This window comes from Brachycentrus maculatus, unplaced genomic scaffold (assembly GCF_059751285.1).
Source record: "Brachycentrus maculatus isolate JH-2025_06_01 unplaced genomic scaffold, ASM5975128v1 h1tg000104l, whole genome shotgun sequence".
NCBI classification, from domain to species: Eukaryota; Metazoa; Arthropoda; class Insecta; order Trichoptera; family Brachycentridae; genus Brachycentrus; species Brachycentrus maculatus.
This window is the reverse complement of record NW_028280858.1, coordinates 544,387-688,565: the sequence shown is the minus strand read 5'-3', so window position 1 is coordinate 688,565 and position 144,179 is coordinate 544,387. Positions and strand designations below refer to the sequence as shown.

The window sequence follows — 144,179 nt, the reverse complement described above, 5'->3', positions numbered from 1 at the left end:
TAGTCTTAACTATATGTACCGTAGAACGGGGCTACTTGAGATTTGATGTGTTACTTGAGCCCAGTACAAAAAAAATAAACATGTATTTGGTCTAGAATAATGAACGCATTGACATGATTCATTGTTTCCCTGACAGGTGACACTTATTGTCACGATACTTCAATCGATACCACGATCTAAATTTTTTTTTTGTACTGGGCTCAAGTACACATCAAAGTTCAAGTAGCCCCGTTCTAAGGTACACAATTATCAAATCCCGTCGCCAGCGGTCCGCAGGCGTAAAAAAACTCCCAGCTGTCTAATATGTGTTAACAGTACATTGCTGTGATTATCTAATTTTTCTTTTTTTCACTGTTGCACTTTGATTTTAAAATATTCTTAATAATTGTATACGATTGTCTAAATACTTGATATATTATAAATAGTAACACTAAAAAAGATGCCAAGAGGAATAGCAGAACATCTAGAAGGTAGTATTGGTACCATGCCAGTTCATGCGCCGCAGAACGGATGTGTTTTGCTCCTCCAAAGTTTATAACATATTCGATCCAATAGATGGCACTATCTAACGGATGCATCGGACGGTCTTTGAATATTCTTGACAAGAATTGTGCAGATTTCTGATATCTGAAACAAAAAGGTGTCTTATTATTCCTTGGCCCTTAAAAGTTACGTTGTCACATGCTAAAGTGATTCTCAGCGAACAAATCACTTTCCTTAGTTTTCAAGAAATATCGATATAATAAATCTCGCTTAAAAAAATCTTCAAACCACACCTCTCTTTGCGGCCAGGTAACCATTTACAAGGCGGCAACATTACACATTTATTTAATTTGACAGATCTGATAATTTTTCTTATAAGCATTTTTTTGTATCTATTTAAATTAATGATTCAATTTTTTTACAATAAATATAGAAATATTGAAGTTTTTAGACTATCCCATTTTAATTGGATTACTTAAGGGGATTGAATTGGATTATTTAAGGTGATTTAATGATTATTATGCCCTGATTTTTAAAAAGGGGTACATATTAATTCATTACAATACTCAGTAAATAGGTTATTATCTATATAAATGCAAAATCTATGTATCAAAACGGATGTACAACATACGAAACATACTAAATAGGTGTGTATGTGCGTACATTATAAATTCAAGAATAAAATCAATGATTCTGCCCCCGTATATTATTTTAAAAATAAAATCTTACTTGCTATCATTGATGATACTATTTACAGCTTTGGAAAATGTTTCTTTGGTAATTTCATCGTATTTTATATAGATGGCAGAACCCTTCTCTTGCAGGCCGGCAATGTTCATGTACTGGTCAGCGAACAGAGGAATACCGAGCATTGGAACTCCGCAGTAAGTTGCCTCCTGCACCCCCAGCAACCCACCGTGCCCGATAAACAGCTTTGTAGATGGATGACCTGAAATTTTTTAATTTACCTATAAGTCTTTATTTTTCCACACGACTTTAGTCACACTGTGATGAGTTTTTGCTATAAATTTTCCTTGTTAAAATGTACAAAATATACAAAATCCAAATACATTTAAAATAATAATTCCAGGTCTAGATTGATTCACCTACATTTAAAAAGATTTTTATCCTCTTTGGAATAACCCACAAAGCCTTTACTTTTAGAGGCTTGTCTGCAGCTAGGACAGTAATGATAGGAAAAATACATCACCCAGAACAATTGAAAAATAATCCTTCTCGAATATATTTTGCAATCGGCAAGAATCGAGCCCCCGATGCCAGTTTTACAGTCGACCGGCTATGCAACTACGCCATGATGGCTGTCAAATTGATTGTAAGTGTGAGTAAAAAAAAATAGAAAATACAGACAGGTTTTTCTCACAGAGAATAGGTAGTTGTGGCAGCCAATCGTTGATCCTTATATTGGAAGGGAGCGGAGGTAAGCCAGTTCCACTTATCTTCCAGAGGACGCGCTGCTTGAGGGTCCCAAGGACATCAATAATCGCTTGAAGTTTGGCCCTTGGAATGGAATTCGCTACGACATATGTTCCTAAGCTGAATAAGACTACTCCGTGTTCTGACTCATTAATGAAGTCTTCTATATCCTATAATTAAAATAAAAATATTAAATCTATGATCATTTAAACAATTATTGTATGAAAAATGATACCTATAAATAAAATGATGTAATATTATAGATGTCTCTACTTGATATGAAACATTTATAGTTCCTTTTAATATGAAAGAAGATGGAATTCTGAGCATCCCTGGGCTTACGACTTGGCATTTGGCTGGCCTAAGCGATAACTATAATATTGACATCTCATCTGTAGGGTGAACAATCTAGTGTCTGATATAATAACATTTTTCAAAGTTTTAACGAATAATTTAATTTATAAATGGTATGTAACCTACTTACATATGTCCCTCACTCCTTTCAAGAACGTCATAAATCAAAAATTGTCAATTTTCAGTTGTGCATGTTTTCGGAATGCCCAGAAAATTTACTATATCCCAGCAAAAGAGGCATATTTTTTACTTAATATTTACCCGCTACAGGGCAGAAAGTGTTGTTTTTGCATTTTGAAGAAAGGGTATTATTAAATTATTTTTTTAAATACACTAAATGTTTTTCAAATGGAGAAAAAACCTTCTGGTTTTACCTAAAAAGATCTGTTGCACAGTAAAAAGTTCAATAAGTGGCTTGATATTTATTTTCATTGTATTATATTTTTAAACATTAAAAACGTTCTCCTGAAAAATCAAGTTTTTTGATTTATGACGTTCTTGAAAGGAGTGAGCGATGTGTCATTGTAATATTTTTTTTTTATAAATCGGTACTTTTCAAGAATATAAATATTTTGATATAAGATTTTGTAACTGAGCCGCATGCTGAAAATTGGTAGAAATATAACAACTGATTTATGACAAGATAATCAGGTTAATTTACCTTCGGTAATGGCGGTATGGTTTGTGGAATGTGTAATCCTCCCACTTCGATGAGCTGCGGAACCATAGGCCTCACTTGATTTATACTATAATGACTGTTGGCCAATACGAGACTAACATTCTTCGCCATCTCACTTAAGGGGGGAAGTGGCCCAAAAGCGTTCTCAGCATATTCTTGGCTATTTTTGTTTGAATAAATCTCATATACATATTTAGAATATACGTTTACTACAGAATTTGCCAGTCTTTCGAAGAAATTCATTTTTTCAGTCAATGGCACAAAGTAGACGGGTGTGTGTGATGGATTGTCCGGGTTTGCCACCATTTCGGTTACCCAAGGGAGAGGCACACTGGACACCATTCCGATAGTCGGTATGCCTAACTTATATCCAATAGGCAAGAAACAATCTGACCCAAATAGCTCAGTGATGAAAACATCATATGTCTTGTTGAGGTTTACAAGCTGTTTTATTTTCGGGTGTTTTAGCATCGCCTCACATGTAAAAAGATTGTACTCAATTAAATCGTAAACATTTTCTGTATAAGACAGTGCATGTAGTTCTTCAACACTCAAGTATGGATTTTCAATGATGTCCACAAGACCTATATTCGTAATATTTTCGGATAGATGTTTCTGTAATCAATAATATTATTAATTGTAGAAGTAGCTGCATAGTAGAACGAAATCATCGCTTCAATCAAATAGTTTGTATCGCAATATACATGGTTTCAAATGAGCAACTGCACACTGACATTGATTAAACATATCGCTGACACCTTTCAACAACGTTATATTTCAAAAAACTTGATTTTTCAGGAGATTGTTTTTAAAGTTTGATAAAATGTATTTCAAAATAAATATCAAGCCACTTATTAAACTTTTTAATGTGCAACAGATCTCTTTAGGTAAAACCTGAATGTTTTTTCTCCTTTTGAAAAATATTTAAAAAAATAAAATAAATAATACGTTTTCTTCAAAATGCAAAAACAAGACTTTCTGCCCTGTAGCGGGTAAATATTAAGTTTAAAATATGCTGTTTTTGCTGGGATATAGTACATTTTCTGGGCATTCCGAAAACATGCATAACTGCAAATTGTAAATTTTTGATACATGATATTGTTGAAAGGAGTGAGCGATATGTTGGTTTTGATTACTTCTTGGGGTTTTTGAATGCACCTACAATAAGAGGTGGCCTAATATCTACTAGTTATGAGCACACACAGTGTGTACTGCTACGATGTACCATTACGTGCTACGCTTTATTTAAGTAACCTGTTTATATTCATGGTTTTGTACGAAGGTGCACTACACATATTCTTGTATTATCAACCCTATTCTTCTAGTGTTCACATTTTGTGTTATTTTGAATATTACGATCGCAGTGTTTGAAAGGAATGATTGATGAAGAAAAATATTATCTTCGATAATTGAACACCATATTTTTGGTTTTGAGTACTGTACTATCACTATAGAATACTAAAACATTTTTGGAAATAAAAAGTTGTATCTCATGAGATTTAGCATTTACTAGTGACCTAACTACAATTCATATTTCACCATCTTTGTACATTGTACGAGCATCACAATTATAGCGTTTCTTTGTAGCACTACAATGAAATGAATGAACAATTTTTAAAAGCTATTTTTTTAAACCTTTTAAATGGTATTTATTACGCAAAGGGAACGATGAATGATAAGGAGAGTGTTGTAAATTTAACACAGTGTTTTCATTAAGTTTCATAAGTCATAAAAAAGTGTTTTTAAGTGGTATTACACAATGTAAACAACTAATGATAAGGAGTGTTATATTACTGTAACACAAAGTTAACAATGCTTTTAATTTACAAAATATACCACATTTATGATCACTGAATTCAGAACTAATCTTAGCCAATATAACTACAAGAAAACAATTTGTTTATAGCAACAATTTCTAGTTCTTAAAGGTGGCAAAAAGAGTATGGACAGTCTCGAATATGATTAGCGGTATGTAATGGTTACCTCTGGAAAGTGACTAGCCAGTGTGATTTCATGTCCCCTCTGAGCGAGGGCGTTCATAACGGTTCCATACATGGTGTAGTGACTTGCGGTGCGTGAGGCGAACAGGCCCAGGATTCTGGCGGAGCTGCATATCTCCAGAGAAATGAGAAACACCACCAGTACTTCGATGTTCAATGAGTATTTTCTCTAGAAAAAATTGTATTTAATATAAGTCAGAAAATGCCAGAAAAAAACTCATAGAGGAGCTCACCCATCCCATGAAAAAGAGATATTCATTTTAGTTTCCTTCTTTTGACCCTTATCTGCACCCAATGGTGCATAGGGTACTGCAACAAGTGTATGTAATTTTAATTTCTTCTTCTCCTTGGTGAAAGTCTTGTGGCCTGTTTTTAAGCGGGATGAGCCTCCTGCGAAGTTGATTCCCAGCTGTCAATTCATCTCTTTGGTGGTCTATCCAGTAGTCGTCTACTTTGGGGTTGGCCGGGCAGCTCACATATTTCTCTTATCCTGGTGTTCCTTATTCTATCTCTTAGTGAGTGTTTTGTTATTGCAGTATCTGCAGCTCTGCATTCGATCCCATATGTCATGATGGGTCGCACATATTGCTCACTCCTTTCAACGTCATATATCAAAAATCATAAATTTTTAGCTGTGCATATTTTCGGAATGCCCAGAAAATGTACTATATTCCAGCAAAAGTGGCGTATTTTTAATATTTACTTAATATTTACCCGCTACAGGGCAGATAACGTTGTTTTTGTATTTTGAAGAAAAGGTAGTGTTTAATTATTTTTTTAAATATACTAAATATTATTCAAATGGAGAAAAAACATTCAGGTTTTATCTAAAAAGATCTGTTGCACAGTAAAAAGTTCAATAATTGGCTTTATATTTATTTTTCATTCGTTTTATTATATTTTTGAACTTTAAAAACGATCTCATGAAATTCAAAGATTTTTGATATATCGCTCACTCCTTTCAAGAACGTCATAAATCAAAAATCGTGAATTTTGAGTTGTGCATGTTTTCGGAATGCCCAGAAAATGTACTATATTACAGCAAAAGTGGCATATTTTTAACTTAATATTTACCCGCTACAGGGCAGAAAGTGTTGTTTTTGCATTTTGAAGAAAAGGTATTGTTTAATTATTTTTTTAAATATTATATATATTTTTCAGATTGGAAAAGAACCTTCAGGTTTTACCTAAAAAGATCTGTTGCTCAGTAAAAAGTTCAATAAGTGGCTTGATGTTTATTTTTAAAACTTTGTATTATATTTTTAAACTTTAAAAACGTTCTCCTGAAAAATCAAGTATTTTGATTTATGACGTTCTTGAAAGGAGTGAGCGATATGACGTTGTTGAAAGGAGTGAGCAATATGTTAGTTTAGTTAATAGTTATTTATATTTTTATTTTGCGTTTTTTCCATTTAATTGTAATTTTTATATAATCTTAAATTATATTAAGGCAAGATGATCAGTCTTGAGCTTAAAATACCAGTCAGGATAATTTAAATAAGTTTTATGGTAAAAAATTAAGATAAAGTTTTTATCTTGACCCCTCCCTTGGAAATGAGCCCAGGACCTTCAGCATAGTAGTCAAATATGCAAACTATTACTACTGAAGAGGCATAGAGGTAGACCAAACATTTAAACATTCATGCCAATAATTTTATTGAACCTGGAACGTGTCTTTCTTTAATTCTGTTAATAAAAGATACTGACATTACTTTTGTTAATTTTTTTGTGTCGATAATTGTAGATAGATTGGCATTTGGAGCTAATTCTCCTGTTACCCCAATACTATCATCATATATGGCTATACCAATTATTATCATCTTCAATTTATTTAATCATCAATATCCTTTCCCTGACTATATCTACAATTGGAAAATAGTTGATTCAAATATATATGACAGTGTGGAACCTTAGTTATATGTGTTCAAACTACTGCTACTACTATTTACTAGTATAACCATCAGACTGTTTCTCCACAGGGGTAGGCAGAGAGGATAAAATTCCACATTCTTCTGTCCTGACATATACTCCTCACTTCTTTCACATCCATACATTTAGTCGTACATGCCCTCCGATTGCGCAGACTTTTGATACCACCAGATTAAAGGTTCTGTTTCATCTGATTGTGCCAAGTCTTTTTCGGTCGTCCTCGTTCTGCTCACATTCGTCACGTATACTTTCTTAGTCATTCTCTTGTTATCCATTCGCTCCACATGTTCATACCGCCTTAAAGAACTCTTCTTAATATTTTCAACTATCCCTAGTTCAGCCTTTTTATATATTTTTTATTATGAGGTCAAGGGATCTTGCATCCCTTATGTCACTGTGACCATATAAGGTCTATTGTGACCTCCCTCTGTGTCATAGCTCACTCTCAAGACCTACGAGAGTCATGTAGCTCACGACCTGTCTTGGTGGTAGGAGCTTCACCTTCTCGGAGTCTAGTAGTGGTCCTTCAAGGATGTGACTTTGTTAGCGAGTGAGTGCGTCACAGTTATATTTCAGCCTTACATTTCTTTCAAATATGTGTGTTTAAACTAAATAATATAAAATAACATACATACAGATGTTTAAGGGTAGCAGGTATGTGTAGGTTATATTATTAAAAATGCAAACAGCCCCTTGCAATCAAACAACTTCGAACCCCAATCCTAAAAACGAATATAAATTAATAATGCTTTATTGATTATTGCCAGCTTCTCACTGAAAGGTCAACATAGTTGGAGAACCTACTTTTGGTATTTTTAATCAATTGTATCATTTTTATTTAAAAAGAAAAATATTTGTGATTTTATTATTTACAAAAATACTTCAATTTCATACTATTTCTATGAGCCTAAGCGGCTCATTATTAGGAATAGGTATCGAATTGTGGTAGAGTGGGTTCGAACCGAGAAACTCTGACTCCGCGACACTGACTACGGGACCACAACCCGACACATTATTTCCATTGACATCTAAACATAGATGAAGAAGAATTTTGGAAGTCTGCGTATTTACAAAGCTTACGAAATGTCATAGGCTGGTTTAATCATTTAATTAAGGGTTTTTGCTAAATATACTAAAAAAACTTATTCAACTCAACCAAAGATAGTGCTGAGATCTCACATGTGAAAGAAGGTGTTAATTAAAGGATTTATTAAATAAACAACTTCCGAAATTTTAATAGTACGTCAATCATGGGTAGAATGGTCGGGTTGTGGTCCTGTGGTTAGTGTCGCGGACTCTTAAGTAAGAGTTTCTCGGTTGGAACCCGCTGTACCACAATTTGATACTTATTTCTAATAATGAGCCGCTTAGGCTCACAGAAATAGTATGCAATTGAAATATTTGTGTAAATAATAAAAACACAAACATTTCAAATAAAAAAGGTGAATGTTGCACGTATATAAAGTGATCGCTTAAACCAGCCTATGACAGGTAGTTATTCATGTAAATACCAAGCTATCATATCCCATCAAATGTGTGTATTCCATTCATAGATGCAAAGAATACTTATCTTCATATAATTGATAATAAAGTTATCAACATATTGTTGCAGTGCCCTAAGAACCAGCGAGAATAAAAAAAAACGTTTTATGAACTGCATTATTTAATAAATATGGACATACGCAACATTTTCAAGGAAAAAATTATATGGTACATTTTAAATGCTACGCGTAAAATAATTTATTATCTTCAACAAAACAAACTCTAAACGTCAAAGGTCAATGTTTTATTTTTTAAATACATAATATACTGACAGGGAAAAAGGTAGGGTAAACAGGAGTATTGATGATTTTCCCGCATCTCTTCCAGTTTTTGACACATCTGATTTAAAATATGTATATTATCTGATCTTCTCTGGTATCAATCGTGGGGATATCAATACTCTGCATTTCTTCCTCCGCTACGCTCGGTTTTCACCGATTTCTTCAGGCGTGTATAGGAGGTGCAGCCCGTGTCATGGAATATTTTATCCAGATAATCCCGGCGAGTCAGCCCTTTGCTAATCGATCCCTCAATTCATTCCAGTATATTTTGCAGGAGATGCACTCCACTAGCCTCTTCGATATGATGTTTGCCAGGAGTCTGATTTCCTTTATCCTCGTGAGAACTTCGTCATTCGTAATATAGTCCATCCGAGAAATTCTCAGTATTCATCATGTATAAGTTCACATCTCCAAAGCTTTTAATCTTCTTCGATCTTTATTTTTTTTACAAAAATGTTAGTAAAATTAGTATATAACCACTCACCGAGATTTGTATGTCTAACGGTTTCAAGATGTACCCATCTCTTCGTCAGGACAATCACTACTACAGCATGCAAAAAATACCACCCTTCACCACCATAGCACCATTTACACACTTAAAACTACAAAGACTTTTGGTCGACCCGAAGACCAACATGCAGTAAAGTTTTCAGCACAGACATGCGTTACGAGCCGAGGTTAAACATGGGTAGACATAAGGCACTAGGACATGCGGTAGACATAAAAATCTCGGTGAGTGGTTATATACTAATAATATTAACATTTTTATAAAAAATAAATAAGTAAAAATGACTAACCACAAAGTAAATGCTTTAAATATGAATAATATTGAGAATATTCTTCGATCTCTTTCGCCTATGCACTACATCTCACAACCATGCATCTAAATACTCCTAAGATATGTCTGGACCAGTTCTTGCGTCTTAGATTTCTAAATAATCTGATACACATATTAAAATTTTAAATCTAATTTTCATAACATGAAAATTACTGTTTATATAATATAGGGTAGACTGGGTACGGTTGAAACAAAGGACGGTTGAAACAGAGCAAATATCTTGCAAACCGTATGCGGTAGGGTGAAGAGTCCAAGGGACGAACAAAGTGGACAACAAGTTCAAACACAAATATCAGTGTTGCATCGCTCGCCGCACTGTGCAGTTGCTTGTAGGAGGTCCTATTGTATTTTGATAACCAAAAGTAAGTATTTTTGTTCTGAGAATTTTCCTTTTATTACGGTTTCTATTGAAACGATATTATTGAGTATGATTTCGTGTTTGAAATGAAGCTTGTAGAACACGATATAGTGATTAGTTTTAATGTGCCATTATTGTTAACATTACTATTTTCTGTTTTCCACCTAAAGGAGGGGTTGGGGACGGTTGAAACATTTTTTGTGGGTACGGTTGAAACAACATATTTTTTCAGTTTTCCTGTTTTCTAGATGCCGAGAGTACGCGCAAGAAAGACTTTGAGAGGAGAGGTCGACTTGTCGAGGTATACATACGCTGATGAGGAGGTTAAAGCAGGAGATTCACTGCGAAAAGCGTCGGAAAAGCATGGATTAAACCACTGTTCCCTCATTAGATATATACGAAAGCTAGATGCATCTGGTGAAGAAGAAAATGGGATATGAACCCCACAACAAAGTTTTTAATAAATAGCAGGAGCAGGAGCTTGCAAAATACTTGCTACTAAAAAAAAAACAGAGAAAGAAGAGATAAGAAAGGAGCATGAAATAAGGTTGAAACGGATGAAAACTAAGTAAGTGAAGAAAAGATTGCATGGAGGAAAAAGTAGAAGGATCGTTAAAGGAAAAAATAATCATAATACGCAACAGGAATCATCATCAAAAGAGGACGAGTGCTATTGTCTTGTTTGTCTGTCACTGTATTCAGAGAGCAGATCCGATGAAAAGTGGATACAGTGCACCACTTGTAAACTGTGGGCTCAAGAAGACTGCACAAAAGGTGGTCTTAGCTATGTTTGCCACAATTGCGACTCAGAATGATCTCCCAAAGCTAGATTTCCGCTTGATTTATGACTAATCAAAATGACAGAAGTGTTTCCTTTTAGTTTATTCACAGATTATTTTCGTTCGATTTGTTTTTTTTTTTTAAATGCCATTGTTTTTAGTTGTTTTTGTTCATTACATATATGTAGACTGATTAATATTGTCATGCGGTGCCATAATTATTTAAAACACAAAAATAAATAATGAATAAAACGTCTTACAATATTAAGTATTGATTTATTTGCGTGTGTTTCAACTGACCCCAATCACTGTTTCAACTGCCCCTGGTATGGGGACGGTTGAAACAAATCGGATATATTTTTTAAATTTGATCTGCCACTAAAAATAACACACCGGGTACTGAAATAATACTTCCCATTAGTAGACAGAAACACGCTCTTGTATTTAATGCATCTTTATCATCGCTTGACTTGTAAAGAGCAATACTATGGACAATATAAGCAAAATTGTTTCAACCGTACCCAGTCTACCCTACATATATATTATCATAAATTTTTTTCTCTAAATGTTTATACTACAATAGTTCAAGAACAAGTACACTACAATTGGAACTGATTTTACATTTTTTTGTTTTTTTTTTCGTACTGCGTAGTACTTTTATTATATTTTCTAATGTATCAAAATTTGTAGCTCACCAACTTTGAAAACAGGTTATTTAACCATATGACTAATAAAATAAAGATGTTTTAATCCTAGTAGGTATGTCAGCGGTAGAATATTAAAGGTTACAACAACCAGCTTATATTTTTATCTTAAAAAGATTTAAGAAGAAAAAAGTTTTAAATGAATATTCATACACACAACTAGAAATAAATCAAATTGAATGGTTTAGTTGTAAATCATTAATGACTTAGCCATTCTGCTAAAAGTGACAATAACCGGAGTCTTAACCCTATTCATAAAAAAGCCGATTCAAATCTACATAATAAATATTCAAATTACCATCCATATCAATCGTTAATACATTTTTTATCGTTTTATGAATATAATATATCTTTGTGAAGCGCGGTAAAAAAATAAACTTTTATTCAATACGAAACTTACAAATTATTATGTACACATGACGTCGCATGTGCACCATTTTTTTATCGCGTTAAAATATCTATTTATGAGGAAAAGAACATGTTATTTGTCTAGCATATTATATCAATTAGATTTTCTAAGCAGGGCTCTCTTTGTAAATTATTCAAATCATTTATCACTCATATTTTTTCATATTTTCTCGTTTATCACTCAAATCATTTTACACCAGTCCGATTCTAGTATAGTTTGTCCGCCTCCATAGTGTAATGGTCAACACGCTCGGTTACCATTCTGGAGGTCCCAGATTCGATTCCCAGGGGGGGGTAAATAAATATAAGTGATTTTTCACTCTAATATTTATTCAATATTACCCTGGACTGGTACCTGAAGCGGAGGGCTAATCACCCTTCCTTCATGTGTTAACGATCAAGATAACACTGCGTTTATATGACGCAGTTCCCTATGCACCATCGGGTGCGGATATGGGTTAGAATTGTTTGACGCCCTTTCGTGTTCTAACTGTAAAAATCGTTGCGGTGTTAACATAATACCCGAAAATAAACATACATGTATATTTATTTTATTTAGTTCGATAGTCGATTTACAAATAATAATAAAAATGATAATTCACTTAACTACCTCATTGCGTCAATATGCGTACAGTTTTTAAATTATGTTTTATCTGAAAACAAGGAGCGTGCGGACCACTTTTGATCGCGGTTCTTGTATCTGCGTACATTTAGTAAAATAGAACCTACGTAATTTTAAAACTATGCAAGGCCGACAAGAGGTTCAAACGCCAAATTTCGAAGAAATACACATGCGATATACGAGTGATATTTTTCAGTATAAAAAAACATTTTTTTTTTAAACCCACAGTTTTGCGAAAAGATTAAATTATTGTTATTTAAAAAAAAAAACGTTCGCTATCATACTAATGGAAACCATTTTTTTTTACCATATACATGTCAGAGGGCATGTACATATGACTGATGTATGGATGTGAAGAAAGCTAGGAGATATGTCAGGGCAGAAGAGAGGCGTTCCATCCACTCTGCCTACCCCTTTGACACCAGTAGACACAACGAACTGCAAATTTTACGGCACTGCATTGATCACGTGACGTTTCAAAAATCGTGTACCCAGGCCTGTTCCTACTCGGCCTTGAAAACAACATATCGCTCACTCCTTAGATCAACGTCATATATCAAAAATCGTCAATTTTCAGTTGTGCATGTTTTCGGAATACCCAGAAAATGTACTGTATCCCAGCAAAAGTGGTATATTTTTAACTTAATATATACCCGCTACAGGGCAGAAAGTGTTGATTTTGCATTTTGAAGAAAAGGTATATTGTAATTATTTGTTTCAATATTTTGAATATTTTTCAAATGGAGAAAAAATATTCAGGTTTTACCTAAAAAGATCTGACGCACAATCATTTTTTTTATATTTGACGTTGTTGAAAGGAGTCAGCGGTATGTGAAAATCGCGGGAAAACAGACAGTCTGATATATCCTGGAATAATTACAAATCCTTTTCTTATTATTATGTTATCTTACCAGTAAGAAATAATCGAGAAAACATTTTTTTGAATGTCTGGAATTATTATATATGTTCACACTCAATAATTTAAGAGTGATTATAAACGTTTCAATAACGTTAAAAAATAGGCCATAGATAAATGAGTGCTTCTTTATGATTTTTAAACTTCGAACTCTTCAAAATAGAAGATAAGCTATTTTTAAATAAACTGAAAATTAATTTATCACAGAGCTATTTCTATTTTTTTCTTAAACACACAAGTTTGACAACCTTTGTTTATAAATTAAAATCATCAATCAGAATCATTATTAATCATTTCAAAAAATCTTACACATAATACTAACAACTATTTTAAATTATTATCTCTCTAATTTAAGTGATTTATCTATATTCATTTTGTTTTGTTACCTTTTTATGATTTTAAACATAAGTGTTTTATACGTTGTATATTAATTTTATCAATTTATAAAAGCAAAAGCAAATGTGAATGGGAGAACAAAGAAGCAAAGAACAAGGAAGTAAGAAAAAAGAACAAGGAAGATAAGAAAGACTGAGCAGGAACAGATCAATAGGAATCTAAAATCTATGTCAAAAGTCTAAGAAACTGGAGGACATGTATGACTAGATCAATGCATGTAGAGGAAGCTAGGACATGTCAGGACACAAAAGCATAGTGTTTCTATCTTCTTTGCATATGCTACAGGAAATAGAAAGATAGTAGAAGTAAAAATACATAATTGCATTTTCCTAAAGAAAATTAAAATAATATTATATATCATTTAATTTTCAATCTTTACGCATCAATTTATTACAAATCAAATAATAAGAATTGAATACGTATTGTAAATATAAAACACAATAAAATAACAACCATATAGTTTTTTTCCATTTATTTTATTTTATCAGGGACCGGGTTTCGTCGTTACCGGCACCATCAGACAAAATTCTACAATATATACACAACAAGAATGAGAAATCATCGAGGAGTTTAGGTCTACATTTAGGTTATTTAAAAATAATATATAAACTTATTTATTTCTAGTATTCTGAGGAACTGATTTTTTTTTAAAAAGTAAAAAATTATTTTAAATATTTTATGAGGATTTCTAATCCTTGTTGTGTATATAACAGAAATTCGTCTAGCCTCGCACCAGTCAGATAATGTCAGTAATGATGAAACCCAGTCACTGGTAAAATAAAATAAATATGAAAAAAACTATATACTTATTATTTTATTACATAAAGTACAGTTCCACCAAGATATGACAGTAGAACAATAAAAAAATATATATAAATAAAATTTGTATTTAAAAAATACAGGAGGATATGAGAGTCTCCGTCAAGAATCGGTAAAAAAATTAAAATGGGTTATACCATACATAAATATCGAATGGTGAAGCCAAAACGGTTCTAATAATACCACAGAGCCGCGCGTCGGCGTCGTGACGTCCAGCTCTATTTGTTGTGATACTTCAGTACGAAAATCGATATAAAATATAACACGAGCCAACACAACACATGGTCGGTATCAATGGAACCACTTACCATTTGAGGTCAAATGTGGGACTGTGAGATAATATCAAATTAAATATATGTAAACAATGATAGTAAACAACAGAAAACGAATAACTCGAAGCGTCACACTACTGACCGATGCGTCCGCGACGAGCGCCGACTTGATGTACTGTGAGTCTTCATTAACCACACATTTTTTTCTGATATTGATTGCGGTATGAAGTACAATTTTTTTATTTGACACATTTGTTACGTTCACAGCGCGATGAAGCATTCTTTAAATGATGTCAAATAAAATAAGGTACAATTAATGTTGCAACGAAAGTTATCACACTTCTGAAACGATAAGATAATTAATTAAAATGTAACTTTGTTTAAAAATCACTTTAAAATTTATTTTTGTAAAATTTTTTAAATCAATCACGCCCGTCGTCGTAGTGTAATTGTCAGCACGCTCGGCTACCGTACTGGAGGTCCCGGGTTCGATTCCTAGGGGGGGTCAAATAAATATAAGTGATTTTTTCACTCTTATATTTAATTCATTTTACCCTGAACTGGTACCTGAAGCGGAGGGCTGATCACCTTTCCTTCATGTGTTAACGATCAAGATAACACTGCGTTTATATGATGCAGTGCCCTATTCACCATTGGGGTGCGGATAAGGGTTTGAATTAATTAATCAATTTTTAAATCAATCACAGATTATTTGAGTCTGAGTTGTATTTTATTACCAAAAACACATAAAAATTAATATTGTAGCAATTGTTTCGCCTAGTTATGGCATTTTTAAACGAATGTCGTTTCGTTTGAAAATGTATGAAAATTTTAAAATTTTAAAATTTTAAAACGTTTAAAAATGCCATAACTAGGCGACACAATTGTCACAATATTAATTTTTTATATGTTTTTGCTAGTAAAATACAACTTAGTAGACTCAAAAAATCTGTGTTTGATTAAAAAATCAATACATAAATTAAAATGGAGTTCTACAAATTGAACGCCAAATCAATAAATATTTTATTATAACTTAATTATAATGTCTACCAGTTTCGAAGCTAACCGCTTCTTTATCAAGACTGATAATAATAGTATTAATCAGTCTTGATAAAGAAGCGGTTAGCTTCGAAACTGGTAGACATTATAATTAAGTTACAATAAAATATTTATAATGATTATAAAACAAAGTTACATTTTAATTATCAAATGGAAAATCACAAAGTTAGTGCTTCAAATATAAATGATAAGATGATTATTGGATCGAACTCCTCATATAATAACAAGGAATTACTAAATAAAAATAATACAAAAATATAAATGTATGATACATTTTTTAATTTCTCAAATAGTTTGTTTTCATTCCTAGCGCGTATTTTAAAAATTCGGTCGTATTTTTATAAAACATCGAAATTCATGTCAAATTCATGTCATTCAATGTTCCATCATTTTTTTAATTGCGCACAATTGAGATGAAACAAATATAACTCAACGAGACAAACATTAAAAAGTTGATCCGTCAACATACTAAATTAGTAAATTAAGCATATACACATACCTATACGTATATGATAGATGCAAGGAATCAAAGGCGACTTTATAATTTGTTTACATTAAATTCGACCAAAACGTTTAAAACTGTATATAATTCTTCCTTCATTTCCTTAAGCACAAAACTCATCACCCTTTCTTCATATAGTCATGATCGAGTTAACACCTAATCTATGTTAAATAATGAAAGTATGTATACGTTGGCGAGTCTGTGGTTTTATGTTTTCTTATATAGGAATATGGGAATCGTGTTCTGATGTTTAAAGTTATAGTTTCAACAGGAATATCAGACTTAAATTAAAAGTATGCGAAATTTCGAGGGGAAAACTCGCGAATATTTTTGAATGACTGATCGATACCGCATAACCAAACTGATTGAAAATTATTGCGACAAGTGTTTATAACGTCATTATCAAAAGCTATCAATAAAAATCATCATTCTGGTCTGTCCGTTCGCCCGATGGAAGAAAATGTTATGGCAAATTTAAAAAAAATTAATACATTACATTAAAAAAGTAATAACTTACAATTTAAATAGATGTTGTTGACATTATTTTAGTCAATGAATTAGTTAAAAAACAATATTGACAAAACCAAGTGACAGTAACTGGGTCTTAACCCTGCAAATTCGATTTTAAAAAATTGTCAAGGCCAAACATATGACGCAAAAACGTTTAATAACACTTCATAGAATCATATTGAATTCAATTAAGTTTGAACAGTTGCTTCCGATACATTGTTTTGGGAACTTACATAACATATGTTTATAAATTGTAATAAATACAAATCAATTTATAATTGTAAGGCTTACTTCCAAACTAAGCTATGATTTTTTTTAAATAAAGTTAATAAACGTTCATTAATTAGATTTAGATTATTTTCACTTAATAGAATTCCATTTAAACTATACAAATTATAATAAAATACACAAAATACATTTCCACATTTTTATTAAATATTTAGTGCTTAGTGTGATAATGTCCAATGATGAGCATCATTATATCTACATACATAAATTCTTAAAAAATAATATTACGAACAATTGTATTTACTTTTAAAACATTTATTCTCTCACAAATTGCCACGTCAATAGATTCTTCCTCTCCCAGAAAATAAATATAAGTGTACGTACCTACATCCCCCATTAACTATCGTTGTCTCCCATAAATTAACACATGTTAAAACTATTACTCAAGTACCTAGAATAGCTACACAAGGACCGTCAGTCCATTTAATCTTCGAATTCGTTTGAAAATGCTATAACTAGGCGAAATAATTGTATTTATGTTAATTTTTGTGTTGTTTTTTTTTAATACAACTTTGGATCCTCAAAAAAATCTGTGTTTGATTTAAAAATTAATACATCAATATGCAATGAAATTATCAAGACAAAAATATCAAGACTTAAACCATATAAATGGAACATATGATATACACAATTAACAACTTAACATTTTAAATCACTTACTTATTTTTTTATGGTATGGATATTATGTACTTATGTTCGAGGATTCAGAAGTGTGATAATAAGTTATTGTGAGATGTCTCGAAATCTTTTCGTTATCAGTATTTTTCACTCTGTCAATTTCAAATAGGTATGTATTTGTCTTTATTTTCAGTGGATAAAATTTTAATATCACTTATTTCTTAAAATTTGTGTTTATGTTCAATTAAATAGAACATTTGTCAAGGATGCGTTTAATTATAAATACAAAATAAATATAATTATAATATGTATCATAAATTTTACACTAGGAACATTTATTCTGGAATCGTATTGAAATAGGTTATATTCCAAGGTTAATTGATTTTTAAATAAAATTTACTATTTATCATTAGAAACTGTCCATCAAGCCTCCTCCCTTAGTTTTTCCCTCTACCTCCTTCCCTAAACATTCCTTTTCCTTTGCCCTCCTTATTATCATCTTTTAGAAATTATGTTTTCTTTTAAATATTAATATGCAGATTATGTTTTTTTTAACGTTCAAGTACTATCTACCCTCTGATTGCAAACAGTTATATATGGTATCAAACGTTTTGATCAATATCACTAGTTTTTTTTTGGTTGGTTGGAAGATATTGCTTTTAGCAATAAGCTCGCCAACGTATTTATTTATTTTCTGTACATGAAGTTTAAATAAATAAATAAATATAATATAACAATAATATAATATTTAATCTTTTTCAATATTGTATGATGCAAATGTTATTTTTTGCATTTAAAAACTCTTATAACTTATAATTGCTTATTTGAAAAATTATTAAAAGGTGATCCATTACGCGATTTATTCTTATGTTATTTATTGTTTTGGTATTCACTTTGTGGTTATAACACTTGTATTTTACCATTTGATTATAATATTTTGTAACTATTATTTTTTATTTAAACCTGTAAAGGAAGCATGTGTAGTTTCCGAAACTAGTCTAGCAAAAAATTATACCCACGTGGTAAAAAAATTACAAATTGAAAAGAAATTGGTCATTATTGGCCTTCCAGATGAGTTTGTTAGAAAGTAATCGCATAACCTTACAAAAAAGACGTTTAATTTTCTTTTTTACCATGATAACACTTGCCAGTCGTGCGTTTGTTTAGGACGTATTTCAAAATAAAGGCGGCAGTTTTGGTGAGCAGATAGGCCGCCGCGGCAATGGCGGCCGCGGCGAGCAGCGCGACGTCTAGCAGCAGGTACTGGTACCAGGCGAGCTGGCGCGCGGCACTGCGCAGGTGCGGCGCGCCGCCGTGCCGCAGCGCGTACTCCAGCCAGTAGGTGGCGGCGTCCAGCGGGTGCTGCGGCCGGTCGCGGAAAAGGCGGGAAAGCCGTCTGGCGTTTTGGCGGTAACTGCGAAAACGTGACCGTGTCGTAAGAGGCGATTATCTAGGATGCAATGACACGATGCATAAAGGATTGTAAAATACACTTAGTTGCTTCCAAAAGCGAGAAAATTTTCGATTTATGCAACCGTCTAATATGGATGAATTTCACAAAAATAGATTTTTGTTTCATGAGAAACGTCATCGTGGAAAACGATGACTTTAATACAATTCAAGTCTAACATTTCACAAAAATCATATTGTCTGACTAACTAGAGTAGATTCCCGTTCTTAGCCAGATAGAAAAAACAATTATCTATAAGTACACGTATTAGATTTAATTTACAACATTTTGAGTGTGTCCAAATACTTGTTCACAAAATCTGGATTATCTCCAATTACAGGAGTTATTTTCATATTATTTTTTGACATCTCATCAAAGATGAAGAAGAATATGGAAGTCTGGACATTTACGTGTAAAGTGATCACTTAAACCAGCCTATGACGGTCGTCAGCCCTGTAAATGCCCAGACTTCCATATTCTTCTTCATCTTTGATGAGATGTCAAAAAATAATATTAGATTTAAGTTTTAAACTGACATTTCTTGGTGGAACTGCATTTTATGTAATAAAACATCAATTATATAGTATTTCCAATTTTATTTGACCAGTGGCCGTGTTTCGTCGTTATCAAAGTGTTGACGATGTCGATCGATCACTGGACAAACAAAATAAAAGTGGAAAAAAGTACATCTTGTTGTTTTATTGTATTAAATAGTCATATATAAATACTCGCTAGCTCGAAATCGTAAATCACCTTTAAAGTTATCCATCGATTGCATTGAATTTTTGATACAACGTTGCACTCCTAAGTACCTAATCAAATATTTCAATTACCTGCCATTATTGAGCATTTCAGAAATCATTTCGTCTAGAAGGGTGCCGGTAATGTGTTCATATTGCAGCATCAGAGCGGCACCTTTCTCCTTGAGCCCCACGAGATTCATCCCTTGATCCGCGAACATCGGGATTCCAAGGATAGGAACTCCACAGTGGGTAGCCTCCTGTAGGCTCAGAAGACCCCCGTGGCTTATGAATAATTTTGTCGAGGGGTGACCTACAAATCAAAGTCAACATTATATTTACACACAAAGATGAAGTTACACCAGACTGTAATTATAATTTGATAATAATATAACATCTAGATTGCGATTAAAGTGACAACTTTTACGTACAATATTTGGTTATAAGAATTCTACATTGCACTCTGAAAATTCCGTAAGAAACGCCACGACATATTAAACTTGAAAGCATACATATAATCTGACTAATTTAGTACTTTTATCTTATTTAGTAGGTAATCGAAAATTGTTAGAGAAAACTACAATTTTGTCAATTTTAATATATTTGGTGTTTGTTATCAACTGACCGTTATCTACAAATATAAACAAACAAAAAAATATACAAAATAAATTACGCCTATTTTCAGGCGTATACGACGCTATCTTCATCGAATTTCGAACTCCTAAAACGCTAACAACTTAATTTTGATAACGCATAAAGTTTTAAAACGATTTGATACATTACCGTATAATACTCGTTTAGAATTTCAGATAAACCGTTAATTAATAAAAAAAATACGTTGAAAAAATCTTCTAAGCTCTCTCCTGTAAAGTAACCGATTTGCAGATAGAGTTCTTTACGTAGGGGCCGTCGAAATAAATAAATGGTACAAAATAAAAATAACATGAATGTGCAAGGTTTTACTAAAAATGTTCACCAGATTGCCTCATTACAGGCGTCAAATGGGATGGCTTTCTCGATTTCAGTTTGTTTTATTTTTAGCATTTATAATATTTGAAATATTAATTATTTTTGTTATGTAATATATATTGAAATATGCTTAAAATAAATTATTAGCTTTACTCAATAATTATTGCTTTATATCATACATATAATAAATATACAATCAGAATAAATAATAAAATTCTACCTTATCCGCACACTGTGCTGCATAGGACACTGTATTGACTTGACGCAGTATTAACTTGATCGTTATTTACATGAAGGCAAGTTTATTAATCCTGCCCATCAGGTACCAGTCCTGGGTAGTAATTTTATGAATCCAGAGTCCAGGGAAAGATATTTGACATTGCAGTGTAAAATTATGGATTTGGGAATCAAACCCGGTATTCTATGTAAAGTACTCAGATGTATTAACCACGAAGTACGGAGACGAATTACAGTTTCTGTAGACTTAATCCATTTCGCAAGTGATTTTTTTACGAAATGTTTTAAGTACCTGCCTATTTGGTAACAAATATTTAGTAATTAATTTCATGGTCTATGACTTTGTACTTGTAAAAGAGCAAATTTTCGTTTTATTTCAAATTGATTTTGTTTGGTTTCTGTGTTAATTATTAAAATAATGAAAATTTTACTTATGGTCAAGGCGAGATTTCTTTATTTTTATTATTATTTATAATTCTATAACATTGTATGCAGGTGTAACATAAAAACAAAAGTATTATTTTGCTTTTACGTAATATTTACTAAATAAATCAAAGCAACAATAATGAAAATTATTAATTACACATATTAATGAGGATAGAATGGAAAACTAAGTGAAAATGCTCGTTGTTTCTTTTTATAAGATAAGAGTCACTCAAATGTAAAATGAAGTGGCATTATTTAAAAGGAATAAACTGCAGAATCTCTTTGTTAGAAGTTTGTCTGTAGGTAGGATGGTAAAGACGGGGAAGGATGAACTCAGTCGAATTAAAAATATTATTATAATACTTTCCTTATCATTCATCGTTCACTACCAGTTTCGGAATAATCATTCCATCATAAGTCATTCAAATAAAATTATTACGGTCTGACATTTATACAAAAAAGGATAAAATTAAATTAGTGTTAGTGGTTTTACGCAAAGTAAACGATGAATGATAAGGAGCGTTATATTACCATACCACAAAGTAAACATTGTATGCTTTTAATATACATAATAAAATACTACCTTAAATTCATTTTTCAACTGTCGGAAATCAAACCAAAGACTCCAGTTTCGCGGTCATTCATCTACCCTATAACCCCACGTCGTCTTACACACACACACACACACACACACACACACACACACACACACACACACACACACACACACACACACACACACACACACACACACACACACACACACACACACACACACAGACACACACATATATGTATATATATATATATATATATATATATATATATATATATATATATATATATATATATTGGATATACAGAGTGGCTCAAAATTTGTATAATATTGGCGTCGTACGCCATATATATATATATATATATATATATATATATATATATATATATATATATATATATATATATATATATATATATATATATATATATATATAGGGTCCGCCATCTAAAGTTTTTTTTTCAACTAGTGCTTATTTCGTGAATGGTAACACTTAGCTCATGTCTGATTTGACAGATAATTAGTTTTATCCTTCCGCTAAGCGAATATGGTTGTGTATACGCTTGAACAACGCTGAGAAATATTGCGACATTCGACTTACAGAAGATGCCGATTTTGCCAAAAAAATCATCTTTTCGGATGAAGCTCATTTTGATCTTGGCGGGTATGTAAACAAGCAAAATTGTCGTATTTGGGGCACAGAAAACCTGCACGCATACATTGAAAAGCCGGTACACCCAAAACGAGTCACTGTTTGGTGCGGATTTTGGTCCAGAGGCATAATTGGGCCATTTTTCTTTGAAAATGAGCAAGGAGTGGCCGTTAGTCAATGGCGATCGTTATCGGGCCATGTTGAACGGATTTTTGTTCACAAAAATTGAAGAGGAGGATATTGGCAACATTTGGTTTCAACAGGACGGCGCTACGTGCCACACAGCCGAAGCTACACTCGATGTTTTGCGCCCCATTTTCAAAAAAAAAATGTTATTTGGCGGACCCTTTATATATATATATATAAAACGTGGTAATATTTTCCTTTTGAAAATTAAGTGTAAATAATATGCAAAGTGGGTGTATAATAATAAAATAAACAATGTGTTGCTTTGTAATTAAAGTTTATTCTTAATTTATCTTTATAATAATTTTTATATCTATCTATCTATCTATCTATCTTATTCTGACAGTTAACCATATTATCGGAAGTCTTTTGTTTTATTCTGAGCGACGCATGCGGCATCTGGTGGTAGAACTGTTTTATGTAGGTACTTTTTGTAAGTACTTAATAAAATGTATAGGTAGGTACCTAGTTATTTTATTACATATATAAATATATATATATATATATTATATATATATATATATATATATATATATATATATATATATATATATATATATATATATATATATATATATATATATATATATATATATATATACATATATATATATGTATATACATACATTTTTTTTTTATTGTAAATTGAAATGTACTTACAAAGAATAGAGAGTTGCGGAAACCAGGTGCTGGTCCTTACGTTTGAAGGTAAAGGCTGAAGAGAAGTGCCGTTAATTTTCCATAAAACGTTTTGCTTGAGATTTCCCAAACTCGTATATAAAGTGGAAATCATTTCTTCTGACATAGTATTTGGTTGAACAATTGAGCCCAAACTAAAGAAAACGAGACCATCCTTAGAATTGTTTAAAAACGATTCAATATCCTTAAAGAAAAAAAATATTTTTATTTATTTCAGGAACAAATATAAAGTGACACATAATCTAAAAATTATAACTAACTTAATTTATTCTAAAAGTTACAATTTAAGTTAGTTAGTTATAAAAAATTCTAACCAACTAACTTAAATTATTCTAAAAGTTTTTAATTATCAGTATTATCAGAATACATATTTTATTAATGATTTGTTTTGTTATTATCAATTTTCAAAAGATTTTTAAATTGCAAAAAGTTGTTATATTTCATATACGTACTCATGAAATCATTTTCAAAGTCGTTATAACAATGAAAATTCAAAAAAATAATAATTTCAAATTTTAGTGAAAATCTTTCCCTATTTGCTAATATTTCTTTTCGATAATATGTTAAAAAATAACAAAACAAAGAAAAAATTCAAGGAAAGATATGTTTGCTTTTGATTATCTTCATAGGTATTTATATTAATATATAGGTATGGGTATATACAAATATTTACTTTCGGTAATGCTGGCAAAGTCTTTGGTATGTGAAGTCCTCCAACTTCTATCATCTGCGGTACTGTAGGTCTCACTTGATTGATACTAAAATGGCTGTTAGTGAAAATGAGGCTGAAATTCTGCGATAGACTTCTCAAAGGAGGTAATGGTCCAAAAACACTATTAGCCAATTCTTGAACCTCCCAATTTGATTTTATTTCGTAAAGCGCCTTGGCGTAAACCGTCGACAATGTGTTAAAAAACCTGGAGAAGAAGTCCATGCTTTCCGTGAATGGAAGAAAGTAAAGAGGGATGTATCCCGGATTTTCTGGTAAAGACACCATGTCATTTACCCAAGGCAACGGTACACTGGAGATAAGTCCAATACTTGGTATTCCTAATTTATGAGCGACGCTTACGAAACAGTCACAGCCGAAAATTTCCACCACAAGTAAATCGAACGACCCCTTTTCAACGGTCTTCTGTAATTCGGGGTTTTTTATAACCCATTCACAACTAGCAGTTGAAAATTCTATAACGTTCATCAGGCTGTCAAAATACGTCATATTCCTAAAAAATGACACATCCATTTTAGGAATACTGAAACCGGAGATGTCTATCTCATTGAAATTTTTACGTGTTGAATTCTGAAATAATAAAAAAAACATGATTTTAAAAGTTGTGCAAAACGCCTGAAAAATACCCTCTCGATGTGTTGATTTATTTATACATTTGCTATTTCACAAAGGCAAAAAAATATTCACATTTAAAAAATGGATGAATTTAAACTAAAGGATCAAAAGCCCAGGAATACAAAAAACTTTTGTTTTCTCTTATTATAAGGTTTTTTTTTAAGAAAATTCACATGATAAACATTAATAATAATATATGTTAATAAATATTAATGATAAATGACAGTGCCTTCATACGATCAGTGATCAAGTTAACACCGCTTCTATCCATCGCAATGCCGTATGCACCATAAAAACATTTAATCACTAATATTTTAAAATTACTCTTACATTATCTTATATTCTAAAATTACTAAAGTACTCCCAGATTTTTTTAGAACCTGAATAATTAATTTAAACCGACTATGAGAATGTGAATTAATATTTATTTATTTATTTAAACTTCATGTACAGAAAATAAAAAGTACATTGGCGGGCTTATTGCTAAAAAGCAATATCTTCCAACCGACCAAAGACGGACTAGTGATATTGATCAAAACGTTTGATACCATATATAGCCGTTTGCAATCAGTGGGCAGATAGTACTTGAACAATTAAAAAAAACATAAATTACAAATTGACATTTAAAAAGAAACATAAATTAACAAAAGACGATAATAAGGAGGGCAAAGGAAGAAGGAATTTAGGGAAGGAGGTAAAGAGAGGAGGTTTGATCGACAGTTAGGATTCTAATGACAGATAGTAATGTCTCAGACGTTTTTAAAAGTTAATACATATTATTGTCTGATGTAATAGATTTTATCAAAAAACTAAAAAACAATTAATTAACAATTAGACAAAAAAGTATTCTAGGATTCTAATGATAAATAGGTAGAATTCGGTAGCAAGTTTTAGAAAGAGAGGAGGGGTCAGGGGAGGAGGAGATACACCAGAAATAAGTAGAAAAGTTTTTTTTATATAACTAGCTTTCTCAATTAGACACATAATCATTGTAATAAATTCTCACCCAACGGAGAGCCGTTTTCAAATTTAAAGTAGCTTCAAAAAAATATAATACTTTTAGTTAAAGCATTGAAACTATTTTCAAGGAACAGAATACACGAATTTACAGTTACTGAAAAATAATATTTACCTCCATGAAGTAACTGGCGACTGTAACATGATGTCCCCTATCAGACAAAGCTTTCATTAATGTTCCATACATGGCATAATGACTCCTAGTTTCTGTTGGAAAAATTCCTAAAATTTTAGCAGATATACTGAAGTCTATAAATAACGCACACACGATAAAAATTATAGTATTTCGCGCCATATTCCTTGAAAAGATCGAGTTAAAAAATAAAACTATCTAATAATAAATACAAAAAGGGCAATTTTTAAACCAGTAGATTGATTGATAAATGCCTTTTTTATTTTATTTTTAAGTTCCTGCACTTATATGAATGTTTTCATTTTCAACCGTCGCATTTTGAAACGAAGCTGATCGTTTTATAAAACTGGTTTTACAACGTTTAAAAATAAGTCATTACTATCGCAGATTGCAAACATAAATTATAACTTAAGAATAAGGGCTAAAGAACGCGAGTATCGAGTTAAAAGTATAACAAACTACTAAACTGTCCCAAACTACTCACATTGCTCTGACAGCAATTCTACTTGCGGAAGGGATGCTCAAATGGGGGTCCGCGAGCGATTAGAGAAATCTAAAAATAAAGAGTTAATGGTCAAGCGATCGATTGCAGAATGGCCACATTTTATGAAACGTATTTTTGTTTATATTTCGGTAAATTTTCAATCCTATGAATAATGCTTTATTAAAATATACAATTTTACAATACTATTAAATTTCAACATAATAAAAAAATAAAACCCTTATCCGCACCTCAATGGTGCATAGGGCACTGCGTCATATAAACGCAGTGTTATCTTGATCGTTTACACATGAAGGAAAGGTGATCAGCCCTCCGCTTCAGGTACCAGACCAGGGTAATATTGAATAAATATGACAGTGAAAAAATCACTTATATTTATTTTACCCCCCTTGGGAATCGAACCTGGGCCCTCCAGAACGGTAGCCGAGCGTGCTGACCATTACACTACGTAGGCGGACAGAATTTTCAACATAATCAGTATTAAATATATCCCTTATAACGTTAGTATGGGGTTCGGTGAGTCAGTCTCCCGGGTTCGGAGGACAAAACATACCCGTTTTGAATTTGAAAAAATCATATATTATTTTTCAATTAAGGGTTCGGTAAACGCGCATATGAAATTGGTGGGTTTTGATACCTCCAACACGGTTAAGAACCACTGCCTTATAAGAATACTATTTTGTAACTATGCTTACTTATGTACCTACTGACTAATATAATATAACAATATGCAATGTGCAGTTGTTCAACCTTCCTAATTTTTAATAAGCAGATACAATTCTTAAGATTGCAGTAATTTAAAAAAAATACCGCTGTAATGCTAAACTATACTGTAAGTTTTTTTTGACATTGAAACATTTGACAAAATGTTAGTTATGGTAACCGTTTACTGAGTTACTAACTTTTTCGGCCGTTCTCGTTCTGTTCTCTCGTTCACATTCGCCAAATATGTTTTCTTAGTCATTCTCTCGTTACCCATTCGCTCCACATGTCCATATCACCTTACTCATTAAATTCAAATAAAAATAGTTGTTCTTAGTATTCACGACTCTAAAACAATAACATTTATTTTATACTCAGGTGTTTACTCCAAAATTAATTTTTATATTTTATTAGTACAAGCATTTTAAAAAATGCTATAAATGGTTGGTTTTATGAGTTTTGATATAAATATTAGTACATGTTTTTGCCAAAAATATTTTGGCTTTTTGTGTTCCAACATCAAAATTATTTGTGTTCAAAAATCACGCCCGTGAAAATTGTTGGATAAACTAAATTTAATTTCATGGTACAGTATACTTTTATGCTCTTCAACAACTATATTTTCCCAACAAGGAACTGATACATCAGACTGGAAGTATCATTATACTTGTAGATTGATATCACGGATATTTTTAATTCATGGTCATATCATTTTTCTCAGTGTAATCATTTCATGATCACCAACCATTAACAAACGTAACTAGTATAATTATTTATCTACATACAGATCGCCGGCAGCTTGATGAAACAAAGTATGCGGGAAAATGTCATTTTACGCTTTATTTTAAACTCATATTTAGTATTCATTGTAAAAGTTGGACCTTGTAATGAAAAGTTCTTTTAAAAAAGATTGCCAGATCCTCACCTACCCTCATCCATTTTAAATTATAATTTTTACAGTCGCTGTGTGCTTAATATATTTACATGTGCTTTAAATTAATATAAACGCAACCCGTTGCGTAATGTTTAATGAAACTTCTAACGACAAGTAGAAATTTGGAAAAATTCATTTGTTTCACGTTTTCATTTGTTTCAAAATCGTCATATTAATGGTTGGTTTTTATTATTGGTGCAAATTATTGTGGCACAATGAAAATTAGGAACGCGTGGCAAAACAAGGATTAAAAAAATAATTATCATCTTAAAAACTAATCGTTAACCCTTTTATGAAATAGACCTAGGGCACGATTTTTTTTCTAACGACTTTGGCTTTTTGAAACCAGTTATCGATCGCTAGGAAGTCAATGATACCGAAAAGAAAAGAAATGAATATTTGTTTTTAACAAATAGAAAGTTAATATTTCTACACTATTTAGTAAGGAAACACATTATCTTTTCACCCAATTCCAGTCCATATTTTTTTAGATTAGTTTTTAAAAGACAATTTTTCAAATTTGTTTTTTGGGAATTTATATCTTTTAATGTTAGTTTTCCAATATATACATTGTACCAATCCACAAGGAATCTTCAAAAAAAACAGATTGTATAAAAAAAAACAAGGTACCATTAATGTCAAAATAATAAATAAAATGATAAATATCTGTAACATATAAAATTACAAACTATTAATAAATTATAACAAAACATATCAGTTAGGTACCGAAGTACTGTTATGAAAGTATAATTTCTATATTATTTATAAATACAAAAATAAACAGTATAAATTAAACGTTCTATATGCAGAGTATATTTTAATGCGGTTATATCCAATATTCCTCCTGAGTGAAAATACTAAATTCTGAATTCGGGAAACTGACGTACGCGGCTTATTTTCCTGTATAGATTATGATTCATTATGGTTCGTCTATGCATAGATAATGAAAAATCTACGTCAAGTTGACGTCGAGTGTATGAAATTGTAATTTGCATATTCCCCTCCACTCGAGATTTTGAAGAAAACCAGTTATTTTACCGACATACCTTACTTTCACAATGGTAAGCATTAGTAAATTTATAATTCGAAGAAGCGCTCGTGCGGCCACGTTTTTGTTTGTTTTTTACTTCCTAAATTGGATACACTTTTCACTAAATTTTCATTCTTTAACAGGTTACTCAAATGTTTGCGCGTGTCACATTCTATCCAACGCTTGTTTACAATGTTTTTATGGAAAAAATGACGAGTAGAAGATGGTTTGATCGGATAGATGAATCTATCATACTGGGAGCTTTGCCATTCAGAGGAATGAGTGCTCAGGTATTATTTGTTTGATGATAATATTTTGTTAGTTGTCAACCATGCTTTACCTTTTTGCCGGGATTTAGAGCTAAGTTGAAATTACTCACTACTGGTGTGCAGACCCTTAATGTGATAAATTGAATTTTATCAATATAATTAATTTACTATCAAAACAATATCTAAGAAAACTTTCCAGAATGTAACCCCTTAATTTTACAGTAGAAATATCATCAAAAACACAAAACTGATTTACTTACATAGTTGTTTATAATGTACTCTATATTTTTGCATTTAAAAGAACATAATTACTCAAAATTGGGTGACGAATTGAATTTGTGACAATTTTTGAAAAGAAACCTGATTAGTAAAAAAATACTCCCTTACTAGGTTTTAAATTGGGCATCCAACTTCTTTCTATGTAGGTGGGTACCTTCAGGAATATGAAAAAATGTGACTCAAAAACTACATCAACCATAAAGCTACATTGCAAAGTACACTTTTTTATTAAAGAAATATGCAAATGTATTTTTTTTTAAAAATGGAATTCAAATTCAAGATTTTCCTCTTTGAATATTTATTAGATTACACTAAAAATATGTAACTTCAGAATTCTTAATTATTTTATGTTTTTTACTTACAAGTAAAGAAAACAAACAAAAAAAAACAAACAAAAAAAACAGCTAACTCCAATTTTGCTTCAGGAGATTTTCAAGCCCACACACTATTATCTCATTCAGGGTCACACACAAAAAATTGTTAATACTTAAAAATATTGACAAAAACCATTTATAAGTGTTGAAATTATTTTGTCAGTATAAAGAAGCTATTTAGTGTCAAAACATCACACATTATTTATTTGTTAATATTTTGTTTTCATCAGATATTGTCCGGATATCTGATGACAACAATTTGAAAAAAACGGACATATTTATTTATTCTAAACCTTGAGATGGAGTATGCAACCCTTCAAATGTCATATGGCATGTACACCTACACAATATAAAAATAAAACATCAAAAGATGAAAGATGCATCATTAAGTAAATATTTTTATTTATAAGAGAAAATTTTAATTACTAAGAGAAATGTATATTTCAATATTTAAAGCTAATTTCTTTTTTATTTTTCTTAGCTAACACAAGAAGAAAATGTCAAAGGAGTAGTATCAATGAATGAATCGTACGAACTAAAAATATTCTCCAATGATGCAAGGGTAAGCCAAGTTACTCGGTATTTAATTTTTTTATAAGAATTCATAAATAGCGTACGTAATACACTTTATTAGTTTATTTATTAGTTTTTTTTTTTTTAAATATGACAATTCATACTAATTTTACATTTTTTATAATATCCTTATAGTTTTTTTTTAAAACTATTTTTTCACAATTTTCAGCTAGGAAGAAATCCTTAACGAAATGATTTTTTAAAATATTTTCAATGAAAATAGGTTATGCGTGATTTTTATGTTTTTAGCTATGGAAAGAACATGGTGTAGAATTTCTCCAATTGCCTACAACCGACATATTCGAGTCTCCAGATCAAGAAAAACTTTTACAAGGGGTAAAGTTTATCAATAGATTTTTGCCAGAGGACTCCAAATTAACTGGCATTAACTCCGATCCAAATGAAAAACAGTTCAATGACGGCACAGTATATGTTCACTGCAAGGCGGGGAGGACAAGAAGTGCAACTTTAGTGGGTTGCTATCTCATGATGGTAATTATAATTATGTACTCTTTATTTTTGCATACAAAACCCAGAAATCCAAACTAGGCATCACTGTCAAATTACCTTAATAACCGTCCACGCTCCAGACGTCTGTAAGCAGTAAGGCAACAACAGTGTGCACATCATTTATGGAAGGATAAGTCACAATTTAAGTCAAATAAATATTACAATCTGATTACTATCCTTAGAAAAATTGGTTTGAATCTTGTTTACCGCATCTCATAATTAAAAATCATTTATTATATGTGTGTGAACTTATGCATGATAATATTTTTAAATATATTTTCCATTTAACTTCATTAATTTTTTTCCTTGCATTTTATATAATGTATCTCATATGAACCATAAAGGCTTTCATTTTTCACCTCTCGGTTTGGAATAATGATAAATCATAATACACAAAAATTAAAACCTTAAGTTAAAAGGACTAAGACCGTAATAAATATAAAAATAAATAAATTCAGCATAAAAAAACTTTTGAGATATACATGTTTTTCCTTAATAATTTTTTGTTTTTGTCTTTGAAAACCAGTGTTAACTGTGAAAATAATTACAAATATTTATTACAGAAAAATAACTGGACACCAACTCAAACGGTAGAATACATGAGAGAGAAGAGGCCACACATCTTACTGCATACGGCACAATGGGATGCATTATCCTTATTTCATAAAAACCACGTCAATAGACACTGAATCTCAGATAACATCACAAATATGGACTCCGGTTTAACCGACTAGAATTAAAACAAACTATGAGTAAAATAATATTGCATATGACCAATAGGAGGTTTTTACGAATTCTTATTCCCATGTTTCATCACTTATCTGTCAAGTTGACAGTGTAAACTTTTACACTGTAAACTATAGAAACATAACCCCAACTGGATGCAACTTCTGCTGCAAACATTAATTAGCTTATAATCATTTGATTTTTTTTAAAGTAACCTTTAAATATGTCAATGGGTTAGAAATGGTCAAAATTTGAAGTTGGTTTATTTAGGTCAAGTTTAGACATTAATCCTGGTTAGGTATATACATATTACCTAACAAATTTCCAAAAACAAACATCCAAAAATGCTTTAATACTTCAAAATGAAGTATATGTCATCTATTTTTCTATGACTTTTCCCATTAAAAGACACATTTATTAGTTCTCTTAACAGGGAGTCTACTATAGTCAATTGTTTTCAATTTAAGCTTTAAATATTTACAATCTGATATTTCCAAGAAATACATTATTGTATTATATGAGGTATCATTGACAATATGTTTAAGACAGTAAGTTCACCAAGACATATATGTATCCTGGTTGATGTTAAGCTCCACTTAACGCAATCATTATTACTTTATTTCACGCATATTTTATATTTAGTCGATTAAAAAATCTAGTCTTTTGGTGAACTCATTAAAAAATGTATGAATTAACCACTTCGTATTAGAGTTCTTTAAAAAAAATCTTCTTAAAAAATAAAACATTAATGAAGATATACATTTTTAAAAATAGTACAGTATGTATGTTATGTGGCTTTTGTTTTAAAGTTATTTTTTGCATGAAGTCGCAGAGTGCTGCATATATTTTATAGTTTCTTTATTTTTGATGTACCGGTTTTACCGTCCGCAATACGAGTGTACATGATATGTACACACCTTTTTTCAGCAACATTGCGCTAACCCTGTGCCAAAAATATTTCATGCGAGACAGAGAGAGGGAACACGCTAACGAAAAAGTACATCAGTTCCGTTCTAAAAGCGCCTATTATGGCAAACAAAAAAAATCAGGTATGAATACAACAAACATTGTTTTCATAATTCTGTAGAAAAAAAAGATTATTATTTTCTACAAAATTAACTCAGAAAACAACCCGAGAGTTAATAATGTTTTATATCAGTAAAGAAATATATTTCATATTAATACTCATAAATACATATAGAAGTATGTCTAAATGAACCAATGATAATTTATAATACTTTTATGAGAAAATATTATACATATGTTTGTTAATTTTATGAATAAAAAGATATATATTTTTTTCATTTGTTTTATTTTTTAAATAAATTATCCACATCGATAATCAATGCGCGGTAACAGTTTTATAAGGGTAACATTATTAAATCAAAAGAATTCTAAAACTCCGCTATTAAAAATTTGTGATACAGTTTGTTTTCAAAATGAGCAGTTATATTTGTAATAGAAAAACGTGACAGACCTTCAAGACATGATGGTAATGACCGCCAATTTATTTACTAATACTATGAATGCGTATAGAATGCTGTAAGCACTGAGTAAAAGTGAAGGGTAAACTTCAATTTATGTATTGATTTTGAAGAATTATATTTGAAGTTGTTTTAACCAGAAATTTAAATTATATTTACATTTTTCTACAGTTTTTAAGTACTCAGACCAATTAATTCTAAGGTAATACTACGCTCACTATGTACCAGCATAATAAATACTTATTGTTAGGTGATTTATGGGTGAAATATGATTTAAAGTTTTAATATATGCATTTTTAGAACTGTTTTAGAAGTAAAAATAAATTTGAAAAAAAAAAAAATCTTATATATTGAGATATATCACTAATGATTACGTTGTTTGTTTGTAAATAAAACAGTGTACAATTTATGTATCTTGTAAATGACAGCACAGGGACATTATGATAATTAATTTGATTGGTTCTTTGGTTTAATGGCCCATAATCTTCTGATGGTCGCTGCGAAGCCAATATCGTCAAATATCAAGTAGAATAATCCACCGAGTGTGAGCATCATGATGATGGCTAGAATGCCGTGTGCAACCTTCGGAACAATATTTCCGAAAATAAGAGTTCTAACATAATCCTTTACTATAGCCTCGAAACCCCTGTAACAAAACTTATGAGTAACTAATTGACATACAAAAGTGAAAATTTGGTATAAAAAAGTAATTATTTACATAGTTTTGATTATATGTTTTTCTGTGTTGAAGATTCATGGTTTCATAAACCAAAAACTGTCTAAGGGGACCAGCCCTTTCTCTGTAAGTTGTTATACGAAATGTCACTCGTAAGGGAGTAACTTTTTCACATTTTTTTCACTCATTAATTGTTCACGAATTAATTGTTATGAGAGGTTCCACTGTATTTGAGTAAAGAATGGACGTCCACATGGACACAAATTTGGGAATTGAACTCTTTAAAATAACCAATAAGTTTTTTTTGCGAATGGGGGATAATTTTTTTAAATGTATTGAATATGTAAAACAAATCTTTACAAGTGTTATGATGACATTTGTGATATTACTGAGACATCATCTTCTCCTTCTTCAAACCCTTATCCGCACCCCAATGGTGCATAGGGCACTGCATATAAACGCAGTGTTATCTTGATCATTAACACATGAAGGAAAGGTGATCAACCCTCCGCTACAGGTGCCAGTCCAGGGTGATATTGAATATATATTAGAGTGAAAAAAATCATTTATATTTATTTGACCCCCCCTGAGAATTGAACCCGGGACCTCCGGAATGGTAGCCGAGCGTGCTGACCATTACACTACGGAGGCGGACGGAGGAGACGTCATAGACCCCATGAAATCAGCTTTCAGAAACATTAGGTTTCAAATTTCAACAAGACACTAAAGTAAAAACTTATGTCGAAAACAAAATTGATGTCATACAGAATCTATCAACAAAAAAAAAATTACCAATATGTATGTGCTACTAAGCTCACAGCCAATAGCACGTCTAGTGGTTTGCAGGGAATTGCGATGGCCAAAGGAACTATCGCAATCAACGCGGCAGATACTACTCTCTCGGCAATCCACAGAGTAATGGTAGATCCTTCTGCAGACTTAGGTGCTACACTGCTATATTGCTGAAATTATCAAATATTTTATATTGACCGTATACCTACTGTATAGGTAAAACCATTTGAAATCACAGGACAAAAATTCCTCAGCCGATGGCAAAAAGTTAATATTTTCTAATCTTATCTACGATAGTGAATACCTTAAATGTACATGTTTATATATATATATATATATATATATATATATATATATATATATATATATATAATTTAAAATCTTTCAAAAATGATTTACAAAAACATATAAGGCAAACTCCCGTTTGATTACCATTTATTATTTCTTATTTTTACTTCTTATTTATATGTACAAACCCTGTAAGCGAACTCCCTCTCTAAACACGAGCAATCTGCTCTCTTAACGAGGTAGCACGTAAAAAAAAAATAATAATATGTATACATACAATGTATCTTTGATTAAAAAATTTATAAATAAAAATAAAAAATATATATATATATATATATATATATATATATATATATATATATATATATATATATATTTAAGTAAGAGCACGTGGTTGTGTGTCAATATATTTTTTACCCCTAAAATATAATTCTAAAAATATAACCTCTAATATAACCTCTTATTACGTCAAGAATACATAATTTGAAACTATGTGAAAAACTCATTTCTTGCAAATAAAATAAAATATGTTTTATTTAATACATACCATTTTATTCAATGTTATTGGCTGGCAAGTTGACTTTTCCAAAATATTTGCTCCAAAGGTTTGGAGAGGTCGGGCAAATTTAAATGTTGGACCATTTTGTAAAATAGAAGAAGATAATCGTACTGCATTTTGACATAACAGTTTATTCGAACATCCTGCAAAAGATTGCATACATAATTTAAAAATCAATTAATATTATAGGGTTGTCACAAAACATAAAACAATATGTTTCATTCGAAAATGGGTAGACGTAAACATAATCTGTATTCAACGTGAATTTATTACGTAATAATATTGGCAGTAAACGAATAAACCATAAATTAAAATATTTAAATAAAAATAACTACCATTTAATTTTGATGAAACACTTCGGGCAAATAGAGAGAAAGCCATTATAACGTCAAAACGTTTATTTCAAAATCCAGCACGACCCCTCCTGTCAAAAATCCACAGTCAAATTAAAAAATATATATGTATGTACATACGGACTCGAAAGTGTTGGAAACAAAAAAAAAATACATTTCACCAACATAACAAAAAAAATACATAACCCACTCAAGCATGAAAGTAGGTACATATGCAGAAATAAAGTTTTTATGTACAACTAGTTTTGTAAAATGAATAAATTGTACACTTCAAATGTAGGCTCTACGTTATTTTTAAATAAATATTTAAGTATTTAAAGGTTTTAAAAGAGTATCTACCCATATATATTTTTTTTACATAAATCCATTTAGCTTTCTTACGTTGTCGCATTGCACAACAAAGCTAGTAACAAAACATAATGACAATTTAGTTTTTAAAAGTAACCTAGGAGTCCGTGGAAGCTTTGTCATCGTTATTCGTAAATAAATTTTATTCCTTATATCCACTTGAATAGTAAAAACAGTACGTATAATGGCTGGTACACTAGAAGATATATCTATTTGGGAGGATGGTGAAGATTCTCTGGGAGAAGAAGTGCTTAGAATGCCAACTGATGAAATTACGAGTCGAACGAGGCTAATGGATAATGAGATCAAAATCATGAAAAGCGATATAATGAGGATCTCACACGAACTCCAAGCACAGAATGAAAAAATCAAAGAAAACACGGAAAAAATCAAAGTGAATAAAACTCTCCCCTATCTCGTATCCAATGTTATTGAGCTTCTGGACGTGGACCCGCAAGAGGAGGAAGAAGACGGCGCGGTTGTAGATCTCGATTCACAACGAAAGGGGAAGTGCGCTGTTATAAAAACATCCACCAGGCAGACATATTTCTTACCAGTTATCGGTTTAGTCGACGCAGAGAAGCTCAAGCCTGGAGATCTTGTCGGTGTCAACAAAGACTCGTACTTAATTTTAGAAACTCTCCCAGCTGAGTACGACGCCCGAGTCAAAGCCATGGAAGTAGATGAGAGACCAACAGAACAGTACTCCGATATTGGCGGCTTAGATAAACAAATTCAGGTACAAAAAATTGCCTTTCAAATCTTTATTTTTATATAGTAATCGTATTGTGCCTCCGTAGTGTAATGGTCAGCACGCTGGGCTACCGTACTGGAGGTCCCGGGTTCGATTCCCAGGGGGAGGTCAAATCGATATATGTGATTTTTTCACTCTAACATTTATTCAATATTACCCTGGACTGGTACCTGAGGCGGAGGGCTGATCACCTTTCCTTCATGTGTTAACGACCAAGATAACACTGTGTTTATATGCTGCAGTGCTCTATGCACCATCAGGTGCGGAAAAGGGTTAATAAATAATAGTATTGTGCTAATACATGATTTACTATTCATTCGTTCGTTATTCCATATCCGCTCTTTATATGGAGGATATGGAGTCAACAAACTGCTTCCAAATTCTTATGTTGGCTGCCATCTACTTTACATCCTTCCAAGTAAGGCCAATTTATTTTTAAATACGAAATTGAAATTTGTCAAATGTCAACAAGTCGAAACAAATAAAATCACAGAATATTTTTTTTTTTTTTTTAATTTATATGAATATTTTTGGACTCACAACACAACCTGTCATTGACTGGTTTCAGTATATGCATTGTATAAAAGTGGAGACTGACCGGAGCATTTTGTCGTAACATAACGTAACATCGCTCGTGGCGAGCATCAGCGAGCATCCGAAACTATGGATGGAGCGCTCGGCTCGCTGCACTGACTGCCTGAATGCTCGCATCGTAACGTGTTACGTTACAACGAAATGCTCCGGTCAGTCTCCACCTTAAAATTCACAATTCTGTCCCTGAAATTGACAACTGTATTTCCTTTGATTTGAAAACTCCTGTTTATTGTTATGTGATGTGGACCATTCACATGCGAGTTTGAGAAGACATGTGTTAGCTATCTCAGTTCTATTTTATGTTTTCCATTGTTGTAGGAATTGATTGAAGCCGTAGTACTGCCGATGACCCACAAGGAGAAGTTTGTTAACCTGGGGATCCATCCTCCCAAGGGAGTACTCCTGTATGGTCCTCCCGGTACTGGCAAGACTCTCTTAGCCCGAGCGTGTGCTGCGCAGACTAAGTCCTCATTCCTCAAGTTGGCTGGACCTCAACTTGTTCAGATGTTCATTGGTTAGACATCAGATTTTTTTGTATGTAGAATTTGTTGTCAAACATTTCTTTTGCATTTTACATCGCAAAATTAGTATAATTTAAAAATTTATTATATAAAATGCAGATCCACAATGTCAGTACAAAACCTAAATGTAATTTTTAAAAAATTGTATCGGGTTCATACTATAAGTGACATGGTGAGCATTTTACATTGTAGCAATTTAAAGTTGTATATCATAAAAAAAGTATTAAACAATTTTATTACAGAAAATAAAATGCAGCAACGCATTGCTTTCTTCAGAGATACTAGTTAAGTTTATAAGTGAAGATAAGGCATTACTGAAACTGGTTCGATTTATACTCAAAACAATGATCTGTTTTTATTTGTAAAAATACACCGCAACTTTCCTTAAATAACATTAAAAATACAATTAATTTCATGTTGTTCTTATGGTTTTGTGAAATTATATGAATCTCTATTTTCAATAATATTAATGTAATTCAATGTGTCATTTGTATCTCGCTAGCAGTAGATAAATACATTTGGCGATCTGAAATAAAGATTCATGCAGAGAGTCCTTTATTGTACAGCAAGAGAGAAACTTACTATGCAAAATTACGTACCTTTAAATGGATTTTTCTTTAAAACTTTAAGGTGACGGCGCAAAACTTGTACGAGATGCTTTTGCCCTGGCCAAGGAGAAATCCCCAGCTATCATCTTCATTGATGAGTTAGACGCCATTGGAACCAAGAGGTTTGATTCAGAGAAGGCAGGAGACAGGGAAGTGCAGAGGACCATGTTGGAGTTGCTGAACCAGTTGGACGGATTCAGCTCCACGGCTGACATCAAGGTCATCGCAGCCACCAACAGGGTGGACATCTTGGACCCCGCGCTGCTGCGATCAGGTCGTCTGGATAGGAAAATTGAATTCCCGCATCCCAACGAAGAAGCCAGAGCAAGAATTATGCAGATTCACTCAAGGTAAAGTATAAACATCGATATTATACATAAAATCGATCAAACAGATTATTTTATCCTCTCATATACAGCGCTGCATTTTGTTGTGTAAATTTAGTTATGAATTACAAAAGGAGATAGTCAGTTTTACATTTCAAATGCCATCTGTGTTGAAATATTTTAATCGTTGAAATGTTTTTTTTAATAATAATTTACAATAATTATTATATTTTTCCCTGTTTTAACTTGACTACTCGCTTTATTTTAACAATTTTTTTTTTTTACCATTACTATCTGCATAGAAAAAGGATTTACAAACGGTTGTATTGTACACAAAAAAAGTCTAAACTGGAATTAATTCATTCAAGAAAATTCTGGTGATTTCTATATTATTATTTCTTTTAGAAAAATGAATGTCAGTCCTGACGTCAACTTTGAAGAATTGTCTCGTTCCACGGATGACTTCAACGGGGCCCAGTGCAAGGCGGTCTGCGTGGAGGCGGGTATGATCGCTCTCAGGAGGTCGGCCACAGCGGTGACGCATGAAGACTTCATGGATGCGATACTGGAAGTCCAGGCGAAGAAGAAGGCTAACCTTAGTTATTATGCTTAACTGTGTAAGCTTCAGAGGGTTATTAAAATAAAATTCAAACTCAAAAGGACATATTTTATGTCCTTCTGTTTTACGAAATATAAAAATTATTTGTACTAAATATAACGATTTAAAAAATTTGAGGTTATTTCATTCCAATAAATTACTTGCATGCTCAGTTTTATATATGTACATACACTTTTTTAATATTATGTAATTACACCATTTTGAGTGTGTCCAAATACTTGTTCACAAATCTGTATTACCTCCAATTATAGGAATAAAAAGCTTCTTTTCATCTCACCAATAGATGTCTCTTGTGAAGTTCTAGTGATTCAAGAACAATGTTTAAAAATTGGTTCATATACATTATATATATATATATATATATATATATATATATATATATATATATATATATAGAACTTCCAAGAATTTGAGAAGTGTGGTTGTCAATAATGGGTAGAATTGGTGAATGTTACATGTGTGTAAAGTGATCACTTAAACCAGCCTATGACGGTCGTCAGCCCTGTAAATGCCCAGACTTCCATATTCTTCTTCATCTTTGATGAGATGTCAAAAAAAATATGTATTTACACATTCAATAGTTAGAAGACAGTATTTTTTTCATACATTTTGAAGAGAATTACTATTATTCTGTATTGGTTCCAGTGGATGACAGTGAAAAGTTAATGATCCAATGCTGTTACAGATGTTACATGTTAGTATGGACCTCTGCAGTTTGAATCTCGCAAATTGGAGAAATATTCCAGTGTGGAAGTAGCATTTATACTGTATCATTTATGACTGCTCAATTGCTCAACTTTTTCTTAGGGGCTTAGCCTAAGGTCACTTATTAAAGTCATAAAAATAAAATTCATCATGCTGCAATTTGTAACAACTTGCAAATAGATAGTTTCACTGACAATAATGACACATTCCTACATAAACTGCACATTTTTCTTTGGAAAAGTGTCATAAAACAAATTATTTCAAATCCGCTTTGTAAAAGGAAGAATGTTTAATTGACAATAGTGTCGCAAGTTAAAATAGTACAGTCTATGTCACGCTTTTACTGTGCAAGAACGTCATAAATCAATATAAACCAGACAGGGTGCTGTTTGTTTTCTTTACAATACTGACACAAAACAAAATAATATTTTCTTGATACAAAACTAATATGTAATTAAAAATGGTCTTACCTTTTGCGCAACACTGTTTTATGCCGAAATAATACACTATTGCACTAATCTACAAGAATGTTCCTGCTCGATGGGTCAGTCACAACTAACTTATGACAGTCATGAAAGGAAAAATGAATAATTTCTTCAAAATGCAAAAACAATACTTTCTGCCCTGTAGCGGGTAAATATTAAGCTAAAAATATGCCGCTTTTGCTGGGATATAGTACATTTTCTAGGCATTCCGAAAACATGCATAACTCAAAATTGACAAATTTTGATTTATGACGTTCTTGAAAGGAGTGAGCGATATGAGTAATTAACAGTGCAGGTACATACGTAGTAGGTTAGGAATAACAGTTCTGGCAGGGATCCACTGCGATGGGCATATTGTTGATATCTACAATACGGTTTGTTGAAAAAAATAAAACAAGAATAAACATATTACAAAAATTTACTTTCTATACTATATCACACATACATTAATTTAACATTTACACATAGTATATACATATTTATCACTTCGATAGTATATACATATTTATCACTTCGACTAGTGACCAAAAGGTGAACATATTTTCTTGTCACTACAACATATTTTCTTGTCAATAGCTTGAGTCTAGCCCAAGCTTATTTTTTAAAATTTGCAGAATTAAATTTAAATAAATCTTGAATGTTTGTTTTATCTGGCTATGTGATTTATAATTATATTACCTGCTGAATAATATAAGAGAACCGTTCTAAAAAAATTATGCAACAATAAATTTATTTGACATTGCAGTTGTGAAATCTTATTCTTTAAACTAAAATACAGGAAGCAATGAGACCTAAAGGGGGCTTTTTCACAAAGGCCAGTTGGTTACACAATTCTAGGACAAGGTAAAAATAATCGTATAGCTTGAATCTGAATCACTTGTACGAAAACAGTACAGAAATTGGATTTTATTTTTTCACAAGACTTGACTCTTTTATTGCATTTCCCAAATGGCTATCCATAATCAAATTTAAATATATAATATTTATTTATTTATCTCATCACATTTGTAATTGCTTATTTATACTATATATGTATATTTATTCTTTTTTTAGCCTTAATGTCCAATATTTCACATTTGAAAAAAAAATGCAATAATAGTTTTTTCATTGCTCGGTAAATCATATATATTTGAATTTTCTTTTTTTAAATTTCTTATAATTTATTTATCTTAATAAAATCAGATACGAACCTTAAAATGAATTTTTCATGTACTGGCTATATCATGAAATTTTATTTTTAAAAATCAATAAACATTGCAAAAAATCAAAATATTTATTCTTCATACACCGTGTTGTTCTATTTTGTATGAAAAAGTGCCCACAGGATAAAGAATTTAAAGTGTTTTCATGATTCTGAGTTGATCTTGCTTATACATTTAAGGTTATAATTTGTGAAAACTTTTGAATTATTAAAAAAAAAACTGAGTATGGCAGTTGATTGTTTTTTGTAATGAATACTAGCATATAACAATTAAAGATTGTTATTTGTCAGTCGAAAATTCATATCTTATAAATGAATAATAATGGGCCCATGTATGAATAATTATATAAACTATATATTTAAATAAATAAACTCAATAAAATCATACATAAAAAAATAAAAAACATCTTTTTAATGCCTGAAAACAAATATTTCTCTGTGTTCATATGAGATACTCAGAAAAACACAGCAGAATAAGTATGTAAACACTCAGTAAACTTACAAATTAGAAATTATCTGAAATTGGCCATCGTAGCCAGCCTTTTTTCCAAGGCATCATTACTACATTAGTGTGTAAAAAAAGTACATATTACAAGAAATTTAATATTCAATATTTATTTGATTCAATTATACACTTGAATAAATCTGAAATGTACCGTAGAACGGGGCTACTTGAACTTTAATGTGTTACTTAAGCCCAGTACAAAAAAAAAATTTAGATCTGTATTTGGTCTACAATAATGAATGTATCGACATGATTCATTATTTCCCTGACAGGTGATACTTATAGTCACGATACATTCATAATTGTAGACCAAATACAGATTTAAATATTTTTTTTGTACTGAGCTCAAGTAACACATCAAAGTTCAAGTAGCCCCGTTCTACGGTAATTAAAAACTAAGCATTAAGAATGACAACAAGGTAACAAGCATCAATATGAATTGAAAGTACTTGCAAATATATACCTACTATGTGGCTCTAATATCAGTTAACAGTTGGTGGGAAAATTGTCTGACAGATGGTGCACTACCAGTATCGCAATGTACTTTTATACAAAAACACGTAAGTTGCATATTGATATATTAAATTATTTGCTACAAAGTTCTCAATAAATACACAATCGGGTGCAAATATTTCCCATTGTTTCAAGTTGATCAAATGGCAAATTCAGATTTTGTAGCTATTTTGAGATGTGTTAATATATTTTGTTCTTGGGTGTTTTTTTATCATGTTCATTGACAAGATATCCGACAATTTCATTTCCTGTATGATCCAGGAGACAGAACACTGCGATAATTTAGTTTCCTTGTGGTCCTCTTGGCCTTCGGAAGTACACAATCACTCCGAGAATACCAGTCAAGATTGTGATCAAGTATATGTCCCAGTTTGATACAAAGGATTCATCTACTGCGAAGAGAAGAGATATAGGATTCTGAAACAAACAAAAAAATGTATATTCTAGATAACATTTTCACATTAAAAAAAAAGATTGCGCATTAATATAAAAATCAGTATTCCTTTGATAAAACAAAATTATTAAAATTTACCTTAAAAAAAGAAGACTTTTCTATAAGCTGTAAATGGAAAACAAATTGAATAAATAATTTGTCAGAAACGTAATCAACGTAAATGAATTTACATATAATTAGTGAATTAAAACAAACAAAACAAAATTGAAGTATTCCTAGATTATTTTTAACGTACCAGGTAATTTGTAGTGCTAATAACAGTAAAAGTACATTTATTTAAAATTATTAATTTCAGTAAAATTCAAGTTTTTCAAAATACTAAGTTTGAAAAAATCACATATTTTTACCAAAATGTGTGTTGATTGAATGTCAGGTAGCTGAATATTGTATTATATGAAGATGTGTACAAACCTCTTGGAAATACTCAATATTGAAGACAATGAAGAGTTTCAAGAGAGCAAGAGCCACCGGAACCTTAGCATCGGTGCTAGTCTCCGCAGCAAGATCGTAACATCGCTTGGCCAAGTGCACGTCCCTCCGCATTCCCAATCCCTGCTCGTGCATATAGCCGAGGTTGAACATGGCCTGCGCATTCTGCTGCTGGTCTGACGCGAGTCTGCAATATATACACATATCATAGGAGAAACATTTATAAACCCGTCACTTATTAACACGCTAAAGATGGAAAAGGTATTTCTACCCCTTCGGTCAATTGACACTTAAGGACGGGAAGTGTACTTTACCTTCTGTGTCGCCTAATTTCAAAGTCAGAAAAGGAGGAAGCAACATTTTGTTTTTGCATAACAATTTCATAATTTGTGTACAAAGTTGCCACTCCCTTGTTTTGACTGTTGCATTATATAAATATACCAAACTACTCTATAACATACCTGTAATGACTCGCTGCTGTTTCATAGTCTACAGGAGTGCCCAAACCGTAATAGTGGTAATCTCCGAGTTTCACTTGTGCCGACGAGTATCCTTGGGCAGCGGCCCTGCTCCAGAAAGTCAAAGCTCTCACATAATCTTCGGTGGTGGATTCAAATAGCTTCACTTCGCCTATAAATATAATACATTTCAATATTCCATAAGAAAAAACTATAAAATTTTATGACAAATGCATGTAAACCACGTTGTGTAATCAGTACCTTTATCTAAAAGGAACGCCGCATTGCTCTGAGCAACTTCATATCCGAGCTGTCCCAATATCGCGTATTGGACAAAAGATCTATCCGGATATAATTTATAATCGTTGTACGCCAACATCAGCTGCTCTCCCCACTTCCCTCTTTCAGCTACATTTTTAAATAACTGCAAAATATATTCAACATATCAACGCACAAGGCAATCAAATACATTATACTGTAATATTTTTAGTAGTTACGCGTCAAACTTACTTCTACAGCAGTGGGACAAGATGCCAACATGCCCATACCTTGAGCGTGCATCTGTCCCAGGTGATAAAATGCGAGAACGTGACCAGACTGGGTTGCAAGTGAGAAATACTTATTGGCAAGCTTAAAATCTCTCCTCACACCAATGCCACCTGTAAAATAAGTTTTTAAACTTTAACGAGAAATTATTTAATAGTGTCAAAAAATAAAACAGAAATTAATTCTAAATGTGAAGAGATAAACATTGATAACAATAATAATAGAGTATGTATTATGAGATTTGATTTATCGCTCACTCCTTTCAAGAACGTCATAAATCAAAAAACTTGATATTTCAGGAGAACGTTTTTAATGTTTAAAAATATGTATAATACAATGTATTAAAAATCAATATCAAGCCACTTATTGAACTTTTTACTATGCAACAGATCTTTTTAGGTAAAACCTGAAGGTTTTTTCTCCATTTGAAAAATATTTAGTATATTTAAAAAAATAATTAAACAATACCTTTTCTTCAAAATGCTAAAACAACACTTTCTGCCCTGTGGCGGGTAAATATTAAATTAAAAATATGCCTCTTTTGCTGGGATATAGTACATTTTCTGGGCATTCTGAAAACATGCACAACTGAAAATTGACAATTTTCGATTTATGACGTTCTTGAAAGGAGTGAGCGATATGTACTCTGCATAAAAATTTATATTTCTTAATATTTGTTTATATGTTTGTTGTTTTGAACACATTTCGCTGCAAAATTTGCTAATCGAAAACAGCATTTCATTAAGTTGATGACATATTGCATCATTACAAGTATGTACGTCATTGGAAAGTTGGTACCAATGTCGCCAAAACCAGAAAAAATATTTGATTTTTATCAATTCCTGTTCTAAGTACTGCATACATTTTTTTTAAGGGACCACTCGCAAAGCCTTTATTTACTTTTAGAGGCTTGTCTGCAGGACAGGATAGCAAGGACAGGGAAGGTAAATGGGAAAGATACATCACTAACACCCAGACAAATAGAAAATCAATCTTTCGTGAATTTATTTTGCAACAGATGGGAATCGAACCCACGACGCCAGTTTCGCAGTCGAGCGTCTACTCAACTACGCCACGGCGCCTGTCATTTGAAACAGGGATCGCAAGCTATCGGTAGAAGTAAAGTAAAGAGCGCAAGCTGTACTCTCTTTTTATAATATGTATATCTTTATTTGTTAGCAGATTTCAATAAGAATAGTACCAGTTGATTTATAATTTATATAAATTTATTTGTAAAAATAAAAGATTGTTTTACTCTTTGGCATTTGAATACTTGAATACTTACCAAAGTACATATTTCCAAGTTGCAAGTGTCCCTCCACCCAGCCCTGGTCAGCTGCGAGTTTAAAGAATTTGAGAGCCTGATTCGTATCTTTCTGAACCCCCCGTCCGTGAAGGTACATTAACCCCAAACCAGACTGGCCGACTGGATTGTTCAGTTCTGCCGCTTTGCGGAAATATCTCAAGGCAGTTTCGTTACTTGCCTCCACAGTATCACTGCCTTCTAAATAGATCTGTAATCAAAAATATCCACCTTGGTCACTCGGATTATGCATTTTACCAGTATTGCCCATCTGCTCATAAAGTACCTTAACACACTATCTGCGGGGAGGGTAATTTTACCCTTTCACTCGACTGGTGGTATTCGGCGGGAAGGGTAATTTTACCTTTTCACTCGACCCATCGTAAATTGCGTGTAAGTTATTTTTACGCATGACTTTTGCGGCATCTTTTGATCTCATAACGATGTATACAGTATGGTTAAGTGTTATCACTTCTTTTCAGAGATGTTTATCTCTATTATGAGTAATACGAACTCGAATAAGCAACATAAAAATTCGAGCCAACGAGTCATACGACACCGGCGTTCCTTAGGACACCTCAGACCACTTATCTTTAATGTTATGTTTGGGACAAGAGAAAACAATTATAATTTATAATTTACGAGTTGTTTACATTTAAATTTTGATACCATTCTAACACTTGTTCCCATACCAGTTCATTCCTTTAAGTCAGAAGATACGGTTGAAATTTAGATCGAGGAATACTTTTAGTGTAGATTTTATTTATTTTTCATTCCCGTGATAAAATGGCTTCGGCTGATGAGGAAATATTTGCAGATAGCTTGTCAAATAATTCGGAAGACTGTAGTTTACCTGCATTTGACAATGATAGTGAATTTTCGAGTGAAAGTGAAGTGATTCCACACAGAAGAATCCCTGTAATACCCTTGCAATTCAGCGATTCTGAATCAAGTTCGAGCGAGGAAGATATTGAAGAATGGTCTCAAAGAGATAATCCTCCTGAGGTAGAACCGTTCTTAGGCCGAACTGGCATCAACATTCTGCCAAATAACCCGGAAAATATAATGGATGTGATTAATCTGTTTATTGGGGAGGATTTATTGGACCTAATGGTAGAAGAGAGCAATAGATACCACTCCCAAAATGTTGACCTATTTAGAGAAACAAGGAAGTCCGTAAAATGGAAGCCAATATGTGTTGCGGAGTTGAAAAAGTTTTTAGGTCTAATTTTACTAATGGGTCAGGTCCGGAAAGATAATAGAGATGATTATTGGTCAATAGATCCGACTATCGAAACTCCGATATTCTCCAAGATAATGAGTCGTGATAGATTTAGGCAGATATGGCAGGCATGGCATTTTTCCAACAATGAAGATAACGTGGACAGTACTGATCGCCTTACGAAAATAAGGCCAATATTGACATATCTCACAGCCAAGTTTAAAAATGTTTACAGTCCTCATAGAGAGCTTTCTCTCGACGAAAGTATAATACCATGGCGTGGAAGACTCTCATTCAAAGTTTATAATGCTTCCAAAATTATAAAATATGGCATTCTTGTACGCGTGGTCAGTGAAGCTACTTCAGGCTATATTTGTAACATGGAAATATACAGTGGACAAGGGAGACCATTATTAGATACCATGACTTTACTTTTGAATCCGTATTTAAATTTATGGCATCATGTTTATATGGACAATTATTATAATAGTGTACAAACCAGCGAAATCCTCCTTCAACATAAAATTAGAACCTGTGGAACAATTAGAATGAATAGAGGTCTGCCCGATTGTTTGAAGAAAACAAACTTACGCAAAGGTCAATCATTATTTCGCCGAAAAAACGATGTTCTTTTGCAAGTTTGGCAGTCAAAAAGAGAAGTGCGAATGATTTCTACAATTCATTCAGCAAACATTCTAGAAAGCCACAACATTGATTGGGCCACAAAAGAACGGATCTGGAAACCTCAGTGCGTGATTGAATATAATAAATTCATGAAAGGGGTTGATCGTGCGGACCAATATTTGTCATATTATTCTATATTGAGGAGAACTAAAAAATGGACAAAACGAGTTGTTATGTTTTTATTAAACTCAGCTCTATTTAATGCTTTTAGAGTTTATAAGTCACTGAATAGGCGTAAAATAAGATACAAATCTTTTTTGCATAATGTTGCACAGCACTGGATATCTGACAGCATTCCTGAACATTCAGCAGCAGATGAGCAAGAACCGGGACCATCCACCTCTCAGACTACAAGAAGAACTCGGAATATTGACCCCCCTGGAAGACTATCGATGGATTTGAGGAAACATTGTTTAGAAAAAATAGTGACATCCGGAAAAAAGAAAAACCCTCAGCGTCAATGTCGTGTTTGCGCGACGCATAAAAAAAAAAGTTTAACGTGCTATATGTGCAAGTTTTGTTCTATTCCTCTTCATAGGGGTGAATGTTTTGAGAAATATCACACTCTGACTCGATATTAAATTTATTTAAAAGGATTTTCAAAATAAATTAATGTTTTAATTTTAAAAACTATGAAAGAATGATTTTTGTTGTTGTTGATATTTAAATATACAATTTTCCAACGTTAATGTGTGTGTCTAACAATGAATTTACACGGTACCGGCTATGGTAAGTATCACACAAAAAATTTTAAGGCAAAATACTCATTACTTTTACAGATATAGCGATTTTAAAAAAATACACATTATTTCCGCAACACCCTTATTTTCGCCCGCTCCACGTAGTAGTTAGCAGGCGAATCCACCCGCAGATAGTGTGTTAACTTGCGCAAAAAAATTGTCTTGAGAAGAACACAAATCAAAAAAATAATCTATGGCACTGACATACAGATAGTATTTCATTTTTCAAAATTCTAAAAGTCCATTATTTTACTGTGACCTAATATTTGCCAACTTATAATTTATCGGTGATTAGAAGAAAGCACATAAATCCAATTCAAACCTGAAATCTAGGACATATATGACTAGATGTATGGAAGTTGAGGAAGCTAAGAGATGTCAAGACAGATGCGTGTGGAATTCCATCCTCTCTGTCTACCCCTGCAGAGACATGAGTGGTGGTATAACACTACGGGCCCCTATCCGCAATAAATTGGTGTATAGAATCTCTGTGTTAACTCAATCATGATTATACAAAACCAGGGTGATCAGACCTGCGCTCCAGATTCAAGCTCAAATTAGTAGAATAAGCTTGATAGATAGTAGTAAAATGCTATTTTAAAATACATGTTAGTAACTGTTAAATGTTGAGTCCGCCTCCGTAGTGTAATGGTTAGCATGCTTGTTTACCGTACTGGAGGTCCAAGGTTCGATTCCCAGGGGGGTGTTATATAAATATAATTGATTTTCCAACCTAATATTTATTCACTATTACCCTGGACTGGTACTTGAAACGGGGGGCTGATCACCTTTCCTTCATGTTAACAATCAAGATTAATACTGTGTTTGTATGATGCAGTGCCCTATGCACCATTGGGTATGGATAAGGGTTGGAAGAAGAAATGTTGAACATAATCATGAATATACCATACCTTTCCTAAAAACGCCATTGCTTCGGCATTTCCAGCGTTAGCGGCCTTAGTAAAATAGTGCATTGCTTTTTCTATATCCAACGGTACTCCACGACCTCCTTGGTAATGCAGCTGAGCCAAACCAACCTGACAGAATCAAATATAAATAGATATTAAAAGAATACAAACATGTATATATTTAGGTGACGAGGAAGGTAAATTAATAAGAGAGTTTTCTTTACCTGTGTCTGAATATCTCCTTTTTCAGCCATAAGTTGGTAGTAATCAATCAAGTTATTATAAAGAATTCCCGAACTAAACCCAGAGTTCTCGTGTTCGTCCAATAGTCTGACTCTTTGGATCGCCGCTCCTCCGCTGAAGGTCACTTTATTAGCAACTATAAACATATGCCAATACAAAGTTAAAATAAAATAACAATGCCAATAACAATAACATTAAAATAATCATTGCAAAATGGGAAATACAATGGACAAGAAATAGTAGGCAGGAAAAGAAGAAAAACAGCAATGGCCATAATAGCTGGCGTAACGAGTATCTGAGGATATCCTACATAATTGTCAAATATTTAACATCATATTTAAAAAAAATATGTTATGAAATTCATCATAAATGACACTGAACCCTGACATGTTTCTTGTTAAAATAATTTGTAAAAACAATATACATACAGTAAATATTTATTCCAGTTTTTCCTAAGTACTCTGACTCTAGTGATTGTTATTTAATTATATAAATCGCAGCAATAAGTACCATTTGACAAGTCTGCACCCTTTGCAGGTTTAAAAGATTATACTGAGGATGTTCACCTTTAGTAGCCGCTTTTCGATAGAAGTCCAGGGCTCTTTCACAGTTGGTGGGAACCGTGACCCCCGCCCAGTACCGGTAACCAAGAGCCATCTGAGCCCAAGTGTTGTCTCCCAGGGCGCCCATGGTGAGGTGGACTAGAGCTCGGGCTTGAGACACGTTTACACCGATGCCAGATGCGTACAGCAATCCTAGACCCTACAACATACAAACACTGATTATAGTTCCAGATTTCTTTTAGTCTTGAAAGTATTCTTGGGACTGGAGCCTTTCATGGTTACAGGTTTTCCTATATCCCTCTATTTCTTATTTATTTTTTATGATTTAGTATTTAAATATGTAACAAAAATTATTACTGTTTGTCAAACCACGAATTCAAACATTTAAAAAAAAATTAATTGTTGTATTCATCATCTCAATCAATGTATTTTTTAAATTGGAAAAACAAAGATTTATGCAGAAAATAGCATCACGTCAAAATTGAGTCAACAATGTATCAATAACAAAATTTACAGTATGCATTTATAAACTTCTGGAAAATAGTTTCTCCGCTATTAAGCTATATGTATTATGTAGTTTAGTGCAATATTTAATAACAAATCATCATTTTAATAAACAAGCCTCACATCTACTTTTTTTTGTATTTTGTACTTATAAATATGCTATAATGCATATAGCAAAACTATGAGATGTTAATTAGTATGAGAATGTTAACACATTGTTGGCAGGGGGTTTTTCATCAACCCCAACTTTAATTAGTAAACTAATTAAGGTTGCATACTAATTACAAGTGACCAAATCACAAGTAACCGTTAACCCAACTCCGCACAAGAGACGCTTTTTTGGTGTCTCGCGCTGTACTAAAAGTAGAACGCTTATAAGCGTCTGCCGCTCTACTAACAGTATGTTAAAGACGCTATTAAGCATTTCCCACAAACAATGTATTAATAAATGAACCAGTAAAAGGAAGAAACATGATGTTCTTACAGTGTGAGCATTGGGATCCCCCTTTTCAGCCAAAGATGCGAATATCTCAGTTGCGGATGTGATATTCTGTTCTAGATAATTTCCAAAGAGAAGTCCCCACGCCAGTTGTATTAAAGCTCCTTTATGTCCCATTTCTGCAGCTTCTATTATGAGATTATAGCCCTCCAATTTGTCACCGCGGCTTTTATTCAAATGCGTCATTCCCTTATGGTAAATGCGCTCACCTGAAAACATAAAAAGAATAAGAATACACAAACATTTTATGTCATATTAGACAAATTTCATGCACAAGCGACTGTGGAAATGAAGGTGTTAATCTTTGTTAACACACTTAGGACGGAAAAGGTATTTCTACTCATTTGGCCAATTGATGCTAAAAGACGGGAAGAGTATTTTTACCTTCTGCGCCGGCCTCATTTGAAAGTCAAAAAAGAGGGTATTATTTAATGTTTTTATATGAATATTATGTACCAATCTCCTTGTTGTTTACCCCACCCCCCTGGAAATCGAACCTGGGGCTTCCAGTACAGTAGCCAAACATGCAAACTATTACACCACGGAGGCGGACAGGCAGGCAGCCCTAAATAATAATGCTGCTGGTTTTGATCCAACATCGGGAAAAATATGTAAGGTATATAATAAAATTCTTACTTTCAATTTCTACAGCAGTTAGTTCCACTTTTGTTTCTTCTAAAGCAGGAAGCATTTCAAGAGTCTCTTCTGGATTCTCTTCATTTTCCTACAATAATTTTTGAAAAATTAAATGACAATGAGGGAGGATATAAGAATGAGGATAAGTCTTACATTCGTCACCCTCGGCTAAGAGTATGGGGTGAAGAATAAAATGACAGCATCTGTCAAGCAGCAACTGTCTGCCATAAGCAATGTTATGGCAGATAGCGTCCTTACACTCTATAATACAGCATTAAATATTTGAACCATGCTTCTAGACTTCTCATTATTTGTTACTTTGTACCAAAGTAATATTCAACACTTCACATAATAACCAAACATTAATATATTGAGTTAGTAAGAAAACATTTTTTTTTTATTGGAAAACCAACAGAATATTTAACAAAAATAACATAATATAATAAAATTTAAAAAATAATATTCCAATTACAGGTTTTCACTTTAGTAATCTAAAAATAAAAATAAACTGTCTTGTACATAAAAGTATAACTATATAATAAACAAACATTACATGTTTTTATCAAATAATAAAAATTTTCTTTTCAAATAGACATCAACAATATTTCTCTTAAACGTATTAAAAGAAACATTATTGATGCTATTTTATTAAGCATTACACTGCACATATTGCAGGCTCAATTTAAAAATGAATTTTATTATGGTCGACTTATTATTGAAATACTATAGGTCACTTAAGCCAAAAAAGACCTCTGTAATAACGATAAAACCAAAATCAAACCTCTGAGACGATATCGCCAAGCTCCTGACCAAGATCTGTGAGAGTCTTCATCCATTTTTGCATTTGAAGAATGGCCAGTTGTGCTGAACTGTCGGGAATTTTTTCCGAGGTCTCCGAAACCTCTGATTCTGAGAAATCACCTGCACAATACTCAATATTACCAAATACTCCATTTAAAACACAATATTATAAACTTAGTGCCAGTTTTCTCTTGACGCCATGTACAAATGGACATGTTAAGCGTGTTTTTAGCATAGAAGACGTTAATACGAGGGATAAATATATTTTCATTCAGCTATGCTATTTGAAAGTATGTGAAAATAACCCTTAAATAATTCATTGAGAAGTATTAAATCAAACTATCTTCATTTCACAAAATGCTAATATTTTCATTTACTTTCACGTAAGGTAAATACAAAATATGCTACACGACTTACCTTTCTCTTTTGCACCTTCCGATTCATCTCCCGGTTTTATTATTTTCATCTTCGCAAATAATTCGTCCATTTTTTTTTCGGCCATCTCTAAATCATGGTATATATCATCAGTGCGTGATGATGGCCTTTCCTCCTCGTCAGCATTTGAATCTGTTGGCTTGGACAGTTCCTTTTTCAGAGTAGTCAACGGTCCTGATAACTCGGCCACGGTTATAGTCGCAAAGACGAAAAACAAAATTATTTTTGAAAATTTATTCATATTACCTGAAACAATTTATTTATTTGCTTGAAAATTTGATCAAAAGCTACTTATGCCGACTTTCTGGCCAATAAAAAATATAATTTAAAATTGGTGTGTGAAATAACGATAAAAAATAGCAAATTCATCAATACAGCTAATAATATTTTATGAACGTAACATTCAGCAACTATTATAATTTGTACAAATTAAAGTAAGAGTCTTGAAATGTTTTCAACACTAACAGAAACCGTTTAATTTTACATTTTAATTCATACGAACTTCTAAAATTATAACATTAATTTACCTGTGAAGTACAACGCATTGTTTTGATAAAATAAGAATACTTACGTGTCCTGTTTTTAAACGTCAGTTGATAAAAATGTGATAAAAAGTAATTATTAACTACTGAAACTCTTTCATCACCATATTAGATAAAATATATTTTTATAAACTAAATGGTGTTAAATGTAGCAAATAATAACTTACAACGAAAGCAATTTTCGTATATAGAGTGTAAATAGAAACAGTAATACAGAACAGTCTCGATAATATTTTGACAACTATTTTTTACTTGTCTACATATCGGTCATTGGTTTATGGTAAAAAAAGAAAACAAAAAAATAGCAGGGAAACATCTGGTAACACCATTGGTTAATATGGGGTTGGTGGGTGATAAATATGTATAAATATGGATAAATAAGTATATAGGCACCTTTACATTCGGAATAATTTTTAATCAGAACAATTTTCGTTGGAACTGAAAGAATCATGTGGTTTTGCATTTTTTTTTATATTAGTCAAAATAAGTTTCATATACCTACGAATTCGCCATAGTGGTTTCTCGAGCGCCCGACGCGGCTGCTGAGAGAACCCCGCCCCATCATTTATTTAATTTTCGCCGGACATTTACATCTCAAGTCTACATTTTTTTGCTCATTTATAAATATTGTGATTGGTGTTAAGTTGAAATGGTTAAAAGTTATAATTTTACAAAGGTTAGCTGTCAACTGATGAAAGTGCATCAATAATATCATTGCTTGGTTCAATATAGTGTAGTGCATTTCTAAAAATCTGTGCCGAATGGACACATCTGGCAATTGGGCGTTAAAAAGTGCTTTGTGTTCGTTCCTTAAGGGTACGTTATGACCATAGTGTATTCATCCGAAACCCCTAGCTTCTCAGGGATAAAGGACTGCAATAAAAATGTGCAAAGACAATAACGATCCTAGAACATGTGCTTAAACGGTTACATTTTATGAAATCGAACTACAACCTTAAATACCTCAATTACACCAGCTCCCATACGTATGAAAGCGAAAGCGGAAAACCTCGGAGAGAAAACCATCATGCCGGATCACGGAAAGGCGGCAAAAAAGGATAAAAGTGAAGTCCCGTTTGAACTGTGCTAGTCTGGAAGTTGGATGTTGGCCATCCACAATGACGAGGAGTTCAACAAGCTGCCCTCCAGCGTGACGACCATCGCTCAGGAAGGCGTCCTGCCCAACACCTAGGCCATTCTCCAGCCCATGGGGATCAAGAGGAAGGCGTTTTAATTTGTCGGCTCATCTTTTCCCCGCTCCAGACTCGACGGCCCGAGACCGATTGACAACGTTTTAATCTATTTATTTTTTGTTTATCATTATCATCATCCTCCTATTAATATTATTACTATCTATGTCTTTATGAGCACCCTTGAGGTAGTATTTTACGAAAATGGCGTTATACAAATTATTATTAAATGATAATGTAAATTATCCAAACTATTATACCACTATTTTTAATTATCTAACGTCCAAGTGACTCTGAATTCTAGCTACGGCTTATGCAACACCGCTTATCACCACCCTACTCAGGCTTCAACTTTTTAAGTTTCAAAGCCTATGCCTACTCGTGAGTGGATTAACTCTTTATGTTTTAAGTTACTATAATTTCATGTAATTTATGAGTGAAAATTCTGGGCAAAAACACTCGCATATTATACCATCCACCCTTCATTACTATAATATTGGCATTACTGCAACTAGGTAGGTACCTACCTACTTATTTACAGTCAGGTATTTACATAATTCAGGAGGCATTGATTTCAAGTTTTTTTTTTGACGTTTGTCATTTTATCCAGTTTTACCATATCAATCTACATAGGCCCTGGCATAATCTTTGCTAGTCGTTTTGATTTGTGATTTTACCCAAAATGTCATTGAGTTTTTAATGTCACCGGTTTCGTTTCGTTATCTGTTTATATTTAAAAAATAAAAAAAAATTGTTCTCGGTTTTTTAAGACTTAACATAATATTTTAAAATTTACATTCAGATTTTAATCTTTTACGTAAACAATCTTGGATGTCTATATCTAAGTAAAAAAAGAAAAGTAAAATTCCCTTAAAAGTATTATTGTACAATTATTTCGATGTAACATATATTTGAAGTCTCAATTTTAATTTCAGCTATTATCGAGGTTTTGGATTTTAAAGAGTGTGAGAATGCTTTTAAATAGTGTTTCTTGTCGACATTTGAAAACGATATTTAAAGATCGTATCTTTAAAACAACATGCAATCATTGCAAATATTCTGTGAAAAGTAGCAGCGAAATTCGTGCTGAATTTCTAAATTATTTCGTTGATAAGAATGGACATAAATTTGTTCCTTCCAGTCCGGTGGTTCCGTTTTGTGATCCGACAGTCCCATTTATTAATGCTGGAATGAACCAGGTAATAATGTATTTTAATTGTTACATTTTTGGCCATCCAATCTGTTTAATTTAAGTATAAAGTGAACATATTTCATTATTTTAAAAATCCTCAACATTCATGGATAATTGAAAAAAAAAACCTCAAAACATGGTGATCCATCTCTGAAATGTAGCTGTTCTTTGTGTGCTGTTCATCAACACCAACAAATGTTGAACACTGTGATCTGATATCTGAAACTTATCACATCAAGGTGATCAGTCCGGATCGACATGGTGTTAATTAATTGGAATAGCTATTCAAATGACATCAAGGTGATCAGTCCGGCACTCCACATTTTTTATGGGATACAAGATGATGTTCATGAAAAATTGGAAAAGCCCAGTGTGAAGAACAATATGAGAAACAAAATTGAGTAGGAGGAACCGATGTCGGTAGAAAAATGTGAACAGCAGCAATCGTTAGGGCAATCCTTTATTTGTACTAGCTTGTCTCTCTTGGAACTGCTTATATCGTAGTCGTACAGGAGAAAGTGACCAACGAAACGTAAAATGTTCAGGAGGGCCATTTCAGTCACTTTTGCTTGGCAAGAAAATAAACATCAATGCAGTTAGTCATTTTTAACAAGTCAATATATTATACTTACAAGTTTAAAATCCTTTGGGATTTTTTTCAGGGCAAGATTAAGCTAGTGAGATATCAAACAGTCAATGATCACGTTTTTGTAAAAAATACACTTGGTCACTTTCTCCCGTTTGACTACGATATGTATAAATCCCTTGAGGAAATTTTCATAACTATAAACAGGATAATCTGCAAATCAACTAAATTTTCTGCCAGTCTTTCATTTCATTTTTTTTTAATTGTATAACTATCCCATATTTAATGTCTTAAAGTAGGTATCCATAATTTTTTTATTAATATAATATAATTATAATTAATTTATTATATTCTATAATTTATATTTGAAGCACAATGTTTTGATTTTCCATTTTATAATGAAAATGTAACTTTGTTTTAAAAATCACTATAAATGTGATTTATAGTGATTTTAAAACAAAGTTACATTTGAATTATATCATATTCTAGTTCAAAGGCGTATTCTTGGGCCAGTTTTCACCCCCCTTCTCCAAAGTTGCCAATTCTCAAAAGTGTGTGCGAGTCGGAGGAAAACACAATGACCTTAATATAGTCGGCACTGATGGATATCATCACACATTTTTCGAAATGTTGGGTAATTGGTCATTTGGGGATTATTACAAAGTAAGTATAAATATGGGTCAACAGTACAAAAGTGATTATTATGAGTCAACACCAAAAAAGAGTAACCTTTACAATGAAAAGCAGTAAAAAGAAATGCATCCTTGTCATATCACGCAGATCTTCAATCTTTGTATCATAATCCATCTCAAGCGTCCTTGAGATAGTATTTTACGAAAATGGCACTACATAAATTATCCAAACTTATTATTATTATTATTATGCCATCAGTTTTCATATAGAAAATTTAATTTAATTTTATCGTTTAATATTGGTGAAAAATTGGAAAAAAGTTATATCAGTAGAAATTTATCAACGGCCCACTATAACATGGACATTTTTAGACCAAAAAAAGCAAGAAATAAGACGTTTCGAAATAATAGTTTATATTGGAAATCTCTTTTGATGAAGCAAATCAGGTTGCCTTTGTAATGTTTTTTAAATAGATGAATCCTGATATTTTTCTGGGGAGTATAATTATTTTAAATTAATTTGAGTAATAAAGTACACCAAATAAATGAACTTTTGAGCTTTGTACTAGTGTGAGTACTCAATAAAATATGCATATAACCTTGAATGACAGGCGCCGTGGCGTCGTTGGGAAGACGCTCGACGGTGATACTGGCATCGCGGATTTGATTCCTGCCAAGTGCAAGATAAATTTAAGAAAGATTTATTTTCAATGGGTGTTTGTGATGTATTTTTCACATTTACCTTTCCTATCCTTACTATCCTACCTGCAGACAAGCTACTGAAGTAGAGGTTTTGCGGGTTATTCCTTAAAATCAAAATAAAATAATACTTAAACATTTTGGATTGAAGGAAATATTTGCCTTATTTGCCATGTATGATCTTCGTATGCATGTATTATTCAAATGAACTAATTGAAGTATTTTTCAGTTAGAAGCTTGCCAAATGGCATGGGAATTATTAACAGGACCTTATGGTATCGACCCAAATAAACTATGTATCACATACTTTGGTGGAGATAAAGAGATGTGTTTAGAACCAGATTTGGAATGTCGAGATATATGGAGAAATATTGGGTATGCATTAATTTTTTTAAGCACAATTTTTTTTGAAGTTTTCACATCACAACAAAATTATTCCTTATGATCTATGATTTTACTAAATACACATTTTTTTGAAAAAAAATTAAAATTAAAATCAACATTTTGAGTGTGTCCAAATACTTGTTCACAAAATCTGGATTATCTCCAATTACAGGAGTTATTTTCATATTATTTTTAACATCTCATCAAAGATGAAGAAGAATATGGAAGTCTGGGCATTTACGGGGCTGACGACCGTCATAGTCTGGTTTAAGTGATCACTTTACACACGTGTAACATTCACCAATTCTACCCATTATTGACAACCACACTACTCAAATTCTTGGAAGTTCTGTATATATGAACCAATTTAGAAACCTTGTTCATGAATCACTAGAACTTCACTAGAGACATCTATTGGTGAGATGTAAAGAAGCTTTTTATTAAGCAGAAACTCTTATATTAGTATGTCTCTAGTGAAGTTCTAGTGATTCAAGAACAAGGTTTCTAAATTGGTTCATATATACAGAACTTCCAATAATTTGAGTAGTGTGGTTGTCAATAATGGGTAGAATTGGTGAATGTTACACGTGTGTAAAGTGATCACTTAAACCAGCCTATGATGGTCGTCTGCCCCGTAAATGCCCAGACTTCCATATTCTTCTTCATCTTTGATGAGATGTTAAAAATAATATGGAAATGAAAATCTATGAAATAAGTATATGAAATTAAAGTATCATATAAAACTACTTACTGAGGTTTTAGTTTACTTGTTTCGAGATATACCCATCTAATTATCGGTACAACCACTATACCAGGATGTAAACACTTTACAACCTAATCACAGCGCTATTCACATACTTAAACCTGCACAAAATATTAAATGACATTGTTGTTAAACTGTCAAAAAGCCGACATGCACTAAAGGTGTCTGCAAAAAGGGGTCTAAGATCTGTGGGTGGGAGGAGACGGAAGGAAGTAATACGGGTGGTGACAATCTCGCATTTTGATCAAATAATGCTGTATTATAACGAAGAACTATATTATAATATATGTAATAACATGACCAATATTTTGTTTAACATATTGATCGCCGTGTCAGCCACCGGTGGCTGTTGAATTACCTCGATGTCATACCTTACTTTAGAGTGTCATTCTGTCCGTCGACTACGCACTATATTATTATACTACTATTTAACTTGGCGAACATGGCCCTTTTCTGTGTTTCTACAATATGGCCTTAGAATATCTTCATGGTTCTAAAAGATATACTTATGAATGTGATAGGTAGGTTAGAATAAAACACATGCATTATGTTTATATTTGAAGTGCTTTTATTGACTTATAAAAATTAACACTATTAGTATTAAAAAAAAAACGAATCTGAAGAATGTTATAGGCAGAAAATGAACTTGGTCAAAAATTAAAAGAGGTATATTTTTTTCTTGAATCCTTTCCGCAGATACTTTGTGGCACATTTTATTAACTTTATAAAATTAAACAACTTTGTTTTAACCACTTTTTTAAATTTATTATTAGTACACTTTAACCAACAATAAAAATAACACTTAGGAGTTTTTAAATCATATTTTCATATGGTGTATGGAGTGTGTGAAAGTTTTTGGCAAAGGAATGTAATTAACTATGAGTATTTTAATGTTTTAAAATTTAAAAAACCCTGATGATGACAAGGTTCTTGTCGAAACCGGTTGGTTCAAGTGTACTAATAATAAATAATAAAAAAATGGTTAAAACAAAGTTGTTTAATTTTATAAAGTAGATATATTTTATTGAAACATTTTATACATTAATGTGGTTAAGTTGGACATACACGACAACCCTTTTCTGGAAATTTTACGAAAACCCTATTGGCGATCTTAGTATAATCTTAATGCTTTAAATATAATTTTATCAATTTGGATACTGTGCATCTTTTCCTTTAAAAAAAAAATTTTCATGTGTTACATATTTTCCAATTTTAGAATTCCAGAAAAGAATCTTGTACCAGGTAATAAAGTGGATAACTTTTGGGAAATGGGCATGACGGGTCCGTGTGGACCTTGTACAGAAATATATTACCGCCGAGACGACAATAGTCTGGTAGAAATATGGAATATTGTTTTCATACAGTTTAACAGGTAAATGATGCTATTCAATATAGGCTGAATATATCAAAATGCTATTATTATAGTCTCACAATACATGTATCGTCTATATCTATCGTAATACGTCTATCGTAATACGTCTGCCGCCGTAGTGTAAAGGTCAGCACGCTCGGCTATCATTCTGGAGGTCCCGGGTTCGATTCCCAGGGGGGGGTCAAATAAATATATGTGATTTTTTCACTGTAATATTTATTTAATATTACCCTGGACTGGTTCCTGAAGCGGAGGGCTGATCACCTTTCCTTCATGTGTAAACGATCAAGATAACACTGCGTTATATGACGCAATAGTGCCCTATGCACCATTGGGGTTTGGATAAGGGTTTTATTATTGTTATTTTATACATGTATAATTTACAGACAGAATGAAACAGTGATTGAAAAACTCCCCAAGTGTCATATTGATACCGGCATGGGATTGGAAAGATTAACGGCATTACTACAAAATAAAGTCTCTAATTACGACACTGACATCTTCCTGCCTCTTTTCCAAAAGATACATCAGGTATGATTAATGATTTAATTGAGTTATTATCCGTGTAATCAAATGATAAAAATATCTTAAACGTTCTATTTATATCTAAATTGGAAAGATAATTTTATTTTTATTAAATATTACGTGTAGATATTAAATTATCGATAAATAATTATCAAACATTTAAATATATATACAACGTATGGGATTGACCCTTGCCCAAGTGAACATTGTTTGTGTTTTTGTACTTTACAGGGAATTATTTTAAAACATTTCAATACTTGTATAATTGGAAGTTAAGTACTTTTAATAACTTACTTTGTAATTCAGACAGTAATAACCTCGTGTTTTTTATTATTCATAATGAAATTTTTATATGTCTCAAAATAATTCTCCATAAAGTGGCGTTTAGAATAGTCTGCCAGAAAAGGTTCCATATTATTGAATAATAAAAATATGATTTACTAAAGCTTAGCAAAATAGTGTGTTTTTTATTACTTATTAATTAATATATGTTAAATTTAAGAGCTAGGTAGCACCTTCCACGGCTCTTTTTCCAACGGCAGGGTTTTTCAGATTCATACATGATGCCTGCCCTCTCTTTTAACTGCTTCTCGGGAACTCTTCTTTCTTTCTTCGGGGCTTTCTTCTTTCCCTTTCTATCTTCCCATATAATATTTAATGATAAGGTCATAGTGCTGCAAGACTGATCCTTTTATGTATTTTTTGCTTAACAATCATTGTAAAAATATTCTTCTTCCTCAGCCCTCTCCACTGCTGGATATAGGCCTTTTCTAATGTTCTCCATTCCTTCCTGTCTTGCGATCTCCTCGACCAACAATTTCCTTCTGGGACTGGGATTATATCATCTACCCATCTGTTTGGGGGTCCCTCTATTGGTCTTTTGTTCTCCCACGGTCTTTATTTTAGAACTCTGTGCATTTCTTTGTTTTGCAACATGACCTGCCTATTGCCATTTAAATTTTATACTGCGATCTGTTATATCAGTCACTTTTGTTTGACATCTGATTTATTAAATTATAATTCTATCCCTCAGATTTACTACCTTGATCAAAAAGTTCCCGGAATCACTATCGTGTGTCGTTCGCAGTCACCCGATTTGAGTTGTCCTTCTTTTCTTAGGTTGCTACATCTGTTATTGATATTCTATGAAATTTTCAGCTTGATAGCTTGACATTTGTAAAAGTGACGCCGTATTGAGTACATCTGCGATTATGTGTGTTTTTGATTTTTGACAATCTTGAAAAATGGAATGGAATTTGCTACAACTAGTTTGTATTAAATTTTCCGGTTTTAGTGGTGTGACGACATTGAAAATGCTATAAAAGTATTTCGGCAACGATACTCTGAAGAAAATGAATGTTTCCGAAGTGGCCATATGTCCGTCAACGATGATGAACGCAATAGTAGGCCTTCGACATTGAAAACCGACAAAAATATTAACAAAATCAAAGAATGGATGACCGTATGCTGCAAATCGAGAATTAGAGAGATGACAGAGGAGTTAGGCATCGCTTTTGGATCCGTTCAAGACGTTTGGGTGAAGCAATTCGCCAAAAAGATCAGATTTGTGGGAAAACAACTCGCGCATCTTGCACCGCGATAAGGGACCGTCGCACAATGCCACGTTATCCGTGACCATTTGGCTAAAAACGGAACGAATACCATCCAACAACCACTGAATTTACCTGATTTGGCTCCTTGCAACTTTTTCCTAATCGGTCGATTCAAGAAACTGCTCCCGGAACGCGTTACAGCATCCGAGATGAGGTCATGGAAAAATCGAACATGCCTCTGATGGCCATACCGAAAACCGATTATAAAAAATGTTTCGAGGATTGATCAAGCCCTGGCATAAGTGCGTTGAAGTCGATGGGGAGTACTTTGAAGGGGACATATCGATTTCGATGAATAATCTTGTTTTTTTAATTTTCTGAAAACATTCCGGGAACTTTTTGATCAAGGTGGTATTCCCAACGTTTGCCGCTCCATGGACCTCTGTGTGCATTTTAATTCATTTTTTGTGTTCACAGTTAATGTCATTATTTTCAACCCATATGTTATCACCGGTAGGATATATGTTTCGAAGAATTTTCTTTTTAAGTAAAAGTATTTTTACATACAAATGACCTCGCAAGACCCGGTTAACCAAAAGTCAGATTGATCAGATGTTTATTTGAAAAAAATATTCAGCAGAAAATGTTTTTTGTATAAGAATTAGTTATTACTACGTAGCTATTGTTTCAAATTTCAATGTGATTTTGTAAGTTGACCTTTAATCCTTAAATAAATTAAGAATTACCAAACAGCGTAATCTTTAGAATTAATTATTCAAATAATTTACTGAAAAAAATATTGATCACAAAAATTTATTATATTCAACTTGTCAGAATTCGAAATACATTGATTACTTATAAGACTATGTGGTATTAGAATAAAAGTATTATATTTGCAAAAAAAATGTACGAGAATATGATGAAAATATATGAAATGTAACAATGCAACTACATATGTTCTTTTTTATATTTCAGCAAAGTAACAGAGTTCCCAAATATGCTGGAAAGTTCGGTGAAGACGCACAACTTGACACAGCTTACAGAACACTAGCGGACCATTCAAGAATGATAAGCATTTGTTTAGCCGATGGTGTATATCCATGCAGAAAGTATATTATTTCATCTAATATTGATATACATATATATATATCGATAGAAATTAATTATAAAATAATATTTCTAACCTCATTTACTTTATTACAGTTTGCGTTTACGAAACGTTATTCGCAAGTCAATCTCCTTAAGTAACCAAGTTTTTAAAAGCCCTTCTGGAATGTTGGCGGCCCTTCACGATGAAGTGTCGGAAAAATTAGGCGAATCATATCCAGAGTTAATTAAAAAGAGTAACGAAATAAAGCAAATAATAAATCACGAGGAACAAAATTTTGCTATGCTTGAAAAAACAGTAAATAAGCAGAGAAAGGAACTCCTTCAAAAATATCCCGAGACGGTAAATTTAAGTCAAGATTTAACTCCGGGATTAGCAGACGGATATAAGAATTTCAAACTGGTAATATATCTATTAGTATATTTGTGATTGGAAAAATTTAATAATTTCCATTGTGTAATTTATATATTTTATTATGTTTTCTTAGGCAATGAAAGGTGTAAATGATGGCCAGATCCCTGGTAGCCTCGCATTTAAACTATACGATACTTTCGGTTTGGACGAAGAGATGATTAATAAAATAGCGCAAATTAATAATTTATCAGTGGATAACAATCTGTTAAGAGAAAATATTATGGAGCACAAGTCGAAACACAAGGCTGTATTTACAGACTCTATGAATGCATCAGTTAATTTGTCTTTAAATAAAAAGATTGACAACTTATTAAATAACATTACATTGAAAACAAATGATATATTTAAATATAAATATAATTTCAACGATGATGGAACGTATAATTTTCCAAATGTTCACTCACAACTAGTACAAATATTGACAGACAAAGCAGATATGTGCGATTCGGTGAATATAAATAGTGAACAGGAATATCATTTAATATTTCACGAAACAAATTTTTATTGCGAAGAAGGAGGACAATTATGCGATGTCGGGGAGATAAAGTTTAACAACATGACTTTTAATGTCAAAAATGTTTCTAAAATACGCGGTTTGGTGTTACATTCGGGAAAATTTTACAATACCGATGTCGATAATGTTTATAAATTGAGTGTCGGTGATAGTGCGGAGCTAATGATCAATAAAGAAAACAGAGTACGCATAATGCAGCATCACACGGCGACCCATTTATTAAATGCGGCAATAAAAAAGGTTCTTCCTAAAAGTGTAACTTGTCAATTAAGTTCCAAAGTTACTGATTCTGGTCTTGTTCTCGATTTAGCAGTCTATGGAGAGAAGTTATCCCCGAAGACTATAAATGATGCGCAAGAATTGGTCAGGTAATAGTTTGAAACATTTAATAAGTAAATAAAAATATTATCATATTTAATTTAAGAAATAATATATTGCTTAAAAATTCTTCACTTTTGCTTTCCATTTTACCTTTATTTTCAAACCCCGCCCCCTTGACTAACCCCCCTCCCCTTAACTTATCCCTCTCCTTATTTATAGAACAGTTGCATTTACATTAAGACCTGAAAATGGAAGCTTAGCTTCCCAAACTAGTCGCCAAATAAACTCAAGTGGTAAAAAAACAAGTATTTTCTTTAATAATTTCAACATGTCTTACCACAAAGTAAATGGCGAAACAATAAATGAAATATTATTATTATCTATAAAACTTTTTAATTATCTTTCATATTTTCAGAATGGCATGTTCAAAGCATACACCCGTACAAACTAAGGTTATTAACAGTCAAGATTTACTGTCTATCGGTGAAGTCACCACCGTTCCAGGAGAAATTTACCCCGAAACTGGTTTAAGATTAGTCGAAATCAATTTGTTAGATTCAGAAAGTGTATTTTCAAGGTATTTATTACTCTAAAACAAATCAACCTATTCTACAATACTATCGTAAGCCACAAAATGTCATTGAAACTTTTATTCTGTTTTTAGTTCTAACTATTAAAAATAATAAATCGTTTCGGGTCCTGTGGTTAGTGTCGTGGACTTTGAGTCCACGACATAAAAATAATGTGAAATTAAATTATTTGTGTATATGTATAATAAAAACACAAATACTTTCCTTTTTTAATATATTCTTAAAATCAAAACAAAGGCAATATCAAAATGTTTATAAAATTTTAAACCTGCAACATTGCATTTTGTGGCTCATGATAGTATACATAGGAGGAATTGAAATTTAACTATGTTCTCACAGCAAAAACAAAACCGTTCCTTATAATTATTATATGAAATATATTATTTATTAAATTTGTATGTACTAGGTGGTACTGGACACAAGAGTACAAAACCATTATCACCTATGTCCAAAAATTCAGTTCTTCAAAATGAATCTCAAAACTGAATCTAAATTCACTATTATAGATTTTTTTGGAGTTACATATCGCTCACTCCTTTCAAGAACGTCATAAATCAAAAAACGTCAATTTTCAGTTGTGCATATTTTCGGAATGCCCAAAAAATGTACTATATCCCAGAAAAAGAGGCATATTTTTAACTTAATATTTACCCGCTACAGGGCAGAAAGTGTTGTTTTTGCATTTTGAAGAAAAGGTATCGTTTAATTAGTTTTTTAAATAAATTACATATTTTTCAAATGGAAAAAAAACCTTCAGGTTTTACCTAAAGAGATCTGTTGCACAGTAAAAAGTTCAATAAGTGGCTTGATATTTATTTTTAATACATTGTACTATATTTTTAATCTTCAAAAACGTTCTCCTGAGAAATCAAGTTTTTTGATTTATGACGTTCTTGAAAGGAGTGAGCGATATGATAAATTGTATTATATTTCAGAGAACTGTGTTGTGGTACCCATGTTCCTTCTACACACTTAGTCAAAAACTTCTGTATAACAAGCGTTCGTGGTGCAGGGGGTCATGCTCCGACAATAAGAGCAGTTGCAGGAGATCTAGCTTCACAGGTAAACAGCAATATGTTTTTTTTCCACACTTATTTTATATATAGTGGAAATTCTACTTCAATTATTTTTATGTTCAATGAAAAAATTTATATGTACATATCACTTTATGAATTATAGGTGCACACATTAGCGAATCAAGCACAACTCCTACACAAAGAAATAGAATACAATGATATCCCAGACCCTAATGATTTCTTAGAGAAAATAAATAATATTAGAAATGAAATGAACAGATTGTGTAAAGGAGACGGGGGTCCTCACGGCGTGAGGGCGGAATGTCTGGAAACTCTTAATTCTGTGGAAAAGAAAATTAAACAAAAAGATACTAAGACACTTGTGTAAGTTCATTTTATATATTAATTTAGTAAAGATATAAAATTGAATTTGATAAACATTGTATTTCAATATTATATTAAGTGTACTTTTTTGTGTGGCCATGTTGAATTATTTTGCATTTTTGTTCTCTTTGGGGATATAAAAAAAAATCTGGTTTGACTTTCTTTTGCCTTCCACAGCTAATGCATTTGTGTTTGCAGATATAAACATTAAATTGCTTTTTTTATTACATAGATTAAAACATGAAAAGGCTGTTTTATATTGCTTGAAAACAAGAGTATCGGCTTTACAATTAACCTTGACACCTTATCAGCGGACTCTACTTGAAAAGTTGTTGTTTTTTGCCATCAAATATCTTCAACTTTTGTTTTTATTCCTGTTGTATTCATATTATGAGAATGTTGAGATGAATTCAATAGAAATAATGCAATCAGTCCATTTTTTATTACAGAGAATTAGTTAGAGCAGAAATGGCCTCCGTAATGTCTGAAAAGTCACATAAACCTTTTGTTGTTCATTTTTTGATTTGTTCATATTTATTGGAACCAGGAAATCTGTCCTTAACAACAGCCATTGAAAGTGGCGAAGGGAAACCACTCATGATACTCGGATGCGCGTGTGGCATAATCAAAGCTACCTGCCATGTTCCGCAGGTATTCTACCATACTCATCGTTCTATATCACATAGTATATTCTATAATCTTATTTTATCAACCAATTTATTTATTTTTAGAACTGTGTTAGTGCAAACTTCACAGCTGAGAAATGGATGCAGAGTATAATACCTACTTTTAATACTTATGTTATTCCTCCGACAAAAAATCAGGATCCTAACACATTGGCACATATGAAAGGAAAAAAGGTTTGTATGATGAATGTTACCTAACTAGCCATCAGCAAGCACTTGAATTATAAGTGCAGATACAACAATAAGGATCGTTATTACTTTCCAAGAGGTTATTATTAACACATCTTAGTTTTAGCAATATTTTTTTTATCAAATGGCTATAGTTTAACCAGGTGAATCGCCACTATCCAATGGTTAAAGAAATAAATTATACAAAGTAATTTTGTCATTATTATGTATGCTGTAATTTTATTTTCAGGTTAGTTTAATCAATTGCGAGTCTTTGGTAGCCAACGCTATAGAAAGAGCGACAAAACACGCGGAGACATATTACAAAAATAATAAGCATAACGACGATGGACAAGACCAAGGGCAATGGCAAAATGAGAACATAAAAAAAAGATACGATCACAGCAGTTGATAACAAGATTCTAGGGTGTATTTTTATAAATATGTATCTCAAACCAATTCCTCCTTCATGTTTTGCTTGGAAAAACATAATATCAAAATGCACATAGAACTTTATACCTCTGAGATCTTCAATGTTTATCTTGTTGTTGTAAGAATAATCAACTATGTACTCTACTTCCATCTTGTAAATGAATTTATGTAAACAAAAATATATTTTCACTGCATATATTGTGTTAAAAATAAACTATTTGAAGTTGAGAAATGTGTTTTATTGATTCACTTTTCTAAGCGGACCTCATTTTTTTTGGGATTTTACAGTACGTAAATAAAATTCGATGTGCGGTACAAAAATATTTTATTCTAAGTCTTTTTTTTTTAAAGTTATCAGTGTGCATCCATAAAAAGCATTTCTGACATCAGGAGTATTGTGTTGGGTAGAGGGCGAGGTTGCGGTGAAAGGACTGTGAATACTTGCCGGTCCATGTCGACAGCGGTACTGAAAATCAAATAAAAATTAACTCATTGATCAGAAAAGTACAGTGAAACCTCTCATAACGTCTCATTCGCATAACAAGCAAAAAAAATGTGAAAAAGTTGCACCCTTAACGAGCGACATTTCGCATAATGAGTTACAGAGAAAGGGCAAGTCCCTTTTTCACGACATTCACTTGTGAGACACAGGACCCACAAGAAATGTTCGCTTAACGTGTAAGATTCTGGAACGAATTATGCTCATTATGAGAGGTTCTACTGTACTATTTACAAGAAAAGCCAAATGAAAAATTAAAATTTTCATAACATATAAATTAGTTTTGTTTTATGACCTCTAACAAAACTTATTTATGTGTTACAAAAATAAGTTTAGTTTTATGACCTCTAACAAAACTTATTTATGTGTTATGAAAATTTTCATAACATAAATACGTTTTGTTTTATGACCTCTAACAAAATTTATTTATGTGTTATGAAAATTTTCATAACATATAAATAAATTTTGTTTTATGACCTCCATTTCATAAATGTCTACATTTATGAAACGGTTAACGGCATTCGCAGTGAAATTCATAGCTGGACAACACTATGGACAATACAAAAAAATAGAGATGAAACAGATCCTGTGCCATATACGTTGATGCGAATATTCACTCGAACTGTACTAGCCGCAAGAAAACTATATTTTGATTTTATCGTGTAATTATAAAGAAAGAGTAATGTGAAAATTGCTGTAATAAGTAACTTACACACAAATGAATCCTGCTACATTTGTTCTGATGACATCTTCCTCAGGACTGAGAGCGAATGACACGGCAAGTAAATGATGTACAAGAGAAGAAGTGGGGGTTACGGGAACTACTTTTGTTAAAGCATCTGTTACACGCATTCCTAGCGGCATGCATGAATCCGGCAATGATGGAGCACCAATCTATTAATATTAAAAAAACAATATTTGGTTAATTTGTTGATAGTTTTTGCCTATGACCAAGCTATTTTTTGGCTGTCAAAATTTCAAACAATTTCACCTTATATATTTTAGCATCAGCAAACTTGACATCAAATGAGTGCGGGTAGAAAGGGGTTCTTTTTCCATAGAAATATTCTCTAATGCGAGCGTCTCTATTTTCACCTCTTTGCTTTTTGGTTCTTTCCACAACCTTAAAATGAAAATATTACAATTATTTACATAATTTAATATATTATTTCTAATATTTTATGTATCTAAAGTAGAACGAGTGTCGCATGTGGACAGATAAATTCAATAATGACATTTATTTTCTTAATATATTGGGTTGATGCAAAAGTAATGACCGTTTTTTATGATCCCAGGTAAAAATTTTTTTTTTCATAAATTATGAATAGTATCTTCTTTTTTTATGATTCCATTGTATAAAGGATGCTTTCCCTCTACTTTCTATTCAGTTTTGGCTTGGCCAGAGTACAGTAATAACCCCTTGTATTTTTTCAAAATGTCGTTCGATAAAGTGCATTTACGTCATTGTTTACTTTATGAATTCCGTTAAGACAATACCGCGAGTGTGGCAACCAAAAATATTTGTGAAGTGTACGGAGCAGATGTCATCAAAGTTCGACAGGTACGAAGATGGTTTGCAAAATTCCGATCTGGAGATTTTTCACTCATTGATAAACCACGTACCGGGCGGCCATTGAAGTCTGATGAAGACGAATTAAAAGTCATAATTGACACCAATCCACGTCTAACCATCAGAGAGATTGTGTCAATGATGGGAGTCAACCAAACAATCGCATTAAGACATTTGAAGCGTATGGAAATGGTTTCGCGGTACGACGTTTGGATACCTCATCAATTGTCGGCAGCCAATTTATTGGATCGTGTTTCAACGCGCGTTGCTTTGAGTGCGAGACAAAAACATGAACCTTTTTTGCATCGTTTGGTGACGGGAGATGAGAAATGGGTCGTGTACAACAACGTGACAAGAAAAAGACATTGGACTATACCTGGACAAGCCCCATTAACAACTTCGAAGGCCGAAATCCATAAAAAAAGTTATACTTTGTGTTTGGTGGAATAATAAGGGTATTGTGTAATTTGAACTCTTGGAACACGATAAGACAAGTACAGCAGAACGATATTGTCAGCATTTATCCAAATTGAACATGGCCCTTCAAAAGGATAGACCAGAATTGGTAAACAGAAAAGGGGCAGTGTTTCATCACGACAACGCGCGACCATATGTGGCTATGATGACCCAACACAAGCTAAATGAGTTAAATTGGGATGTTATCAAGCATCGACTGTATTCTCCAGATCTTGCTCTTTCTGAATTTTATTTATTCCGATCACTGCAAAAAAATTTAAATGATGAAAAAAATTATTCAATAGAGCAGGTAAAAACATCCCTTACTTCATTTTTCGCATCAAAATCCACGGAATTTTATACTACTGGTATTAATAAGTTGATAGAAAGATGGGAGAAGGTTATAAGAACTGATGGAAATTATATAATTTATTAAATAAATAATACACAAGAAAAAATAAATTTAAAAAAATATATGTAAAAAACGGTCAAAACTTTTGCATCAACCCAATAACTACAAGCAGTAATGGTCAAATATTGTCATTTTATTTGTGTAGACATTGATTATATTGGTTTATTATTAGAAATATTTACATAATAAGCAATGCATGTCACCAAATATTTTATTGAAAAATAAAGCAGTGGTATGCTACTAAAGTTCGAAGTTGAAGGATGAATGTAGAACAGTAACACTAGCATAACTAATATATCTCATTTCTAGCTTTGTTTGAAGGATCAATGTAGAAGTAAAGTATGCTTGTTTTAAGATTATCCTTCTTCTTCTTCTTTTTAATGGCTTTTCACCCATCTTGGGTGTTAAAGCCAGTGTCGAGTTATTAACCGGATCCACGCGGCTCGCATAACCGTTTGTGTTTTTACAAGACATGCCCCATACGCGGCTGACATAACCGTATGTGTTTTTACTTTGCTCCAAGTTTCGAACCTCAGTTCAACTTGGAGGGATTTTTTCATGGTGTGGAACTTTGGATAAAATAATACGTCAATCCTTGGCCTTATGACATCTGTTGAAATATCTGACTAATAATTTGTAACATCACAAGGATAAATAAAAGAACAGATCCCTGATTTTTCTTGCGGTCGGTAATTAGTCCGCGCCATAATCATGCCCTATATCTGTCTCACTCTCGACGCTACGCATCGCCAGTGGGTGAGAGTGACACACGATGCGTGCTTTGATTTATTTATGTTACGATCTAATTTGTTTATATTACGATATATTTCAAGAATAATGTGACACACGTGTATTATAGAGTACCAAAAAGGCACAATGAATCCCATTGAACGTTTTTGTTTAGGAAAATAAATCGTTTCTTAACTAAATACATGATAAAAGTAATCATTTAAAAAACGGCGAAATACCGCCGCGTACGGGCGTCTCTTAGGAACAAAGTTAACGCGGTTAAAAGGTTAAGATTATCCATACAATGAAAAAGAAAAAAAACAAAAGCAACACTCGTACTGTTTTGTCCATTGCCATTTTTTAATATAATATTATATTTTATAATGTGTGATTAGCAACTTAAGTATGTATTATTTTGAGAAATAAAAAGCTTTGTTTTTTGATCCACTCACATTTCTATTACCAGCTAGTTTCGGCAACAACCTGTTGTCCTCTTCACTAGTTGGTTAATAAAAATGTGAGTGGAAGTTTTTTAATTCTCAAAATAATATATCAATATGATCCACAAAGTTAATGCTTTCAATATTCAAAACTTCAGTATGTATTTATGTATCTAAATATTACTCACCCCGCCACTCTTTGGCAGAAATACAACTTTCACAAACTTCGGTAGATCCCTCACTAACTCATTGTATAATCTCTCATTATCCAGCACCAAGATAACATCTACTTCGAACGCTTGGGCAGCGTGAGTCAAAACTCGGTAGCCAACTCCTTTCACCCAACCGCACGTATTTATTATGCATCCTGAGTACCTTGCTGAAAATATACCCAATACATATGTAAATCATTAAAAAAGTAACATTAATTATGTAAACGTAACCGCATCAGAATTATCTTTACCTTTCTTATTTATTTCCATGCGATCTGAAATAACTTCTGACAATTTTGAAGTTATAGCGTTGAATAATTCTAAATTGTCACTAGGACTCTTGTGCCCAAAATGGTAAACTAAGGGTGCTTGCTGACTGAAACCTTCTTCAACTGTCGCTGGTCTCTCTACCAATAAGGCGCCTAAAAACAACAAATCCAAATTAATTTTATAATCTTACAAATTGATTAACATTTTTCTTCTTATTTTTCCATGTTGAATCCCTAGGTGGATCACATGGCTAACACGAGGTGTCTCCGTGTCACTCTATCATGCGCCATTTCAGTCCGGCATCCTGAAGTTCCGCCCAGTATAGTCGGTGAATGGTCATCAGCAGTCTTCCGGGGCGTCGGAATCCTCAGAGTTGGAAGAAGAGACATGAGGGGTTAATATTCTCTCAGGTGGCATTTTAAGGACATGTCCCAAACATGTCCATCTTCTCTTTGATAATTATCATTACTAGTATTTAAATATATTATTAGATTAAAACCAATATTTTTAGCTTTTCCACTTTATTTTTATTTGACCAGCGACCGGGTTTCGTCGTTACCGACATCATCAGACTGGTATTTAAAGTAGTATTTAAAGTAGTGTTTAAATTAGTATTTAAAAAAATTATTTTGGTATTTAAAGTAGTATTTAAAGGCAGATATTTAAAAAAAAATCCTTTAAACTATTTAAAGCTTTCACACCATCAGACCGCTGAAAATTATATATTAGAATTACAATTTATAAGAAACAGAGACAAACTTGATATGTAAATCATAAAAAATTTAAGTACCGAAAAAGAGAATACAGAATATATAAAATTTGATGGGATATTTAAATAAAAAAATTACCAATGGTTCCCGGGACACTTATTTGTCCTTGTCCAACGTCTAGATCTACAAAAATAGGCCTCCTTCGCATCCGTACCGCATAATTGAGTAAAACACGGGTGAGTGTGCTCTTCCCGACGTCGCAAGGTCCGACTATCATAGTGATTGGTCCTCTGCTTCCCGACTCTTCTGCCGCTATTCTATGCTGCTCTAGTGCAGCGTGAGCATTCAGGTACATCACCTAGAGTTGAAAACATTGGGAAATATTCTAATTATTATGCTAGTGGAAAATATTATTTCTAGTGGAAAAAAAGATTTTTTAAAAAACACTATATGGTTATATAATTTTTTTAAAGTAAAGCCAATTACGTGAATCATTATCATGAGTGTGTATGATTTTACGCATGAGTATATGTGAGTAAATAAAATATTTGCACAAGTAAAAACAATATTTATAGTAATAGGAGAATTTTTGAGCAAATTTTGACAAAATCTGCCAACTGAGACAAATATAAAAACTTTCATTTGTTTCAAAACTAAACTGATTTCTTATCATTGACCGAGTTTTTAACCTTTGGACTTATTCTTGACTCGTTAAAACATAGTACTCTGCAGCACTGTATAGTAATTAGTGAAGAAAAAGCATTTACCTGGAAGCCAATGATATAGGCATATAATAAAAGCAAATGTTTGCAGTAGAATCTACATCTAGTCAAGTTTATGCTATAATGGTTTTCACTGTCAACTTGACAGATAAGACCGTATTCCGTAATGAAGCTTCGATCAGTTAAAAAGTTACAAAGTCTTCCATTGCTAAATAAAACTTTAAAAATCATTGATAATAACTATGATTAGTAATATGTTATTTCTTGTAACAAGGCTGAAAGCAAATAGGCCATAATGACATAATGGCTGTCCAAACTCAAAACACAGTAAGGAACATTTTTTTGTAGTACGTTTTTTTTGCATTTTTGGACTAAGTAGATTCTACTTAATCCAATAATGCAAAAAAAACCTACTACAAAAAAAATGTCCCTTACTGTGTTTTAAGTTTGGACAGCCGATCTATATGCCATTATATAATAATGGTTATAAACCAAGAGTTATTAGAAAATCCTGATGACATGCTCCGTTGTTTCTTCGTCAGTTTTTCTTGTCTTCTATGTCTTGAATTTGTGAAAGTAGCTATACTTGCATAGTTACCATGGGTGTTTCCTTGGCAATGTAGCTGACCTCAGTTTTGCCTCTTAACTCGATTGTACATCCGTGCCATGTGTAAACGGCAACTTTAGCCCCTGTGTGAAATTCATATAGTTTTCCTTTGAACAACTCTGTCCCAAATAATTCCGCAAGACCACTCTTAATCTGCCAAACAAACAAAAAACATGGACTTGATGAATCAAATATAATTACACAATTTCACAATTTTAATATCATATTTTTAAAAATAAACAAATGTTAAAACTGATAATCTTCCATAGTGAGAAAAACTCATTTATAAATTTCAGTTTTTTTAAACTTTTTTGTTGTTTTTTTTTAATTATTTAAACATAAAATGTAATGTAAGCTGCTGTAACATGCTATATTTTGTTAACAGATACTTGTTTCATCCGCCATGGGTTAGGGCAAGTGGAGTTGTCTAACATTTATTTTGAAGTTTTGCAAACTTGAAGCGTAACCAAAAACTACAATAAAAACTAGGATGTGTTTAGTGAGCAGGCGCTGCTGAAGACAAATTGTAGCTTGGCAAATTCCTTTCTCATGAAAAATTTTTGACAGCGGTAATACCTAAGTTTTTACCTAATAACATATACCTGTGAAATATACTTTAATAAACAACTATCACATCGCTTCCCACAGGGGTGGGCAGAGAATAGAATGCCACACTAATCTGTATTTGCAAACAATCTTTGCCCCTTCCACATTTATGCATCTCTTCACACGCCGATTATTCCGGCTCCTGACCTGACCACTTTTGAGTATTTGAAATACTCAATCACGGAAGTTTTCCTCGGTCTTCCTCTGCTTCTATTGCTAAGTACACTTGCCTCATATTTTTGATGAGAAATGAGCAATCTTTTCCTTTCTTGCTCCATCCAAACTTATCATTTTTGTAGACTGTTAAAGTCAGCTCTCCTCGTCGTATTTAAAATATTAATTCACGCCAAATATTTTCTGTAGTGAGCATTAGATGTTCATAATATAGGATCATATGAGCTTTAGTTAGTCTTATGGCTTGGTGCTGTATAGCTGCCAGCTGAAGATGCTCCATAAGTTTAAATAGATTCCCTCGGATATTTGCATCTTAAGTCAGTAATTTTTTGCATATATAGAAAAAAGTTCTAAAGTTTAGCTGTTACTTGAGAAAAATGCATCAATAATGCAATACAGCAACGCAACTCAAGTTAGCTTGTTGCATGATGCGGTCCATTTCTCAAAGATCCGAGAATGGACTGTTTTCGAGGGCAGTTGCTGTCGAAAAAAACATGTGATAAATGCATCCCTACGAGCTTGTTAATGTAGTGTACACTTGGGTCTCTTTTTGTGCGATAGATAAATTCCACGCATAAAAAAAATTGCATAAAAAAAGTCTGAAAGTAGATACAAAACTGAGGGATAGGTTCCATTATTTTAAAAAACCGTGTAACTTCAAATCAAAATGATATAATGTACCAAAAATCGCATAAAAAAGTTTGTAAAAAAATCATAAAATAAAAACAGAAGAGCTTTTTCCTTATCCACATATGGGAAATCGTTTTTGAGATAAATCTTCTATACAAACTACAAGTGCTTTTTCTGTTTTTTTTCCAATAAAGCATCTCTTGAATACGATGTAAGATTTGAGCTTAACTTTGTGCTAGTGACACAATCACACTTTAACGGTTGTAACCTGCACTAGTCTATATTTTAGATTTTTTTATCCGAATTTGCATAAAAAAGACTTGAACTACATATAAAAAAAAGGGATAGATTCCATTACATTTGAAAATCGCACAACTTCAAAATCGCATGAAAAAGATCCGCATAAAAACAGACCCAAGTGTATATAATAGACAATAGCGATCCAAAAACATGTGGTTACTCCAACTTCTATTTGTACAATTCATTATTAAAGCTTCATGAAAAAATATCCTTGCAGTAAAAAATACATAAAATTGTTAAATTTTATGGAATACAGGAGCAATTTTAAACACACCACAGCTTGCATCTACTACGCTGAGAAAGTTGGGGCTCGTGCGCCCGTATACCTCACCGCCATCATGGAGTACCTGGGTACCAAGGTGTTGGAGATGCCCGGCAATATCACCAGAGACAACAAGAAGACCAGCATTACCCCTCGCCATCTGCAGTTGAAAATCCACAATGACGGGAGCTCAAGAAGCTGCTCTCCGGAATTATCATTGCACATGGAGACGTCCTGCCCAACATCTTGGCCATGCTCCACCCCAAAAAGACGCAATAATACGGCGGCTCCACTTTCCCCCCTTACGACTCAGCCGATTGACGACGTTTTTATTAATTATTTTTTTAATTCATCATTTTCATTTTCATATCATAATCCATACATGTATAAGCGCCTTTGAGATTGTATTTTACGAAAATAGCGCTATATAAATCATCAAATTTTATAATTATTATCGGAAATGAGTTATAATTACTAAATATAATAAAATTACTAACTATAAACAATGGCGTTTTAAACCAAACGAAAAAATAAACATAAGACAGATATTTACTATTATGACAAAATTTCCTCGTTATGGTTGTTTACAATATAAATAAATACAAAATTCAAATGACACGAGGTTATCTTCCCGCTTTCTGTCAATACGGTATGGAAGAAATAAAGAAATCTGTATATACTAAACTTTTTAACTTACCTCGAGAATCACTTTTTCATTTTTTGATTCGACCTCAAACCTCAGCTCACAGTCAGGATCTAATTTAAACTCTTGTAATTGAACCTCCGTCATATTTACTGTCTCGAATTATCAAGGTACACAGTAATGTTTAGCTTATTATGTGGTTTTGGTTTTCGTCATCACCACCGAGCGACCAAATCAAACAAAAACAAATACAAAAAACACAAATCACAAGGAAAACGACAAATCCAGGTCCCAGAAATTCCGACGGAATAGATGAACGCTGACTGCAATACAAATTTACAAATTAGTTAAGTCTTCGGCGGACTGGCAGAAGATTTCGACGAATTTGAATATGGCATATGTAAAGATTTTTTATCAGACATCATTTTAAGCCTACCAGCAGACAGTCATATTCCGCTTTCGGAATTTTCGAATTCTTAAACCACACTTTTTTTTCGGACAATTTTTTTTTTTTAAATTTAGTTCTGTCACCATTAGATGGGACAAAAATAGTGGTCATCCAAAGAAATAATTTAAAAATCGAATGAGTAAAGGAAGAAAAGTAAAACAAATTTATGAGGGGAATGAGGTTGGTAATAGAAGCAGAAGAAGACCGAGAAAAACTAAGTATTCAAATACTTAAAAGTGGTCAGGATAGGAGTTGGAATAATCGGCGGTTATGTATGAGGAGGTTCATAAATGTGGAAAAGTGAATAATTGTTAGCGAAGACAGATTGGTGTGGCAAATTATTTTCTCTACCTACCTCTGCTGCGGAACGACGTGATGATAAGATAGTAAATATAATTTTGTGAAGCAACAAATTCGCATTATGCAGCACCTACTTGTATCACTCAAAAATATTATTTTTTGCATATATGCTAAAAATTTTCAGCTGCACAACAAATTCTCAAAAATATTTTTAAAAGGCAAAACTCCATCCGAGGGAGATTGGCTCTAAATACTAGTGTATATAGCGTGTGGTGCATGATTGATACATTGGTTTCTTTAGCTTATTTAATCTAATGAAAAAAAAAACCTTTGAAAAGTGTGCAACACGTTCATTTTTTTTCAAACAAAAAAATTGTTTGGGATTTCAGAAAGTTCGAAATGGTTCATGTACAACATGAGAGTATAAAAAAAACATTTTCCAAAAGTACCTCATTAAAAAAATTCGAATCTGAAAATTCTGAATTCGGAAACCCAACATATGCATCAAAGCTATATTGATAAGTTTGTCATGTTTACAAACTTGTCAACTTTTGACATATTGCCCAATATTGTCTATCGTCCACATATTGGTACTATTCGTCATTGTTGCGGTGTGTTTAGATTGTTCGTCATACGTCATTTCTCATTATTGTGTGAATTTATTGAGCTCAGCTTATGGCAGTGTTTTAAACATTCAGTTGTCTAAAATGCATCGTTCACCGGTGTCTTGCGTGATACGCTTGGTTTTATTTTTTTTCATTTTCAATGTGATTCGTTCCCAAAATGTTGTGAATGCTGACAACAAATTTGTTACAACGTTAATTGATTATCTCAACAATCTTCCTGATCAGGCATATAAATATGAGGGTGGTGTTGTTACCAACGCGCAGAAATCGGTATGCCTAAAATTATATATATATTTTTTTTTACCTCTTAGAACATTTATTGGATGCTGATTTAATTAATCAGAAAGGTTATCTCTAGAAGGATGTGGATAAACACAACAAAGAAATGATGTCATATTAAATTTTAACAGCTTAAGCAACACCAAAAACGTATTTTTAATGGGTGCATTTCGACTTTCTGAACCATGTAAACATAATATAGGTACTGAATTTAAATATATGTAGCATGTACCATTTTTTTCCTCATATTCAGTGTATTTAACATATAACTGTGAAAAAATACCACTAAAAACTTATTTTTGGCAACGATACCCAACAGCATCTATAAACAATAATATTTTAAAAATAAGTAATAAAAAAATCCACTTTGATTGCAAAAATTCACCTCAGCATATAGAAATATGACCATATCCAAAGGACAAATTTGTGGTGTAGCCAAGAAACTACCATTAAATAATGATTTTATGTGATGGGTAAATTTGATGCCCAGCAAATTGCTTGATATAAATATTTTAACAATTCCCCAAATGTTCCCGCCGACAGCATAACAGCCTTACGATTTTTTAAAGTTATTTAATTTTTCGATAAACATGTTTAAAAAACATTTAAGTTGATGTTATGAGAAGGTCTTGCAAAATTGTGTCAAATTGAGATGTATGAATTCACAGTAGGATTTTTTTTAACAAAACTTAAGAAAATCATTATTTTTTAATAATTTTTAATAAAAAAAGAAAAATATTTGTTTTTTTTTTATTATTTACATAAATATTTCAATTTCTTACTATTTTCTGTGAGCCTAAGCGGCTCATTATTAGAAATAGGTATCAAATCGTGGTAGAGTGGGTTCGAACCGATAAACTCTGACTTAAGAATCCGCGACACTAACCACGGTACCACAACCCATAATATCTAACTTAAATGAATGTCAAAGATTTTTTTAAACTATAATAAAATTTATTTATAAATTATAGTTTAATTCCACTTATATCAGAAGGACACAGGTTCTGAAATGGGATTTTATAAGTATATTGTTTTAGTGATGATATTTATAAATTTTATTTTATGATTTTAACTGGTTACGCAGAGTATTAAATGTAAAAAAAGTTAACATTTATGTAGCCTAAGATAATGTTTTGTTCGTTATCTGTGTCATTGACCTATAACATAATAGTATTTTTTTTATTACGCCTTGTAAAATAAGATTTATTTTACCAAGAACTTATAATGTTTTATTATTACAGTATATGATACATACTTATAAATATTCTTATCTATTTTGATATAATTCATTATTCAAATACATAAAACAAAGATATTGAACTTGCTGCTCGTAACCATTAAGAATTCCAAAAGTGATCACGTTTTAAAGGTGTCCGTCGATGGTTGCTTCTCGTTGATAGGGGCAAAGTGGAAAGATGATTAATTAAAGTCCAGGCATAATTTTTTTATTGTAAAACCTTTCTACTGTAAATTGTTATTGTATCTATTGTATGTAATGTATAAAATCTAGAAATATATATTTTTTATTGTATTAACATGTAAGTATTTCTGCTCAACACAGGCTATGCCTAAAGAGCCGTAATACATATAATTAAAAAAAAAAATATCTATGTAAAATAATTTTTAAAAAAATTTTATAATTTTTTTTTGCTGTAGATTTGTTATGAACGGTACATGAATTTATTTAAGTTAAAACCAATTATTTATTGCATTACTTTTTGTTTCAATTTATAAACAATTTCATTTGATAAGTTGATATATTTTATTGATGCTTGCCAATGCCAACACACAAATGTTTCATATTATTTTTTATAATTCAGATTTGAATCAGTAATTTATATTTTTAAATTCAGTTAACGTCTGACTGACGTTTTCGATGAGAGCAGCTTAATTATAATAAAGAGGTGTCAACATCTCTTTGCACAAACAAAAAAGTGTTATGAACATTCTTAAAAAATTATATATTTCAAAATATTTAGATATTTTTAAATTGCAATAATATGCTGAATTTAAGGCTGAGCCTGGATTTCATTTCAATTTCGCAATGTTTATGTACTTCAGTTTTGCAGTTACGAATTTTCACAATCAGACATAAATAATGTACTGGAATGTAAAATCATCCTTGGCATATTATGTTTATCTAACCATACCTTTTAAAATACAGAGTACCTTCTTTAAATTGTGATTAGTTGGCAATATTTGTTGGTTGGTTTTCAGGTATTTTAAAATTTCTAACTAACTAACTAACCATCACACCGCTTCTCCGCAGAGGTAGGCAGAGATAATAGAACGCCATACCACCCTGTCTTTGCAAACATTCTTCGCCTCTTCCACATCTATTTCGACTCCTGACCCGGGCGCTCTCAAGTATTTGACATACCTGATTGTGCCAAGTTTTCCTCGGTCTTTCTCCGCTTCTTTTTTTCCAACTACTTTTTTAAAATTGCAATAAAGTTTATATGCTGAGCCTGTTGTATTTAATTTCAATTTTGCAATTTTTATGTACTTCAACTGAAGTACATAACTATGTAGCTACGAATTTTCACAATCGTACATAAACAATACAATATATTTTTATAGTACAGAGTACCCACTATTGACTCTGATTAGCTGGCAATATTTGTTGGTTGTTTTTGAGGTGTTTTCATTTTTTATCGCTTTGAGTATTTTTTTATTGATAAACATGTACCACCTACTGATAGATGCAAAAACAATTATATTTAATGTGCAGAGAGATTGTAGAGGTCGGAGAGACAGAAAAAATGATATATATATTTTTTTTAATATTTACAGAATTGTAAAAGTTTATTCTCGATATTAAATTAACTGTGATGTTAGTGCGTATGAGTCGCCATGCTGGAGGTCCTGAATTTGATTCCCAGCAGCATGAAAAATCACTTATACTTTTTTCAAAAAATTTGATTTTGAGAGAAAAAGTAATTTTTTACTTAAATATATGTTTGTTTGCACATGAATCGAATGAGTAAAAAAGGATAGTAAAAAAAAATTATGAGGCGAATGTGGTTGCTAATAGAAGCAGAGGAAGGCCGAGGAAAACTTGGCATGATGGAGTATTTCAAATATGTACTTAAACGTGGTCAGGTCAGGAGCCGGAATAATCGGCGTGTATGTATGAGAAGATGTAAGAATATGGAAGAGGTGAAAACTGTTTGCAAAGACATTGGTGTGGCTTTCTATTCTCTTTGCCTACCCCTGCAGAAAACGTTGGGATGGTTACTTAGTTAATATTGGTTTGATATAATCCTGGTCTGGTGAACCTGAATTGCAGGAATGATGACCTTGATGTGTGTGAATGATCAAGATAACACTGTAGCAATATGATGCAGTGCCCTATTTTATATTGAACGTGGATGAGGATTTTAAAAAACATATGAAGATTTCACACATAAAACAGTTTTATATTAAAAATCTAAAATTTATCTCCTCAATGGACATTTGCTCCCTTGGGGATTGTAATTGGTCCATTATAAAACATATGCTGGTTTATCAAATGATTGCGACTGAAGATAGAATTACAAAAAATATTTTGCTGGTCCAGATGAGAAATGTCACTAATCAAAATTATAAAATTAGTAGTGTACAGGGGAAGAGTATAAAGTTTTATTTCTATTGTTCTCTTTGTATCTCCTAATTGCGTTGTTTCTGTAGTAATTGTAAATTAATATTGTTTATCAGATTTTTTAGCAAGTTGCCTAGTTTGAGATTTTTTTTTGTTTACTTGTGTTATTTTTATTCTGAACAGTAATCGTGAAGACAACAAGTCGTAAAAATTATTCAAGAAAATATTCTTTGTATAGTATGATGATTCATCACTTTAAATGTACCTGTTTCCTATAAAGATGTATAAAATCATTTCTAGCGCGGAAGCGTAATTACCATTAAAATGAGACTTATTTATTACACTAAGTACGTAGAATACTAATTATAGACCGATATACATGTTGTAATTCACATTCAAAGATTTTATGTAACATGAAAAAAGTATTAAAAGTAGTCGAGTAATAAAAACTCGTGTTCAAGGTTACATTCAAATGCAAAATTATTTTGATTGCAAGTTATGTGAAGGTAAGATGATCTGTCTTACAAGTAACATAAATATTAAAATGTTGTGTAAAAACAGTCAATATTAATAGAGACCCCTCTGGGAGTTGAATCTTGACCATAAGGCATTGACCCTGCGGAAGCAGACTAACCAATTTTTAGTTTTAATTAAATTTTGTTACTTAGTAATGCATAGGGCACTGTATTTTATTGAATGAAGGATTGTATTTGAGGTGAGATGACCACTCTTGTTATGTCTGTCTTTGGAAAAAAATGTGGTGTTATTTAAGGAGAAATTTATTTGACATACTAATATGCTTAAGAACCAAAAATTCTTATTTGAAATTCAAGTACAATTGATTCTGTTTGATTTGTGTTGCTGCTTATCCGGTCCAAATCTCAAGGAACGAACGAAATATTGAATATATATATTTTAAAATTTTCAATACTTACCGTTTCATAAATAAATAAAATAAAAATGAATTCCTTTGTTAGATGGAACAGCTCCAACATCTTGTATTTATTATTTAGCATATTTTTTGTCTGTTTTATTAACACAGCGATTATGTCCATTTACCGTTTCCATATTATTTTCTGATAATGCCAGCTAGTAATAACTCAAAACAATCATTTTGGTATGCACTCAAATATTATGAATTCATTTTAAATAATATTTTTAAAAACAATTCATATGATTAATCAACATGACCTGTGTTCAGAGTCAGAGTGAGTGTCATATCAAACAATGGGCACATAAAGTAATTAATTCTACGACCAAAGAACAATTTTTAATTACACCATGTATTTCAATTTGCAATCTTTATATTATAACCTGAATCCTATACGGGCTTAGTGACTAGTCATTGTCTTAAACATGTATTAGAATAATGTGTAATTTCTTACGGCAATTTTGTTGATGACGTAAGAATTGTGAGAATAAAGCTTGTGACTTACTGACTCCTTGTTTTCTATTCAAAGTAATGTATGTAAGAAAATATGACTCACCTGTAATGTTTCCTCGGTGTTGAGCTAACTATTATCGTAATATAATCACATGTAATTTTAAGTATTATTTTTGCATACGCATGTGACATTTAGAAATACATTATGGTGAGAATATTGTATAAACGTATTGGGAATGTTAAATTGTTTGAGAATGGATTCTAAGAATAATCTTAATGCGTTGTTATTTTTTTCATTGTCTTAGAAGAATGGAATAACATTTAACTTTCTTATAATAATTTTGTTGAAATGGAAAAAAATGTGATTATTTTGTCATCAGAAATAAAACCAAATATTAAATATTGATTGAAATGGTTTAAGAATTCTTTTTTGTTGTTGTTTGGGTTGACGTGTGTATTATGTTCTCTTGAAATTTTATGAATGTGGAAGAGGCGAAGAATGTTTACAAAGACAGAGTGGTGTGGCGTTCTATTCTCTCTGCCTACCCCTGCGGCGAAGCGGTGTGATGGTTATTTAGTTAGTTTTGGCAAGTTACGAGATCTTAGTGGTTTTTTAACCATCGGTATTGCAGATAAGTGTCCTATTTAAAAAATTAACAGCCCATGAATTATGAGCGTGAATGCAACACTATCGTCCATACTCTCTGAGAAGTTAACAGTGACCATAAAAATCCACGTTCATATTTGATTGAGATTGGTGCTTGTTTTGTAGAACTCCATAATCAACAATTGAGGATTTGGTATATTACAGAGACTATTATGAAAATGCCTCAGAAAGTAATGTACAGTAAACTCCCCTATAACGCTGATATATGTAATCGGAAGGGACGTTACAGGGAAGTTAATGTTTTGAAATTGTTTTTCAATTTTAAATGACTCATTACAGTAATTTCCGCTAGTTAAAATGTAAAAATTAAATTTAAAACATTAACCCTTATAAAATTCCCTAAGATAAAGTAGTACCTATGTCGACGTTGTAGGGGGGTTTTACTGTATTAATTTATTGAGTCAGTAATTTAACAACTTCTTTTTCTTTGTACGGTATGTTCCATTGAGGATCAACACCATTTTCGACACCAACCTCTACTTTCGTAGCCACCTATTCAGAAATGCCTATTTTGACTGCATCTAATAGATAAAATTACTTATTGCTGATAAAATGTTTTCTAAGATGAGCATCATTCTTTTCTTTATTGTCATCATGTCACCAATATTACTTATGATGTATTTTTTTGCAGGTGGAAGAAATTACATACGCAATAGATGCCATTATTAATGTGTCATGCGGTGAAAATACTTGTGAACACAGCTCGTTAAAATGTAGTTCTCAAATTCAGCAAAGGAGGGCAGACCTGGATGAGTGGAGAATCGTAGATGGTAGTACAATATGCGAACCGTATCACAAAGAAATAAAACCCGATTATGTAGAAGAACTCGTGACAGACGATGTTTCTCAAAAACCGGAACTCTACACCCCGATAATTGAACTGGCACATGAAATACAACTGAATGATCAATATGTAAGTAATATTATGCAAAAACTTTGTTATTTCTGATATATTTATTGTAATATATTATTAGATTAAAACCAATATTTTTAGCTTTTCCACTTTATTTTTATTTGACCAGCGACCGGGTTTCGTCGTTACCGACATCATCAGACTGGTGGGAGGCTATACAAATTGTTATGTTATATATAAAATAACGCAGGAGTTGATAACCATGATTTGATATAATTTTATTGAGAAATTAATTTAATTTGAGTGAATTTAAGTATTGTATGATTTAAAAATATTTTTTATAAACGTTTTTTTGTATTGAGAGCACGATTTTATATAAAGTTATAATAGATTTGCATTTTTTGTAAATGAACATTTTGAATTTCATCTAATAATATATTAAAAATGCAATTCCATCACGAAGTGTCAGTGGATAATATAAATCTATATTTATTGTATTTTATTATAGAGATGCTAGTATGTCAAAAATGTTTCACACGAGAAGGTATATGTAAATTTGAATCTGACCGAATGAAATTGTGAACTGATAAATGATTTTTTTTACTGTCTTTACTGTGAAATTTTAATCGTGGAGGTTGAGTTTTTCTCATTCTTATGTGGTTAGGTTAGGTTAGGTTAGGTTAGGTTAGGTTAGGTTAGGTTAGGTTAGGTTAGGTTAGATTTTTTTTACTGTCTTTACTGTGAAATTTTAATCGTGGAGGTTGAGTTTTTCTCATTCTTATGTGGTTAGTTTTTGACAAATAATTTATTGGGTTTTAACAGGTTGGGTTTTTAAGTAATTAAAAAAATTGTTGATCATATGTTTACTTGACCATATTTTCGTTTGTCTGAATGTCCATTTGGCTTAATGTCCGTTGGCCAAATGATCAGCCAAATGTCAGATTTAACATTGTTTGTACTACTGCATTTTTTCTTTCATTTATAATATGATTTTTTAATGGAAATAATCTGGTATGAACTTTCTTTAATTTACTGTGTATGAGATAAATTGCATTTACAGAGAGTGAGTTGTGAAATGGATACAGATATGTGATTGAAAAATGTAATATATAGAAAAGAATATAATAAAATATGTTTGGTGTCTTTTAAGGTGGGATCAGGAGAGCAGTTTATCGCAGTGCGTCGTGATAACGGAGGTACATGGTGCGCTGACTGTCCTACAGATGTGAATCCCAACGCTGATGGGGTGCTTGACTTGGTTAATGGGGCTTTGCAACATCTCGATAGACACTTGCCAGGAGAGAAACATTCTCTGAATAAGATTTTGAGAGTTCAACGGCAGGCGCAGGTAAATTCTACTTGGATTATGTAGAATAATTGCATTTTATACCTCAAATATGTCCAAAAACATGAAACTGTTTTATAGTGTAGGAATTCCAACTTTTTAATAAATCATTTCATTTATTTCAGATTGTCAATGGTGTTCGTTATATTTTGCTATTAGAAGTTGATTCTACTTCATGCGTAAAAAGCCAAACTGACGACACTTGCGAAAGTGAATCTTCCACCACTAAAGTATGTCAAATTACATTCTTGGAAAAACCATGGCTGAAATTGGCAAATGGATCTAAATTCCGAGCTGTTATGTTCAATAACTGTACCGAACAGTACTCATTTGGAGACAATGGTGAAGCTTTAACTCCATTGTCTGATGGTGTCGGGAAAACTAAAAACTCTTTGGAAAATGAGTTAGATGTCAATTTCAATCCTGCTACAACAGAAAATGGTGATTCCTCTACAAACAAAATAATTCAAGTTATTCAAAATCACGAATTACTAGCATCTAAACCTCAGGAGTCAGAAGCACCGATATCTGCCGATAGACTTTTAGCACTGGAAGAGCAAATTATTACCGAGTCAAATATCAATAAACAAGATGCTGGTTTTGTTCAGTCACCACCTGTAACTGAAATATTGTCAGTTGATCAACAAATAAGCGATCTAAATTCACAGAGCTATATAGCTCCTTCGGGAAATGATGACCAAAGAGTTATTTCTTACGAACCAGTTGTCCAAATACAAAGTGAATTGACAACCGAAAATATTGAACATTCCGTTTCCATGTCTGCAGACAAAAAGCAGGCATTGGACGGGTTCTTGAATTTTTATGGATTTTTTCCAGACGATGATAAACCTCAAGAACAAGTACCTGTAAATGGAAATTTGTATACTAATTATGTTCCGGAACAAAGCGTATCGGAGTCTAATACCGGATCGGAAATACAAGAAGGGCAAATAACAGAAAGTGAAATAATACCTACTCAGACCGGTATTCAATTTTCTACGCCAGTATTTGATAAGAAAAACTCCAACTCCGATAGTTCATCTTCGTCTTCTGAAGAAATCATTACTTCTCCACACCGAAAATCATCCGACCGAGTCAAAACAAAAACAAGTAGCGAGAGTTCGGAAGAAAGTAAATCTTCAGAAGAACAGTCTGATAAGAAAGTGATATCTCCTCTAAATGTGCGCAAAAGAAGGAGTCTCTTAAATGTGTCGAACCGGTCAAATGAAGATAAGGCACAAGTTCAACGTTTGGCCAATCTAGCCGTCAACACGTTGGATAAATTTGACGAAGATAATCTCAAAAGAGTTTTGTTGCGTGTGTTGGATTCGAGGAAAGAAGAAAAACAAACGTCGACCGTCTTCCACATGAAACTTAGAGTAGGAATTTCAAAATGCGAGGAATCATCAGACAGTGTAGAAGAGTGTGCGACAATGCTCGCAACTGACAAAATAAAGGTTTGCCATGTGCAAGTGGAAGTTAGATCTTCGGGAGAAGAGAAGGTGGTGAAGTCGCAATGTTCCAGTAAGTCGCCTCCGGAGAGAAGTAATCGCACCTCCAGAGGTATTCCCGGTGGAGTTTCCCAAGTGGAAGCAAATGACCCTAAAATTAAGAATTTAGCAAAGATATCCCTTTCTGAATATGATTTGACATCCGAGTCCAATAATCACCATAAATTAATAGATATTAAATCGGCAACCAAGCAAGTAGTATCCGGTACATTAACAAAGATAACATTCACCGTGAAGGAGAGCAACTGTCCTAAAACTCAAGAATTTGTGGAAGAATGCGATTATTTGGACGACGCTAAAGATAAGATATGCGTGTCCAGTGTGTGGGACAGGCCGTGGTTGGCAAATGGCAGAGTAATCAAAATAACCTGCGACATGGACAACAATTCTATTCGCTCCAAGAGGCAAACAGAACTGGAAGGAAGACAATGGTTAGAAACGTATGTCGGATATCAGAAGCAGTTTGATAGATTTATAGCTTTACATGGAAAACAGTACGGATACAATAGAACAGAGTACAAGAAGCGCTTTGAGATTTTCTGTTCAAATATGGAAACTGTCGAACAGCTTAACTTGAACGAATTAGGTACGGCTAAGTATGGAGCGACTATTTTTGCTGACTTATCGCAAGAAGAGTTCCGGTCACAATATTTGGGACTCCGTACCGATCTTTTCAATCCGAATCACATACCGATGCCTATGGCCGAAATTCCTGATGTTCAGGATATCCCTGCGGAATTTGACTGGAGAGACAAAGGCGCTGTTACCGAAGTCAAAAATCAAGGATCTTGTGGCAGCTGTTGGGCATTCAGTGTAACAGGTAAATATAAAACCTTCCATGTCTTTTTGTATCCAAAATTATCTGTTTATTTTATTGTCAAATATATACACCATTTTTAGCTGAATTTTATAATAAAGAATGTTTTTTATTAAGTTGATTTTTTGTTATTTATTCAGGAAATGTGGAAGGACAATGGAAAATAAAAACTGGGAATCTCCTTTCTTTGTCGGAACAAGAATTAGTTGACTGTGATAAGTTAGACGAGGGATGCAATGGAGGACTTCCAGATAACGCTTACAGGTTTATTTTTCATAATTTTGCTCACATATTGTTGGCTTAATCTACAAGGTGGCTTATTTGTTTAAAAAAATAAGTTTTAAAGTTAAATGGTAAGCGAGTGATCAATGAAAATTGCTGTTTTGATAATAAATAGATAGATGAAAAATAAGTACATTTTTTTAAAAATATCTTGTAAAAATGAAAAACTAATGTTGCCTATGTTGATCCATATCTTTTGAATAGTGTTCTGATATGCTAAGCTTCATATACGTACAAAAATAAATATGCTTCCAAAGTTGTAAATTTCTTGCAACAAATTTTCGGTGATGAAATAAAATGAATTAGTAATGCAAATAATCCATTCGGATACTTACCATGTGACTTCTATTCTCTCTTGATCAGTGATATTCAACTGATTAATAAACCAATTTATTTTAGGGCTATTGAACAACTCGGAGGGTTGGAACTGGAGACTGATTATCCTTACGATGCTGAAGACGAGAAGTGCCACTTTAACAAGTCATTGAGCCGAGTGCAGATATCTGGAGCTGTCAATATTTCTTCGAATGAGACTGACATGCAAAAGTGGCTTTTACAAAACGGCCCCATTTCTATAGGTAAGTTTAAAAAAGACCTTATCCTTTCACAAAAAATCATTGGTCTAATAATAAATTTCAATTGATATTGACCTACTCATTTATATATCAGACATGTGAATACTATACATTTTTTAAATGAATTACGTAAAAAAAATATTTAGAGGTAGTATAATTGATTTTCAACAAAAATGTAATTTTTTAAAATGATTTATTACATAAATCATTTAAACTTCCAATTAGTTGTACTACACTGTGAAGATGTCACTTTATGTTAATCATTATGACTGTTGTTCTTGACCAACAGCTTGTTAGTACTTGTACTAACTGAAACTACACAGCATCATGCTTGGCATCAATGATTTATCGGCTTTGAAAGATATATGGCAGTCAGAGCTCATGATTCGTCATTGGTTGCCTTAAGTGTTCACTTTGTAGCATTCATCATTATGCCCATTATTCCTCGAATCCCTAAAAGTTATATCTCTTGAGACATCTATAATATATCTTTATACATATATAGCCCGTGGCAGTTAAATCCAATGTTTGAGTGCAATCTGTTTTATTTTGTTTCCTAACATAATTTTATTTTCAGGAATAAATGCCAACGCTATGCAGTTCTACATGGGCGGTGTCTCACATCCGCTTAAGTTCTTGTGCAGTCCGAGTAACTTGGATCATGGTGTTCTTATTGTCGGATATGGAATGCACAGTATGTGTCGTGATTAAATTTTATTATGTTGTTTGTTTATTTTTTGCAGATTTTTTCAATTGTTTAATTTTTATATTTCTAGCTTATCCAATCTTTAAGAAAAAGATGCCATTCTGGACGATTAAAAACTCTTGGGGACCTTCTTGGGGAGAAAGGGGTTACTACAGAGTCTACAGAGGAGATGGGACTTGTGGTGTCAACATGATGGCTTCCAGTTCTGTCATATAAAAATAGCCTTAACTTCCTTACTTATTTTACTCAAAATCATTGTATTGTATGTACAATAAACTGTAAATTTTACAATATAAAAAATCCCATTATCATCAAATAAAATTATCAATACAGCTTTGTATGGATAAGAATTGTTTTCCAACACAATGTATAATAATAAAGCGAAGCAATAAAACGTAGTATGTAAATATATTTTCAATTCGCTGATAATCGTGTTAAAAGTCACCCATGTTTATTAACTCATGTAGGTTATCTTTGTAGAATATTAAAAAATAAAAATAAAATCAAATCTGCTTAACGCGCAAATAACATGTTTGTTTTAAAAGTACTCTTTTTTTTAAATATTTATTTGATCAATTTATTTCAACAAAGTTTTCAACTAATCTATCTAATTTATGATATTTTGTTTTGGAAATTGTATACGTCCTCGGAAGAAAGATCTTTTTGAATATCTTTTATGTGCCAAATATATGTTTTTCGAATAAAGAATACTCTATCTAATCTTAAAAGTAATTATTTTGTTGAAAGCATTCAATTATAGTCTGGATAATTTTTGCATATTAATATCAATATGTATGTAACTCGCTTTCATTTATACTCACCTAACCTATTTATGTATATTTATATATATAGGGCATAGTGTGTAGTGCCAAATATTAAAATATGTGATAATGAATGCTTTTGCGTTAACTCAACTGCAAGCTCTCTTACAATAATTTATTTTTGACACATTATAATTTTTTATTAACTGTGAATTGTAAACTTTATTTTAGAGATGTATAAAAAATGCTTTAACTGACATGTACTATGTATTTACATACTAACAAATAAAAATTTCTATGTACAGATATATATTTAAATTATGTAAAAAAAATATTTACACTGTCTTCAGAATCTCTACTTATTATTTTTTAATACTCAGTTTAGAGTAGTTTTCTGTACATGAATTGAACTATTTTTGTTAATAAAATTAACATATCTTTGTGTATTCTTTTTTCATTTCTTAACCAAATTTAAGCCCTACCATAGGGTATATAGATACATATTGTATTTTTAAAAACATTTTGGCTCAAGGAATCATTGTGTACACGAAGATCATTTCACTTACCTGGCTGGACCATATCACAGGGTGAATAATCCGTCATGTGATGAATTGGTGAATTATCACATAATTTTAGAATATACAGACCTACTTGATAAAATTCCATTTTGCCAAATCAGCGGGATTTTAAGGTCATACATATTGTGTAATATGTATTAAGCAAGATACCTAAGTTGTCAGACTGAAGTATTTGGCGGAAACACAATTGGAAACACCACTTTTCGCAGTGCTTATGTTTGATCACTTCTCTCTTATGACAAGGGCTTGAATTACAGTGAAAAGATAACATTTTTTCATTAATTGATTTGGCAGTCACTTTGTGGTAAAACCTATCCATTATTAATCAAAATTTTTACTTAGTAAATACCACTATTTCTGCTGGTCGGGTCAATTTTTTTGTATACTGAAGATGGGGTCTTGGAGGAATTCTTCGACTTTTTTAATGTCATGTTTAATATAATGATTGTGTTACCTTTGTCTGCTTTTGTTAAGGTTAGTTGGTTGGTAACTAATAAGTCCATTATAGAAGAAGCAACATCCCAATCACTTTTGTTTACCAAGTAAAAATTTTCATTAAAAATGAAAAGATAACGTGTTAATTTCATAGTATAAATAAATATAACTTTACTTCTATTCCATAAAAAACAAATATTCATTAAATTTCCTTACAAAACTTATCGAAAACTGATGAAAGGCATAGTAAATTTAATATATAATTTAAAGTGGGTAATGCCTTATCTTTTCTCTATAATTTCAGACCCAGCAAGTTCGAAAATCCCAAGGCACTTTCTAAATACAGCTCTCGATAGACAGACATGTATTACACTGTTCAAGAGTATTGAACTTCGTAGTCGCAAGTGTTTATATTTAGGACACTAACCTCTTACCCATTCGGGTTATTACACAAAAATTTATTTATTTTGCAAATAAATAATTTTTTTAAGGGTGCAAATATTGGTCGATTCAGTACACATATTCTGTATAAGGTTTAATTACATTTTGAGGGTAGAATCGAAATAAAACAAATATAGAATTTTATGAAATTTATTCAAACAACATTATAACTTCAGATTGTCTTGATTATACTAAAAATGTCTTAAAAAGGAAAAATAAAGAATATTTACAAAATGGTACGAGTAGCATTGTCACATCTAAAGAAAGGTTACCGGCTTATTGCATTTTACAAATTTTGATCGAGAATGTGATAGGTGAAGCAAAAATGTTTAATACATATTTATTTTTTCATAAATTGATTCGGCAGTCACTTTGTGGTAAAATCTATCCATTTTTTATTAATATCTTACTTAGTAAATACCGCTATTTACTAAGTAAATAATAGTGATATTTGGTAAGTAAAACATTAATTAAAAATTTATTTTTTCAACTAGCCATGTCAAATTGAAGATTTTCTAAATATTGAACTATAAAATGAATCTTGTTTATTAACAATATAAATAATTTATACATAGCAATTCTAAACTTTGAAGATAAAAATCTTGAAATTATGTTCTCACACATTCAATAACGTGATAATATACTCGAATAATAATGATCTCACAGCAAGTTAAAATTCTAATCATCTGTTTAAAAAGTGCTTGCAAACTTGCAGTAAATTTTAAGGCTAAGACCTCTTAAAATATTATACAATATAATAATAATACATAATAGTAATACCTCTACAGATAAGTAAATACTAATTAGGTATTTGACCGCCAGCGTGTTTCTTTATTTTATTAACAAGAAGTGATGTCAAACGATGGAATTTTCACCACAAATTTCTCAGAGGGAGCTCACCATTATTTGATGATATTATATATGTACAGTGGAACCTCTCAGAACAAGCATAATTTGTTCCAGAATCTTACTAGTTAAGGACATTTTTTTATTTTTACGGTTCACAAGTGAATGTTGTGAAAAAAGGACTTTCTCTGTAACTTGTTATGCAAAATGTCGCTTGTTAAGGGAGCCACTTTTTCACTTTTTTTTGTTCGTTAAACAAATTACTCGTTGAGAGAGGTTCCACTGTACTGAAAACTTGAATACACAAATAAAAGATAAAACCTCTACTTATTGTGCATTTGACAGATCTCACTTACTAGAGGACCAAAAAACAAAACTATTTCAGATAACTTCCTAGTTTGTATTTATTCTTAAAACAAAACAATGCTAGCGCCATTTAACCGCTGTGACTTGAGAGTAATTTGTGCAGTTCCGAGATGAGATCGGGAATGTAGTTCCACGTGGGAGTGATCTTTTCTATTGCGGAAACAAATGCAGATTTCTTTATGGGGTGGCTGTTGGTGACAAAGTTGATTTGAACATCGTCAGGTTTGACACGCGGCAGCAGGCATTGCGGAGAGTGAACTACCACTTCTAAAACAGTCAAGAGACGGCCGTTGCATATTTCAAAACTCCACCTGAAAAAAAGTTTTGTTTTTTAGAATAAGAAGTGAAAGTATTTCACAGGTTAATCAATGTATTTGGAATATGAATATCTAAATCCTAGATACTAGATGGATAGATTTTGGACCCTGGAACAAGTCAACTCCTGGGTTATTTATGCAAATACAAAATCGGAATCACACAATGATATCACTACATTGGATTTTTTTCTTGCCATATGAAATTTAGATAGAAAGTGTAATCCTTTATATGAGGTGTTTTTTTTTGAGATATAAAAATTCTAATTTCCCGCAGTAAATTGATGGTGGTACCCGCCGTGTGGCATGTTGCGCCATCTTGATGAAACCGCACACCGCTCTGTCACATCGATGCCGTTCAACGAGGTACGAAGAAGTCAGTAATCATGGTTCTGTAGGGCTCTACATTGACCGTAACATTCTGGCCGGCATCGTCTTATAAAAAATATGGGCCAATGATTCCACCTGCCTATAAAGCACACCAAACAGTGACTTGTAAGGGTGTCTCGACAAAGGCTACCGGGATTTTTTCCACTGCAAATTCGACAATTCTGCTTATTGACATGGTTGTTTAACTAAAAATGTGCCTCATCGGTGAACAAAATTTCGTATCGAAAAAGAGGATCCAGGTGAATATTGTTTTCGGCCCATTTACCGAACCTTCATCAAAATCTTCAAACCCCTTATCCGCACCCCAATGGTGCATAGGGCACTGTATCATATAAACGCAGTGTTATCTTGATCGTTAACTCATGAATGTGATCAGCCCTCCGCTTCAGATGCCAATCCAGGGTAATATTGAATAAATATTAGAGTGAAAAAATTACTTATATTTATTTGACCCCCCCCCCTGGGAATCGAACCCGGGACCTCCAGAATGGTAGCCGAGCGTTCTGACCATTACACTACGGAGGCGGACAACAATGTGCACAATAGCCATTCAGTCTATTCATGGTGAAAAAGCAAAAAGTATTGACTACAAATCAAGGGCGTGTGGACAAGTCGGCACATACCGGTCATCCTGGAAGATCAGGTTGTGCTTGATGTGCAGCAGGTGACAGCGGTGGGACCAGGTCCAGGAGTCCCGGATGGTGCTGATGCAGCGGGCCACGAGGGCGGGCAGGTCGGAGCACAGCGGGTGCTCCGTCCGCAGCGAGGAGCCATCCAGACGCCACAGGGCAACCTTCACGGCCAGCGAGTGGAATTTCTGGTTGAAGTTGCTGAAGATAACTGCATCAAAAAAATTCAATTTCCAGTTTCTAATTTCTGTTTTACTTGGTAAATACCACTATTTCTTAAAATATATTGTGACACGTGTTTCATTCCACATCATTTTCAAACACCGTATGTGAAGCTAAGTCTAAATTTTAGAGTTGTGTTCTTGGGACGTTGGAGGTTGAAGAAGAGCTAGGAGCCGTTTCTTATTTATTATTTCTTATCAGTGGGAACAATGACAATAGGGGGAAGGGTTTAGCCATTATCATATTGTTAATTTCTAACCCTTATCCGCACCCAATGGTGCATAGGGCACTTCATCGTAGTGACAGTGTTATCTTGATCGTTAGTTACATGAAGGAAAGGCGATCACTCCTGCGCTTCATATACCAGCCCAGGGTAATATTGAAGAAATTTGAGTGAAAAATCACTAATATTTATTTCGATCTTTCTGGGAATCGAACCCGGCACCTCCACCACAGTAGCTTAATAAGCTAACCACTACACTATGGAGGTAGACCATACAGTGAGTAATTACAATACTGTAAACTGATGATGACAAAAGAAGGCACAAAATTAGGACCATGTAAGAAGTTGAGGGGGGGGGGAAAGAGAGGTAGAAAAAGGGAGAAATGATCATGGAGAGTAAGGTTTGTATGGATAGATGTTTCTTGAAGGATGTTAGAGAAGTGGCATTTTCCACGCAAAGAGGTAATTCATGGCAGAGTCCGGCAGTTTTGATGGAAAAGGAATTATTTAAGAATAATATATGTCGAGGAATTAAAAGAGTTTTCTTCTAAAAAGATTGCGTCAAGATAGCAAATGTAAACATGGAAGAAAATAAAACTTACCATTTGTAGAGTTTAAACTGACGTTAGTTATAGGCCGCATCAAGTTACTGCTTCCTTGGTGCAATGATTCTAGTAAAACCGACATCTTTATGCTTCCCCTCATCAGGTAAAATATGCACTCATTATCCTCCACGTGCGCCAAGGAACACACATCTCTGAAAATAAATATCCAATTAGGAATGCAGTTATATTAAATATTTTTTACACAATATACCATACTGTAAAGTAGAAAAAATTAAGCAAAAAGTATACCATATATTTCATATTGATTTATAGATTTAGCGTTTAATTTGTAGAACTCCATTTTAATTTATCCATTAAATATTAAAAACAAACTTTGATTTTTAGTCTACTAAATTGTATTTTATTATAAAAAATACATAAAACTGAAATTTGTGACAGTTGTTACGCCTTGTTATGGCATTTTCAAACTACTGTGAAGATTAAAAGTGGCACAATATTAACAAATTCAATCTAACAATTTTGCAGCAAAAATTTGTCATTTATATTCAGTTTGGGTAATTAGTTCAATACCGCACACAAGTTATAATATACTGATCCTTATCTGCACTCTATGGTGCGTAGGGCGCTGCATCAAATTGGTGCAATGCTAACTTGATCGTTTTATTATATGAAGGCAACGTGATCAGTTCTGCGCTTGAGGTACCAGTCCAGGTTAGTATTAAATAAATATTAGAGCGAAAAACAGTTATATTTATTTTGACCATGGTAGGAATCGAACCCGGGACCCCTAGCGTGGTAGCCAAATTCACTAACCCACTACACTATGGAGGCGGACTAATATATAATATACAGCTCAAGTGTCCTATTTTAAGGGTGTTTGTGCACTACATGGAATTTTACCGTCCCGCTATCCGGTTTTGAAAAATGAAAGCGACTACGACAGTTTAGCGTGATCAAATTTACGCGCAACGTGTTCACGCACCGATTAATGGACAAAAGCACAAGCCAATTCAAGCCAATCATCGTTTTAAAATGCTAACTGACGTGCCGGATGGTAAAATTCCGTGTAATTCCGGGTAGTACACAAACGCCCTAAGACTTTTTATATAGGATAAATAGATAAAACAATAAAACTACCAGGACATTGGATATGTCCTTAAAAAAGAGAAAGAGAAATTATGAAAATATTCATGTATTTAACAGAGGAGAAACCATTCTGTTCTATTTGCCAAAACTAGTCACCACTCAAATTTACATAAACCACACTGACATACTAAATGTTTTATTTTTATTTTTTGTAAATAAACATTTTCTTAACTATTAGACCACCATAATTAGGAAAATTTCATCCGTTACGTAGCTGGTCTCAACAAGGTGTAGGAAGCAATATTGTCAGTGAGTGAATAACTTATTGTGTTAAAGTCTAACACCAGAGTTACATAGTCCGGCTTAAAGACCCTTCTCCCAGATCATTTCCGGAAAAAAGATGGAAATTTCTTATAAAATCTAATAACATTTATTTATCAAATATAAACAATGCTTACTTGTCTAATTGAAGATCTTTCAGCAACTCCTCAATGTCTTGCTTTAAGGGAACGGCGGGCAATGTCGGCTGGAGGGTTGATCTCCTCAGTATTGCCTTTATCGGTGACTCTTCACAACACAGAGACTTTTCACTCTCACAGAGACTTGCATCGGTAACTTTGGAAGATCCACATTCCACAGAAACATGTTTGTCTTCACTCAAAGGACCGGGTTTCTGAGTTTCATCATTATTTTCAGTCACCATCTCTTCCTTAGATTTCGCTTTATGCGTGTGTTCATTTTCACGATGATTATTATCAGACTTGTCTAAGGAACTATTCACTAAAGACAAATCGGATATGTTGGCTATTAAATGATCCGAGTGATTGTGGTTATCACCGTTATTTTCTAATTTCTTTATTTTATCAGATGCACTCCCTAAAATATCTATTACATCGGTGTCTGGCAGTGAGCAGTTTTTCATGATGTCATTTTTTGTTATAGTGTATGTCATTGTGTCAATTTCGTGGTTGATAGTCACAGCAGAAATGTCCGATGCAGTGGGGGTTTCGATTTGGCATTCTGTATTACTGTCTTTTAGCCAAGAGCACACCGACGGTAGAACTTTCTGTTTTTTAGATTGTGAAATATTTAGCGCTTCTGTGAATTCATGATCTGATTTCCTCTTTCCGACAGTATCACATGGCGTGTCTAACTTCTTCATTTCAGGGGACCTGTCAGTTGAAATTACATTCTTTGTCCTGTCAGAATTGTCTATGTTTTCAAATGTAATTTTCAAATTTGGATCTATGATCGAATGTGACTTTAAATTATTCAATGTTACCGCTTCGCTCAACAAACTTTTCATCAATATATTTGTATTGTTTTTAGCAGGAGATAAACTATCAACTATTTCTTCATGGTAGTGAGGTATTGTGCGACAGAAAGAATCACCTTTTATCGATATTGTACTTTTATTTGGTAAGATTGTGTGATCATCCTTAAACTTTAAGAACTGAATATTACTCTCATTTTCTGGTTGATTTTCTATTACATCAACATCTATAAGAGCTTCCTTGCTAGTTTCGACACAAGGAAGTGTGATATCGATAGACATGTGGCAATCTGAAGTGTTTAACTGCACATTACTATGTGCAACTTCAATTTTCGATTCTTCTAAAACTGGAAGGCTCAAATCGCACGCAGATTTTCCATCTGGAGCGCTCATCATAGACTCATCACTGGGGAAAGACGTATTGCGATATGTACCAAAGTTTTCAGTGGAATTCATAATTTTTTTACTGTCAAATTGTTGGTGATCAAACAAAACAGATTTAGTCTCATTAATCTGACTTGTAGTATTAACAAAACTAGTGCAGGTCATGTTAGTTCTGCTCTCCCACATAGCATTTCTAGGTAATAGTTGTGAAACACTACAATGATCAGTCATCCCTTGTCCATAAGATGTATTCCCTGAAGGCATGTGCAACATGTGTGCTGGATTTTCACTAACACAAGCATAACTAACATCCATATTGGTCGATGAATCCAGTTCCTTGATTGGGTTACGGTTGGTATTGTTTGCAACATCCACACCAATTGATGGTAGAATACTGTCAGTATGGGTTTCCATTTCAGATTTATTCATCAAACAGTCTAATTTACTATTTTCCATACCATAAATACTAGATTGATTCATACAGCCTTTGTTTATATTGACAATCGACTTATTCAACCTTCTAGCGTCAATGGCAACGGGAGGTATACTAGACATTAACATATTTGAATCGGGATTCTCTTTTTCAAAATTGATTATTTCCCTTGTGATGTCTACAAGATTAGGTATCACACTAGTCATTGACATGTTTGATTCAGGATTCTCTTTCTCAAAATTGATTGTTTTCCTTCTGTTGTCTAAAACATTAGGTATTACACTAGTCATTGACATGTTTGATTCAGGATTCTCTTTCTCAAAATTAATTGTTTTCCTTCTGTTGTCTGCGGCATTAGGTATTACACTAGTCATTGACATGTTTGATTCAGGATTCTCTTTCTCAAAATTGATTGTTTTCCTTCTGTTGTCTAATGCATTAGGTATCACACTAGTCATTGACATGTTTGATTCAGGATTCTCTTTCTCAAAATTAATCGTTTTCCTTCTGTTGTCTAAAACATTAGGTATTACACTAGTTATTGACATGTTTGATTCAGGATTCTCTTTCTCAAAATTGATTGTTTTCCTACTGTTGTCTGCGGCATTAGGTATCACACTAGTCATTGACATGTTTGATTCAGGATTCTCTTTCTCAAAATTGATTGTTTTCCTTCTGTTGTCTAAAACATTAGGTATTACACTAGTCATTGACATGTTTGATTCAGGATTCTCTTTATCAAAATTGATTGTTTTCCTTCTGTTGTCTGCGGAATTAGGTATCACACTAGTCATTGACATGTTTGTTTCAGGATTCTCTTTCTCAAAATTGATTGTTTTCCTTCTGTTGTCTAAAACATTAGATATTACACTAGTCATTGACATGTTTGATTCAGGATTCTCTTTCTCAAAATTGATTGTTTTCCTTCTGTTGTTTGCGGAATTAGGTATCACACTAGTCATTGACATGTTTGATTCAGGATTCTCTTTCTCAAAATTGATTGTTTTCCTTCTGTTGTCTAAAACATTAGGTATTACACTAGTCATTGACATGTTTGATTCAGGATTCTCTTTCTCAAAATTGATTGTTTTCCTTCTGTTGTCTATAACATTAGGTATTACACTAGTCATTGACATGTTTGATTCAGGATTCTCTTTCTCAAAATTGATTGTTTTCCTTCTGTTGTCTATAACATTAGGTATTACACTAGTCATTGACATGTTTGATTCAGGATTCTCTTTCTCAAAATTGATTGTTTTCCTTCTGTTGTCTAAAACATTAGGTATTACACTAGTCATTGACATGTTTGATTCAGGATTCTCTTTCTCAAAATTGATTGTTTTCCTTCTGTTGTCTAAAACATTAGGTATTACACTAGTCATTGACATGTTTGATTCAGGATTCTCTTTATCAAAATTGATTGTTTTCCTTCTGTTGTCTGCGGAATTAGGTATCAGACTAGTCATTGACATGTTTGATTCAGGATTCTCTTTCTCAAAATTGATTGCTTTCCTTCTGTTGTCTAAAACATTAGGTATTACACTAGTCATTGACATGTTTGATTCAGGATTCTCTTTCTCAAAATTGATTGTTTTCCTCCTGTTGTCTGCGGAATTAGGTATCACACTAGTCATTGACATGTTTGATTCAGGATTCTCTTTCTCAAAATTGATTGTTTTCCTTCTGTTGTCTAAAACATTAGGTATTACACTAGTCATTGACATGTTTGATTCAGGATTCTCTTTCTCAAAATTGATTGTTTTCCTTCTGTTGTCTAAAACATTAGGTATTACACTAGTCATTGACATGTTTGATTCAGGATTCTCTTTCTCAAAATTGATTGTTTTCCTTCTGTTGTCTGCGGAATTAGGTATCACACTAGTCATTGACATGTTTGATTCAGGATTCTCTTTCTCAAAATTAATTGTTTTCCTTCTGTTGTCTAAAACATTAGGTATTACACTAGTCATTGACATGTTTGATTCAGGATTCTCTTTCTCAAAATTGATTGTTTTTCTTTTGTTGTCTGGGGCATTAGGTATCATACTAGTTATTGACATGTTAGATTCAGGATTATCTTTTTCAAAGTTAATAGTTTTTCTTCTATTATCAAAAGTATCAGGAATTATACAGCTCATTGGCTGAATATCAGTCTCATGTTTGATATCTATATTGAAGTATTCATCGGTGTTTCCATTTTTTATATCTGCTAGGTTATAAGCGCATTCTTCCTTTATTTCTGCCTTTATACTGACATTTTTTATTATAGTATTTCTACTTGATTTCAGATTTTGCTGATTGCTATTAAAAATACTTTCTTCACTCTGACACGGAGAATCATATTTTGAAATGATATTTTTTTCACTTTCTTTTATAATATTTGAAGTTATTTTATCTAATATGGGGCCCTGCACAACATTGTTACTTTTAGGTTTAGAAAAACCAGATAAAGGATTATTTAGTAAATCCTTCTGGAATTGACTAAAATCTCCCAAAAGAGAAACATTATTAATGCCGTCTGTATTTGGTTTACTATCTAAATCTTGCTGAATTAAATCATTAGGGTTTTTATTGAATATATCATCTTGACAGACGGTCATTGACATGTTGCATTCAGAATTATTTGGATCAAAATGCATTGTTCTTCGAGACATTGTCTTAATGTTTTTCGAATCCATATCCGTGAATTCATTACTTGGAATATTGTCATCGTAGACACCTCGGTTATACAAGCCTCTATCGACAAGAGTCATAGACATATTACAGTCAGAATTATTTTGGTCAAATACAACAGTACACCTTCTGTTTGGGAAGGGTTGATGGATGTCATCGGGTACACCTCTCGTTTTCTTATCAGGTAGGATATACGAATCGTCTAAACCACTGTCAGGGAGGGTCCTCTTCATGGTGACAGGACAATCCTCCATCAGCTTCTCCTCTGTCAAAACGAAATCTCTCTGGAAATGTTCTAAAATGGACGATGTACTATTAACTTGAGCTTTTTCAACTTTCTGAGTGACCATTTCTATACTTTGTTGGCGCACAAGATGCATCTGGATATTCTCTTTATCTATCACCCAATTGTCTTCCGATACTTTTTGTTCAATCTGTGATAGGTCAAAAGAGTTCTTTTTTACTATCACATGCTTGATTTCCTGGATGGGAACGGGGACTCCTTGCGTGATTGACATTTCTGATTCATTAAAAGTGATATCTTTTTCATTGATGGAATCATCGTTAGCTCGAATGTTAGTAAAATCTAGCTTCAGTCCTGTAGAATTACCAGCGAGCTGATTAGTCATATTGTGAAGATTTGAGAAATCACTCTTTGAGTTTTCTATGGAAAGGGGATCTTTCGATGAATCCATAGATATTTTGTAGTTAATAAGGGCCTCGGTGTGATCGGAGAAAGTGAGTTGTGTGTTGTGAAACACGATATTGGGAATGTCTTTTTCAATGGGTTTACTGAAGCCGGTCAGCATGGCGTGAATGTCCACACAATGGTCCTCGGTGTCATCCTCATCGGGTAAAGCCGCAAATGTTATATCGTGGTTAGTAGTGTAACTTTCATTGGATTCATCCCCCGCCTTCATAGCGTTGTTATCATTATTGACGACGCCAGAGCAGGCTGCGTTATTGTCGGAGAAGGTGAGCTGGTAATGTGCCGGTCCACTGGAGTCGGAAATATCAGGTTTGTTTGCCTCCTCGTAGATATTGTGCCATATAGTATTTCCATGATCCGATGTAAAAAGTCTAAAATTAAAATTAAAAAATCAATTTTGTTGAAAAATTAATTTATAACGGAAATTGATTGTTGACTCGCATATCAACTCTATAATACTGCTATAAAAAATGTGTCATTCAAACGTACACACTTACGATTATAGAGCCACAAAGGTAAACTACGATAGTAATGTTCGCATATGTATGAAATATCGCTCACTCCTTTCAAGAACGTCATAAATCAAAAATTGTCGATTTTCAGTTGTGCATGTTTTCAGAATGCCCAGAAAATGTACTATATCCCAGCAAAAGAGGCATATTTTTAACTTAATATTTACCCGCTACAGGGCAGAAAGTGTTGTTTTTGCATTTTGAAGAAAAGGTATTGTTTAATTATTTTTTTAAATATATTAAATATTTTTCAAATGGAGAAAAAACCTCCAGGTTTTACCTAAAAAGATTTGCTGCGCAGCAAAAAGTTCAATAAGTGGCTTGATACTTATTTTTAATACATTGTATTATTTTCTTAAACATTAAAAACGTTCTCCTGAAAAATCAAGTATTTTGATTTGACGTTCTTGAAAGGAGTGAGCGATGTGTGAACTCATCACTTTTCATTTAGTGACACTTCAAGAAAAATATAACATCATTCAACAGTTGTTTCCAGGTGACTTACGCGACTCCTTTTGTGGCAGAGAAAGACACCCTCCGACTACGCAAGGTCTCCATAGTATTCCCATCATCTTCTTCCGCAGGCTTCAGGTCTAATTCTGACAAGGGTTGGCGCGCCTTCGGGGGCTTCAGTATAGAGGAACGACGACCAGCTCTATCTTTAGACATTTTAAGGCTGAAAAAAACACTTAAACCGTTATCGAATACCGTTTTAAAAAGGTCGTCAAGACGCTCAGCAAAAACATATGAATTTCTTTTAAAAAAATGTACATCATAGATCAACAATGAAAACTTTGAACACATATCACAGTAAACAGTCAACTTTTTGGAGATATAGCAAGAATGCGTATTATAAATTATACCTTATGTTTAAAAGTATATATTGCAAAGTAAATGCATTCCCAATCAAGTTAAAAAGATTCTGAATTTAGTTCTTTTTACAACTTCTCGATATAAAAATGTCAAGAAAATTTCAAAACACGACCCGACTTTAACCGAAAATAAGCATTTTTAAAGATTCAAAGAATTCAAAAACTAAAAATCTCAGAACACCAACTTTACGAATCAAAATCATTGATGGAGTAATTTGTCATTAACAGTACTTACCTGATTCATGCATATGTCTATTAAATATTATACATTATGACCATAAAGTGTCCGTAATATTCGCGCCTAAACTTTGACAGTTTGACGTTTATATTTAGCTAAAAACACTGATTACGGTTTTTATTAACGGGAAATGAAAACATTATTTGTAACCATATTATAAATTAAGTAACAATGGTATTACAAAACTCCGGTAAGTATCGCGCCGAAAAGGGTGAATCGTCTAAAGGCGAAGGATTTTCTTCTGGATATCGGTGAGTATTCAAAATACTTGGTAACTGTTTGTTAACAATTTATTTTACTTTTACATTATTACAATTATAAATTTAGGGAAGATACTTCTGAATCAAGAATTAGAATAGCGTTGGAGAATGACAAAATTGACTCCAAATATGGTTTTGAGAGACTGCGCGACCACCGGGAAAGGACTGGCTTTTTACTGAACATGCACACGGTAAATATATAAAAAATAAAAAAATATAGAAAAATCTCGGATATTTTTGTGCAAAATGACTTTCTTTTATGTAATATTTTTGTTCTAGACTGAAATTCTTGACGAGGACAGAAGACTTATAGCAGCTATGGATTACTTTTTTATTGAAATGGATGGATCTCGATTTAAAGTCTCGCTCGCGTACCAGCCTTATTTCCTTATTAATGCACGGAAAGAATGTGAACAAGAAGTGATTATGTTCCTCACTAAAAAGTTTGCTGGAGTTATTGCCAAAATAGAGACCATTGAAAAGGAAGATTTGGACCTGGTAAGTGCAGTGTCCCGAGCTACATTTTTACATTATATCTTTATCACATTTCTCTGAAATTAAAAAAAGCATAATGTCTATTTTCTATTTCCAAATTTTCTGAAGTGTGATAGTGTGACAGTTTGATATATGATATAAAAGTAAAAAAAATTCTCACATCATCATAATCAACATGTATGATTTCCCACAATTTGTGTACAAAATTTAATGAAGATAATATAAAAAGTTTTGCGTCACGGGAACTTTAATAAATAGCACAAGGTGGCAACTGCAGAACTGCAAGCCATTATGCATTTTTTTAAATTATGAGATCACCAACCAGAAGGCGATTACTGATTGATTATGATAAAGAATTATTTATTTACTTCATATATTTTATATATAATTTTCCGTAAACATGTTCATATATATTATATTGATATTGTATAATTTCTTTCTTAATACAACAGTTAAGAATAAAATTGTAGAACACTCGTGGATGTGTGATTTTTTTTATGGAAAAGAAGGGATCAAGTTGTCAATCTTAAAATGGACCGCTGCAGTTTTTTAAATCTTCCATTCATTTCGACCACTGTTCAAGGCATTTAATTTTTGCAAATTTTCCAGGCAAACCATTTGTCAGGGTTAAAACAAAGTTACATAAAGCTTTCATTCATGTCCACCAACGACATGATGAAGGTGCGTAAAGAAGTACTCACAGCCGTTAATAAAAATAAGGAGAGAGAGAAAACGGATACCATCTATGCTGAAATGTTGACCAATGCTCTCACTAGTGCAGCAGCCTTGGAACATGCTAAGAAAACTACTGACCACATGGAGAACATCTTGGATATTAGGTATGTACATCTACCATTTCACCAGGATTATAATTTTAAGTGGTGTAAAACAGACCTCCCACGCTTTTCATTTACCAGGATCAGAAAAGCGGATTATCTGGGATATTTTGTATTTTGATTAAGGCATTGGAAAATGGTTTCCTAAATTATTTAAATAACTTGACATATTAACACATTCATTGCATTCAATATCTCACAAACAATAACATGGTGCTGACAAAATAGCGATTTTCAAAATGTTAAAACTATATTAAAAATATGAAATAATATGAAATTTATTTTTGTACATACTAGTTTACACTGTTTTATTTGTGTGTAGCATTCTCGCGCGGTTCATGTTTATACTCACATTGGGACACGCAAGTATAAACATGGGTCGAGGGGAATAATGCTGAGTTATCATGGTTAATATGTTCGCAAATTATGCATTCATACATGATGTTTTTAAAAATTTATTACACACTGAAATAAAATATTATGTCAAGACTATGCATTAAATTACGCAATGATACTTTTATGACATTTGACTCATTGCAATGAACCAACACGCCTAGCGCTTATTCTACACGAGGAAATGTTAGATGTATACGCCTGGCGCGTACGCCGCACTCAGTTTTAGTTAAATGAGCCTCAAACGCTTCCCGAAATTGAAACTCCACCATTGCATTAAAAAATAAATATTTGTACGCACCTTTAATTATTTTGATTTAAATCATCTTTTTTCTTGTTATATTTTCTTTTAGAGAGCATGACGTCCCTTATCACGTGAGAGTGTCCATAGATATTAAGATATTCTGCGGTTCTTGGTACAACGTGAAACCGAGGGGAACGAGCACGGAGCATCCTATAATTACTAAAAGGGACGACCTACTAGAGCGACCCGACCCTATTGTTCTAGCATTTGATATTGAAACAACTAAACTACCGCTCAAGTTTCCCGACAACCAAACCGACCAAATAATGATGATTTCTTACATGATCGATGGCCAGGGATATTTGATAACTAATAGAGAAATCATTTCTACGAATGTGGAAGATTTTGAATACACACCTAAACCAGAATTTGAAGGGTAAGTATCCGAAGTTTGCATTTATATAGTGATGTAGATAGTGCGTTTCATTACTGCATACCATAATCTTTAATTTTTTGTACATGTTTTTGGTAAAAAATCATTACAATATTCTATAAGCAATAATTGTTTTTTCTTCCATCTTATAATCATTACTTAGTGTAAGCAAGTTTACGTATTTGATATTTAATAGTGATGGTAAAAAATGAAGCCTAAGAAAATCATACCTACATACGTGATAGTACTATAAATGAATGCTACGATTGTAGTGTTTGTATAATATAGAAAGCGCCCTTGAGGTAGTATATATCCCTTTGGCTACCAGGACTTTTGCGCATATCATGCTAGAAAGACCGAGAGTTTACCACAAATAATTGCAAATAAAAATGAGTAAGGTAATTCATGCACAACTGTTTGCCATTGTTCAGGCATCTTTTGCAAGACAAAACTATATAAAAGATTTTGGTTAGCTAAATGCACGCAACTTATACAAAAGATTAATATATCAAGTAAATTCCGCATGTTTCTTAACCACACTTTTTATGCCATGCGCAAAAAAACAGCAAACTTAATGACTCGCGCTGGCGGCGAGCTTTGAGTTCATTTCAACTTCCAGTCGGGACTAAGAACGTCGCAGGTAGGGGTGCCAGTAATTAATGAATAAAAAATAATTATTTGTATTTAGTTATGTATTATATTTATATCAATCATTTGCATATTGTTGAGTAACCGTAACGCGCAAATATGTATTTATTTGAAGAATATCACAGCAGTCTTTACATATCCACCATTGTGAGATGTTTATAATTGAGTGTAGTGATTTTGTATAAAATAAAACAAATATCGTTATAATAACACAAATACTGTATATGGAAAACGATAATGAAACGGGAGTTAATTCTGGTCCAGTTTCAGTTGAAAGCGATTTGATAACATCGTGAAGGAGAATTCAAAGACTAATATGTACTATACTATAAAGTAAAAGTGACAGTGATAGTTTTTCACATCAGTTTGATGATAAAAATGTAAAGGTGTCTGTTACCTAGAGGCATCTGACACAAAGCCATGGGTACTTTGAGGAGGGATTAATGGATACAATGTACAGCGAAAATAATTTACAATTTTGTATTTATGTTACAGAATGTTTATAGTCTTCAATGAAGAAAATGAATTGGCATTATTGCAGAAATTTTTTGATCACATTTTAGACGTGAAACCTCACATATTTGTAACATACAACGGTAAAAATAACTATTTATTAATGGTACTTACATTTTAACACATTTCGGACAGGTGCTCTTTACGCCTGTAGACACTGGCGATGTAATTCGATAATTATGTACATATAGTTAAGACCTTAACAAAGAGATTGATACATAATATTCATATAAAAATATTGAATGTGTAATTCTTTCTTTTCTGACTTTGAGGCAGGCACAGAAGATAAAAATACCCTTTCCGTCCTTAAGCATCAATCGACCGAATGGCTAGAAATAACTTTCCCGTCCCAAGTGTGTTAAGATAAAAATTACCTATTTTAATAATATTATTATACATATTCAATCATTATATCTTTACTTATTGAAAACTAAAATTAAAAAAAAAAAATTGTAGGTGACTTCTTTGATTGGCCATTTGTGGAAGCACGGGCATTAATTCATGGTTTGAATATGAAAAAGGAAATTGGATTTTCTAAACAGAACTTGAGAGAAGGATCATACCTTTGTAGGCCCGCTATGCACATGGACTGTTTCTGGTAAAATATTCATCAAGATAAACAGTTAATTTTTACTTATTTTTTTTTACAAAAATGTTAATAAAATTAGTAGTTACTTTTTTATCATACCGAGTATAAGTCAATATATCAATGTAATCTAAGTGTTGAATGATACAGCATCTAATTACATAATACAGTTAGGACACAACCCATTTTGCCTGGTAGTTAAACTATCCTAGTTTTTGAGATCTCTGAATGATTGACATAAATATTTTATAAACAAAACTAATTTTAATTTAAAACCTGCACTTTGTTTTTTAAAAATTATGTTATTTATTATTCAAGTACATATATGTAAATCGAGTTGTAGTCCCGTGGTTAATACTGTAGACACTGCATTTCTGGGTTCGAGCCCACTCTACCACAATTTACTATTTGTATTTTAATAACATACAATATGGTATCAAATTGAAATATTTGTGTATTTACAATAAGAACTTTATTTATCCTATAAAAAAATAATGTATGCACCATAAAATTATGAGAAGTGAAATGTAAACAAAAGAAATTATAAATACTACATTGCTAATGTAATATACTTGACTATCGTACTGGAGGTCCCGGGTTCGATTTCCAAGGGGGGTTTAATAAATGTAAGTGAGTTTTTAATAACTCTAATACATATTTATTCAATATAACCTTGGACTGGTACCTGAAGCGGGGGGCTGATCACCTTCCCTTCATGTGTTAACGATCAAAATAACACTGCGCATAAGCACTGCACTGCATCATATAAATGATGCAGTGCCCTATGCACCATCTGGTGCGGATGAGGGTTAATTTTTTTTAAATTATAATAATCTCGATTTACATTTTTCAGTTGGGTAAAACGAGATTCCTATTTGCCGGTTGGTTCACAAGGCCTGAAGGCTGTAGCCAAAGCAAAGCTTCGATATGATCCTGTAGAATTAGATCCTGAGGATATGTGTAAGATGGCTGTAGAACAACCACAGGTAAGGGTCTTATATTTATTGATCTTCTGACATCCGATTGGTAGTGCATAAAATAAAAAGTATCCCTTTATTTTGATCCTGTCCCATTGTCGGGTGAGCCTTGAAATCGCAAATCGCTCACTCCTTTCAAGAACTTCATAAATAAAAAATCGTCAATTTTCAGTTGTGCATGTTTTCGGAATGCCCAGAAAATGTACTATATCCCAGCAAAAGCGGCATATTTTAAACTTAATATTTACCCGCTACAGGGCAGAAAGTGTTGTTTTTGCATTTTGAAGAAAAGGTATTGTTTAATTATTTTTTTAAAAATAAACTTAATATTTTTCAAATGGAGAATAAACCTTCAGGTTTTACCTAAAAAGATCTGCTGCACAGTAAAAAGTTCAATAAGTGGCTTGATATTTATTTTTGATACTTTGTATTATATTTGTAAACTTTAAAAACGTTCTCCATGACATTCTTGAAAGGAGTGAGCGAAATGTGCAAAAATATCATAAGATGATGACGAACGATGCTTAGAATTGACAGAAAACATCATTGTAAAATTCAAAATATCATTCTACTTTTCAAATTGTGGAAAAATTCAAATAATCGTTCTCTTAACTAACTTATGTATAAATATATGTTGCTTCATTGACAATATTTTAAATATATCTAATCTTTGCAAGCATATAAATATTAGATTTATCACCCGGGGGATTGTTATGTCAGAGATGTCTCGCAGAGGATTCACTCTACTTCACGAAAATCTCATTAGATGTCGCAGCCAACTCGTTTGTAAATGGGCTCATGTATATTGAATAAATACAAGTCACAAAAATGATGTTATGGATGTTTAAACATGGGCAGAGTGGCGAATGTTTAACTAGTATATAAATTGATCCATTAAGCCAGCCAATGATAGGCCGTAAGCCTTGTAAATGCCAAAACACTTCTCTATTTCCTCCGCTTCATCTCTGAGACATCTGTAAGATTTTTTATTTTTATTTTTACAGGTGTTATCCAATTATTCAGTGTCTGATGCCGTTGCTACTTACTACTTGTATATGAAATATGTCCACCCGTTTATTTTTGCCCTGTGTACCATCATTCCTCAGGAACCAGATGAGGTAAGAGCTAATCTACTTAATTAAATGACAAACGCTATAATAAACCAGAAAATTAACAAAATGGTATTGAAAATGTAAAATATTATAATCTAACAAAATCTGGATTTTTTTGAATATTGAAAGCATTAACTTTGTGGATCATATTGATATATTATTTCAAGAAATAAAAATACTTTGTGTTTTGATCCACTCACATTTTTATTAACCAACTAGTTGTTGCCGAAACTAGTTGGTTAATAAAAATGTGAATGGATCAAAACACAAAGTATTTTTATTTCTCGAAATAATAAAATCTGGATTATTTCAGGTGTTGAGAAAGGGCTCTGGCACTCTTTGTGAGTCTCTGTTGATGGTTGAGGCTTTCCACGCCAATATTGTGTTCCCCAATAAGCAAGTGGAAGAGCTCAATAAACTCACTCCAGACGGGCATCTCCTGGATCATGAGACTTATGTTGGTGGGCACGTGGAAGCTTTGGAATCTGGTAACAATGCCGTTATTTATATAATTTCCCATATGCAAGGATGCTATTCCAACTTTCTAAAATTCAATTGATTTTTCTTTTTATTTATGCATAGAACAAAATGAACTAAACCAGTTTCTGTATGTTTTATCATATGGCAAAATTTTCCATCCAAATTTAAAATGTCATTTTTTTAGAACTAGTGTTAATAGTGCAATTATTTTTAGCTTGAAATGTAGCTGATTCATCCTAATACAGTAAAACCTCGATATAACGGACCTCCATTTAACGAATTTCGGATATAATGTTCAAAAATCCGTTATTGACTTATCGTCAAATAACAAAGTTCAACTGTATTATACGCATTTTCGTAATTTTATAGAGTTGATTATAAAAAAATAAAGAAAACTTCAAAAGTACAAGTAAAACTCAATCCATTTTTCAAAGCAGGATTACCGAAAGCAAGCGTGTCAATATCAAACAGCAATCACAATGAGTGTCGGAAGACAATAAATTGAATTTTGTTTGTATTTTGTATAGTTTATTTATATCTTAATACAGTGTTTATATCTTCCAAACAAAAAGTTTTTTTATAATTTATTTTTAAACCTATTTCTATATAACATACTCGGCTTTAACGGACACCCCCTCCCCCCAATAAGTCCCTTATATGGAGGCATTACTGTACTGACAGTTATAGACATAATCTAAACAAGAAATTATATTTTTTATAATTATTAATATTTTGTTTAGTGATTATTGAAACAGTAATCTACAGGATGGTACATTTTTTTAATTTTAAACCCAGTTAAAAGAGTGGTAGTAAAGGTTTCTTATGTTTTATTTTCAGGGGTTTTTCGAGCCGATATTCCGTGCAGATTCAAACTAGTGCCGGAAATGTTTGACAAACTGATAGATTCAATAGGCAAAGTAATGAAACATGCAATTGAAGAGGAAGAGAAGGTTCCCCTGGAGTTAGTGACTAATTTCGATGAGGTCTGCGATCAGATCAAAGAGAAACTAATGATGCTTCGCGACCATCCCAACAGATTGGAGAACCCCATCATTTATCACTTGGATGTTGGGGCTATGTATCCTAATATCATCCTTACTAACAGGTAATTATTTTTTTTAGGACCTGTTTACAGGAATCAGAATTTTGTAATATTTTAAAATTATGTCAAAAGTTGTTTGGGGATTGTGGTGGTGTGGAGGAAGAAGACGGTCGGATTGAATAAGTATTTGTTGATCGAAAGGTGCTACACGAAGCGGTGCAGTGTACTTGGTGTAGCGATGACGTAGCGTGGCATAGTGGGGTCGAAGCAATGATGTGGCTGCGTCGTAGCGGTGTCGTAGCAGCGTAGATGGACTGTCGGGCCGAACGGAGTATCTTCGTGGCGTTGGCGAAGATGCTGGACTGTAGATCGTGGCGAAGTCTTGATGTGGTAGTCTCGTGACGTTGATGATACTTGACGAGCCTCCAGTGGAGGAGTGAGATATCGATCGTCGTAGTCGCGTTCCTGGCGGAGAAATGAGATAGCGAGGCACGGCCTGTACCCCATTTATATCGTTTGGGAACTCTTTTTTCCTTTGTCTCGGTTGAGGATCAAAGTCCGTTGACATGTTAGTCAAAACAAATCCAGGTAGCCTTTCACTGAATGTGTGCACTTCTTTGTTCCCGGTCACTGCCTCCTTTGTTCTACATAGTTGCATTTATCAAATTCTGAGAAATTCACTATTATTAGCTGCCGAGTTGACTGACCACTACAGTTGCATTAGTGTTCAATTTAACTAGCTTTTGGTGTTTCTTCGTTAGGTTGCAGCCGTCAGCCATGGTAAACTCCAGCGTGTGTGCCGTGTGCGACCTGAACCGACCCGGTGCTACTTGTCAGAGGGATATGGAGTGGGTGTGGAGAGGAGAATATTGTATGTAACTGCTTATTAACACACTTCTGATGGGAAAGGTTTGGTCGATTGATGCTTAACCCTTTCCGGTCCCTCAAAAAATCTAGGTAGACAGTTACATTCCAATTGGAAAAAAGCCTTTGTCCTCTGCTCCACATACTGTTGCAATAGATACGAGTGACAAAAATGTATGCTTGGAATTTAAATAAATAATACTAATGATGAAAGAAATGTCAAATAACATCTAACATGGGACCTAAGAGAAAAAAATCGATGTCGAATGAGATTCGACATTGGACCAGTAAGGGTTAAGGACGGGAAGGGTATTTTTACCTTCTGCGCTGGCCTCATTTTAAAGGCAGAAAATAAGGAATTATCCAATGTTTTTATACGGATATACCAATCTCTTTGTTAAGGTCTTAACTATATGTATGTACCTAATTATCAAATCCCGTCGCCAGCGGTTTGCAGGCATAAAAAATACCCGTCTGTAATGTGTTATTATATTCTATGGTGAATATCGGCCAATTAGGCTAGTTGATGGCTTTTTAGTTAAAAATCATTATTATACGTAGTATTTTCATGGCATAAATATCAAATAGTTAAAATTCTAATATCAGATCTTGTAAAAAGAGGGGGGGAGCATAACTTCTCCGTTTACTCTATTTTCATAAATTGTTTTGATTGTTAACAGTAGGATTATCTTTACCAATATTTTTACCAATAACTTTAATCATTTTTATGATATTTTTTTATTTTTTACGTAGCACCCGCCACCCGTAGTGAATACCAAAGAATCCAGCAACAATTGGAGACTGAGAAGTTTCCTGCTCTTTTCCCCGGCGGACCTCCGAGGGCCTTCCATGCGCTTCCTAAGGAAGATCAGGTTATTTGATCATTAATATTACTTATTGACAATCATTACAATAAAAATGGAGTGATAAAATTTAAAATCCGGATTAAGTAACAACTTATTTTAAGGAATCAATCGCCTGTTACTGATTAACATACTTTTTTGATACCCTTTCAATCTTTACACACGTAATATAACCAAAATATATATTTGTATTTTTGAAAATTTGTTTAATGTGTTATTAAATATTACAGGCTGCTTATGAGAAGAAACGCTTAGCCGATTACTGCAGAATTGCTTACAAGAAAACTAAAATCACGAGAGAGGAAGTCAAAACAACCACCATTTGTCAGAAGGAAAATTCTTTCTATGTAGATACTGTCAGAGCATTCAGGTACTTTGAAATCTATCATAAAAATATTTAAAAAATGATCTAGCTACATCTATGTAATGTTTTGTTAAGCGTATTATTATGTAATAATGCGCTAAGCAAAAATAATACCACTTTCTCAGGTTTCGGGAGGTTAGGTTGTTATGTTCCCCATTCGGTAGAACCAACCTGCCGATGGAAATGCCGTTTGGGAGGGCAGTATCCCCCCGCACAACCGTATCTCCTTGCATATCTCCTTTTCACATCGGCAAGGGTGCCTTTAAGAGGAAAATATTACCTCTGGTGTAATTCTCGGTTATGTCCTCTTGCTATTTTCTGATTATTAATTATTATTTTATCTCCCTGTCTATACAAAGGCATGTATGTATGTATACGTATGTCTTTATATATGTGTATGTCTGTGTATGTAACAACTTATAATATATTCTTCTTCTCCGTCTTATTCCTCATAACTGAGGGTTGTGACTCTTGTGGAAGCAATGACTCTTCTCCAGTTATCCCTTGACTGCGCTGCGCGTAGCGCGCTAACCACCGAGGTGCCTGCTGCTGCCTTAATTTGATTTGTCCATCGTGTGGGGATCTTCCTCTCCCTTTTTTCAAGATTAATAATATATGTAGAAGTTCTTTGTAATAATCTGCATTTGTAAATTGGAGAATCATTCTTAACTTGTCATAAAACTTGTTCTTTGTCTTCTTACAATATATGTATATGTTTTATGTACATATGACATTGTTATGTACATAAAATAAAAAATATATAAATATATCGTAGTCGTACAGGAGAAAATGACCAACTAACAAAACGCAAAATGTTCAGGAGGGCCATTTCAGTCACTTTTGCTTTGGTAAGAAAATAAACATCAATGCAGTTAGTCATTTTTAAGTCAATGTATTATTAAGTTTAAAATCAAAATCATTCCAATATTAAGGTAGTAAGATATCAAATAGTCTATGATCACGTTTTTTTAAAAAATACACTCGGTCACTTTCTCCTGTATGACTACGATATGAGCAAATGAGTAATATATTTTTAAAAAATCAATTGTTGCGCGGTATGATCGATAATCCTGAAATTATCCGGAGCATTGGTCTGTATGTTCCCGATAGTTACCTAAGACAGCGTCGGCATGGTTATGCCTGTCGATGGTTATGCCTGTAGGAAGAGCTACCGCTATGTTGAACAATATCACATTGGATACTGATCTGTTCCATGTGTCCGAAGGAGTTTTTGAAGCGGGATTCTTCTACACATTTAACAAGAGTCTTACTTTTCAATTGGTTTTTTTAATTTATACGCCTTAAATGTTTGTTTGTAATGTATATATTAATTATTGAATAAATTGAATTGAAAATTTGATTGAATTGAAATATTTTACCACTGAAAGAAACAAAAGATAACGTTGATTTTTGTTTCTTTACCCCTCATGTGTTACTTTATTTTGTCAACAGAGACAGAAGATACGAGTATAAAGCACTGAACAAGCAAGCCAAGCAGAAGGTAGCCGACGCGGTGGCAGGTGGAGATGCGGGGGAGATCAAAGCCGCAAAGTCTTGCGAAGTGTTGTATGACTCCCTTCAGCTGGCTCACAAGTGCATCCTCAACTCTTTCTACGGATATGTCATGAGGAGAGGGTAATCATGTCAGATGTCAAAATATAATATAAAAAATTAAGGGCTTATAGCGTCTCCCGCTCTCTACCAACAGTATGTAAAAGACGCATTTAAGCGTTTCCCGCAAACAATGTGATAATTATTTAAACATTTTCTTCTGTAAAAATCGAGACAGCCGATCTCCTTTTTAACTTTGTATCCTTCTCTGACCAGGGCTCGCTGGCACAGCATGGAAATGGCCGGGATTGTGTGCTACACCGGAGCACACATCATCATGAAGGCCAGGGAGATTATCGAACAGGTCGGCCGACCCTTGGAGCTGGATACCGACGGCATTTGGTGCGTCCTACCGGCCTCCTTCCCCGAGACATTCTCCGTCCTGTCTAGCCACGCCAAGAAAAAGAAAATGATCATTTCATATCCCAACGCTGTTCTCAACTCCATGGTCAAGGTAACAATGTGGAATGATTACAATACTTTCTTCTTCTTCCTCCGCTTGGTGTAGGCCTTGCGGCCTGTTTTTGAGAGGGATTAGCCTCCTGCAATGTTGATTCCTAGCTGTCAATCCATCTCTTTGGTCATCTGCCCATCTCTTTGGTCGTCTGTCTGACGGGACGTCTACCTTGGGGTTGGCCGTGCAGTGCAATGTGGGTTCACTGCTAAATAAAAACTTTCCTAATCCAACCATAGTTGGCTCCAGTGAATCCACAAGTACAGTGTCATGGGATTAATAATACATGTATGTAGGAGTTCCAAAAATGTGGGTAGTGTGGTCGTCAATAAGTGGGTAGAATGGTGAATATTGCATGTGTGTAAAGTGATCACTTAACCAGCCTATGGCAGGTCATAAGCCCTGTGAATACCCAGACTTCCATATTTGTCTTCATTTATGTTGAGATGTCAAAAATGTAAAAATAACTCCTAAGCGGATTAAATCCAGATTTGTGAAAAAGTATTTGGACACACTCAAAATGTGTTTCTTTGTAATAAACTGCACTCGTATTAGTGCCTTATGTGCCATTGAGTGGAGATAAGGGGCAGAAGAAAGTGTATCATCAAGACGTGAAAGAAGAAAAAAATTCCATCTTTATTCTATTACCCAATTACATATAGGTTTTTTTTTCAGGACTCATTTACCAATGATCAATATCACGAACTCGATGATCCGATTGCCATGAAATATTCACAAAGATCGGAAAATTCCATCTTCTTCGAAGTAGACGGGCCTTACCTAGGAATGGTTCTACCCGCGTCCAAGGAGGAGGGTAAAAAGCTCAAAAAACGATATGCCGTGTTTAATTTCGACGGAACACTTGCCGAACTGAAAGGATTTGAAGTGAAACGCAGAGGAGAGCTGCAGCTCATTAAAATCTTCCAGTCCTCTGTCTTTGACGCATTCCTCAAAGGGGATTCCTTGGAGACTTGTTATGCTGCGGTAGCGAAGATCGCCGACTACTGGCTGGACGTGTTATACAGCAAAGGATGTAACATGCCGGATTCGGAGCTGTTTGAATTGATCTCCGAAAACCGCTCCATGTCTAAGAAGCTCGAAGAGTACGGCGGTCAAAAATCCACATCCATTTCGACTGCCAAAAGACTGGCGGAGTTTTTAGGAGACCAAATGGTAAAAGACGCGGGGTTAGCTTGTAAATTCATTATTTCCCGTAAGCCCGACGGAGCCCCGGTTACAGAAAGAGCCATTCCTCTGGCAATTTTCCAAACAGGAGCGAGCGTCAAGAGACACCATTTACGGCGCTGGCTAAAGGATAACTCGATTTCTGATGATATCAATATCAGAGACGTTTTGGACTGGGGCTATTATATCGAGAGATTGAGTGGAGCTATACAAAAGATCATCACAATTCCAGCAGCGATGCAGGGGGTATGTACCTAAAATTTATTTTAAATTCAATATTCAATACAATTTAAATTTATTTTATTTATCAAGTTTGTATTATGGTGCATCTCTATTGACCCCCAATTAGTAAAAATGATTACTCTAGAGAACGCATAAACTTTCCGACACACTCACTAACACACGATTCAAGGTTTTTTTTTTACAATTTACAAAGTAGTTTAAATAAACCATAGTATGACTTTTATTTAAGTTTATATACTTTTTTATATATTTAAAATAAATATGAGTGATTTTTTCACTGTAATATTTATTCAATATTACCCTGGACTGGTACCTGAAGCGGAGGGCTGATCACCTTTCCTTCATGTGTAAACGATCAAGATAACACTGCGTTTATATGACGCAGTGCCCTATGCACCATTGGGGTGCGGATAAGGGATAAGGGTTTTATATACTTTCAATGGACTCATAATAATTTCAACATATTTTCATTTGGAAATATTGTTTGCTCTTGAAACATGTATGTATATGTAAAAACAATATTGTAATTGTGAAATAAGCAAAACAGTAAAAATGGCACTAAATTAAATAATTAGAGAATGTATTACAATGTATAAGAATTGAACACTACAAGGGAGACAAGCAAGTGAGAAAAATTACAATATGTACATAATCTCTAAGTCGTGAGTCTAACAGTTCAACACTTTTTAAAATTTTTGGGTAATATATACAAAATTATACAAGGTTATTGGATTGAATTATTCTTTTATTTACATATATGCATATATAATGAAAATATGTGATACGTTTCGTCTTATTAAGACATTATCAAACTGCTAGCAGCATGATTAGCGTGTTTAGCTACCGTGCTGGAAGTCCCGGGTTCGATTGCCAGGGGGGGGCTAAAAATAAATATAATTGATTTTACACTCTAATATTTATTTAATATTACCCTGGACTGGTTCCTGAAGCGCAGTAGGGATCATCTTGCCTTCGTGTAAGTAACGATCAAGGCAACACTGCGTCGATATGATTCAGTGCCCTATGCACCACTGGGTGAGGAAAAGGGTTAGAAGAAGAATATGTAAATAAAATTCGAATTCAATCCAATAACCTTGTATAATTTTGGATATATTACTCAAAAATTTAAAATGGAATTCTACCAACTGTCTGCAGATACAATAAATAAGTTCAACACTTGCTGATTGTGTGATTGATATTAATATATTATCGATGATGAGTTATTAAATTTTTTTTTTTTGTTAGCTTTCAAATCCTGTGGAAAGGGTTAAGCATCCAGATTGGCTTCATAGAAAAATGTTAGAGAAGAATGATGTCTTCAAGCAGAGAAGGATCAATGAAATGTTTATTACAAAAGATAAACCTCAACCTTCCAATGCTGATATCGCCGATGAGGAAAACAGTGAGCCAACACCGGTAAGTGGTTTCCATGACTCCCCAGTCTGCAGATTTTGTACGGAGGATAACGAAACACCCGTCCATATCTTTTATAACTGTGACGCACTCGCTTGCAACCGAAGTCACATCCTTGGAGGACCACTACTAGACTCTGAGGAGGTGAAGCTCCTACCACCAGGACAGGTTGTGAGCTACATGACTCAAGTAGGCCTTGAGAGTGAGCTATGACACAGAGGGAGGTCACAGTAGACCTAATATGGTCGCAGTGACATAAGAGATGCAAGATCCCTCGACCTCATAAAAAAATGTGGTTTCAATTACTCAACTCATCGTCTTGTTGTGGTCCTGTGGTTAGTGCCGCGGACTCTGAGATAGAATTTCCGGGTTCGACCTTACTCTACCGCAATTTTATTTCTATCTAACTAATTAACTAACCATGACGCCGCTTCCTGCAGGGGTAGAATGCACCACTCTGTTTTTGCAAATACTCTTCGCCTTTTTCTCATTCATGCTTTTCCTCATACATACCTCCCGATTATTTCGTTATGGTATGTCAATACCCAAGTTTTTGAAGTACCTAATCATGCCAAGTTTTTCTCATTTTTCCTTTTGCTTCTATTTCTTCAAATTACTTTTCTGTTATAGATGGCTGATATGGAAGATATTGGTACGTCAAAGAAGCTGACTTCTGGTATAATCAGACCAATGGTCACCATTATGAAGAGGAAAAGGGAGACTCCTGCGCAGGAGGAAATATCCAAACACTCATCCTGGAGAGAGGCTTTGGGTCCTCCGCCACCATTTGGGAAAACTAAGGTATTTATTTATTTATAACTACAAATCGACAATGGATTGATAGCTGGAAATGGACATTGCAGGAGGCTAACCCCTCTTAAAAACAGGCCACAAGACCTACACCAAGAAGAAGAAGAAGATAACTACAAATTACAATGTATAATAATGTGCCCTCACTGGGTTTTCCCATGCCGAGGGCACATTTTACAATGGATATTTATAAAATTATATGAAAAGTAAATTGTTTATGACAAGCGATCAAGCAAGACATGGCAGAATGATGTGATCTATTTCAGATCTACCTACCTCCATTATCCATTTATAAATAGCTCTTTTATACTTAGTTTCGTTATTTAATTTTTCCGGGAGTACAAAAATTGATGTCCGACTTTCTCAGGGGAGTGGGTTTTTTTTACATGAAAAAATTTTTTTTTTCATTGAATTGATATTATGAAGATAGAAATTATGTTAAAATAATTTGATAAAAAAATGACTTATTTATTTTGATAAATATTTTTCAATTGTTACAAAATTACACACAAATATCCACAGATGTCATTGCTATACAAGTTTCATCATACTAACTGACAGACGGACTTCAGCGTTCATTAACGTCGATACTCCTTTAACCTTTTAACCGCGTTAACTTTGTTCCTAAGAGACGCCCGTGTGCGTCGGTATTTTGCCATTTTTTAAATGATCACTTTTATCATGTATTTAGTTAAGAAACAATTTATTTTCCTAAACAAAAACGTTAAATGGGATTCATTGTGCCTTTTTGGTACTCTATAATACACTTGTGTCACATTATTCTTGAAATATATCGTAATATAAACAAATAAGATCGTAACATAAATAAATCAAAGCACGCATCATGTGTCACTCTTACCCACTGGCGATGCGTAGCGTCGAGAGTGAGACAGATATAGGGCTTGATTATGGCGTGGACTAATTACCGACCGCAAGAAAAATCAGGGATCTGTTCTTTTATTTATCCTTGTGATGTTACAAATTATTAGTCAGATATTTCAACTGATGTCATGAGGCCAAGGATAGACGTATTATTTTATCCAAAGTTCCACACCATGAAAAAATCCCTCCAAGTTGAACTGAGGTTCGAAACTTGGAGCAATGTAAAAACACATACGGTTATGTCAGCCGCGTATGGGGCATGTTTTATGAAAACACATACGGTTATGCGAGCCGCGTGGATCCGGTTAAGGAAAACTCGCACTGACGTTCATTTACGTCTATACTCCCGGACAGGTTAATGGCTATGGATAATGGAAGCAGGTTGTACAACTTTATTGCACAGTAATCAAGATTCCTTTGACCAAAAGAGGTATATGTTAGATATTGTTTGATGTATTTCTGTGTTTTATGTTTACAGAAAGAGAGAATAGAATGGATAGTATTCCAAAAGAAGAAGTGGGCGTGGCAAGCAGCCCAGAGAGGAGTTGGTTCAAGAAGAAAAAGAGGTTATTACAACTTTTCTTCTTCTTTTGACCCTTATTCGGGATTGAGTTTTCTTTTACATTATGTATGTGTATTGATATGAGAACTGTTACCTTGACACATTAAATGCCTGTGTCAGCCTGCGGAGGCTGTCGAGACGCAATTGAAATGCCTTGTGTCAGCCACCGGTGACTGACATTGTTAAGGTTGTATTGGAACAGTCTCTCATATCAATACACATACATAGTGTAAATGAAAACTGAATCCAAAATTTGAGACATATTTTGAATTCTTCCATCGATGAATATGACTTGGGCTATTTTTTTTCTCTCTTAATTTTCTTATTTTTAAATTGTATTGATGATATTTTTATCACTAGGTAAAAAGGACACCTCAAGAACAGCCAATGATGACGAGTGTCTAGCTCCCGTACGCAGTCACGGGCCTTCCGCCACTTTGGGAGGCTTCCTCAAAAGGGCACAACGAACTCTTTTGGATTCTCCTTGGCAGATAATTCAGGTAATGTATTATTTGATAAGGCATGTATAAAAAGTGTGCACATACACGCAACCATGTACTTCAGTTTGATAATTTGATGGTTTGGTTTGACTATGTGATGCATGAAGAAATAAGGCATAGTATGCACAAAATATTGGTCACAACTGTTGTCAGGAAAGGGCAATTCAGTTGGTTAGGCCATGTACTCCACATGCCTCCCAAGAACGTCAATCAAGCTTGCCTCTTACAAGGTATCATCAGGTTTGCCCCGCCTAGAATGACCAACGCTGACAATTTGTCGGCAGCTCTCATCTTAGCTTCGGGACGGACCTGACTTGGGAGGATGCTGGCAGCTGACAGAAAAGCCTGGAGACAGTTTGTGCTGACTCCATATACTCTACATTGGGGATATATATATATATATATATATATATATATATATATATATATATATATATATATATATTTTTTTTTTTTTTTTTTTTTTTAATTAAACACTTGAATATACCACTTCAATGAGTTTTATTTATAATACGACTAGTTTCAAAAACTTTCAGATGTTTTCATCTTCTGGTAAAAATTAAAACTTAACTTAAGTAAATAAAAATAATTAGTAAAGTTTTCAATACTAATGTCATTCCACAAAGTCAATGCCGAATCAATCAATTATATATTTTTAATTTAATTTGATAAAAAAATGCTGTAAAACATATATGGCTGACTAAGTATTGCACCCACCACTTAGTCAAGCTGGAATAAAGATTTATTATTATTATTATTATTATATTTACGTATGAGATTCTCATGTGTTCTGTTTCCAGGTCTATGAGACTGGTGAGCCCGGCCTATTTAAGCTGTGGGCCCTGGTGGGCTCGGAATTGCACCAGATTAAGCTGAGAGTGCCTCGGATATTCTACGTGAACCAGCGAGTCTGTCGGCCGGAAGAGCAGGGGGCTCTATGGAAGAAGTGCAACCGCATCCTGCCGAGAGCGCGCCACGTGGCACACTTGTACCAGTACACTGTACCGGAGGAACTCTACAGGCAGCATCAGGAGTGAGTCAACCTGATGTTATTAGATGATAGAGATAGAAAGATCCGTAAACAATTGGTATATTTATTTAGTATGCATTACCTCGGAAGCAGAACTAATCTTATCAGCTTCATGAGACCAATGATAAAGTTTACACGTATTCAATTTGATACAGTGCCTTATGCACCATTGGGTGCAGTTGAGGGATAGAAGTTCTGTATTCAGTAACCAAAAAATATGTTTATGTTTAATAAATGAAAACGCTACCTGAGAATCGATTTGTATTTACTATATCCTTTTTTTTCTAACCCTTATCTGCTCCAAATGGTGCATTGGGCACTACATTGCATCAGCAAAGTGTTGTGTTGATTGTTAATTGCACTTTGATTGTTACATATCTTGGGTAATATTAAATAAATATTTGAATGGAAAAACTACACTACTACTTAAAATTGAAAAACAGTTCTTATAAAATCACCAAATTGGATCGGTACGAACTGATTTTCAGCCTTCGGAATGTAGACAAACGGTTTATATCCAAGTACATACTGTATAAAAAATATAGTTATTGGGGAAACGGTTGAAGCCATCCATGACGCAATGCATGAAACCTGGAAAATATTGATCGAACAATTATTGTATTATTATTTTGTCATAGGGAGTTGATGGCAGAATTGTCAGCCCCTGAAATAGAAGGCATCTATGAGACGCAAATGAGTTTGGAATTCCGAGTTCTCGTTCAGTTGGGATGCATCTGTACTGTAGATAAGCAGGAAGCCAGAAAGTAAGTTTTATATTTTGTAACTCTCGCTAATCTTATTTTTCTCTATTGTAACTTATGGTTATACATTTTTTTACCCTGTACTAATGTGCAAAGACAAATAGCCGCAAGTTAAAAACAGTAGTTTTGAGATAAATGTGTTTAAAGTTAACTTAAAGTTATGCTTTTTGCCAACACATGTATCAAATTAATACAATTTTGTGGCTATTTGGATAGTGGATACCTCGGTAAAGGAAGGAGATAGAACGAAATCTGTGATTGTATATGATAGAGGCCAGTTATAAGAATGCTTTGAGCTGTGTTTCGCCAAACAACCGTAATATGAGTTACGGCTAGTTGCCTTTGCACATTAGTGTAATACATACATACTACACTATTGGAGTTTTGAATAATCCAAAAAAGGTTGTTTAAAAACTATTTTGTTTGATTATAATTTTCAGATTGATTTCCAAGGGTTTCACAAATATGGATAACTTCACATTGAATCAACTCCAGTTTAAAAGTATCGCGTATCAACCGTATTTACAAAAAAATGTGAGTTTTAATCAGTGGTGTCATTAATAATTATTCTGCATAGTTTAAAAATTATCAAGGGAAAATTAAACTGAACAAACATATCGCCTTGTGTTTCTATAATTTCTCCAATAAAGACATTGTGTCGCCACAACTGAGAAAATTCTGGATCACTGTTTGCATTTTGTTTATTGTCGGATCTGATGGGATCAAATCTTGCATGCTTGGAGTGTGTGATTGTATTCACTAGTAGCAATAGTGGAGCCTACTTGTTCTCGATTATATGCAGGTTCATGCAGGTTATATGCAGGCATATGTGAATTCTAGTCTGCCTCTGTAGTGTAACGGTTAGGGCATTTACCGTGCTGGAAGCTCCGGGTTTGATTCCCAGGGGGGGCCAAAATATGTTTTAGTGATTTTTCATATTCAACCATGAACTAGCACATGGCAAAATTGATCACTTTGCCTTCATGTAAGTAACGATTAAGACAACACTGCATCAATACAATGCAGTGCATCTATGCACCATTAGATGCAGAAATTACACTGATTTAGGTGTGACTAGGCCTTTTATTTTGTGAAAATAAGATTTGTACTCTTAAAAGCTATGAATTAATTTCATGGTGTGCTTTCTGCCATCTACAGCCATTGTGTTAAAGCTTCGAGCTTTAGTTTTAATTTGTACTTCACTTATGTTTAGAGTTAGCATAACATAAACATACACGGAGGTGCCAAAATTAATATGTATGTAAATTCCAGAAAAACGTATCTCCACTGAGGCAGATTTTCCTGTACCATCACATGGGCGGGGGCTATTCCAGAGCCATGTGGGCCCTGTGCCTCGGGCCCACCAAGAAGGGACACATATTTGTATTAGACACCGTGAGGACCAATCAAATGCCTAACATGAATACCCTGTACAACGCTGAGAGAATGGCCAAGTAAGATGCACTTTGATAAACTAGAACAGTACAAAATGGAACAAAACATTTATACAGTAAACCCCCCTATAACGTTGAGATAGGTATCACATTATCGGAGGGAACTTTATGTGGGGTTAATGTTTTAAATTTAATTTTTACATTTCAATTAGTGGAAAAGACTGAAATGAGTCATTTAAAATTAAAATACAATTTTAAACATTAACCCCATATAAAGTTCCCTCTGATAACGCGGTATCTATCTTAACGTTATAAGGGGGTTCGCTGTATTTATTCCTTAGTATTTCCAATAATAATATTTGGGATTATCATGTGATAAATGTAATAATTTATTCACTAATTAAATAAATACTGATTGCAGAATAACAACTGGCACAGATGAATTACAGCTCCCTCCGGCAGATATAACCTTCGAAGTGCGTTGTGAGACGGATGTGAAGCAGATATACCGATTAATACAACGCGCGTTGCAAGACTACAGGGAAGAAAACAAAGGACCTACTTTGTGCGCCGTTCAGTCGACGCTTTCGCTCGCAGCACTGCAAACTTTGATGCCAGGTAGAAACACAGATAGGCAACATAAGAAATATATATGAAACGTATATAAAAATAGGATATGTTATACAGTAAGACCTTTATAATCCGAACGCCAAAAATTTACCCTTTATTCGGACTAGAGGAGCATTCAAATTACAGTACAGAGAATCTGTAGGGTATTTTTATAAAATAAAACAAATATGCATTGTGAAATTTTAAATGTATTTATTCTACTTTTTTAAAGAAATCAAATTTCAAATGTATTTGTTGTACTTTTTTTAAAGAAATCAAATATTCTAGTTGGTCAAGATTTATTTAATGACAAGTAAAAAACTTTACGTAAAAGCATCTTCTCTTGCACAGGAATATCCAGTTGGTCAGCCCATTCTAGGCATATATTTAAAGCAGAAACCGCGCTTAAATGGGGAATACTTGCTACTGCTCCAGCGTCAAACATTTCTTCACTTTCGCCATCACATTATTGTGTTACTTGCTCTCTTTTGTGTTTTTAAGAAGCGCGGAAGGGATGAGTGGGCGTTCAGAGTACAGAGGTGTTCAGATTATAGAGGTCCTGCTGAATCTATAAAATTTCAGGTCTTTGTGAGTACCCGTTGGTACCAATACACGTGAGAGATGTTGAAACATTATACGGAGCCTTGGATTGGCAGAGACTAGGTGCCAGATCAATAGTTAGGCACTATCTCAACTTGGAAACTGTGATCGATCTATCTATGGAACAATGCAGGTAAACTAACCATGAGAATACTATTCTTTCTCAGTATTCATGTTTAAAAATATCCTCATCACATGCTTTGGTAAAATTGTTTTAACTGCAATCTATTTTATTCACAATATTCTTAGTTTATCCAAATCTTTGTTTATTTTATCAAGATTTTTTTATTGATGTCTCAACATAGATCAATCATGGGTAGAATGGTGAATTTAATCATGGGTAGAATGTGTATAAAGTGATCACTTAACACATTGTTGGTGGGCGGTTTTTTCGATCGTTTTTTTTATCGTATACCAACCACAAGTAACCGCAAACCCAACTTGGATCTGTACAGTTTTTTCGCGTCTCGCGTTGTACCAAAAGTAAGCAAATAGAACACAAAAGTAAGCAAATAAACGTCTCCCACTCTCTACCAACAGTGTGTTGAAGACGCTCTTCAGCGTTTCCTGCAAACAATGTGTTAAAACACCCTATGATAGCTCTGTAAATACCCAGACTTCTACATCCTTTTTCAGATATATCAATAAAAAACAACTTTTTTGTTTTTAGGTACTTCCATGTCCCGATTGGAAACATGCCGTCAGATCCAACGCTATTTGGAGCAGATCTGTTCTTTGCCCGCCATCTCTTAAAACACAACTTTGTTCTCTGGTGCTCTGACAAGGACAGGCCGGACCTGGGAGGAAGGGAAACAGATGACAATATGTATGAATTTATTATACATTATTAATTAATAATAATAATAAAAAACAATGGCCTTGGAAATTCTATAATAATCCTATTAATTTGTCATTGTCATATTTAAAAATAGATGTCAACTCATTCTTAATTTCAATTGCCAACTGCAATCTTCAGTCGTGAAAAATTACATCATTTAAATGGCCACTTAAATGCGAGCAAAGTAAACATTTAAAACACGAGGAGACCAGTAATTTATCTAGAATGATCTATGAATTACTGAAATGACTTTTGACAACCAAATTTGTTTCGGATAAATGGATTAATCTAGTAACTCCATTATTCATTCATTCATCTTTAGTAAAAATATAAAAGTCAGATGTAGGGAAAAATATCAACACTGGCAACATATTCCGTTCTTCTAAAATATGTGTTTGCTCTAAAATGGTTCTTGCGGGTTGCCAGGTTGGTGAGCGAGACAGAGGAGTTGGGCGGGTGCAGCCAGAGTGCGAGCGGGGCCTACCCGGGGGTGTGCGTGGAGCTGGAGACGGAGGCCCTGGCCGTGTGCGCTCTGCTGCAGGCTGCGCAGGTGTTGCACGCCGAGGGCACCAGCGCAGCCACCAGCTTCGGGGCACAGCCGCAGGCCCTCATACAAGACGCCATCGCCCTCTCAGGTGAGAAGGCCTGACTTTAAATTTAACCCTTGTGTGTCCCTAGACTGATGTCTAATCCCTAAAGTATAATAGGACTAACTTCCCATAAGATATATTAAGAACTGATGTTGGTAGCCATGATTATTAAACATCCTTTCAGGGTTACCATATTAATAAATTGTTTATTGCTAATTTCTTAAAGTAAGAGTAAGTACTTAAAGTGAGTTCTTAAGTAGGAATTTCACAACAGCACCTAATATTATTTCAGATAAATAAATTACACCTGGGGTTTGTGTTCCCTTTATATTTTATCAAGCGGCATGATGGATAGTTAGTTAGTTAGATAGTTTTTTCATTCACCAAATATAGGAGAGAATAAAAATTCAGTAAAACTACCAATTTGCTGTCAATGCCCTCTATTATTGCGCTTCATTAAAAATTACCATCGTTTTCCATCAATAAGGAATCGTAAATGAAAATCACTTCATTTTCTGTTATAATCAATTTATCGCATCTCTGAGAAACGTTCACAGGAATATTGACAATCATATTGATCAGGCTCTGACCCCCATAAGACTGATCACCGTGTTAAGTGCAATTTAAAGCAGAATTTGTGAGAGTAGTGTTGCTGCAACAATACTGTGATAACAAGTCTTATACATAGTTTTTTATTGTTGATATATTCAAATATAATTTTAAAGCATATTAATAATTGTTGATAATTTTATAAACTAGGTCCTGGGGGAGCGCCCATTAGTTACGACGAGTCGTCTCAGTGCAGCGCCGCATTCAAGATCCTCCGATCAATGGTTGGAGCCTGGCTGAGAGATGTCTCCACATACAAGAATGTCTTTGCTGACTTTCAAATTTCACATTTCTACAGGTACATATGACATAAAACTTACTTAAATATTATCCAACTCCGTAGTGTAGTGCTCAACACATTTGGCTACCATACTGGGGGTACCGGGTCCGATTCCCAGTTGCGGTCAAAATATATATCAATTTTTTTTTTCACTCTTCTTCTTCAAGCCCTTACCCGCACCACAATGGTGCATAGGGCAATGCATCATATAAAAGCAGTGTTATCTTGATCGTTAACACATGAAGGAAAGGTGATCAGCCCTCCGCTTCAGGTACCAGTCCAGGGTAATATTGAATAAATATAAGAGTGAAAAATCACCTATATGAATTTATTTGACCCCCCTCTAGTAGTAGAACGGGTAGAAATATCTTTCTCGTCCGAAGTGTGTTAAGATTAAATAGTAATAATGTTTCTGGTGTTTCTTTAAAAGTCATCAAAGATATTCCATTTTTCACACAAGAGGTAATTCTAATAATATTTCCTAAGAAAGTAACAGAATTTACTCTTTGGTTACTCTTAAAATATTATATCTGTTATTTTTTTATCTCTTATAGATGGTTACGGACTCCTACATGCCTGCTGTATGACCCGGCTATGAGACGTACATTACATAACCTTATGAAGAAGTTATTCCTTCAGCTCATCGCTGAGTTCAAACGCCTCGGCTCGCAAATTGTGTTTGCCAATTTTAACAAAATTATCCTCTGGACCAAGAAGCATTCCATTAGAGACGCCATAGGTAAATCCAGCCAATCAATGTTTACTTATTTCAATATGACATACATTCTATGTACTATTAGATACCACCTATTCATATTTCAAAATTGTCCTTGAATACAAATCTCACAATTTTTATTTCCCCATTTTATGAAAAGATATCAATGTACGTATGTCACTAAGTATTGAAAAAGTCTGTGCAGGAAACGCTTAAAAGTGTCTTTTATATACTGTTAAGAGTGGGAAACGCTTATAAGCGTTCTATTTGCTTACTTTTGGTAGAGCGCGAGAGACACCAAAAAACATTGTACATATCGGAATTGGGTCTGTGGTTACTTGTAATTAGGTTACTTGTGATTATTATACCGTCTATTTCATCAACCCCTATTCGTATACAAATCAGGGTCCGGGTTGATGAAAAAACCTCCCGATGACAATGTGTTAATTGCTGTAAAAAGTGTCCAAATGCTGATCTGATGTCTTCCATCATAATAAGGCACTGATAATATTTACATAATAATGTGTACATATTAGATTATTCTTTTTCTTATGGAAATTTTTCGTATAATATAATATAATCTTGACCGAGATTTTTATTTGTTTGGCATTCAAAAATTCCTTTTAAGTGGGTACATGATCAAGAGTGATCATCTTGCCTTCATGTAAGTAATAATCAAGGCAATACTGTGTCAATATGATGCAGTATCCTATGCACCATTGGGTGTGGATAAGTGTTAGAAGAAGAAGCAAAGGATACATGATTAAAAACAAATATTTGTTTTCAATAAAAAATATTTTAACTTGTTTTTTTCCTTAGGTTACGTGGAGTTTGTTGTGCAGAGTATACGGAATAGGGAACTATTCCATGGTATTGAGATATCCTACAAGCAGTGCTGGTCGTACATGCTGTGGCTTGATCTAGCTAACCATGCGGGTATCAAGGTAATTGGTTATCCATTTTTATTTTATTTCATTTGGTAAATACGACTTTTCTTCAAATCAATAAGATTCACAATGGTGATATGTATTTGTTTTGATGCATCCCGCATCATTTTCAAACCGTATGTGAAATTACCACAAAATGACTGCCGAATCAATTAATTATTTATGAATAGCCGCCACATTTCTTATTTAAAAAGAATGGTAAAATGGTAATGTGTAAATTAATTACAATGAAAATGCATTATCCCCTGTAAGAAAATGCCAGGACACTTGTGCTACTAACCACTATGGAACTTATATGAGTCTGGTACTGACTATGAGGTTATAATTGCCTTGTTGAACCACTGAAATATGTAGTTCTTTCTCTAACAAAAATATTATGTTCAAAATATATTCATTTTTAATTTGTTATTCCTCCTGAATGATAATAAATACCCTATTACATATATGTGTTTTGGATATGTAGTAATAAAACCTTTATTTAAACCTAAATTTAATAAAACTTTAACAGAAATCGATTTGTTTTACAGGGTCCATTGCCTAAGGGTTTGACAGAAGTCGGAGAATCACAGGTCACGGAATCCCTACAAGAAGATATGGATGATGATGAAGAAGAGGTAACATATAAAAATTTCTAAATATAACTTTTTTTATTTACTACAAATCAACTTATGTTCTGAAATGCTGATCCAACAAAATAATTTTTAATGATTATAATGATTTTTCTTTACTATTAAATTGTTTATTTGTGTAAAAAAAAACAGGAGTCTATAGAGATGAACTGGAATCTGATGGAGTACTTAGCAGAGCAGGTGAGGGACCCGTTTGCAGGGGCCGTGGCGGGGTATATCAGCGCAGCACACACTCAGCCTCAGGAACTACCCACACTACTGCGCGGAGAGATGTCACAGAAATTATTTCAGTAAGGCTTTTAATATTCTTCTGCTTTCTTTACCATGATGGACACTTTACATATTAACACATTTGCGAGAAACACTTAAAAGCGTCTTTTACATACGGTTACATAGATGCCAAAAAACATTGTACAGATCGGAATTGGGTTTGTGGTTACTTGCGATTAGTACATATTCTGAAGGTTGGGCGAAGACTGTCTGAGTATAATTAAGGTCGAGGTTGTTAAAAAAAGTGCCCGACAACAAGGTGTGCAATTTGAAGATAGCGAAAACAAGTCTTAATTCAGTAACAACGCAACTTTGAAAAAACTCAAAGTAAAACGACGCAAAGCAAGGTCTGAGTGTATTTACATAAGAAAAATTAGCCACATATTATTATTATTTAACATATCAGTCACTCCTTCCAAGAACGTCATAAATCAAAAATCGTCCATTTTCAGTTGTGCCTATTTTCGGAATGCCTAGAAAATGTACTATATCCCAGCAAAAGAGGCATATTTTTAACTTAATATTTATCCACTACAGGGCTGAAAGTGTTGTTTTTGCATTGTGAAGAAAAGGTATTGTTTAATTATTTTTTTAAAATAAACTAGTTATTTTTCAAATGGAGAAAAAACCTTCAGGTTTAACCTAAAAAGATCTGTTGCACAGTAAAAAGTTCAATAAGTGGCTTGATATTTAGTTTTAATAAATTGTATTATATTTTTAAACATTAAAAACGTTCTCCTGAAAAATCAAGTTTTTTGATTTATGACGTTCTTGAAAGAAGTGAGCGATATGGATTAGCAGTTTTAAGCTTTAAGTCAGCCATGTCTTTATGTAAATGTGTAATGTTGTGCACTTTTATTTTAGGATAACTGAGAAGATTCACAAAAAAATGCCATCCTTCAAATGGGAAGATGACGGTAGCTTGATGAGTGTCTATTACGACGGACAAAATGGAAAAAGAAATCCGGCCCTTGAATTTGTGAACGCAATCTGTAAAGTGTTTGGATTGGATACTACTATGGAGGAAGAGGTACGCACTTTACCGTGGCCCACTTATAGCTTGTCACTGACCAATATTATTGTGTAATAATCTATTACAGCAGATAGTTGAATCAAAAGAAAATAATGATGGAATGGTTATTCCGAAACCAGTAGTCATGAAGTAATGTTTTTAAGTGATTTTACACAAAGTGAATGATGTATGATAAGGAGAGTGTTATATTACAATACCACAAAGTTAACAATGCTTTTAATTTACAAAAAAAAGGTTTATTTAATGCAGATGAATTTCTAACTGATATTGATGAATAAAAATAAATAAAAAAATTGAATATAATTATTTTGTAAAATATTATAGTGCTCTGTTGGTTTTCATTACAAGTTTAGGCTGTTGAATTTTGTGAAATATGTTTTTTAGAATTGTGTTACAGCATTTAATACATTAATTTGCAAATAAAGTAAATTTATATTAATAAAATTATGGATCAGCTGTTGGTTTTTACCGTGGTAAATACTCAAAAGGTGGTATGGCATGACCATAATAATCCATTTATGTTTTAGGTGAATCTATTACGTCGTAACCTCCTGCGACTTATCAACGTGGGAGAGTTCAGCGATATGGCCGTGTGGAGAGACCCCTGCTCCTCCTTCACTCTATGTGAAGTAATCTGCAAAGTGTGCAACCACTGTAGAGACATCGATATGTGCAAAGACAACCACAGGAATGTTGAAAATGACTGGTATATTTATATATTTTTTCCTATTCTCAATATTTATTTCTTCTTCTCTAAACCTTATCCGCATCTAATGATGCGTAGGGCACTGCATTTTATCGATCCAGTGTTATTTATATTGATTTTTAATTACACAAAGGTGAGGTGATCAGCCTTACACTTCAGGTACCAGTCCAGGGTGATATTAGATAAACATTTCAGTGGAAAGTCAGCATGGTAGCTAAATGCGCTTACCCTTACACCACGGATATGAACAAAATATTCATTTAGTCGTGCGATTCTCACATTTACATACTGGAGGATTTAAAACATCCTTAAATAACAATTAAAAAGAAGGTCTACAATAAAAATAGTGAATTTTACCAAAGACCGGGTGATCCATCATTGCAACCATTATCTTTCATCACTTGCTTATTGCGAATGACAATATTATTTTCAGTCCCGTGTGCCTCTGTCCAATCTGCGGAACAGCGTATGAGAACTCGGAATTAGAATGGAGACTTCTAGAAGCTATGAATAAGAAGACAATGGCCTATACTCTTCAAGACCTTATATGTGTCCGATGTCGCCAGGTGTGTAACAATGCTTCATTAATCCATTTTCAAATTATTTTATATTATATCCATCTTTAAATTATTTTATATTTGAATTATTTTCGGTTCAAAACTGTATACTGTTGTATATTATAGCCTTAATTGATTATTATCTTATTTTAAGCATCCTTTCTTGCCTTAATAACTCAAGTTCAATACATAAATACTATTCTATTCTGATAATTCTTTCCACAGGTAAAACGAGACAATTTAGCTACAGTTTGCACATGTGCCGGTGACTACAAACTTATGCTATCCAAGAAAGACATTATAACAAATCTGAAGACATTCAAGCTGATCGGGGAGTACTTCAAGATGCCGCTTCTTAAGGAGGCTGTAACGTTTCATCTTCAAAATACTTGATTTTTATCATAATTGTGAAATAAAATTTGAAAAATAAATGTGTTTCTTTATTAATTTATTTTTATAATATGAAATTCAAATATTATGCATTAATAGACACGAATAAAAAGGAGCCATTATCTTATACACTAGTTTTATTTTATTGGTAAAAATTTAGATAAATAAACAAATCAATGAAAAACAATCATTTTAACGTAATATGACAGTCATTTACTGAGATTAAGGCAAACTTCCGGAGAGCTCTACTGGCACAAATTTAACAAATTTGTATGTATGATAATAAAGTACATCCCCTATACAAAAATTACATCAATTGTATTGACTTGAAAAAATATGTTAAGGCTTTTAGTGTAGTATTTCTCAGTCCCCTACTCGGGACATCTCTCCGACAAAATATAAAGTTTTGGTATTGTTTGACTGGCTACTAGTTGATGCCTCCGTCGTCAGAGTTTCCCGAATGGCCGATGCCCCGAGCCACCTCGCTGATGCACGCCCACTGGCCCTCGTTACTCTCGCGCCAGAGGCTGACCTTGTTGTCCCCGCCCGACACGGCCAGGATGTTGCCAGTGAGCGACCAGCTCACGCTCCACACCACGTCGTCGAAGGTGTGCAGGATGGCAGACTGCCAGGACACGTTGTCCTCGCTGCTCCAGATGACCACTCTCTTGTCCTGGGAGCAGGAGGCGATGACTGAGCGAGGAAGGCCGATGGAGGGCGCCCACGCGACGTCGCGAATCCAGTCCGTGTGGATTTCTAGTCTGGTTTCTTCTGTCCATTGATCAGCTTTTTCCGTCCAGATCTGTGTAAATTAAGGAATAATAATATAAGTTAACAGGAAGTGCTGGTCTTCCACCAATATACCTATCTGCTCTTTATTGTACAAATTCTAAAATAAAGTATAATTTACTTATTATTTTTTTAAGACAAATATTTGTGTTTTTATTATATACACTATCATTTCAATCATATTTGTAGGCCTAAGGGGCTCGTTATTGAAAATCGAAATCAAGTTGTGGAAGAGTGGCTCGAACCCCGAAACTTTAAGTCACGTTCGCGACACTAACCACAGGACCACAATCAGATTTTTTTAAATAGTGCACTTTTTTTTAGTTTTGTAAACAAACTAAACATGTGAGAGTTCCAGAATTTACTATTGAAAACGAATTATTGCATTTTTTCTCAAAAGTGCAGCGTTTATCATGATACATTTTAAAAGTGAATTGAACGGAGAGAACCATACCTTAACAAGGTTATCGCAGCCGCCGGACACTAGCCGCTTCACACTGCTCTTATTGCCTAATGGGTCCATGTTGGGGTCCGCTGATATAGCGGGACACCAGCTTACAGTATTGCATCCTATGGCGTGAGCACCGGGGATCTTTCTAGCCTCCCAACTAGAACTCTCTTGGTTATACGACACGATGGATATTGAACCATCGGAGCTCCCGCACGCTAAGATAAGTCCATATTCCGCGGGAGCCCACGCAACCGAATTTACGGACGATTCGTGATTACTATACTCGTACAACTTGCTCCATTCGCCGGCTTCCTTCCAGATAATTACATTGCGATCATAGGAGCACGAAGCTAGGAGGTTTCCGTACTTCGGATGTGCCCAGGCCACTTGCCAAACTGGACCCCAGTGCCCTTTCAGGTCTGCAGCTAAAGTTTGAGTTCCACTCTTGATATCATAAACTTTAACTGAATTGTCGGAGGAGCAAGTGGCCAGCCGTAAACCGTAATAATCCAATTCAGCGTCGTGTATCATATCTTCGTGGCCGGTGTCTATCGTATTTAGCACAGAAACCATTTTGATTTATTTTTATTATCAAACACCGCACTTTATTCGTACCGATTTTGATGAAACGTCAAAAACCTAAAAACACGACGTTTACGATGTTTCAAACGAGCAGACGTGGAAACGATTGATTATAAACTCACCAGCAACGATTGATAAATATCTTCCAAACAACAAAAGCGATGACTTAAATGAAAAAATATCTTATAATAAACAAATAATATATTTTTATTAGTTTTTGAGTAATTCAAAAGACTTAAAATGAGAAAAATACATTTAAATAAATAAATTTAAAATAGTATACTCATAGTTTGAAACACTTCAGTATATCCAATTGAATAAAGACTATATTTGCATGAGAATGTAAAATAATTACGGAACGTAAGCCTTAATGTTACCTGTTTAAAAAAATATTTTAATACAGGTACTTTAAAGTAAGTACTTCCTAAAACACAGATGGCTAAACTAAAAGAATCATTTCGCATTGCAATGCATTTTGAATCTAATCTTTTAGGTTTACAGTCATTATTAATAATATAAGTTAGACTGCTAGACCCCAATCAGCGCTGTTATTAATATTATTACGTATTTTAAAGTAAATCCAAGAACAACAATAAACAGTTCAGATAAAAGTACAGGTTTCAACTATGTATGTAAAATATAAATATTCATTTATTCACTTTATTTCTAATAATAAAGTAAAATTGCAAAAATTAAAAATTAGTCAATTACTAAGCAATTTACATTTGATTAGTTTACTCTTTTCATTCGATTTTTAAAAAATTGAATTGGTTTTGAATTGAATGAAAAATATTTTGGAATACAAACACGTGTAACAACTAACCGTAATAAAATATTTTCATATATCCATTCCATTATTTTTTCGTTACATTATTGTTATTTTCCTTCATCAGGACTAAGGAAGGAAAATTATACATTTGATTATATTAAAGAAATATATACCCTTCAATATTGTACACTTATAGCATTTAAAAAAATACATAACTGTAATAAATATGGGGTATTGTGTAGTCCGCCTTCGTAGTGTAATGGTCAGCAACCTCGGTTACTGCACTGGAGGTCCCGGGTTCGATCCCCAGGGGGGGTCAAATAAATATAAATGATTTTTCACTCTAATATTTATTCAATATTACCCTGGACTGGTACCTAAAGCGGAGGGCTCATCACGTTTCCTTAATGTGGTAACGATCAAGATAACACTGCGTTTATATGATGCAGTGCCCCATGCACTATCGGGTACAGATAAGGGTTTGAAGAAGAAGAAGATTGTGATTAGGTTCCTAATGGAAGAAAAACATGATTATTAAATACTTATTTCCTTTTTTAAACACACATTATGAATATTGATTTATGAAAATTTCAGTTTGTTATCGTAGATGTTTATTTTATGAAACATAAAAATGTCAGAGGTAACAGTTATATCATCTTGTAATGAAGATAATCTTGAAGCACTAAACCTCCTCAATCTTATAAAAGAGAGAAAAAATGCTTTCAACCAACCAATATTGAAATTCACATCAGATTTTTGCCCTCAAGAACCGACTCAATTATTTGATGAATATAAATATGAATATTTGGATTATCAAAAATTAACTGCCATAGTTAAAAAAAATGAAAATCAGTGGGCAGCAATAAAATCAAAGCTTACGGAATTAGAACAAGGGGTAGAAGAAAATGAAAAAACACAAGAAGATATCCTTGCAATTATTGACACATATATAGAAGATGAAAGTAACAAACATGAAAATGTAATCAAATTAATAGAATCAATGTTCGAATTGACGCAACCTATAAGTCCTGAAATATATAAAAATGATTTGGAAGAAATTAATAACTTGTTCAGTTCTTATATTGATATTCTGAAACAGAAAAGATATGTGATTGCTGAGAAATGTGATGCAGATTTTATAGATGCAGTTTTGGAAGAAACAAAACTGAATAAAGAATGGCTTGATAAACAACAAGAGGAAGCTGATGCTGAATTGAAAACAATTATAGACACTCATGTAAGTAAATAAAAATATTCTTCAAATTCGTACCTACTAAATATATTTAAAAACATTTTTACTTATACTCTAAGTTATAAGATATTCACTGTGGTGAGGTAATGCAGCTGTTTACGGGGGATGTTTCGTATATACGCTACTAAACTTTCAGATATCTACTATAGTCACTGACACAACCGCTGATATGGCTCAAAATTGTAAAAAAATAGAGGAGAAAATAACTGATTTGGAAGAAAACATAAGAAGAAAGAGAATGGAAATTGCGGAAATGAGGTTTCGAGAACTGAAGGCTAAGCTCTCTGCAGAAATAGCGACATTAAGAAGTAGAAAAAGTTACCTAGATCTTCAAATGAAATCTCTATTACATCTCGAGGAGTCATTGAAAGATTTGAATGAGAAACTACAGCAAGAAATGCAGAAAATGGAAGACACCGAGGAATTCTTTAAAAATGAAATGTGGGTTGGTGACAAAATGTGTATTTATATCTTCCCTAGCGCCACATGGACTCAAATTTGAAATATCAAGTTCATAAAAACCAAATAAACATTTTTGACTTTTAATTATGGTCTCATAAATATTCATAGAGATTCTTCTTCTTCTTTTCGGTGTTGGTCTTGTGGCCAGTTTTTAAGAGGGATTAACCTCCTAGGATGTCGATTTCCAGCTGTCGATCCATGTCTTTGGTGGTCTGCCCTCGAGTCATTTACCTTAGGGTTGTGGGGGAGTCTGGATGGTTCCATTCTCCTCACATGCGCATACCATTGTCTACTTCATTGCCTTCCCCACCTAACGACATCTTCGATCTCGCATATTTCCCTTATCCTGGCATTTCTTATTCTGTCTCGTAGGCTCTTGCCCGATATGCTTCTTAAAATCTTTATTTCTGACACTATAGCAACGGTGTCCGCTCTACTCTCGATCCCATACGTCATGATGGATAGCACACATGAGATTGATAAAAAATAAATAAATCATACAAATAAAATAAAAAGATTTATCAACAACTGAATTAAGAATTCATAAATATGTACTCGGCATGCTCGGCTACCGCACTAGAGGTCCCGGGTTTGATCAAATAAATATGTGATATGTAATAAATAAGTGTTCCGAGGGGGATCAAATACATATGTGATATGTAATAAATAAGTGATTTTTTAAATAAACATAAGTGGGAGGGCTTTTCTTCATGTGTTAACGATCAAGATAACACTGCGTTTATATGATGCAGTCCCCTGTGCACCATCAGGTGAAGATGAGGGTTTGCGTCGGGTTGTGGTCCCGTGGTTAGTGTCGCGGACTCTTAAGTCAGAGTTTCTCGGTTCAAACCCTCTCTACCACAATTTGAAACCTTTTTTTATAATGAGCCGCTTAGGGTCACAGAAATAGTATGAAATTTAAATATTTATGTTAATAATAAAACCTCAGTGGTTGGAGCGCTACGTGCAGCGCAGTCAAGGGATAACTGGAGAAGAGTCATTGCTTCTGCAAGGGTCACAACCCTGAGGATTAAGACGGAGAAGAAGAATAATAAAAACACAAATATTTCTCTTTCTCTCAAAAAAAAGAAGAAATATGTAGTTGTATAAGTAAGAAATATATAGTGAAAACACTTTGCCTTTATATATTTTTAGACAAAAAGCCATGACAGATTACGAGATGGACAGTGAGAGACAAATTAGACACATTCAGAAAATCAAAGAAGAATATGATAAGGCAATGGCTGCATGTAGAATTGCGATAAGGAAAATTGAAGAAGAAAGAGAAGTTATCAAAAAAGCTATTTTAGAAGAATTTAATATTGCAAGTAAGGCATAATAACATTTGAGATTCTTCCTGATACAACCCTGAGATTCATGATTCATTATGAACCATTCGAATTCTTTTAAATTTCCTTCAATTGCGCAATTCAATTTTGAGCATTGGATATAATAAAGTGCAATCTAGAAATACGGTGTAATTTCTTAATTTTGTAATTACTTATGCTTTAGATAGTAAAAGTGAGCATGTCGTAAACTTGTGAATTGTACATTGTATTTTTCAAACAAATATTTATTCCAGTGTTTCTAACAAAAATATTATAAAAAATATTTACAAGGATACTTCTATTTTAACATGAGATACGAGCACTTCTTTCTGAATTTCAATCTTTATCTATGATTCTCTTTCTATAATGACTATGAAATGTGCATAAACACCCTATTTGAGAAGAAACGTTGCGGGTATAAAGAATTATTTTTGATATAATTGTTTGTTTTTAAAATTATTTTTTAAATATTTTCAGTGAGTAAAAAGAAAGTTTATTACGTAGATGAAGATGGAAGGTATTATATTGATGACAGCGGCAACAAAGTTTACGAAGAAGATGCTGTTGTAATATTGTTAATTTTCTTTTAATCATACATTTTTCATTACATACATTTAAAATAAGTCATAGCTTAAATAAAAATCTGAATGTTTTTTTTTCCAACATTCATATTTATATTAGAAAAACTAAATTCTTTATTAATCAAACAAATATACATAGTGTACTTCATACCTAATATGCATGATGTTTTATATTGCAGCTTTTTCCTGAAGATTTAGAATATGATTTTGACGAATTTGGTAAATACTTTATAGACAATAAGGGTCGCCGAATTTATAAAGAGGATGAAAAATCGAGCGCTTACATAAGAGATGAATTTGGAAATTTTGTTGAGATATACAGTCCAAAAATGACTGGATTCAAACGTAAGTAAAGTTAGCATTGTTACTACCTCACCGAATAATATTTTAACTCTTGTACTCATTTCTAATTTTTTTTAGCTCAAATAAAGCTCAACGATTGTGACTATTTAAAATCGGTTCTAGGAGAACCTCTAACTAAAGCTCTAGGACAGATTGTCCTGTATCAACCTTCTGATCCTATCTTATACTTGGCTCACTGGTTACTCAAATACAGGTAAACTAAAACCAAGCAATCAATTACTCAAACAAATAGTTGACGTTATAATCTACAAATATCCAAGCACACATATATCTGAAATATCTAGCACTAAATCACTAGCTTTTTTTAAATATCAGGTTGGGTGTATATTAAACAAAATTATTCAGAATATACCCTGAAAAAGTCTTTTTAATTAAGTAATCTGGATGTCAAGTTGTATTTTTTTTTCAAACCTTTGTTCCCACCTCTAAAATTTTCTATAAACCTAATATGGTGGATTGATTCAAGGAAAAATATTGACAACCAACAGCAAAGAGAAAATGAAAGAAAAGCCCTTGAAGCAGAAAGAGAGCGGATCGCATTTGAAAGAGGATCTCATTCAGTAAGTATGGTCGACAAATTATAATATTTTTTTATTTTGACACATCTAACGTACATTAAAAAAATGTATAAATTCTTCCTCGAGAAGAACAAAATAAATGCAAAACTGGAATTGAAGAAATCTAAATGTGTGTAGCATAATTTAAGCAGGCATTCGAAATCAATCTTGTACTAAAATAATTTTATTACAAATTACTTTTCTTATCCAACAGAGAGAATCAGGGAAGAGGGGTACATCTCCGCGTATGGGTGAATATATGTGGAAAGGTGGTGAAAGTCACATGGACTTCAATCTCATGACATACAATACGCCAAATTGCATTGTACCGTCTGTTTTAGATACTCCTCAAACGATATAAATTTTAAAAAAGTATTTTATTTTGACCATGTTATTATTAAATTAAATTTATTCTATAGTAATAAACATTCATTAAAAATACCAAAAATTAGAAAGATAATTTTAATGAGCATGTGTGTGAATAAATTTGTGCATTGTTGTATTGAATATTTTTATTTATTGAACTATTTATATAGCGCTGTTTTTTTGCGTCCGCCTCCGTAGTGTAATGGACAGCACGCTCGGCTACCATTATGGAGGTCCTGGGTTCGATTCCCAGGGGGGTATCAAATAAATAAGTAATTTTTTTCACTCTAATATTTATTCAATATTACCCTGGACTGGTACCTGAAGCAGAGGGCTGATCACCTTTCCTTCACGTGTAAACTATCAAGATAACACTGTGTTTATATGATGCCTTATGCACTATTGGGGTGCGGATAAGGATTTGAAGAAGATGAAGTTTTCGTGCTTTTAATTTGACACTTTTTAATTTTTCATCGAGTACACCAGTACGAAAGGCAAAATCTCTTCAAAACAATTGAATTGTCATTTAAAAAATGTAAAATACAACAAAATTATCTGATCACAATAACTATATTGTTATTCAGATTTAATATCGCTTTATTACACAAATTAAAATAAAATACATAATTTTTATTGTGAGTGGTGGAAAAAAAATCACTGCTTTAAAATGATTATAAATGAAACTTTTTTTTAATCAAAACTGTCATAGAGTACCTATTGTATATGTATAAATAAAAAGGCAATGTACGAAGTTTTTCTTTAAATTTATTTTAAATATATATTTATAAAAAAAATTATGTACATCATATCCTATTAACTAAATAAATTCATATAAAAAGCCGTAGAACGTGATAACAAAATACATAATATTAAACTGAGAACAATTTGCGGATACAATTCGGAAAATTTGGAATATAAAAAGACATATAAATTTATCCATAATTACATTACAGGCAGAAAAAAAGCCGCTTGTGCACTACACAGAATTTTACTGTCTGGCAGTCCGGTTTTTAAAAATAAAACCGACTACGACAGTTTAGCTTGATCGAATTTATGCGCAACATGTTCATGCACCGATCAAGAGCACCGATCCGAAGAGAGATGGACAAAAGCACAAGCCAATCCAAGCCAATCATCATTTTAAAATGCTACCTGAAGTGCCGGATGGTAAAATTCCGTGTAGTGCACAAACGCCTTAAGGCAGTCATTTCAGCCTTATTTTGAGATACTTTGCATTTATACATATTTTTTATAGACCATACCAAAAAAGCAAACGGTAACTAAGCTCAGTTTTGTGTATTCCATGTGATGGACAGTGTTTCAAACTAAATAAATAATACAAATAACCAATTTGTGCGTCACATGAAGAAGTAACATTGAAAAACATTAACATTATAAATATTTTATTGTAGTTTTGCAAATTTAAGGAAATTTATTTACCAAGAAATCCCTAAAAAG

The 144,179-nt window shown here is 33.1% G+C and overlaps 12 protein-coding genes across 17 annotated transcripts; 6 read left to right on the top strand and 6 right to left on the bottom strand.

Annotated features, from left to right (window-relative positions):
- Window positions 1-1,212: 1,212 nt before the first annotated feature.
- LOC148310205 (UDP-glycosyltransferase UGT5-like) lies at window positions 1,213-24,997 on the bottom strand. The gene is made up of 8 exons (XM_088258889.1): window positions 24,380-24,997; window positions 23,668-23,890; window positions 20,075-20,294; window positions 18,925-19,205; window positions 4,934-5,119; window positions 2,933-3,565; window positions 1,865-2,087; window positions 1,213-1,432 (listed from the first exon to the last, which is right to left on the bottom strand). The coding sequence occupies exons 1-5, from the start codon at window positions 24,947-24,949 to the stop codon at window positions 4,962-4,964; spliced, it is 1,452 nt and encodes a 483-aa protein (XP_088115015.1). The 5' UTR covers window positions 24,950-24,997; the 3' UTR covers window positions 1,213-1,432; window positions 1,865-2,087; window positions 2,933-3,565; window positions 4,934-4,961.
- A 4,284-nt stretch (window positions 24,998-29,281) lies between these two features.
- PTPMT1 (protein tyrosine phosphatase, mitochondrial 1) lies at window positions 29,282-32,151 on the top strand. The gene is made up of 5 exons (XM_088258879.1): window positions 29,282-29,400; window positions 29,513-29,659; window positions 30,773-30,853; window positions 31,114-31,356; window positions 31,938-32,151. The coding sequence occupies exons 1-5, from the start codon at window positions 29,398-29,400 to the stop codon at window positions 32,061-32,063; spliced, it is 600 nt and encodes a 199-aa protein (XP_088115005.1). The 5' UTR covers window positions 29,282-29,397; the 3' UTR covers window positions 32,064-32,151.
- Window positions 32,152-33,744: 1,593 nt separating this feature from the next.
- On the bottom strand, window positions 33,745-36,347 carry SdhD (succinate dehydrogenase, subunit D). The gene is made up of 4 exons (XM_088258880.1): window positions 36,235-36,347; window positions 35,888-36,042; window positions 35,053-35,222; window positions 33,745-34,230 (listed from the first exon to the last, which is right to left on the bottom strand). The coding sequence occupies exons 1-4, from the start codon at window positions 36,278-36,280 to the stop codon at window positions 34,032-34,034; spliced, it is 570 nt and encodes a 189-aa protein (XP_088115006.1). The 5' UTR covers window positions 36,281-36,347; the 3' UTR covers window positions 33,745-34,031.
- A 334-nt stretch (window positions 36,348-36,681) lies between these two features.
- Rpt5 (26S proteasome regulatory subunit Rpt5) lies at window positions 36,682-40,187 on the top strand. Its single transcript, XM_088258878.1, has 4 exons — window positions 36,682-37,339; window positions 38,267-38,462; window positions 39,100-39,427; window positions 39,809-40,187. The coding sequence occupies exons 1-4, from the start codon at window positions 36,785-36,787 to the stop codon at window positions 40,014-40,016; spliced, it is 1,287 nt and encodes a 428-aa protein (XP_088115004.1). The 5' UTR covers window positions 36,682-36,784; the 3' UTR covers window positions 40,017-40,187.
- Window positions 40,188-43,486: 3,299 nt separating this feature from the next.
- On the bottom strand, window positions 43,487-54,658 carry Hrd3 (HMG-coA reductase degradation 3). 4 transcript variants are annotated; one of them, XM_088258820.1, is made up of 15 exons: window positions 54,566-54,658; window positions 53,839-54,102; window positions 53,402-53,541; window positions 52,621-52,708; window positions 51,970-52,193; window positions 50,985-51,180; window positions 50,400-50,554; window positions 50,179-50,304; window positions 46,604-46,832; window positions 45,283-45,431; window positions 45,034-45,196; window positions 44,776-44,944; window positions 44,297-44,501; window positions 43,964-43,990; window positions 43,487-43,848 (listed from the first exon to the last, which is right to left on the bottom strand). In XM_088258820.1, the coding sequence occupies exons 2-15, from the start codon at window positions 54,095-54,097 to the stop codon at window positions 43,714-43,716; spliced, it is 2,265 nt and encodes a 754-aa protein (XP_088114946.1). In that variant the 5' UTR covers window positions 54,098-54,102; window positions 54,566-54,658; the 3' UTR covers window positions 43,487-43,713. The 4 variants fall into 4 exon arrangements, with proteins under 4 accessions (XP_088114946.1, XP_088114948.1, XP_088114950.1 ...); XM_088258822.1 differs by having other exon boundaries at window positions 54,428-54,640; XM_088258824.1 differs by lacking the exon at window positions 43,964-43,990.
- Window positions 54,659-56,215: 1,557 nt separating this feature from the next.
- AlaRS-m (alanine--tRNA ligase, mitochondrial) lies at window positions 56,216-69,182 on the top strand. Of its 3 annotated transcripts, XM_088258836.1 has the most exons (15): window positions 56,216-56,447; window positions 56,524-56,787; window positions 57,856-58,029; window positions 58,927-59,072; window positions 61,061-61,216; window positions 61,603-61,747; window positions 64,270-64,403; window positions 64,498-64,804; window positions 64,890-65,698; window positions 66,067-66,228; window positions 67,177-67,303; window positions 67,421-67,641; window positions 68,091-68,292; window positions 68,373-68,501; window positions 68,746-69,182. In XM_088258836.1, the coding sequence occupies exons 2-15, from the start codon at window positions 56,560-56,562 to the stop codon at window positions 68,905-68,907; spliced, it is 3,102 nt and encodes a 1,033-aa protein (XP_088114962.1). In that variant the 5' UTR covers window positions 56,216-56,447; window positions 56,524-56,559; the 3' UTR covers window positions 68,908-69,182. The 3 variants fall into 3 exon arrangements, 2 of the variants coding, with proteins under 2 accessions (XP_088114962.1, XP_088114963.1); XR_015837425.1 differs by lacking the exon at window positions 68,746-69,182 and having other exon boundaries at window positions 68,189-68,292; XM_088258837.1 differs by lacking the exon at window positions 56,216-56,447 and having other exon boundaries at window positions 56,477-56,787.
- A 53-nt stretch (window positions 69,183-69,235) lies between these two features.
- Window positions 69,236-78,562, bottom strand: cbc (protein CLP1 homolog). The gene is made up of 8 exons (XM_088258838.1): window positions 78,224-78,562; window positions 75,546-75,707; window positions 74,364-74,583; window positions 73,497-73,667; window positions 73,222-73,412; window positions 70,418-70,549; window positions 70,139-70,320; window positions 69,236-69,393 (listed from the first exon to the last, which is right to left on the bottom strand). Exons 1-8 carry the CDS (start codon window positions 78,314-78,316, stop codon window positions 69,282-69,284), a joined length of 1,263 nt encoding a protein of 420 aa, XP_088114964.1. The 5' UTR covers window positions 78,317-78,562; the 3' UTR covers window positions 69,236-69,281.
- A 957-nt stretch (window positions 78,563-79,519) lies between these two features.
- LOC148310198 (uncharacterized) lies at window positions 79,520-92,747 on the top strand. Its single transcript, XM_088258835.1, has 8 exons — window positions 79,520-79,813; window positions 86,085-86,366; window positions 87,457-87,654; window positions 87,777-89,982; window positions 90,120-90,243; window positions 90,661-90,839; window positions 91,414-91,530; window positions 91,613-92,747. The coding sequence occupies exons 1-8, from the start codon at window positions 79,625-79,627 to the stop codon at window positions 91,756-91,758; spliced, it is 3,441 nt and encodes a 1,146-aa protein (XP_088114961.1). The 5' UTR covers window positions 79,520-79,624; the 3' UTR covers window positions 91,759-92,747.
- A 2,158-nt stretch (window positions 92,748-94,905) lies between these two features.
- Window positions 94,906-105,427, bottom strand: LOC148310197 (uncharacterized). Its single transcript, XM_088258868.1, has 6 exons — window positions 105,247-105,427; window positions 104,889-105,059; window positions 98,858-104,242; window positions 97,350-97,504; window positions 96,297-96,513; window positions 94,906-95,280 (listed from the first exon to the last, which is right to left on the bottom strand). The coding sequence occupies exons 2-6, from the start codon at window positions 105,050-105,052 to the stop codon at window positions 95,040-95,042; spliced, it is 6,162 nt and encodes a 2,053-aa protein (XP_088114994.1). The 5' UTR covers window positions 105,053-105,059; window positions 105,247-105,427; the 3' UTR covers window positions 94,906-95,039.
- Window positions 105,428-105,542: 115 nt separating this feature from the next.
- Window positions 105,543-135,345, top strand: PolE1 (DNA polymerase epsilon catalytic subunit 1). The gene is made up of 38 exons (XM_088258770.1): window positions 105,543-105,744; window positions 105,821-105,944; window positions 106,033-106,251; window positions 106,858-107,087; window positions 107,831-108,157; window positions 109,298-109,398; window positions 109,772-109,913; window positions 110,755-110,887; window positions 111,883-111,996; window positions 112,304-112,478; window positions 113,308-113,575; window positions 114,274-114,383; window positions 115,130-115,248; window positions 115,470-115,609; window positions 117,056-117,238; window positions 117,431-117,668; window positions 118,344-119,099; window positions 120,342-120,512; window positions 121,140-121,310; window positions 122,680-122,767; window positions 123,124-123,263; window positions 124,064-124,296; window positions 124,932-125,057; window positions 125,495-125,588; window positions 126,327-126,508; window positions 126,870-127,066; window positions 127,640-127,790; window positions 128,328-128,483; window positions 128,922-129,130; window positions 129,845-129,992; window positions 130,529-130,713; window positions 131,509-131,633; window positions 132,164-132,250; window positions 132,398-132,555; window positions 133,400-133,565; window positions 134,096-134,274; window positions 134,708-134,840; window positions 135,057-135,345. The coding sequence occupies exons 1-38, from the start codon at window positions 105,665-105,667 to the stop codon at window positions 135,222-135,224; spliced, it is 6,726 nt and encodes a 2,241-aa protein (XP_088114896.1). The 5' UTR covers window positions 105,543-105,664; the 3' UTR covers window positions 135,225-135,345.
- Sec13 (nuclear pore and COPII coat complex component secretory 13) lies at window positions 135,259-137,110 on the bottom strand. The gene is made up of 2 exons (XM_088258771.1): window positions 136,465-137,110; window positions 135,259-136,023 (listed from the first exon to the last, which is right to left on the bottom strand). The coding sequence occupies exons 1-2, from the start codon at window positions 137,032-137,034 to the stop codon at window positions 135,649-135,651; spliced, it is 945 nt and encodes a 314-aa protein (XP_088114897.1). The 5' UTR covers window positions 137,035-137,110; the 3' UTR covers window positions 135,259-135,648.
- Window positions 137,111-138,394: 1,284 nt separating this feature from the next.
- On the top strand, window positions 138,395-143,329 carry LOC148310194 (uncharacterized). Its single transcript, XM_088258865.1, has 8 exons — window positions 138,395-139,049; window positions 139,201-139,505; window positions 140,682-140,854; window positions 141,332-141,420; window positions 141,615-141,780; window positions 141,856-141,991; window positions 142,265-142,358; window positions 142,570-143,329. Exons 1-8 carry the CDS (start codon window positions 138,444-138,446, stop codon window positions 142,714-142,716), a joined length of 1,716 nt encoding a protein of 571 aa, XP_088114991.1. The 5' UTR covers window positions 138,395-138,443; the 3' UTR covers window positions 142,717-143,329.
- Window positions 143,330-144,179: the final 850 nt, after the last annotated feature.

Excerpts from the sequence above, each read along its gene's own strand:
- Rpt5 (XM_088258878.1), top strand. The coding sequence starts at position 36,785 with ATGGCTGGTACACTAGAAGATATATCTATTTGGGAGGATGGTGAAGAT. Across the intron at positions 38,463-39,099 it reads ACTTGTTCAGATGTTCATTG|GTGACGGCGCAAAACTTGTA; the intron begins GTTAGACATCAG and ends TAAAACTTTAAG. Across the intron at positions 39,428-39,808 it reads ATTATGCAGATTCACTCAAG|AAAAATGAATGTCAGTCCTG; the intron begins GTAAAGTATAAA and ends TATTTCTTTTAG.
- LOC148310194 (XM_088258865.1), top strand. The coding sequence starts at position 138,444 with ATGTCAGAGGTAACAGTTATATCATCTTGTAATGAAGATAATCTTGAA. Across the intron at positions 139,506-140,681 it reads GAATTCTTTAAAAATGAAAT|ACAAAAAGCCATGACAGATT; the intron begins GTGGGTTGGTGA and ends ATATATTTTTAG. Across the intron at positions 140,855-141,331 it reads AGAAGAATTTAATATTGCAA|TGAGTAAAAAGAAAGTTTAT; the intron begins GTAAGGCATAAT and ends AAATATTTTCAG.
- AlaRS-m (XM_088258836.1), top strand. The coding sequence starts at position 56,560 with ATGCTTTTAAATAGTGTTTCTTGTCGACATTTGAAAACGATATTTAAA. Across the intron at positions 64,805-64,889 it reads GATATAAGAATTTCAAACTG|GCAATGAAAGGTGTAAATGA; the intron begins GTAATATATCTA and ends ATGTTTTCTTAG. Across the intron at positions 67,304-67,420 it reads CAGGAGATCTAGCTTCACAG|GTGCACACATTAGCGAATCA; the intron begins GTAAACAGCAAT and ends TATGAATTATAG.
- PTPMT1 (XM_088258879.1), top strand. Across the intron at positions 29,660-30,772 it reads TCAGAGGAATGAGTGCTCAG|CTAACACAAGAAGAAAATGT; the intron begins GTATTATTTGTT and ends TATTTTTCTTAG. Across the intron at positions 31,357-31,937 it reads TGGGTTGCTATCTCATGATG|AAAAATAACTGGACACCAAC; the intron begins GTAATTATAATT and ends TATTTATTACAG.
- LOC148310198 (XM_088258835.1), top strand. The coding sequence starts at position 79,625 with ATGCATCGTTCACCGGTGTCTTGCGTGATACGCTTGGTTTTATTTTTT. Across the intron at positions 90,244-90,660 it reads CTTCCAGATAACGCTTACAG|GGCTATTGAACAACTCGGAG; the intron begins GTTTATTTTTCA and ends AATTTATTTTAG. Across the intron at positions 91,531-91,612 it reads TGTCGGATATGGAATGCACA|CTTATCCAATCTTTAAGAAA; the intron begins GTATGTGTCGTG and ends TTATATTTCTAG.
- Hrd3 (XM_088258820.1), bottom strand. The coding sequence starts at position 54,097 with ATGAATAAATTTTCAAAAATAATTTTGTTTTTCGTCTTTGCGACTATA. Across the intron at positions 44,502-44,775 it reads ACAGCAGCGAGTCATTACAG|ACTCGCGTCAGACCAGCAGC; the intron begins GTATGTTATAGA and ends TATATATTGCAG. Across the intron at positions 43,991-44,296 it reads ATATTGAGTATTTCCAAGAG|CTTATAGAAAAGTCTTCTTT; the intron begins GTTTGTACACAT and ends TTCCATTTACAG.
- PolE1 (XM_088258770.1), top strand. The coding sequence starts at position 105,665 with ATGGTATTACAAAACTCCGGTAAGTATCGCGCCGAAAAGGGTGAATCG. Across the intron at positions 127,791-128,327 it reads CTATCTATGGAACAATGCAG|GTACTTCCATGTCCCGATTG; the intron begins GTAAACTAACCA and ends TTTTGTTTTTAG. Across the intron at positions 134,275-134,707 it reads AGGAATGTTGAAAATGACTG|TCCCGTGTGCCTCTGTCCAA; the intron begins GTATATTTATAT and ends TATTATTTTCAG.
- SdhD (XM_088258880.1), bottom strand. The coding sequence starts at position 36,280 with ATGGCTTTCTCTCTATTTGCCCGAAGTGTTTCATCAAAATTAAATG. Across the intron at positions 36,043-36,234 it reads TGTTTCATCAAAATTAAATG|GATGTTCGAATAAACTGTTA; the intron begins GTAGTTATTTTT and ends AATCTTTTGCAG. Across the intron at positions 34,231-35,052 it reads TTAGTAGCACATACATATTG|GGGTTTCGAGGCTATAGTAA; the intron begins GTAATTTTTTTT and ends GTTTTGTTACAG.
- Sec13 (XM_088258771.1), bottom strand. The coding sequence starts at position 137,034 with ATGGTTTCTGTGCTAAATACGATAGACACCGGCCACGAAGATATGATA. Across the intron at positions 136,024-136,464 it reads GCTGCGATAACCTTGTTAAG|ATCTGGACGGAAAAAGCTGA; the intron begins GTATGGTTCTCT and ends TAATTTACACAG.
- LOC148310205 (XM_088258889.1), bottom strand. The coding sequence starts at position 24,949 with ATGGATGTGTCATTTTTTAGGAATATGACGTATTTTGACAGCCTGATG. Across the intron at positions 20,295-23,667 it reads TCCGCAACTCTCTATTCTTT|GTCACCCCTCGACAAAATTA; the intron begins GTAAGTACATTT and ends TTTGATTTGTAG. Across the intron at positions 5,120-18,924 it reads GACTGGCAAGTGTTATCATG|AGAAAATACTCATTGAACAT; the intron begins GTAAAAAAGAAA and ends AATTTTTTCTAG.
- cbc (XM_088258838.1), bottom strand. The coding sequence starts at position 78,316 with ATGACGGAGGTTCAATTACAAGAGTTTAAATTAGATCCTGACTGTGAG. Across the intron at positions 73,668-74,363 it reads AAGTGTCCCGGGAACCATTG|GCGCCTTATTGGTAGAGAGA; the intron begins GTAATTTTTTTA and ends TGTTGTTTTTAG. Across the intron at positions 69,394-70,138 it reads GTAGCAGGATTCATTTGTGT|TACCGCTGTCGACATGGACC; the intron begins GTAAGTTACTTA and ends TTTGATTTTCAG.
- LOC148310197 (XM_088258868.1), bottom strand. The coding sequence starts at position 105,052 with ATGTCTAAAGATAGAGCTGGTCGTCGTTCCTCTATACTGAAGCCCCCG. Across the intron at positions 97,505-98,857 it reads AAAGATCTTCAATTAGACAA|AGATGTGTGTTCCTTGGCGC; the intron begins GTAAGCATTGTT and ends ATTTATTTTCAG. Across the intron at positions 96,514-97,349 it reads CAGTTTAAACTCTACAAATG|TTATCTTCAGCAACTTCAAC; the intron begins GTAAGTTTTATT and ends TTTTTGATGCAG.